The 140006-nt window shown below is 33.0% G+C and overlaps 15 protein-coding genes and 2 long non-coding RNA genes across 29 annotated transcripts; 10 read left to right on the top strand and 7 right to left on the bottom strand.

Moving 5' to 3' along the window:
- Positions 1-23399: 23399 nt before the first annotated feature.
- sbr (nuclear RNA export factor small bristles) lies at positions 23400-50126 on the top strand. Of its 2 annotated transcripts, XM_075298561.1 has the most exons (11): positions 23400-23638; positions 23727-23905; positions 23968-24078; positions 43855-44376; positions 44437-44546; positions 47014-47050; positions 47134-47363; positions 47539-47713; positions 47788-48069; positions 49298-49419; positions 49613-50126. In XM_075298561.1, the coding sequence occupies exons 1-11, from the start codon at positions 23545-23547 to the stop codon at positions 49710-49712; spliced, it is 1962 nt and encodes a 653-aa protein (XP_075154676.1). In that variant the 5' UTR covers positions 23400-23544; the 3' UTR covers positions 49713-50126. The 2 variants fall into 2 exon arrangements, with proteins under 2 accessions (XP_075154676.1, XP_075154677.1); XM_075298562.1 differs by lacking the exons at positions 23400-23638; positions 23727-23905; positions 23968-24078 and adding an exon at positions 43370-43402.
- On the top strand, positions 30009-33893 carry LOC142228200 (putative sodium-dependent multivitamin transporter). Of its 6 annotated transcripts, none has more exons than XM_075298558.1 (2): positions 30009-30075; positions 31723-33893. In XM_075298558.1, the coding sequence occupies exon 2, from the start codon at positions 31817-31819 to the stop codon at positions 33803-33805; it is 1989 nt and encodes a 662-aa protein (XP_075154673.1). In that variant the 5' UTR covers positions 30009-30075; positions 31723-31816; the 3' UTR covers positions 33806-33893. The 6 variants fall into 6 exon arrangements, with proteins under 6 accessions (XP_075154673.1, XP_075154671.1, XP_075154675.1 ...); XM_075298556.1 differs by having other exon boundaries at positions 30012-30127; XM_075298560.1 differs by having other exon boundaries at positions 30072-30090.
- LOC142228205 (uncharacterized) lies at positions 36210-42270 on the bottom strand. Of its 4 annotated transcripts, XR_012720096.1 has the most exons (4): positions 39821-41537; positions 39515-39654; positions 38782-39259; positions 36210-36909 (listed from the first exon to the last, which is right to left on the bottom strand). XR_012720096.1 is itself a non-coding variant. In XM_075298568.1 (3 exons), exons 1-2 carry the CDS (start codon positions 39911-39913, stop codon positions 39523-39525), a joined length of 225 nt encoding a protein of 74 aa, XP_075154683.1. In that variant the 5' UTR covers positions 39914-41537; the 3' UTR covers positions 37506-39259; positions 39515-39522. The 4 variants fall into 4 exon arrangements, 3 of the variants coding, with proteins under 3 accessions (XP_075154683.1, XP_075154684.1, XP_075154682.1); XM_075298568.1 differs by lacking the exon at positions 36210-36909 and having other exon boundaries at positions 37506-39259; XM_075298569.1 differs by lacking the exons at positions 36210-36909; positions 38782-39259; positions 39821-41537 and adding exons at positions 41804-42119; positions 42203-42270 and having other exon boundaries at positions 39262-39654.
- An 885-nt stretch (positions 50127-51011) lies between the features above and the next one.
- LOC142228199 (pre-rRNA 2'-O-ribose RNA methyltransferase FTSJ3) lies at positions 51012-53803 on the top strand. The gene is made up of 3 exons (XM_075298554.1): positions 51012-51189; positions 51259-52537; positions 52602-53803. The coding sequence occupies exons 1-3, from the start codon at positions 51123-51125 to the stop codon at positions 53701-53703; spliced, it is 2448 nt and encodes an 815-aa protein (XP_075154669.1). The 5' UTR covers positions 51012-51122; the 3' UTR covers positions 53704-53803.
- A 42-nt stretch (positions 53804-53845) lies between these two features.
- LOC142228202 (mitochondrial outer membrane protein SLC25A46-like) lies at positions 53846-56289 on the bottom strand. Its single transcript, XM_075298563.1, has 7 exons — positions 56007-56289; positions 55791-55945; positions 55401-55524; positions 55181-55339; positions 55063-55119; positions 54786-55001; positions 53846-54725 (listed from the first exon to the last, which is right to left on the bottom strand). Exons 1-7 carry the CDS (start codon positions 56180-56182, stop codon positions 54170-54172), a joined length of 1443 nt encoding a protein of 480 aa, XP_075154678.1. The 5' UTR covers positions 56183-56289; the 3' UTR covers positions 53846-54169.
- A 71-nt stretch (positions 56290-56360) lies between these two features.
- Positions 56361-58022, top strand: mRpL3 (mitochondrial ribosomal protein L3). Its single transcript, XM_075298564.1, has 4 exons — positions 56361-56681; positions 56740-56842; positions 56901-57451; positions 57513-58022. The coding sequence occupies exons 1-4, from the start codon at positions 56644-56646 to the stop codon at positions 57934-57936; spliced, it is 1116 nt and encodes a 371-aa protein (XP_075154679.1). The 5' UTR covers positions 56361-56643; the 3' UTR covers positions 57937-58022.
- Positions 57968-59450, bottom strand: LOC142228204 (beta-lactamase-like protein 2 homolog). 2 transcript variants are annotated; one of them, XM_075298565.1, is made up of 4 exons: positions 59251-59450; positions 59013-59179; positions 58476-58700; positions 57968-58423 (listed from the first exon to the last, which is right to left on the bottom strand). In XM_075298565.1, exons 1-4 carry the CDS (start codon positions 59367-59369, stop codon positions 58035-58037), a joined length of 900 nt encoding a protein of 299 aa, XP_075154680.1. In that variant the 5' UTR covers positions 59370-59450; the 3' UTR covers positions 57968-58034. The 2 variants fall into 2 exon arrangements, with proteins under 2 accessions (XP_075154680.1, XP_075154681.1); XM_075298566.1 differs by having other exon boundaries at positions 58476-58685.
- A 717-nt stretch (positions 59451-60167) lies between these two features.
- LOC142228198 (adenylate kinase 8) lies at positions 60168-61385 on the top strand. Its single transcript, XM_075298553.1, has 4 exons — positions 60168-60307; positions 60395-60635; positions 60697-61046; positions 61110-61385. Exons 1-4 carry the CDS (start codon positions 60224-60226, stop codon positions 61284-61286), a joined length of 852 nt encoding a protein of 283 aa, XP_075154668.1. The 5' UTR covers positions 60168-60223; the 3' UTR covers positions 61287-61385.
- Positions 61386-66268: 4883 nt separating this feature from the next.
- On the top strand, positions 66269-67903 carry PIP4K (phosphatidylinositol 5-phosphate 4-kinase). The gene has a single exon (XM_075298551.1). It carries the CDS (start codon positions 66552-66554, stop codon positions 67764-67766), a length of 1215 nt encoding a protein of 404 aa, XP_075154666.1. The 5' UTR covers positions 66269-66551; the 3' UTR covers positions 67767-67903.
- Positions 67896-69882, bottom strand: LOC142228194 (CXXC-type zinc finger protein 1-like). Its single transcript, XM_075298549.1, has 3 exons — positions 69742-69882; positions 69562-69683; positions 67896-69501 (listed from the first exon to the last, which is right to left on the bottom strand). The coding sequence occupies exons 1-3, from the start codon at positions 69769-69771 to the stop codon at positions 68085-68087; spliced, it is 1569 nt and encodes a 522-aa protein (XP_075154664.1). The 5' UTR covers positions 69772-69882; the 3' UTR covers positions 67896-68084.
- Positions 69883-70266: 384 nt separating this feature from the next.
- Polr3A (RNA polymerase III subunit A) lies at positions 70267-79831 on the top strand. Its single transcript, XM_075298548.1, has 10 exons — positions 70267-70427; positions 70491-71264; positions 71938-73022; positions 73090-73235; positions 76484-76901; positions 76958-77115; positions 77174-77451; positions 78063-78590; positions 78649-79156; positions 79220-79831. Exons 1-10 carry the CDS (start codon positions 70384-70386, stop codon positions 79412-79414), a joined length of 4134 nt encoding a protein of 1377 aa, XP_075154663.1. The 5' UTR covers positions 70267-70383; the 3' UTR covers positions 79415-79831.
- On the bottom strand, positions 74239-75332 carry LOC142228197 (brachyurin). Its single transcript, XM_075298552.1, has 2 exons — positions 75076-75332; positions 74239-75012 (listed from the first exon to the last, which is right to left on the bottom strand). The coding sequence occupies exons 1-2, from the start codon at positions 75151-75153 to the stop codon at positions 74293-74295; spliced, it is 798 nt and encodes a 265-aa protein (XP_075154667.1). The 5' UTR covers positions 75154-75332; the 3' UTR covers positions 74239-74292.
- On the bottom strand, positions 79636-81581 carry Sou (required for meiotic nuclear division 5 protein souji). Its single transcript, XM_075298550.1, has 3 exons — positions 81072-81581; positions 80227-81008; positions 79636-80095 (listed from the first exon to the last, which is right to left on the bottom strand). The coding sequence occupies exons 1-3, from the start codon at positions 81331-81333 to the stop codon at positions 79823-79825; spliced, it is 1317 nt and encodes a 438-aa protein (XP_075154665.1). The 5' UTR covers positions 81334-81581; the 3' UTR covers positions 79636-79822.
- A 1644-nt stretch (positions 81582-83225) lies between these two features.
- On the top strand, positions 83226-87996 carry LOC142228192 (pyruvate dehydrogenase E1 component subunit alpha, mitochondrial-like). The gene is made up of 5 exons (XM_075298547.1): positions 83226-83403; positions 83560-83628; positions 86440-86629; positions 86688-86890; positions 86950-87996. Exons 1-5 carry the CDS (start codon positions 83344-83346, stop codon positions 87625-87627), a joined length of 1200 nt encoding a protein of 399 aa, XP_075154662.1. The 5' UTR covers positions 83226-83343; the 3' UTR covers positions 87628-87996.
- Positions 87997-93463: 5467 nt separating this feature from the next.
- Positions 93464-134203, top strand: Proc-R (Proctolin receptor). Of its 3 annotated transcripts, none has more exons than XM_075300245.1 (8): positions 93464-93975; positions 122695-123376; positions 128584-128756; positions 129044-129160; positions 132617-132868; positions 132953-133089; positions 133154-133357; positions 133412-134203. In XM_075300245.1, the coding sequence occupies exons 2-8, from the start codon at positions 123255-123257 to the stop codon at positions 133787-133789; spliced, it is 1383 nt and encodes a 460-aa protein (XP_075156360.1). In that variant the 5' UTR covers positions 93464-93975; positions 122695-123254; the 3' UTR covers positions 133790-134203. The 3 variants fall into 3 exon arrangements, with proteins under 3 accessions (XP_075156360.1, XP_075156362.1, XP_075156361.1); XM_075300246.1 differs by lacking the exon at positions 93464-93975 and adding an exon at positions 99355-99476; XM_075300247.1 differs by lacking the exon at positions 122695-123376.
- LOC142228309 (uncharacterized) lies at positions 104709-105264 on the top strand. Its single transcript, XR_012720130.1, has 2 exons — positions 104709-104975; positions 105036-105264. It is a non-coding gene; the product is annotated as an uncharacterized LOC142228309 (long non-coding RNA).
- On the bottom strand, positions 115135-128949 carry LOC142229665 (uncharacterized). Its single transcript, XR_012720454.1, has 2 exons — positions 128700-128949; positions 115135-115274 (listed from the first exon to the last, which is right to left on the bottom strand). It is a non-coding gene; the product is annotated as an uncharacterized LOC142229665 (long non-coding RNA).
- Positions 134204-140006: the final 5803 nt, after the last annotated feature.

Here is a 140006-nt window from a genome sequence, read left to right as displayed (position 1 = left end):
ACAATCACAATTGTCACTGTGGACGTTGCACATTTTGGTCTATTAAGTAAGACTAATTCAATTTAGTCGATTTTATTACTCATTTAAGGGAATGACGTCAAGTGGGGCCCGACGGTTGTTTACCCATGTTTTCTGCTCGAAACATTCTCAATGATCTGTCACAGAAATTATTACGAATACAGTGCCTCATTGGCAAATACGAATTTCATTTTCATTGTGTAAATTTGTTGTGTAAAAAAATACAATACAAAACCGAAAATCACTAGATCAAGTTTTACACGATAATGAAAATATCTCATACACGATCACGTACATAGGCTTCGGATGTTATTACATGCGTCAGCATATCAAGGCGATTACAGCGACAACGATGTTGCCAGCGATGACGATGGCGTTTACCGAAAATAACACAATAAACCCGGAACGACCGGCGTCAGCTTCACTCAATGTCTATCAGCAGACGACGATTTCCACTTGACTGCAATGATCCGATGATGTCAATACAATTTGGATCACATGCATAATTCTTTTGTTGATTAATGGAGGCTAACTATGAAGCATGGCAGTGTTTTTATTTAATTTTAAATCTTGACCATTAGGCAAGGCAGGTTCGACTAAGAAGGCATCTATTTTAGGATTGACGTAAATATCCATATAATTTAGAATGAAGTATGCGTTGGACTTTGACACCTCTCAGTTTTAACATTCACAATTAGTTGTCCGAAATGCGTCAGAAATAACTGGAATTTCTCATCGTTCATCACTCATGCCAAGTTTTACGTCTGTATGTGCCAAAAAATGAAGAATTATCTGAAATGATAAGAAAAAAGTAATCAAAGATAATTGAATTATTATACGAAAGAAATAATGTGAAACACAAACACAAAATTTAATATAGCAACATATACGAAATACATTTTAATTACGATAACATATTGTTATTGTTTTACTGTTTTTAATCCTCTTACGTGGAAGAAGTTACCCACTCTTAGGATTGACGCCAATTAAAATGCAATAAAGTAAAACAAGACGTCCAAATCAAGATCAAGATTACAGATTTAAGATTATATGAAATTATTGGCAGTAGAACAAACATTTGACTTCCCAGAAAATGACGACAAAAAATGTAAATGTTAACCTACTCCACTTTGATGGGTACCCTATTGGTGGATTCTATTGATAAGGATTTAAATACGCAACTAGTGTAGAAATGCTAATGGAAACTTTTCCTCGCATTGTTTGACGTTCCATTGTAGAATGAGTTATAAAGATAACGAATATTCTAATTTCGATTAAAATTGTGAATGTCAGGCGCTAATTGTGTGATTTCTCATTAGATAGAAAAAATTAAGCGTGAGTAAATCTTCACACAGCGGATTCAACGTTAAAAAGTTGAAATGATAACGGAACCTACGGATCGTTGGTCTGGATAAAAATTGGTTTTTGAAATGTACAAAATTGCGTCAATCTCAAAAGGAACAACAAATGTTACCAACAGTTAAAAATTGATTGATTCAAATAACTATTTAATCAAAACATATTTAATCACTAATATTATTTCTATTTTTCATTGGATCAATTCTATTCCAACCGCCATAGCATGTGAAATAGTCTAACGAGGTCTGTCTATCTGTTATAACCACGCTATAATCTTCAATAACTAAGCTATCGACCTGATATTTGGCTTTTGTTTGTTTTCTATTAGGTTAAGTTAAAAAATGGTCTATATCGGTACAGGTTTTAATGTAGCCCCCACATAAACCGATCCCCAAATTTAACTTCCTGTATTTTATCTGATATGTCTGAAATTAGAAATATAGCGTTGTTTTGGGCCTACAAATCGGTGTACCAAAAATTGTTTGTATAGGTCTATATATTGCTTAACACAACATTTAGCCCTATTTCCCAATTTAACTTCTTGCGTACATTCAGGCCGAAATTTTTATCCAATTTGGCTAAAATTTAAATATGAATGGATTTTTAAATCCTTTCTTAACATTGTTTATATCGGTTCGTATTTTGATATTACCCCCATTTACACTGGTGTTCCAATTTGACGTCTAGAGGGCACAGAAAGGTATGTCCTCCAACTAAAATTTACCGATTTCGTAATTATAATAAAGATTTTAATAAAACAACAAAATGCAAATGTATGTTTTTTATCTAAACATTCCCTAAGCTATCATTCCCCCAAGAACCCGATATATGGTATCTGATAGACAATATCTTGTTTACACAACTGGACTGTGGAATAATCTACTTACACACTTAAGTAATATAAGTAATCACCAACAATTTAAGAACAGACTGAAAAAGCACTTTACTTTGATGCAATAAATGTTTTTATCTATATTTCAAAATTATTTAAATCTCAAATCTTGTATTCAATTCTATATCATATTCTTAATATTAAGTTTTTTGTGACATATTTTATGTAATAACATTATATACAGTACATAATATAAGGTCGAACTTGTTGTACGGATATGGAAAATAAAGAATCAATCAAACAACTTCCAAGGACTCAAAGTGGATCTCATCCGTTTGGTCGCATCCGAATAAATTAATGAAAAAAATATAATCGGAATATTAAAAAAAATTTATATATGTATTAAATAAACATTTTCATAAAATATATATCATCATAAACTTTCATACATTTCAGAAAACAATGATTAATTGTAAAGAAAATATGGACCATTATATATACATAAATGATTTATTTTCGAGAAGCTAATTCAAATAATTTACGCATATATATTTTTATTAACAATTCTATCGACAGGTATGGTCCGGTTTAATACTGGTTACTATCGGTTACATTTGAACTTTAGAGCACTGCCAAATAAGTGCAAAAACATTTATTGGGGTTTGTTTTCAAGAAAAAAGAAGATGGGTTTGATATTTTACGACACTAATAGAAGGGAAAGAAGGGTATTTAATATCAGTACCACTTATTATTCGCACCCATGGTTTATTGGCGTATGACGCAAATAGCTTGTGCATGGTATTTATGGTCTTGATAAATTCCGTTGCTCCCATTCATATCACATCCAATGTACACACTTATCTACAGGCTTATGTTTGTGTGAGGACATATCACACTTTATTTCATATATTAGGGTGGGACGATAAATAAAAAAAAGATGTGCAAAATATATAAATTTCATTCTCACACTTCAGTATGTTTCACTGAAAAGTTATTACTGCCATAAGTTTGGAATAGACATTCTTGTATTAAAACTATTTCAAATGCCAATATTTTGTTGGTTGTACTTTGTGTTGATGTCATTGTTTACGGAACACCCTAGTGTAATTTCAATTTTATACGGAAACGCACTTAGTATTGCATGCAATATTGAAATAATTTTTTAATATTGTAGCTGGTATTAATATAAAATACTAATATATACCTAAAAGATATTATTTGTATTACTTGGTGGTAAAACAAATAGAATGAAATGTGTCATTTTTGGTATGACTAATCAATGCATTGGATAAGGGATTTACGAAATAATATCATAAATTAAATTCCATTCAAGCCACAAGACCCAGTGGATATTACGGCCCATGGTTCGATTTTCCATTGGGCCACAGGTAAAATTTATAAAATTGAATATTTGATTGGATAAGGGATTTCCGAAATAATATCATAAATTAATGGCCCATAAATTAACATGGGCCGTAATATCCCAGTGGATATTACGGCCCATGGTTCGATTTGATTTTACAACATTTTAAGTTATTTTTTTTTCTTAAATGTTTTCATATCCTGTAAAAGACGCTACCGTTTATCACACAATTTCTATAGTTTTCTTCCAAAAAATGTTTACTTATATATTTTGATTTTATTCGATCCTGTTTTTGTATCAAATGGCAAATTATTAATTAAGCTTGATATCGTTTTCACGTGTATTAGATTTCTTTATTCTTCAATATTTCGCTATTGTGTTGAATTGCTTCATCAAGGGCAGATGTATAACTAACATTCAAGGGGAAACCAACAACAACACATAATACTTAAAACTAGAGTATGATCACTACATTTGTCTGCTACTGATATTGTCTGTTTACAACGAAAAGTAAATGTGTAAAAATTAGTTTAGGGAGAAAGAATTATGTTTTTGCATGGATTTGCATAATATTTTCCGAAATTACGTGACAGTAGATTGTATAGAACAATTTCCCTGGAACTGAATTGAAACAAAGACATTAAACGTATTTTGAGTTTTATTTGACTCCAATAAAATTATAAAAAATATAAATCTATATGACTACATTTTAAGTACACGTGCTCATAGTCTTCTTTTTATTCATCTTCGCAGTTACAAAACAAGGGCGAGTTTCCATTCTATGTACTCCCATTTATATGAAGCACCGTTAGAGCAAGGCTTCTATTCAATGGTTTAACCAACTTTTTAATCGTACAGCACATATATATGATCAAATCTATATACACACGTCAGATACGAATTTAGTTAATCAAATTTTTTCAGTTAAAATTAAACCCCCACGAAAACATATTCCATTTACTTTTTCGTTAACTTGCAGTTAAAGTCTAACGGAGCTATATCAAATCTTTAAAAGAACAATCAAATCTTTACTATTTCCAATAAATTGTGTTTGGATTCACCATATTACGTGTATATTTATATGCCGATCGAGCTTACCATCGGCTCAAGACCTGTAGCGAGTGAACAAAAAATCAGACTAAAGACGGTATAGCAGATATATCCGGTTCGGACATTTTAAGGAGCTTAAAGGCATCATATCGATACCAAAGGGTATAAAAAAATCTAGAAATTAAAATACAGATCTTTCCCGTTCCACCACCAATGCAATAATTTTTATCTAACACTGTGCACTTAGTTCATAAAAGCTAATGACAATATCACATCAACTGTCAATTTCAACACTAAACTTAAACAATATGTTGTCACGTTAAACTTTACAATCTCCTATAAAGATACGGATCTAAAACTTCAGCAGCAAAAAAAATCACTCAGCGCTCAAGTCTACAGAATTGGCAGACAGATAAATAAGCATACAAGATCGTCATAAAACCCTCTGGAATCCCTCAACTCTTAATGAAATAAAATTTTTATGGATGGTCCGTGGATAGATTGTTACAAAACTAGATATTTATTATTTTCGTTTACAACACTATCTAAAACGATTTAAATATTTTGCATTAGGTTTGTGTCCTAGTCATAAAACGATCGTGACATTGTATAAATCGTTTTTATGAATACCGTAACACAAACACTTGACGTCAGGAAATTTTTGCAATGCGAAAATGATTAGAATGTTTCAGCTCTTAATATTGAGAATCCAGAAGAAATAAATTAAATGCTGTTACTAGCAATACTTGTCGTCAGGAAGACTAGCCAAGTCTAAGGGGATTTAAAGTGTCAATCAATATTGGCGAAAGCCAAATATTGCATGAATTCATTTGCTCTGATGTTCAATTAAGAGAATTCATTCGAGAACATTTAATTCTGATCCATGTTGGAAGTAAAACTAAATTGGAATATGGGTAAAACGTGGGAAAAATCGAAAAAAATCTGATTACTAAAAATTCAGTCACAGTTCAAACATTAAAAGAATTTTTAAGAGAACAACTACACTGAAAGAAGAGTTCCTAATTAAGACTTTGCAGTTGGCCATGGATTAAATTGCTTGTGCGATGGATTAAATTGTAATTTAAACTGAAAATCTATAATACTGTCTGGATAGCTATACTTTTTTTCCTAAGTTTTGGATCACTGTGCCGTTCCGTTTTATTGCAATAAACGAAAAATGTGTACAAAGATCATTGGCAATTATTGTAAAATGCCATACACAGGGAGTATGTGTGCCAAGACATACTACACAAATGTCACCATCCATTGGTTCGCCCTTATGACAATTTTATGGGCCAACTTTTTAACGGTGCACAAGGTAAGTGGCTTTTAAAAACATAAAATAATAATATTTATTATACTCGTATGAGATCGTTGTTGTAGCTGCATTTTGGACTTTTTTTCTTATTGCCGCACACGTCTGCTTACATTTCAAACCCGTAAGAATTGAAAGCGAAATCTTAAATAATATTATTTTATTTTTGCAATCAAGGTGTAATAATCATCAGTTAAGCCAACATAAAAAATATTATATTATTTAAAGGTGTATAAAAACATTACGGTCTATGTATTTAAAAAACTCTTCACACAACTTGAAACCCTTTGTTAGCAAAACTAGTAACTTAACCAATAAAAGAAAAATTATATTTGTCAAATTAGACCTTTAAACTGAAATATAGTAGATTGACTTTCGTTTGGATTTTCCATATTCCGTATCAGCAACGTCAGTCAGTGATAGGTGAATCCACATCTCAGTTAATTCAGTGAAGAGTTTATAACAAGGATGTAGTATTCAAGTGAAAGTAGTAGCAAACACCGTTCATTTTTGTAGCTTTTGTTTCTAGAGTATTTAATTAATTGTTCACCATTAATTATTTGTTAAATTTAAAAGTGTTATGTTAACACCTCAAACAAATTGTGTCTGCGTTTCTTTATGTTCAAGTATTTGGCCACAACAATTTTTTCAATTTCTATTTTTTTTTCTTCAATTTCTAATTTGACACATAAATTATACCAAAGGCAAATGGTACAAAATATAATTAAGTTTACGATGATAGTGAATTATAAATAAATCTCGTGTTTGAATATTGTGAACATGCTATTCACAAATTATAATGCGATCAACAACAACAATCATGGGACTTTAGCAAATAAAATTCGTATAACCATATTGGTGACGTCAATGGAATAATTAATGTTGATATTGATAGAGAAGTGGAAAGAGAGGTCGACGAATCTCACTAAATGATAAACAAACACAATGCAGTAACCAAAAACAATAAAAGCTATAAATCTGTTGTGTTTTGTGTGTACTAGGGTTAAGTTTTGGTCGGACTTTTTCGAGTCCCTCAAATTTTTAGCAGGATTCCGCTAAAAGTCTATGTGATTTAGTTTCTATAACCTAACAATGTATTTTAATCGAATCTCGTACATCAGATTAAGTACCAAACACAAATAGTCTACATTTGAAAAAATGAATTCTACGCTCAAAAAAGTTTACTTGGATCCAAAGATTTGACCTTCGATTAAGGATTTTGGTATTTATTTCCGAGCCAACGATGCGGCTTCTGGCCTTAAAAAAAATTAAAATTATGATACAGATCTCATTTATCGATTTTTTTTATATTTTATTAAAGCTATCCACGTACAAACAAATTCCAGTTTAAAAATGCAAATTATAACGCATACTTCAAAGTAAAAACTTCTTGCTTAATTAAAAAAAACTATAAATCAAAGATGCTAAATCCTCAAAATAAGTCTTAGCCTATATTTGAAACGTTTTATCTTAAATATAAAGATTCTATATTTCGGTCAATTTAAGCACAATTTCTTTAAATCAAAATGATTTTTTTTTCACTTTAAGGAAATTTTGCCTTATTTCAAAAACATACGACTTTAACGAAGGGACGCAAATTTTCTAGATTTCTTCAAACTATTTTAAAGAAATTTGGTCTTATTATTGTGAAAATTGCGTAACTTAAAATTAAGGTTGCATAATCTTTAATATTACGTAAATATTTTTTTCAGTGCAACGAAGCCGACAATACACTGAAAAAAAGCATGCCCGGTTCCAAAGATTTTGTCTTTACATTAAAAAATTTGGTATTGATTCCGAGCCAAAGAAGCGGAGAATACAAGTAAGGATACTTTTAAGACACAATTCTCTTTTAAATTTGGGTTTTGTGTACTTGCTTCTAGGAAGCAAATTTTAATTTTTCGCTTTCTCAGCTTATTTTCTTCATATGCTATCAAAGTCCTTTAAAAACGAGTTAAAGAAAACATGTCCTAAATTTGAACGATTTTTTTCTTTACGCAAAAAGGCAACAAATTTAAAGACAAATTCATTAAATTTAAAGAATTTTTCTGAATTATTAAAGTCAAGTTGACCTTAGCCCTTACATTTTTTCTTTCATGTTATGATACCCATTTTTAAGTCAAATCACTTAATTATAAGGACTTTACGACTTCATTGAAAAGTTTATCGACTTTTGGACAAGAAAAAAACTTTATATTAGAGAAATTCGTCTTCTATGCTAAGCAAAATTTGCATTCGTATTTTAAAGACATGAAATGTTTGACCTCACGACAATATCTTTTTCAGTGTATGATACTCTAAACCAAACCTAGTTAGTGTGTCAGTAAATTTGGATAAAGATAGATAGATATACCATCCGGATGTATTAATCGATAGCCGTTTATAAGGTAGTCAGTCAGTAAAAAAGCCTATCAGTTCAAATTTAAATATAGCACCCATATGAATATTTGCAAAAAAATATGGGAGTTCTTCCTAAATCACTACTTTCAATTAACATCCAAAAATGCTCCCTAATTCTTTAAACGTGAAATCCGATCTGATGAACTAATGCAGCAATCAATGCTTTAAAACATTTCTTCTGCCTATGACAAGCCACTTTTTAGGGATCTTTATTTATTTTTATTTTATCGAACTTCCGTTCTCGCTTTACACTATATATCAACAAAAGTATTCATGTACAAAAAAATGTCAGTTTAAAAATCCAAATTATAAAAAATGTTTTCTTAATTTCAAAAAATTTTAATCAAAGTTTCACAATCCTCCAAATAAGTATTAGCCTATTTTTGAAGTTTGTTTAAGTTTATTTCAAAGAATAAATATCTCAGTTAATTTATAATATAATATAATTTATAAGAAATAATCTTTAAATCAAAAATGTTTTTCTTCAGTATAGAGGAAATTGCCTTTACTTCAAAGACTTTAACGGAGGGGCGAAATCTTCAAAGATTCGTGTCCTAAATTTAAAGAAAACAATTCTTAAAGCAAAGATTATGAACTTTCTTTTAATAAAAATGTCTTTACTTTAAACAAATTTGTCCTCAATATTGTGTAAATTGTGTATCTTAAAATTTAGGTTGCATAGCATTTTGATTTCATGTGCAAAAAAAGGAAGACTTTTTATTATACTAATTAGAGCTCTACAAATTTTACAGCTTCATATGGGTGCTATATCTAAATCTGAACAGATTTAGTGAAATTTATCAAGATTCATAAAATATTACCCTATGCAAGATTTAAAGAAGATTGGTAATGAATACACCAGATGAATGATAAATTTCAAGACGATCGTACTTAAATTACGAGATGTATTTTGAACACAAAAATACATGGACAGGCAGGCAGACGGACATCGCCATATCGACTCAAAATAGAATCCGAGACGATTGATATACAGTTTCAGGCCATTCTTCCTGGATGTTGGATACAAATGCTCAAACTTACAAAACTACACTCCAAAAAAAGTTTATTTGGGTCCAAAGATTTTCCTTTCCTTAAGGATTTAAAGAAAATTGGTTAATGAATACACCAGATGAATGACAAATTTCAAGACGATCGTACTTAAATTACGAGATGTATTTTGAACACAAAAATACATGGACAGGCAGGCAGACGGACATCGCCATATCGACTCAAAATAGAATCCGAGACGATTGGCATACAGTTTCAGGCCATTCTTCCTGGATGTTGGGTACAAATGCTCAAACTTACAAAACTACACTCCAAAAAAAGTTTATTTGGGTACAAAGATTTTCCTTCCCTTAAGGATTTAAAGAAGATTGGTTAATGAATACACCAGATGAATGACAAATTTCAAGACGATCGTACTTAAATTACGAGATGTATTTTGAACACAAAAATACATGGACAGGCAGGCAGACGGACATCGCCATATCGACTCAAAATATAATCCGAGACAATTGGTATACAGTTTCAGGCCATTCTTCCTGGATGTTGGGTACAAATGCTCAAACTTACAAAACTACACTCCAAAAAAAGTTTATTTGGGTCCAAAGATTTTCCTTCCCTTAAGGATTTTGGTATTGATTCGGAGCCAAAGATGCGGCTTCTTTAAAATAAACTTACAAAACTACACTCCAAAAAAAGTTTATTTGGATCCAAAGATTTTGACCTTCCCTTAAGGCTTTTGGTATTGATTCCGAGCCAAAGATGCGGCTTCTTTAAAATAAAGAAATTTTTTAGCGACCTATGTTGCTTTAAATCCAGAATCAATAAAATTAAGATAGAGATTCCATTTATCGAATTTTCATTCTCTTTTCGCCGTATATTCATAAAGCTATTCACGTACAAGCAAATGACACTTCAAAAATCCAAATTATAACGGTTACATCAACGTACAAAATGTTTTCTTAATTCCAAAAAAACTTGAAACCAAAGATGCCAAATCCTCAAAATAAGTCTTAGCCTATATTTGAAGCGCTTTTATCTTAAATTTAAAGATTCAATATTTCAGTTAATTTAAGGACGATTACTTTAAACAAAAAATTTGCTTCTTTACTTTAAGGAAAATTGGCCTTAGTTTAAAGATATACGACTTTAACCGAGGGACGCAAATTTCCAAAATTTGAGTCCTAAATTTAATACAAAAAATTTTGAAGTAAAGATTAGAAACTTTATCTTAATTAAAATTTCATTATTTTAAAGAAATTTGTCCTTAGTAATCTGTAAAGCGCACATCCTAAAATTTAGGTTGCATAATCTTTAATATTACGCAAATATTTTTTTCAGTGTAATGGTGAAGGATATGAAAATAACTATAAACCATTTAATGCGGGCATGAAGTGAAAATGTTATATATATATTAGACAGGTGGGATTCAGATATTTGGTGTAAGCTATAGTAAATTAATGAGTTTTCTATTCAAGACAACAGATGTTTGTAATGGAACAGAATTCCAACGTACATTTTAATTTTGTTGACAACGAAAACTACTTTGGAGTCAATCAAAAATTCAATTATGAAGTCGAAGTTTTCAGTGATCATAGACCTGAGTGATTTCATTATCTTTTAGCTATTTAACATGCGAGTATCTTAGCTAGATTTTTCTCGTAGGCGACATTGATCAGCATAAAGAGAAGAGGGTTATACAACAGCTTTAATGCAAAGTAAGGAGAAACAATAAAAATTTAGAAAATTTCTGTCAGAGTCTGGCCACTTTTCAGACAATAACTGAGAACAAGTGTACTGAGTTTGCGCACGCACCCAATTTTATTCTTATTACAATTGCTCACTTTTTGCTGTTGGGTGTTGTCGCCTGGCATTGGAGCTGTTGTTATTTGTTAACGACCCAGTGACACAATTTAACATGTGTTTTTATTTTTTTCTCCAATTCTACATCATTTGTTTGTAGCGTTTATTTTTTGCATGAATATAAAATGTGTGGCTTTTGTATTATGTGTGTAAAGAAAAACAAGTTTAAAATTTTACAATTCTTATTCTGGTTTCTCATCGATGTTGGCCGCTCGGCGCAGTGGAATTTTTATAGCAATTTTTTCTCTGCGGTGCAAGTATATGTCAGCAGTAATATATAAAATTTCGCTTTCAAATAATGCTAGCATTGGGAGAAAATTGCTAGCGTTTTATTTATAAAAAGGGGATTGTCAGCCAAAATTGAATAATAACAGTCCGTATTCTAAATCCCTCAAATATTCATATAACTGTGTGCTGTTAATATTACAAAAATCGAAATTTCTATTGGATCTTCATTATATTTGGTATAGAAAAGAGAAAACTTTTATTTTTCACAAATGTTGTTTGCCTTACTGAACCATCTTTGTCACGCTAAGAAGGAAAGTGAATCAATCAAGTTCCTCTTGAATGAGTGGTCTGTTTTAAGCGTAAGGATTAGGCGAACATTTGAACTAAGCCAAGTTGACTTTATTTTAATTCATGGAACTTTTAGTTTGAATATAAGAAAATTCCTTTCACACTAGAGAAAAAGTTGTACACAAATGAAGCATAATATTCAAATTGCTAAAAAAACAAATATTTTCAATTTATTTCCTTCAAAATACGAAAGTGACTAAAATAAATTATGTATATAAATATTCTTCAAAATATTTACTTATGGCGATTTCTTTTTGGAAAATTCTCTAGCGTAGACATAGCTAATAAATTTCCTTAAAGGCCGGTGCTAAGTTCTGGTGCTTTATATGTAATTTTGTGTGCAAAATACAGCTCGCCGTTAAAGTCCGATCGTCCTCAAATTTGGTACTGGGTCTTTTTTTCCGGTCAAAGACAATCGCTATTAATTTTGGACTTGATCATTATTTGATCATCTGAATGTTTTGTGAGTAACGTAACACTTACGCCCAGAGGCCAGAGTTTCATGTTATGTTGCTCCCAATTTTGTAAAAAAAAAAGTACAACTGATGGTGTCAAGTGTGTCAAGTATGATTGAAATCGTTTCAGATTTAGATATGTTATAGCTCCTAAGTATATTTTACTCCTGATTTAGGCTCATTCTAACATTCCAACTGTATGTGCCAAATCGATTCAGATTTAGATATAGTTCCCATATATATATACGTCTGATTTGGGTAAATATGGTAACATATTTCATATATTATATTCAATGAGACTTTACTCAATATTATTATACATTTTACACAGAGAATAGATTTAACATTCGGATTTAGGTAAAGCCTCCATACTTTGTTCTTCCGATTTAGGTAACTATGGCTAAAATACCCTTACATTTAAAAGAGAAATGCTACATAAATGCATCCTTGCTTTTTTGGCTCGGAATTAATAGCAAAACAATTAATTTAAAGACAAAGTCTTCGGAACAGAGCATAAACTTTTTCAATTCTGTTTATAATGGTCAGCATAATGTAGATATCTCCGACTTCGTCACTCTCATTCTCATACCTGTTTTAATTACAATATTTATAAGCTTCCTCTTATGAAATATCTATACACGCAAAAAATAATTCTTTCCTCCCAAACGAAATTTTAGGCAAACAAAGTTCGTTTCTCATTTGCTTTTCACTGTAAGGAAGTGTATTTGGAAGAAATGTATATACTTTTTGTGATAAACGTTTATTCTTTTCCAGGATATAAAAACCATTTCATAAAGACTAACTCAAAAAAAAACAATATTTTCTAGCTAATTGCATTTTCCCTCACATCTTTCTCACTTCCGCAAAGTTTTTTAGTTCTTAGCACCTTTTTCTGCAATACAAACAAAGTAGAAGAAATTATTCGATTTTATAATTTTTCGCCTGGACGGAGAATCGAACAGCGGACCATGCAATTAGTAAGGCAACACACTATCCACTGGGCTATGTAGCTGTTATTGTCATCAATAGACAATTATCGTTATAAGTTATATTTTTATAAAGCATAGTTTGCGGCGCCCACGAGCCGATTAAACAAATTTTATTTAACAGAAACATACATTTAGCTGTGCACCGTGGACCAGCGGTTGCTACGTCCGCCTTGGGTTCGATTCCTGCTTCGACCGAACACCAAAAAGTTTTTTTTTACATATATTCCAGATATGTTCGAAAGATTCCGAAAAGATGTTCAACATTACATGCTACAAAATAAATTTTTACTATGAAACTGTAAAATGTGTCTTATTAAAGACTTAAAGTAAGAAAAGAACCGTGCTTGATGTAAACGAAATGGACTGTGTTGTTGGTTCAAAAATATTTTTTTTATTGAAAAAATAAAAATTTTGTAACAAACGAATTTTTTGGTGATAAAAGTTTAAAATTTTAGAAGAAATTGAAAAAACTCTAACAAAAGATTTTTTCATTACGGTATATATATTGCATCCTAAACATTTAGTAAGCATTTTTTTCTGTGTATGAGAGGACAAAAACATTTGAACATAGTTTTGTTTGATATTTTATAAAACAAATTTCTTTCAAATAAAGAAATTTTAATTAAAAGAAGATTCATCAAATTAATTGAGTAATTGAGTCTTTGGCTTAAAAATAAAAAAGTTCCAAATATAGAATTAGGTTGATTTTGAAAATTTTACATCTTTGGTTTAAAGTTTCTTTTTTAATTAAGATTTTTTTAAGTATCTGTTTTAATTTCGATTTTTAAACTGTTTTTTATTTGCACGTGAATGGCTTTGTTAATATATCAATACCAACATACTCAAGCGAAGATCAAAATCTTTAGATCCCAGAAAACTTTTTTTTTTTGAGTGTACGTGTAACCACCATCATCCATTGGTTGGTACTCAAAACGTTTAAGACTTCCAATGCCTCTCGCAAAGTAGAAAATACTTCGTAATTAAATTGTGTATCCCATGCAAGGCTTCTTTCGCTTAACCGCATTAATTTGACCAGAAATACGATTAAGAAATTTTACGGGAATACATCACGCACAAGGTGTTTTTGTTGTTGACCTGATCACTCGTATATAACCGCTCGTATGAGATTCTGACTTAAAACCGAATATTTAGAATGCACATCATGGTGCCGAATGCGGTGTTTTAGGAGATTTCTGTTGGTTCTTTGTATTTGTCAACCAAAAACCAGTTTGTTTGAAACTCAAACATCTGAGATCTCTAGGCCAAGAATAAAATAGCACAACAACAACAAAAACTAGTTTCTACATTTACGTCTATAGCCAGTGTATGAGCGTGGTTGTTGACGCAAGCCATAAGCATTTAGAGTGGCTACGTTATTAATGTGTATTGTATTTTCGTAAAAAAAAACAATTTAACTTTACTGCAGAGATTTCAATTACGATTTGCTGTTTATGAATGACTTCGATGGTTTAGCAAAGGTGTCGATAATTAAAAAAAAATCTTAACACATCATCATTATCTGTTCAGTCGGATTTTTTACACATTCCACAATCATTGGTTTTGGTAGAAACCGCACATTCCACATTTAAATGCTTTCTTTGATTATTTTTTTCATTTATTACACTTGCACTTTATTTAACACAAACGTCGTCGGAACCATGGCCACCTCTGCTAACACCGTGAGTAGGGGAGGGGTTCGAAGCTCGTGCCACTTCTTGCTATTACCTTTTCTTGCAGGGCTTCTTTTTAGAAAATTATTTGATTGGTGTTCTGAATGAATCGTTTCGCAAGCACGCACCACATTAAAGTATAACCGTAACACAACGTCCGACCTACCGACCGACACCCGCGTTATAGCAGTTTGAGAATTGGATTGTTTTGTTTGGGTTTCGACAATTTCTGAGCTTTTTGTAAATAACAACACTTTTTCCATAATTTTTTCTGTGTGTTGGGTGTGTTAATGTTTCGCCGCTCAGCACACGATCACTACTACTGTTGCTGTTCGTTAAACAAAATATTTAAGAGTGTTTTAAGCTACACTAATCCGATCTCATTTATTACACGGCAAAAAAATTATGAGTTAATTTCGGGAGCATAGAAGAAATTGGAAGAGAGAGTATTAAGCCAAGTGGTTATGCATGCGTGAAAATTAGCACAATATTGGTATTCTTATGGTATACTAACACGCCAAACTATTTAATTGGTTAGATTCGTTCGTTCAAACAAAAGAATGTGCCAGAAAGCATTCGTGACTGGTATTAAAATCACAGTTGGGCTGATGATATCGCGATACACATGTTAAAATAAGAATAAAAGCTATGCTATAATTTGAAAAATTGTTTTCAATAAATAAATTTTAATAATAAGAGTCATGTATTTTATATGTGCTCAAAGTATAACAGGTTGGCTGATAAGTCCCCGGTCTAACAAAAAAAACACATTTTTTGTCAAAATTCGTTTTTATTATTAAACATAGTTCCCTTCAAGAGCGATACAACGATTATAACGACCTTCCAATTTTTTGATACCATTTTGGTAGTACTCCTTCGGTTTTGCCTCAAAATAGGCCTCAGTTTCGGCGATCACCTCTTCATTGCAGCCAAATTTTTTGCCTGCGGGCATCTTTTTGAGGTCTGAGAACAAGAAAAAGTCGCTGGGGGCACGAATCAGTTGAAGGTTGGTACTATATAAAAATAATACGCATTTAATACTAACGACGCCATATATGTGTCAGACCGGGGACTTATCAGCCAACCTGTTAATAACTAAGTAAAAGACCTAATCCTAACATTTAGGTTGCATAATCTAAATTTTAGGACACGCAATTTACACAATATTCAGTACAATTTTCTTAATAATAAAAACATATTAATTAACCCTAGGCGGTCATGATTTGTCAAAATCACGATGCGTAATATAAAATTTAATAGTAAAAACACGTTTTTGATTTAAAGAAATAACGCCTTAAGGTGAGGACTAAGTTCGAATTTGGCCGCTAAAGTAAAAACTAAATCAGCAAAAAAGGCATAAAATTATACATATTTCTTGCAAATTTTTTTATAACTTGATGGGGAATAGCCCAAAGCAAATGTTCACAAAGTTTTTATTCCTTAAAATGGATTATTAAAGAAAAGTAATCGTGAAAAAATTACGATTTTAGCGGCTAATCTCGAACTGAATACCCACCTTTATTCAGAAAAGAGTTAAAGTGCAGTTTAAATCACACTTTTGTTATTTTATATGCCTTATATACAAAGAGTTATTCATTAATCCTTAATAGCATTAATATAGTTACCATGGGTTATTCATATTAATAAAAAATAAAGTGCCAATATTTTAATGATTTTGCTGCGAAAAATAATGTTCCAGGTTAAGCTAATTTCTACACGCTCATAAAAAATCGCTTCTGTAACATATACTCCCAAACATATTTTGCTTCAAGCATATACATTTTTGGGTATTGCCCAAACATTTATATGTTTGATCTCTTCCAATATATAATATGTTTGAAAGCATATTAGTCTAAACAATATATGTTTGGGTAGTCTAAGTTCCAAACATTTTGTATTTTTGCATCCAAATTCAATAATGTTGTCTTCCAAAAAACAATATGTTATTATGTGAACATATAATATGTTTGGAAGCATTTTGCACCCAAAAATATTATATGCTTAAAAAAAATTCTCCCAAACAATGTTGTGCTCAAAATTTTATTTATTTATATATTTACAATCATAACGAATTATGAAAATAAACAGGTAATATAGGTGCTAACAACATAGGTTTTCGACCTGAATGCTCAAAATTTTGTTTCTGCCCAATTGTATATTCCCCAACATCTTTCTCACTTCCACGAGATTTTTTAGTTCTTAGCACCTTTTTCTGTAATACAAACATTTTAGAAGAAATTATTCAATTGTATGATTTTTTTATTTTAATTTTACCTTTTGCCGGACGGGGATTCGAACACCGGACCACACAGTTTGTAAGGATCAAAGAAGTAGCTGATCAATTACCCAAGGAAAAATAAAATGTTAATTTTGTAATAACAAGCACCAACCACCAACTTAATTCAATATCGCTCCCTGTTAAATAGCGCTCCAAGCTACTAAACACATATATGTTTATAGGCTATTTCTAAATTAATATATGTTTGCATCCAAACATTTTATATTTACAAACATTTTATGTCCCAAACATAATATGTTCTAACATATTAACATATATGTCCCAAACATGTTATGCTAGTTTATGAACATTATATGCTTGCACTCAAAAATATTGTGTTTAAAAATTTGTGTTCCAAACATATAATGTTTATAGCCAAACATATGAAAAACAGTCTTTTTCATCCGTGTATAGAAGGTATTACACACAATATACACTAATTTTATTATCAGTCAATATGTTAGTATCGATATTGGTTTTAATCGAACCGGATAGTATTCGAATCTCAAGTCTATTGTTATTGAATGGTCGTATTATTGGTAAAATCCACAAATTTTAAGAAATTCTGAACTATTTAGTGAGGGACACGAATTTAGTAAATCTTTATGCTTCATTTGTGTATAATTTGTCTCCTTTTTTTAGTTAATTTAACTAACGTACGCAAAAAATTATAAATAATTCTATGAACTAAAATATAATTAATTAGTGTCATATATGGTTCACTTTTTTGTGAGTGTATAAATGAATTCTACAAGTCTAATTCTGTAGACTTGTCGAAGAGTTAAAGAAGGGTACATTGTACAATATATGATGCGGTTGATAATATTTAAAATAACTGAGTGGATTAATGATAAAAAAGCTTCAAATATAGGCTAATACTTATTATGAGGATTTTGCATCTTTAGTTTAAAGTTATTTTGGAATTAGTAAAATAGCTTTTACTTTGAAGTATTTTTTATAATGTAGATTTTTAACTGACTTTAAATACACATGAATAGCTTTGTTAATATATAGCAAAATAGGAGTGGAAATTCGAAAAAATGAAATCAGTATCCAAATTATGATTTTATAGAGCTTAGATTCAAAGCCTCCTAAATAATGTCCTTATTTTAAAGAAGCTGCTTTGGCTCGGAATCAATACCAAATAATTTTTTTTGAGTTGGTTGCACAAGGCTACACTTGCGATGTTTCTAGAACTCTTTGTTTCATTTCATGGACATAAGAAAATATTTTTTACAAGCAAAGGCTTGTTCTTCCTCTTTTTCCTTAAAAAAAAAAAAAAAAAATATTAGTACCGTATAAGTTCCATGAGAAGCTGCAAAGTTCCTCTTTTCATTTTGGATTCGTAGCAATACTTAATTTACTAATTTTAGCAATTTTTTAACTTTAAAAAACAAGAACATTTCGGACAAAATTTAATTAATAATCGACACAGAAATTTGCGAGAACTTTTAAGGAGGTAGCATCAAACCAATAAGTTCGCTACGGCATTCCTACAAGTATGGTACTAATCTCTGGTTTCTGATACTAACACTAGCTCCCCTCAATTCATATATTTTCCATACGCTTTGGATACAAACTTTTTTCAGGATACTTCGCCCGAGTGCAAGGCCTCAGGCGAATGTAGCTTCAAATGTGGCAACAGTATGCCCAATAACCAATGAATCTGTTTAATTGTCACATTTATTCCAAACTTATAAATGTAGAGTGATATATAGTCGTATATATTTCTCTCAGTGTATTCTGACACCGTTTTTCGTAACATATATCGGGCATGTACTTCAACGTCCATTGACTTGCAAGTAATCATGTACTACTTGTGAATTGTGTACGTACAGTATCGGACAAAAATATGAAGTTCAAATCAACTATCTTGTCTATTCGTACACGATATGGTTGATGCTTTCACTTGGGAGAATATATTGAACCGAATTTGAAGACTGGTATGTTTTATTTTTTGTAGTTCATGAATATTATTATGTTTTAGTTAAAATTTGCCTAATATGTGAACGTTACATTTATTTTGATATTTTTTGTTTATCTTAGTTATTGAGAAATGAAGGATGAATATTTAATAAATTTTATTTTCCCATCTTGTCCATGTTGAACTTAGTATGGGGCTAACATAATTAGTTATATTCTTACGCGTACATACCATTAGTTAATCAAAACCCTCAGCAAAATGTAAACGAACAACAGAATTAACTTTATTTTTTTCATTACAATCTTTTGATTTTAGTTAAATTTTGCTAAATGTGAGAAAATTGTCCTTATTTTAAACTAAAAACTAGAAAAAAGTTTTACGCAAATGAAGTTCTGACTTGTTTGGATTTTGAACCTTCGGCTTATGTAAGCTTTTACGAAACAAAAAACTCTTGCACCATGCCAACCGTTGGTATGTGTTTTAATTTCTTTTTGACTTAGTCAAATACGTTTTGATTGGGAGTGTACGTGTCAGTGTACTTATAATTTAAGATGATGGGGCCCCACATTGCACAGTACTGCAGATGCAATATTGTGCTTCTCGTAGAATACTGCAAAAATGAGAATTGTTATAGCTGTATGGTGATAAGCATTATTGCAAGCAAATTATGTCTCTTCACATGGCTTTTTGTTCCCCATTCAACTACAGTTGCAATAAGGTTGTCTGGCTTTTTGTCAAGTTTTTTATTTCGGAATCTCACATTAGGCATTTCACATATCGAAATATGTAAACAAATTTGATCGCATTAATAAACGCAGCATTCATCGATCATTCCATCTTGGTAACCCGATATCCGGTGCGTTGTTTGGGTATTGAGGAAGAAGAAGATGAGGAGAAGAAAAACAAACAAGCATTCCAAAATTACTTCATTTTAGTTATTTTTTGTTTTGTAAATAATAAGAACAAAAATAAAGTGGAAAATTGGATTTACGTTATCAATTTCAATTAAGACAAAAGCAAGTGAATTTTCAATTGAAAGCGCCCCTCGACGCCGTTCGGACTCGGCTATAAAAAGGGGGCCGCTGTCATTAAGCTCAGCGTAAATCAACTTTTTACTTTAATAGTGTAACACTTAAAATAAAAAGTGAGAATATATATTCAAAAAAATTCCGATTATTAAATGATATATTATGATTATTTGTATTGTATAGAATTAGTTGATCGTTGTGGGAAGAAGAATAGAAGAAGAAGCAGAGTCTATTATAATACTTAATTTTATTGGAAACTACTTCTACACACACAAAAAAATTTTGATTTCAATCACGAAAATCGCGTATTCAATAATTTTTTCAATTGAAATGTCTTCAATCACAAAAATGATAGTATCAATCACCCATCTTGATTGAAAACTAACACAATTTTCAATAAAAAATGTAATTGACTTTTGTCACGGAATCAATTAATTGTGTGATTGAATCAATTAAAAACGTGATTGATTTTTAACATAAAATTCAATCACAGTTTTAATTGAATCAATTAGAATTTTAATTAATTTCGAGACAAAAATCAATCAACTATTTGATTGATTCAATTAAATAATTAATTGAAATTGGCTACAAATTTCAATCAAAAAATGTATATATTGCGCCCCCAAAATAGTATTTAGTTTTATTTGAAATAAAAGAAAATATGCGTTTCTTATAAAACTTATCCAATATTTTATTATTTTTTTAATTATGCAATAGACAAATAAATATGGTTCTTGTCATTTGTGTGTTTTGTTCTAACATAACTTACACATACAATTACTATGAATAACAACTAAAGGGTGAAAAAATAAACTATATAAATCATTACCTTCCTTATCATAATAACCATGTCAGTATGTTCATTCTAATATGTGGATGCGCCTAGATTTCCAATAAATCAGCAGCCTGTAAGCTAAATTAGTTTTTCTGAAAGTAAACAGAAGAACTCGAATTTAATTTTGTTCAATTAAAAGTTAATTTTGTTAAACAGTACCTGCATAGAATATCAAATTCAATTCTTAGTTCCAGGTTGCAGATTAAAATCGTCTTTTTGCAGTTGTAGTCTTTTAGCATAAAAAGGTGTATTAAGGAGCTCGGTAATTTAATTTAGTAACAAAAATAATGGAAAAACAATGTAATATTTGGTATTATATTGATGATACTTTGCAAATTCTAGAAATAAAAAAAATATATAAATGGAAAATACATATTTTTATTATTTTCGGTTCCCCCCATGTGTAATTGGAAACGGAAAATTTTTCAATCACATTTGTAATTGAAAATTATTTCCGAATTGATTAACAAATTGATTGAATCAATTAATTTTTTAATTGGAAACGTAACAAATATTAATCATTTTGTAATTGGTTTTTATTTGGATTTGATTAAATAATTAATTGAAAAATTGAGGTGATTTAGAAACTGCATACAGTTCTATATTTGTCATGGCCAGAGAATGAAGCCGACCCATTTTTGTCGGCAGCGGATGACACTAAATGTTTGCCTCCGGCGACTTAACGGCTAAGCCGATATAAAATTGTGTATTCGGCGGCGCACAATTATCAATTATAAAATCAATTTGAAGTTTTCCGAATTGTAATAAGATTAGTTGTACAACCAATCTTGAAATCAAATTTACATTTCATTCAAATTTTCGGAGATAAATTTTTGTAAAACTATTACTGCAACTTGATACTGAGGGTTTTTGGGTGAAAAGTTAAACATTTTGACAAAAAATACGACAATTATTAATAAATTTCTTTGTTTAATTTTTTGATTATTTGGCGGATAATTTTGAGTCGAGATGAGTCAACATATTCAGCGGCGGCTTGGACAGGCACAAACTGGTCGGCGGAGGCTAAAATCGGCGGCGCGACTCGGCGGCTTTATTCTCTGGTCATGTCATACTTTATATATTTATATATTTCAAAGTTCCATTTCATCCACGTCTTTCCCATATATTCTTCTACGTAAAAATTTCACTCTGAGTAAATAAAATATCGGTGAAGTATTTTGCCATCTCTAATAGTATTTAGCCATCGCTCTGAGATACGCCATGAAAACTTTGTCTGCCAGATGATTTTTTGAATTTGACGGCGCTTCTGAGAATCCCCACCGCGTCGAAAACAGTCGTATACGATATCCAAAACTCGTCGGAAAAGCGCCGTCACTATTGAGAAGTTGTACCACGCCAAGTTACTATAAAAAAAACATCGCATGAGTGTAATTATTGGGTGCCTTTTAAGATAAATGTAGAACGATGCCAATAAGATCCACTTCAAACTATTAGGAAAAGTGCATTTTAAGATAGTTGTAAAAGAATCATTGTGGTCAAGTAAAATACGATTGTTTAGATGTTTATTATTTTGAATAAAAATGTATAAATTATCCCAAATATAAAATTTATACGAATAAAAACACATTGAACATAATAGCTTAAAACGGAATTTTTTTGTTTTGTAAGTTGCAATTCTGCTATATTCGGCTGATTGCTCTTGGATCTTATAACAATAGTGATGGCATAATACTTTCATGTACATCTTGGATTTTTTGATACGCGTCCCTATCACAGTTGGCGATTGTTGTAGAGTCACTTACGAGTCAATTTTACTCTGGATAAATAAAATATCGATAAAGTATTTTGCCATCTCTAATAGTATTTATCTATCGCTCTGAGATACGCCATACCAACGTTGTCTGCCAGATGACATCGTGTAGTTTTCCATTAATATCAAGAGGATTCAGAATTTTTTAAAGTTTGCAGTTGCATTACTGATATAAATTGAGAGTTAATAAATGTTTATACTCTTGAAATAAGCGTATACGTATGGTATGCCACATAGTTTCTAAATAGTTTATTTGTGCCTGACCATTTTTCTGTGCGAAAAGTGCATCATTAAAAACTCAAAACAAAGATTTCTTCTTGACCTTAGTAGTAGACTCAAGGAATTATTCTACGTTCACACTATGTTCGACATCTCTCTTTCTCTTTGGAGAACGTAGGATTAGGATAGATTTTAATTTACCGATACGGTGCTAGCAGTCACGGTATTCCGTCGCGTATTTTGGGCTTCTCATAACAAATGCACGTAATCAAGTATTCGCTTTCGGCCAATCGCTATAGTTATGTTTACACACCATGATATTAATATATGCTTTTACTGAATAGGTACGGGAACAGACTTATTATGCACTTGGCAGTAGCAATTCATACTTCTCTTGGCGCCGTTAGTTTTCATCGGCTTTGGGATTTATATTGACAGCTTCTTTACATATACCAAAACAACAACAACACACACATTCACGCGCTTTAATATAACACTACGGACCAAATTTTTCATTTACCTATTGATTCAACGCGTGTACTTGGAAAAGAAGTATAAAACACCAGAACAATTTATTCAAAAATTTTAATAAGTATGCCTAAACCACGACCGCGTTCAAATTATAATAATAATGCAGCTAGTGGTGTCAGTGGCTCACGTTTTTCAGCCCTGAATGACTACCAAAATGGTGGGTTGACAATTTCTTTGTTGCGAAATTTAATGTTTTTTCGCTGCCTGTTTTTTTTTTTTATAATATTGACATATTTTTACAATAGAACATGACGATCGTAGCAATGAAGGTCGTAAAAAGGAACGCAATACCACGAGAAGAGTGAGTTTCAAGCCTTCAGCTTTGCAAAATAAAGGGGGTATAAAAAGTCGAGTCAGTGAACTAGCTCTACGTACCCGCTTGGAAGATGATGAAGATATGGATGGTTTGGTGACAACATTGAATGTAGGTACAATTCTTATATTGTTTTTAAATTGAAAAGAAAAACAAGATCATTCCTTTTGTAGTATGAGGAGCGTTCTCAAGGCTCACGACGCAAAGGTTCACCCATACCTAAAGGCAAATTTGGTAGGGGCCGTAAATTATCTCCTAGTCAATTTGGATGGTATCAAGTTACGGTAAGTGCAATGTTTATTTTCTTAAAGATTGTGTATATATGTATGTCAAAAGTTGCAAGCCGTTAGTAGCCTATATTTTAATTCAATTTAATGTTCAGAAAGCCGAATCTGCCGAATATTTTCTTTTATATCTATTGGTTAGCTTAATTCCATATATTCAATGTCACTTGGGACCACGATAATATTTTGTGGTGCAGCTCTACACCTTTTGGACTCAGCAACACAAGATTAAATACTATAGGCTATAAGAAAGATGACTCGTAGAGTAGAGGCATTTACTCCAGAGGTCAACTCTTTTTGGATGTGCGTTAATGGCAGTAAAAAATAAAATCACTTAGCGATTCTGCTTGAATAAAGTGTCATAAATTACACGCTCACGAAAATAGATATAATACATAAATAGATATAATACATCACAATAGGAGTCTTCCAAAAACGGCATCCAGATATTTCGAAAGTGTTCCTGAAAAAAGGTTGATGCTCATTTTGGTCAAATATTTGCCTAATGTGAACATGCCCTTACTCATTCATGGTTCGAAAATACTCAGGATTTACGCACGATAAAGGTAGGACTCCATTAAGAATGTTGGTTTGCAGTCACATTGATACCATTCGGTACTATATAAATTCAAACAATTACTGTCTATATAAGAAAATTCCAAAGAGCACGAAAATGCAGTTCTAATTTTTTTTTATTAAATTGTAGATTTTTCTGAAGATTTTCGTAGATTTCAATCATGTGGAATAAAATGCTTAATCCTGACTAACAAGTAGCTTTATATCCTTCTGAATGTGAGTGTGTTCCTATCACACATATATCATGCGTTAGTAAAAAATTTACCCTCTTGAATGTGCATTATAAAAATGTCACACTCTTCTAGCCCAAAAAACCCGATGCACCTCAGTTTTGAAACCCCCGAATTTAGATATTGGTAGGACTCTATTAATAATGATGGTTCCCAATCACATTGATACAATTCGGTACTATATCAATTCAAACAATTACTGTCTATATAAGAAAATTCCAAACAGCACGAAAATGCAGTTCTATTTTTTTTTTATAAAATTTGTAGATTTTTCTGAAGATCTTGTCGCAATATACAATATATATAAAAAAACCGACGGCGACGACAAAAAACACATTAACAAATTACCTTTTTTCATATAATTATGATAGATGACAACACTTTTTGCACAAAACAACAAATAACACGAACAAAGAAGAAGAAATAAAGCAAGAATGAGTAATAAATATGCGCAAAATTTCAATAAATTCGAATAACATGTGCCGATAATACTGTCTTTTTGCATGCATAATTGGCAACACAAAATGTCATCTGATTTTTTCCAAAATTTATTTATTTATTTATAGTTGATACTAAATTTATAGTAAATATAATTTTGTATAAATATATAAAAAGCATTGACAACTGAGGCCATCAGCTAATCATTTGTACATTATAGGCATATTTAAATAGGTGTATTGGATTTTGATATGAAGTTATAGGTGTATTGGATAGGTGTATTGGATTTTGATATGAAGTTATAGATTGCGTTAATGTTTTCAATTCTGGGGACTTTAAGCATCTCTATGACCTTATTTTTGAGGATAAAATTTCTTAGATTATTTAAGTGGGGACAGGTTCTCAGAATATGGTCCACGGACAACACGGCGCTGCATTTCTCACAAGTGTTGGAGTTATTATTCAATAGATGTTGGTGGGTTCCAATAGTATGTCCCATACGCAGCCGGGAGAATACACGAATCTTTTTTTATCAATGTTTGTTGGGTATAATGGTTGGGTGCAATCAGTGTTAATTTGGTTATAATGTTTATGTTTGTAGTTTTTATAGATATTGTGAATATGTTTTCGAAAAGAGGTTATAATATAATAATAGCTTTCATCAGGTCGGTTTTTTCCAATAAAGGATCTTTAAGAAGGGGCGCCGAGCAGGCATATTTAGCCGCAGAGTCAGCATATGTGTTACCACTAATACCAATATGACCTGGTATCCACACGAGTTTAATTTTCTTATTGTGTTTAGTTAACATATCCCTTATATTATTGACCGTGTACCAGCTGGTGTTGCATAAGTTACAAACAGCTTTTAGGACGGATAAACTGTCGGAGAATATTAAGGATTTGTTCCTGGATTTTACAGCTATATTTAATACCTGAATAATACCTGCTGCTTCGGCGCAAAAAATTGAAGCATAGTTTGAAATATTTTTTATCGATAGAATATCACCAGATTTGTTAACGACGGCATATGCAGTATTTAGGTCATCCTTAGGCATCGGTGTATAAATGGTCACAATTAGGAAATTGTTCAACAATTTCATTATAAAGCTGAATGTATGGCTGTGTTGGTGTGTTGTTTTTACAGCGAAAGGACAGAGATAAGTTGCAGCAGTCATCATTGAGCAACCAATTTGGAAATTTACACGTGTACTTTGGCAGCTTATCCTTGAAATCAATAGTATTATGGTGTAGGCACTGGTGGATAGTTGATGGTAACTTAGGAGATCTTTTAGCTTTTAGTACCATGGACACATCTTGATCAATCACTGAAGAGTTAAGAGATAACAACAATGCAAGTAGATAACAACGACATACGGACAGAGATATGACCACACGGACGGGCTGCCAGGGCTAGATCGACTCAACGGATGATTCTGAATCGATCATTCATATTAAACTTGAACTCGAGGACAACTAGTTTTGCTATTCACCATGTCGTACAAATCAATTTTATTATACCCTGAACACGTATGAATTTATTGCATTATTATCGACATGGACGATGTACGAACTCGCAATTTTTCTCACAAATGCCACTAAACCCCTCAAAACATGTAAAATGGGGTCAACAATCCCCCCGATCTTGTCGCAATATACAATTTATATATAAGAAAAATCCGACGGCGACCACAAAAAAACACCATTAAAAAATTAATTGATTATGATAGTGACCTGTGTCGTATGACATTAAAAAATTAATTGATTATGATAGTTGGCAACTCTTTTTGCATAAAACAACAAATAACACGAACAAAGAAGAATAAATAAAGCAAGAATATGGAAGTAAAGGGTGATTTGTTAAGAGCTTGATAACTTTTTAAAAAAAAAAACGCATAAAATTTGCAAAATCTCATCGGTTCTTTATTTGAAACGTTAGATTGGTCCATGACATTTACTTTTTGAAGATAATTTCATTTAAATGTTGACCGCGGCTGCGTCTTAGGTGGTCCATTCGGAAAGTCCAATTTTGGGCAACTTTTTCGAGCATTTCGGCCGGAATAGCCCGAATTTCTTCGGAAATGTTGTCTTCCAAAGCTGGAATAGTTGCTGGCTTATTTCTGTAGACTTTAGACTTGACGTAGCCCCACAAAAAATAGTCTAAAGGCGTCAAATCGCATGATCTTGGTGGCCAACTTACCGGTCCATTTCTTGAGATGAATTGTTCTCCGAAGTTTTCCCTCAAAATGGCCATAGAATCGCGAGCTGTGTGGCATGTAGCGCCATCTTGTTGAAACCACATGTCAACCAAGTTCAGTTCTTCCATTTTTGGCAACAAAAAGTTTGTTAGCATCGAACGATAGCGATCGCCATTCACCGTAACGTTGCGTCCAACAGCATCTTTGAAAAAATACGGTCCAATGATTCCACCAGCGTACAAACCACACCAAACAGTGCATTTTTCGGGATGCATGGGCAGTTCTTGAACGGCTTCTGGTTGCTCTTCACTCCAAATGCGGCAATTTTGCTTATTTACGTAGCCATTCAACCAGAAATGAGCCTCATCGCTGAACAAAATTTGTCGATAAAAAAGCGGATTTTCTGCCAACTTTTCTAGGGCCCATTCACTGAAAATTCGACGTTGTGGCTCGTTAGTAAGTCTATTCATGATGAAATGTCAAAGCATACTGAGCATCTTTCTCTTTGACACCATGTCTGAAATCCCACGGGATCTGTCAAATACTAATGCATGAAAATCCTAACCTCAAAAGAATCACCCTTTAATATACGATAAATTTCAATCAAATCGTTTAATAAATGTCGATAATAGTGCTGTATTCAAATTTGGCGACACAAAATGTCATCTGTTTTTGTTTTCCAAAATTTAATAGCGTTCATCTTTGTCGAAACAAACGAATACTGTAAGCTAAATTTCACGAAAATCGGATAAAAATTGCTACCTCTGTCGTATAAACAACAATGCAAATATATAACAACGATATACGAACAGAGATATGACCACACAGACGGACAGCCAGGACTAGATCGACTCAACGGATGATTCTGAATCGAATTCAAAACACGTCAAATCGCGTCAACGTTCCCCCCGATCTTGTCGCAATATACAACTTAAGCACAATTGAAGCAGCCCAAATATATCTCTTTGGAGAAATTTGCCTTCCTGAAAAGCCACAAATTAGAGACTACTAATATCCGTGATATACTTACACTCCTAAAATATTGTAACATTTTTCTTCTTATTTAGTTGAATTTAACTAATTCTATGAAGACAAAACCCTTTGTTGTTAGCGCCTAATTTTCTTTTGATTTGTATTTGCATTATTTATTATGATCGTAAATATTGCAAAAAAATAAATAATTATGTTCTTAAGTCACGAAGTTCCTCTTCATGGACCAGGCGCTAATCATCATTCGATTACAATTGCCGACAATCATGAAGATGTCGCAAAGAACACAGCCAGATAAATCTGATAATGAGCGTCCCATACCATTGTACACTCTAGAAGAAATGATTGGTGATTTTCTCAAAAACCTTGCTGTCATTGATAAGATTCTGTGGGCTTTATAATTATTATTGTCCTCACCTATCTAAACATATTTGTTAACGAATATCGAGTGAATATACGAGTATATAACAACTTAATAAAAACCTGACTAACTTTATAACCACATAATCTTTTCTATGTTAGTTTCGGAACAGACTATTTCGGTAATAATATAATTTACCTTTTATAAACCACAAGCAAATAATATCGCTACATTAAACAGATGCAAATATAATTAAAGTGCAATAATCTAAAATTGTACTCTATAGATAAGGTTGATATAAAAAGAAAAAGGGTATAAACAATAATTCAAAGAAAAATTAGTATGTACAAACGAAAGAAGGTGGGTATGTTGAGTATAATAAAAATTATATTTTGCAACATTGTCGGTTTATGATTATACAATGCGCCAAATGTGAAGCTGAACGCTTTTCACGTTAGAGTACAAATGATCGTAAATTCCTTTAAAAGATTATGATTTGTATCAATAAATTTTTCGTCTCAAAAGCCGATAATCGATTAATGCTCCTAACCACTTTTTCATTTCTTTAGAATGAAAATTTAAAATTCTCTGTATTCTATTGGAATTTTGTATGTCGTTTGCTCAATTACATTCTGCTCAATTAATTAATTTTCTTTGCAATTAATTTTTCTACGTATTTACATTATTTCCATGTTTATATTTGCTCAGCGTTGTCTATTAATCTTGCAGACTTAGCTTTCTCTTGATATTAGTACAATATGAGCTGCAAATTAAGACTATCATATCATTGGTAACAACTTACAAAGTTATTTGTGACATAGTAGCATATAAAAAAGTAAAGGTTTTGTATTGCTGAAGGCTTCTGTATCTTCAAATATGAGAAAAGTCGATACAACTGTTTTAGTGAACTAACATGAAGAACTCTATCATTGACGTAAAATAGAAAACCAGAAGAAATATTTAAAACCTAGGGCGCCTACAATTCGAATTTAATGTTATTTTCTATAATTTCAATAGGTGTTCATTATAAGAACATCCTATAGGTTACGCATCCACTAGAGTTTAATCATGCCATAAAATTGTTTATCTCAACGCCAGCACAATGTTAAGAAATGATAATTGTGCCATGGCGGAAGGTGTGGTGCATTTATCTGTTATACCTAGACTAAGCAACAACTCGATATTCATTTGGGCCAAAAATAAGAAGGTGCTAGTTTTAAAAGTGAATATTTGAATTAAATTTTGTAATGGTAGCATAGGTAAACTAAAAAACTAAAATAACGGTAGCTACTTGGAATTTTACAACAAATTTTATTTGTCCATAAAATGTTCGTTGAACTGATCGTGTATTTAACAATTGTATAACCAATAGATTAGGTACTTGATATTCTCCACTTTCAACTGGCCATTTATTCTAATGATATAAGTGTTTGAGTGTAGTGTTAAACTAATGACATTCTCTATCGGACCTTTTCATTCATTCATTTAATAAACGTTTAACTAACAAGGTGGAGACCTCTTGAGATTTTTGTGAATTGAAATTGAATTATTGATATATTCAAACAAGAAATTTATTTTCATATCGCTAAACATTGTATTGAGTGATCTGAAAATTAAATTCAATAATGAAACAGAACAATGAAATTACAAAATTTTAGGCGCGCGTTTTGCGTAACTGTACCTATGGAAACAACAGAATAAATTCTGGAGAAACGTTCAAAACAGAAAATACAAAAATATGAACTGTGCTATATAAACCAAATGAAAAACGGAGTTTATTTTAAAATCATATGGAAAAAGTACAAAAAATTATACTAAAAATGTCAAAGTTCTCTGACTTTTTCGAGATTTTCGATACAATGTAGACGCCGGTGTTAAGTGTTTAAAGAAATTGTGCCGTTCAAAATGAATAGTACAAACTTTAACTTTTCGTTCCAGACACTAGAATAGTCTTGTTAAAAATTGAATTATTTCATTTTTAATTGTGCAATACGAAATCAATTAGAAGAAACCCAAGAACAATATGTTCATCCGGCGTATTTCACGTTTATTCTTAACTAAAGCACAAAGGACACATTTTCCCACAAAATCGAAATAACTGCTGATTTTTTTGGTAAACTTTTTAATGAAACACAAGATTCTCGCACAAAATTACACACAAGGAAATTTGCATGAAAAACATTATTAATTTTTTCATTATATTGTCCCGTTTCAAACGAAATTAAATGGGTTCTTTTCAAATAAAAATGGAATTTTGTCACATTATATCAAGGTGTTTCATTTAACACCATCGCTTATTATAAATGCCATTGCTACACGAAGACTTCTTGTTCGAGTACCAAAACTGTTTTTCGAAGGCCTTTTTCGACAAATCAATGCCGGTTCTAATCTTATCACGAAATAATTGGGTACAACTTTCAAGTTCATAAACTTACAAGTGTACGCGAAAGACATTGCTCAACAAATTTCGGAAGAATGCAATCTACTTCAAATAAATGTTGATTTATACCACATGAATTTTTTCTGCACGAGTCGCGACATCTTTTCGGGATGTCGGATATCATATGGTTGATAAAGCTCTCATTTTATTTCAAATATAAAAATAAAAATGAATGAAAATATTCTCTCATATTGCATTGTAATGTTGACACTCCAATCAAATCGCACGTGCATTGATTGTCAAATGTCCAGCTGATGCATTACTTTGTGGTTCTGCTCTTAAATTGAATGTGGCGTATATTAAAGAAATCCAAAATAAACACTTTATCCTATCAGTCATATGTAACGAAACATTGTATGGGGAAAAGGGCTTTCGAAAAACACAACAAACTATTCTCCCTTATATTTATTGTAGCAATCATGTTTTAAACGCTGAAATTCCAACTATTAATTGAAAAACAAAAAATCGAGAAATCGTCCACGAGCCCGAGATACAACAACACTGCAAAATGGCACAATTGGGAGCATGGGACTATACTATCCTGGCCATAGTACTGGCCATATCTGCCGCCATTGGTGTTTACTATCGTCTAACGGGTGGTAAACAAAAGACGACACGAGAGTATCTTCTAGCTGACCGTTCAATGCCCATTCTTCCAGTCGCTTTCAGCTTAATGGCTAGCTTCATGTCCGCCATTACATTGTTAGGTGTATCAGCTGAAAACTATCAATATGGTACACAGTTTGTATTGATAAATATTTCATATGTTATAGCAACGCCAGCAGCTGCCTACTTGATATTGCCTGTTTTCTATCGTCTAAAAACAGCAAGTGTTTACGAGTATCTGCAGTTACGCTTTGGTTATGCCACCAGACTCTATGCATCGTTGGCCTTTTCTGCGCAAATGATTCTATATATGGGTATTGCTTTGTATGCCCCAGCATTGGCATTGGAAGCGGTCACTGGTTTAAACATAGTTTTTTCCATCATCATTGTTGGTGTGGTGTGCACATTCTATGCCACCTTGGGTGGCATGAAAGCTGTTTTGGTCACCGATATTTTCCAATCGTTATTGATGTTCGCCTCAGTATTTTCGATTATAATATGCGCTGGTATCAAAGCGGGTGGCTTGGGTCCTATATGGACAACCGCCCAAGAAGGAGGCCGTTTGGAATTTTTAAATTTCAGCGTAGATCCGACTACAAGACATACAGTGTTCACCCAAATTATTGGTGGTATGGCTACATATTTGGCCATTTATGGGGTCAATCAAACCCAAGTGCAGCGTTTACTATCAGTACGCAGTCTCAAGGATTCCGCAAACGCGCTTTGGTGGAGTTTGCCTATACTCATGCTACTCAGTTTCACGACATGTTTTTCCGGGCTGTGTATTTATTACTACTACAAGACGTGCGATCCACTATTAGAGGGTAGAATCACTTCCCGTGACCAACTAATGCCTTTGTTTGTGGTGGACACGATGGGTCATATTCCCGGCATATCAGGATTGTTTGTGTCCGGTATATTTTCTGCCAGTCTATCTACCATATCCTCAGCTATTTCTTCATTAGCAGCTGTAACTATGGAGGACTACATAAAACCCCTATTCGCTTACAATAAACGTATGGAACTTAGTGACGCCAAAACTACATTCTATTCTAAATTGCTGTCTGTAGTATTTGGGGTTGTATGCTTAGGATTGGCGTTCTTGGCTGGTTCAATGGGTGGACTTTTGCAAGCAGCTCTCTCGATTTTCGGCATTATTGGAGGTCCCTTATTGGGTCTGTTTACTCTAGGTATGTACATACAAATGGCAAATCAAAAAGGCGCCCTAACTGCCTTAACACTAAGTTTTGCCTTTTCGTTTTGGATTGGTTTTGGTAAACCTAAACCACCTATACCAAGTTTACCATTGGAAACAGATGGATGTCCTATATCCTTTACACTTACCAGTCATGTTAGCGATATATTTTCCTCCACAAGCAATGATATTAAAGACCTGCAGGAAGAGTCACATTTCTTCTACCTCTATCGTGTGTCGTACATGTGGTATGCTGTTTGTGGTTTTATCATAGCATTTTTGGGTGGTATTCTATTTTCCTGGATCTACGACAAATTAAAATGGGACACGAATGATAATATATATACCGATCATTCTAGAATTTTAATCAAACATGAACTCTTTGTGCCACCAATCGCCAAACGCATAAGGCAAAAACAAATGCCTTTGGTAGTAGTCACAGCAAGTTCCGAAATTGGTGGCAATTCTTCGCGGACTCCCAGTTTTGTAGAGGAGGAACCAAGTAGTAACTTAACGAAAACCTATACAAATTCGACCGAATTAAATGACGGTGAGACAACAGAGGAATCAAGTGGAGGGAGCAAAGAGGACATTTCAAAATCCACAAATTGCAAAGGTAGCATGGATGTTATACCCGAAGAACAAGACCAACACATAAATGGATCCATTCAAACAGTGCAAAATAATATAAAGTAATCCAACCTGTAAATAAATAAAACTGTATATAAAAGAATAGGAACAAATTTATTTTAAGAAATAAAATAAAAACGATTCATTTTTGTAATCATTGATTTTTGTTAAATGAGAACGAAATAAAAAGTAAATCTAATATAGATTACGCCTCTAAATACATGCATAGTAAAGATCCCTTTTCACTTCTGTTGTGCCTACAACACATTTCTTTGAGTGTATTGACAAATATGTATTCTAAGTATAAATTACTATGCTACATAAAGTATAAAGTTTATAACTATATACTACTGTCTCGAACCATTTTTCTAGGTTTGCTCATTGACGGATTTTTTTTTGTTATGTTTAAAAAGCTTAAATCCTTAATTGTTTACATTTATCAATTGGGAATACTTGTAGTCAGAGTATCAAAATTGAGCAACTAAATAAAATGAAACTGTTGTCATATAATGGTGCATCACTCTCAAAATGCCACAAATATATTATACAAAATACTATAACCTATCTGACAGATTAATTTATGCAAATCTGGTTAAGTGGTTAATGATAAAACAATCTGTGAAAAAAATCCACTGTCACAATCGTTGAGTTTCTTCCTTATAGTTCCTTATGGTGAGTATCGGTCAATGTTTTGGTATAGCCCCCCGATTATATTTCTAGGGCTTCTAGAATCGATAGTTTCTATCCAATTCGCCAAATCTAGAGGCATTTTAGCACCGGTTGATGTTTAGGTATAGCCCCAAATAGACCGATTTCCCGATTTTACTTCTTGGGCTTCTAGAATCCATATTTATTATCCAATTTGGTTGAAATTTGAAATCTAGAGGTTTTTTAGGACCATAAAGAGTTGTGCTAAAAATGGTGAGTATCGGTCCAGGTTTTGGTATATCCCTCATATAGACCGATCTCCCGATTTGGGGTCTTGGGCTTATAGAATCCGTAGTTTTTATCCAATTTGACTGAAATTGGAAATCTAGAGGTATTTTAGAACCATAAAGATATGTACCGAAAATGGTGAGTATCGGTCCATGTTTTGGTATAGCCCCCATATAGACCGATCTCCAGTTTTTACTTCTTGGGCGTCTAAAATCTGTAGTTTTTATCCAATTTGCCTGAAATTAGAAATCTAGAGGTATTTTAAAACCCTAAAGAGGTGTGTTGAAAATGATGAGTATCGGACCATGTTTTTATATAGCCCCCATATAGACTGGAAATCTAGAGGTATTTTAGGACCATAAAAAGGTGAGCTTCTAGAAACCGTAATTGTTGTCCACTTTGTCTGAAATCGAAAATCTGGAGATTTTTAGGAATACAAATAGGTGTGCAAGAAATGATTTTATTTTTTAGGCTTCTAGAATCCGTACTTTTTATCCAATTTGCCTGAAATGAGAAATCTACAGATAATTTAGGACCTTAAATATGAGAGCCGAAAATGGCGTGTATTGGTCCATGTTTTGGTTTATCTCTCAAATAGACCGATCTCCCGATTTTACTTCTTGGGCTTTTAGAAACCATAGTTTTTATCAAATTTGCATGAAATTTTAAATCTAGAAGTATTTTAGGAACATAAAGAGGTGTGCCGAAAATGGTGAATATCGGTCCATGTGCACTGATAATGAAAATTGCTTGAAACTGAATTATAGTTTCCAGATTTTACTTCTGGTAATCATTTAAATAATGGGGGTAAAAATCTACAGATGTTAGAGGCGTTATTTCATTTTCATTTCATTTTCTTGCACACTTGCACACGATGTTTATGATTCCTCTAAAACTTAAACAAATATGATTCTTATAAATCCAGAATCTGATCTAGTCTTCAAAATCTTTGAATTTATCTTTCGGAAGTGTACTGGTTGAACTGATCTGCTTGTCACCAAATCCCCCTGAAATTTTCACAGGAAACTATAACATTTGATTCATGGTGGTGGGTATTTAAGATTCGGCCCGGCCGAACTTACTGCTTTATATACTTGTTTTTTTTTCTCTCTTTTTGAGGTATCTTCACAATGAGCACACATTGTAGCTTTTACCCCTTACGAAAATGTTGCTAGCTACGGCAATGTTTAATTGACCAATAAAAATAAAAATTCAAAATAAAATTATTTTATATCAAAAATTGTGAAATTTTCAATTTGCTTTAAATTTATGACAGAAAAGTATCGAAATAAATTGTCCTCATAATTGATGGTAAGAATTACTTCAATTATTCTTGCGAACCGTAACACATTCCCTCATGTTTCGAAGCATACATCGGTACATTTCCAGATTTCGATTTTCCCAATTGTTGAACAAAATGTTTAATTCAATTTGACTGACAATCAAAGTTTCAATATGGCGACTGACATTTTTGTTTTTGTAATACTAAAACTACCTTACTAAATCTGCCTTGTCCAACAACAAAAAATATAAATTCTTATCAATTCAAAAGCTTTTTATGTTTTTTTTTTTTTTGACAAACAGATCGCAAATAAATGTCATTTAAAATACACTAAATATAATATAGCAATTATTCCTAATTATCCAAAGAGTTTGTGTTGGCTGTTCCCATTTTTATATTTGAACTTGAGCTTTCTGTTTGCATTTCATAGAAATGTTGTTCCTGAGCCAATTGCCATAGTGCCAAATGCTTTAGTAGCTCCGTGTAAGTCAGAGTCTCTTTGCTATTATCATCCCTCTGCTCTGCATTGCTTATTGCGATGTTGTTTAATTTGTCACGTCCCACAAAGTTTATTATTTCCTGTAAAGTGCTTGGTTCCCGTATCTCGGAAGGCTTAATAATTCTTGCAATATTTGTAGTTAGCGAGTCCTGCTCAATAGACCTTTCAGATTCAGTTACATCCTTATGACCCTCTTCACTTATGTGTGTATTCTGTATGACCGGATAACAATGCAAACGTACTATTAGTAGTCCACATATTATCAGCTTTAGTAAAATCATTTTCTTTTTTTGCTTTTCCTCTGGATCAAGTCAGTATCGCGTTCGTCAAATGTTTGATGCAAACTGAGAGCACTTGTGATCCGTTATTAGTCTCTTTGTTGAGGGAAAAGAAATTGGTTCGGCTTTCATATTAGATGTAGTCATAAATAATGGCACATGTTAAATTCCGATTCTGTAAATAAAGCATAGTTTGCAGCATCTTTCAGAGTCTGAGTATAAATTTATCAAAGTCACTCTAAAAACCACTAAACAAAAACTTGTCATTCGATAAATTACACTCAAAGAAATATTCTAAACAAGCAAAGAATCTATTGAAAAGGGGGAAGAAGTCAATGATTGCTAAAATAGAAAACATGAATTTTAATCAGATTTTTTTTTGTTTTTTCAAAAAAAAAAAAGCACACGAGAATGTTTGGACGGAAAAATATAAAAAACATATAAGGGTTGGTATAAGTCTTTTTCTAAATTTATTCTTGTCTTGTTGCACTTTTATTTTTCACAAATTAACTCATAATTGAATTTGTCTGCAGGATTTATAAATTAGAAAAGAATTGGTTGGCAAGAACATACGTTGATAATAACGGGAGAGCTACCTTGTAAGCTACAGTTGAAGCACCTACTTACTCTAGTGCAATTCAGCTACGCTAACCATTATTTACATAGTTTTGTTAGCGATGGAAACAAAAAACTTTTGAGTACATTGCTCTCTTTAAACGAACACATTCTTGCTCTATATATGTATAAAATCGTTGAATTCTGCACTGAAAATTTTATTTATTTATTTATTCATTTATTCATTAATTAGTAACACGTAAGCCTACAAGGCCAATAAATGTATTACATGGTGAACATAGCCCAAAATCTAACTTATATATAAGGATAAAAATATAAAACTAAATATTATATTATATTTTATAGTCTTTTGATTTTTCTTTAGTTGCCCATCATAATTACCTCGAACAGTAAGATACATATTATTAATAGTTCGTACAGATTAGCAACACATCTTTCTCCCTAAGTAGATGCCATCAACCTTGCAAAAAGTAACTATAAGCCTTTAAACGAAACGTGTTGTTGGTATGTGAAAATATCCTAAGATCCACAGGTAACTGATTCCATATACGAGCAACACGTACCAAAAATGACTTCTCGAACTTAGAGTTAAAAATTCTGGCTATTACTATCTGCGTATTACGACTAGACATCGAAAAATTAAACATTGTACGAAAAAGAATAGGAACTCCATTCTTAACTACTTTATGGTTAGGTTTATAAAAAAGAGTAACGAAGTTATCAAAAGAAGTGCCTAGGAAAATTTTGTGAAGTATAGAACTATAATTTTAGTGGTTCCAAATTTACAATTTTTTGTTGGGTTGTGATTGCAAAGTTTTCAAAGCCACAAATTTTTTCATTTAATTTTATGGTATTTTTTTCTTTCCCAATGAGTTTATGTTGAAATCCGATATAAAAATGACAAACACCATTTATTTTGTAATAGTTTTTAACACCGAGCCTTTTACAATTTACATTTATCAACTTATACGTACACAGAAAAAAATTTCCGTAGTTAAACTAACGCTAAATTCAACTTATTTTTATTGGAAAAAGTTTATTTGCTTGTAGTAAAATTGTATTATTTTTATCAAAATTTTCCACAGCTTAATGAAATCTTACTTTTTTTAAGTATGTCTCAAAAATTTTGTGAACTAAACGTGAGTATAAAGTTCAATGACCGTACACATAAGTTCAATATGAACTAAGGCAAAAGAAGATTTTCGTGCGATTCCCAAAAATAGTAAGAATGGTTAAAATGGTCATGATTTGGCGCCAATGATTTTCTTCTTTACTTTTAGTTAATTTCTTATTCTATGAGATGATGTAATTTCGTGAACTGCAGTTAAAAAGTACAACAGGGCATTAAGATTTCCTGGTTTTAACAACGCTTTGTGGAAATCTCAAAATGTGGAGTAAAATGTAGTTCAATTTTCGTGCGAGGTAGTTCATTCTTCCTATAAAACAGTTCACTTTTTTTCGGTGTACATACGGGATTGTTAATAATCATGATGCGGCGTTGTCACACATTTTTCTTCATTTACTTATAATTTTCTTTGAGTGTATCGTAATGTGACAGTAAATGTGAAATAGAAATAATCGGAAGTAATAGTCGCTTCGTAAACCGTATTCTATAAGTTTTGCTTTGCTATATTTGACAAATATAACTAATCCAAATTAAAACAAATATTACAAATAGTGATTCAATGTTTACTATGGTACAACACCTAAAATTGATAAGGAAACTAACAACCCTTAGTCATACACCCAATACAATTTGCTTTCTGTTTTTTAGATAAATGGTTGTTGATTTCCTCCCTATTAAATCCGGCAAAACTTTATCTCTTTAGTTCTATAAAATAAGGAAAGGCGTAGTAAAATATGTCCATATTTATTGAACGACATAAAAAGTTGATTTGAGATTTGATTTTATATGACTTTCTCGCTATTTTATAATAAAAAATGCACAATATTTGTATAATTTTCCGAAGACAATATACATTTTACATGCTGATATGGTATAATAGGATTTTATTAATTATCTTGATACACAACATTCTGATCATGATTTTCGCTGTCCTTCTTCTTGAGATTTGATTTAATATGACTTTCTCGCTATTTTATAATAAAAAAATGCACAATATTTGTATAATTTTCGGAAGACAATATACATTTTACATGTTGATATGGTATAATAGGATTTTATTTATTATCTTGATACACAACATTCTGATCATGATTCTCGCTGTCCTTCTTCCACAATAACCTCTGTTATAAACACGGGAGGATTTGTCGTAGATGGCGTAAGAGTTTTCGTAAATGTACCCGTATCAATAGGTTGAGCCACAATTGTCGATGTAGTACTCTGAAAAAATATGATAATGCAGTATATTAGAAGGCAATGTTATAGCTTTTTCTAAATTTCAATTTAGTTTCATTGCCTCACAACAATTCGATTAAAATTTAAAATGAATACTTATTACAGCAAGATAGCAAACATGTATGATAAAACAAAAACAAAAATTAAGTACCCAAATGATTAAATAATGCTTTTTTGAAGTTATCTGCGTTGTCGATGTGTTGAATAACGGGAGGAAGAGAGTTCCAAAAAGGAGTAGTGCCATTCAGAGAGCAATAGTTGCAACGATAAGTATGCAACGATAAGTATACTTGATCTTCCGAATTGTAATTTTATATGAAGGTAACCAGGAGATTTTGTTCATATTAGTTTATGCATTATGATGAGTGCTTTAGTATTCATATAATCACCAATATCAACTGCGTGCAAACTCTTGCGGAAGGGTGAACAACTTTAGAATCGTTTAAGACCGTAAATATATCTGATTATGGCTTTATATGCGGAGTCGATAGGATTTTTACTGTGAACTACAGTTTTAGCAAAAAGTTCACTGCCATACAACAACACTGAGATTAGGTACGACTTGGCCAATAGGATACAAATATTAAGGGGTGTAAGTTGCTGCGTTTGATATAAAGTTCGTACCATAACAAACCTTTTTCCTGTGGCAGCAATTATTTGATAGTTCCATGTGAAATGCTTATTGAAAATTATTCCCAAATTTTTTGTTTTGTGTGTCTGCTCGATTTTTTTGCTTCCAATTTTACAGGATACTCGAGAAAAAATATATAAATATATTTTACCAAGATCATAAATTAAATTAGTGACGCCATCAACTAGTTGAGATTTCTGACAACACAGGTAAATTTGGACCTCTTGGGCATGTATTGTTCAGTGAGCAAGAATGCTGAAAAAAGTTTTATTATGGTTTGATACGTTAAATTTTCAAACCTAAGATTTATACCCTTTTCCCTATCTCATACGACAGCTCTCTTTCGTATTTCAAAAATTCATGTTGTTTTTTTATTCCAAAAGGAAAGTAATTTCATATTATGCTGTCATTATGCAAGAAAAATGTAAAAACATTTTTAAAATTTGAATGAATTCTCATGGCAAGGATTTGAAAATAACAATTTTCGGGAATCAATGTAGTCTTTTACAAACGAAAGAAACTTTCAAACTCAATAATATTTTTGCCATTTAGCGCTTCCAGTAGAGTACAAAATCAGTTTTTGCTTAGAGATATTCGGTTGTGCAGATAGATAATTGATTTATGCCCTCTTCCCTATCTCATACGAAAGCTCTCTTTTCGTATTTCAAAAATTCATGTTGTTTTTTTTTTATTCCAAAAGGAAAGTAATTTCATATTATGCTGTCGTGGAGTTCTGACAAGACAAATGTAAAAACATTTTTAAAATTTGAATGAATTCTCATGGCAAGGATTTGAAAATAACAATTTTCGGGAATCAATGTAGTCTTTTACAAACGAAAGAAACTTTCAAACTCAATAATATTTTTGCCATTTAGCGCTTCCAACATAACAATGAAGATTCTGAATATGGTAAAATTTACGCTGATGAGTGGACCATGAGCAAAATTCGTCTGATATATAGTTAATAAGGAAATTCTTATGTATCGCTTCCTTTATATATCTAAATGTTTAAGTATTTAGTTTTAGCTTAACCCTTATATTGCGTTGGGTATTAGGTCGCATTTTTCATCACCGAATTTCTTACTTGTGGATTATAATTAAAAGTTCTTACAACTCAGCATGAATTCAGCATATGTTACCAATTAATGCACTGAGTGATAGAAATTGTTAGTTATATTCGAACAGTAAGATATGCGGTGTTGAAAAATACGATATGGGTCGTCAAATGACCCCAGCGTAGTATAAGAGTTAAGATGTGATATATATATATATATATATATATATATATATATATATATATATATATATATATATATATATATATATATATATATATATATATATATATATATATATATATATATATATATAAATACTATAAATACTAAAAAAAATAATTTAAAACTGTTGTAAACTCTCCAATTCCACTTCTTTAACACAAATCGCAGTTTCATATTGTTTGTACATTTTTGATCAAAAATGATTTGTTTATTGAGCACCTACATCGTTATTTGTTTCTGAAGGACTCCACGATTTCTTCTTATCCATATCCTTTGAACCACAACAACCCATTATTGGTACTTAATTACACTTCTCACTTTCAGTTTAATTTTATGAAAACTAGAATTATTTATACTGTGCTCTTTCCTTCCCTTGTTGCAAATCTTGCTGTTCACTTATCAAAGCACTTCAGGCACACTGAACACTCAGAATTTGTATTTTGGAGAAACCCCTCAAGTAAACTTCATTGTACTTTTTGAGACGGTGCCTTCGACTCGCGTCCATATGTATGCCAATAACAACAACAGCAATAGCTCACCTACAACAATAAATAAATTGGCAAAAATAATAATACTAGTAATAATGTGTGCGTTGTGAATGTATATTCCTACTATAACTCACAAATATTTTATCTGAATAACACCGCCATTACTTGCAAACACAAAAATGAGTAAGACATTTTGGAGCAAGTGGAATATGTATATATACATTTAATATAAGTCATTTTTTATTTTTATAATAAATATTGTTATCATTTAGCCTAGGCTACGTTCGTTTTTCATTAACGGTCTTTCAAAGTCGTATTTTCCCTTTCACCGTGCAAATCGTGTATCGTGTACTTGTCCCCAAAATGAATTGATAACACCAGGGGATGACTTATCCACAAGGCATGTAAAATGTTGTTGTTATTTATCATCCGAAATATTTATTAACAAATTATCTCTCAATTTGTCAGAGTCACTTTATGTATAAATTGAATCACAAACTCTAAGCAAATTTTTACGTGCTTCTCATTGGATTGTCTACTTATCCACATTCTTAGCTAGAACTAATTTATTACATATAACATAACCCTACGGGAAATATAGCCATTCCGCTACAGGACTAGCCACTTGCGCGAATGGGTCTGTCGCAGTTCTTGTCAAAGGTTGTGGAAGGTACCGGTCACTTTAACAAGCGTTTGTCATTGACGGGGTAAATTTACACTTTGGGATATGACTTCAACTCATTTTAAAATAATGCGAGATTTTAGTTAGTGCAAAGATTCCATCAAAATACGTTCACAAGGAATTAACACAAATTTCAAAATGAACAAAAAAATGTTGGGTATTTATTTTTTTTACCTTAGCAATCTTAATGTAAAGAAATTATAGTTTAAAGCATGAAATTGTTCTTATTTTTTGTATATCTATCAAAATATGGTGGGGACTCAATTATAAATTTTATTAGATACTTATAAAACTTTACTTGACAATAGCAAATAAGCACATTCACAAGTATTTTTTCAACAGTATTGGCAGTTTTATTCAAAAACAATAAACTTGAGGAAGATAGGAAATTGGCTACTGAGGAGATCAAACCATTTACCGTGTTAGTTTCATACTCGAACCAAACGCGTATACGACAAGTATTGTCATAGCATTAAAATGCAAATAAAAATAAATTAAGTGCACGAAATAAATTTCCTTAAACGGGAAAATATAGTTTTTTTGTTGTTGCCTAAAATTTAACATTATTTCATTAGGAAAATTAGGTTTTTCATTTAAAAAATAAAAACGAAAAACAAATAAAAGAATTACGAACATGTATGGAACTAACATGGTAAATGCAACATTTGGTATGACGCAAGCCAATTTCCTATCTTCCTCAAGTTTATTGTCTTTGGTTTTATTGACTGCACCCGTTACTCAAGCTTGGTACCAAATCTCTATCCTTTCGAGTTGCACAACAACAGCATTGGAAGTACATTCTAGCTTCGATAAGTTTTATGAGAGTAATATGGCCCTTTTTGTGTATTTACACCATTGTGATACCAAAGTGGTGAAAATTTCTTCGATTCCATGTTTAGCTTTATGACATGGGACCTCCCTTTAATAGCCGAGAAACTGAGATTGAACATATGGCATGTAATCCATTGTACCACGGTGGCTCCATGAAACGTGTGTTCTTTAATGGCTATTATTTAAACGTATAATATTAAATTCTTTTATTTTAACAAAATTTCATATATATAAGAAAAAAAGTAATACGGAGAGTGTTCCTTTTATTTGTAGATACAAGCTGGACAACGCTATTCCAAGGATGACCTTATACGAGCCTTACTCAACAGTATTTCTCCAGAAATTTTCATACCGCTCTACTGGCGAACTGAGAAGAACTGCGTGATTTTCTTTGTTGACGATTTTGCCATTGCCTTACGTCTCCTGCAACTTGAGCGTAGTGTGCAAATGTCCGATGGCTATCGCCTATTCATACGTGTTAGAGACAGCTGCCCCATTGTCTCAGTTGACGAAGAATTCAAAGAAAAAATGAAACTGGCCATGGCAAAGAGATACAATGCTCATACCAAGGCTTTGGATTTAACAAAATTTCATGCTGATCCCGATTTTCGTCAAACTTTTGTGGGTCTGTTTCGCACACCAGTCATGTCGGCTGCCTTGGACATTATTCAAAAGAATATACCCGATTTGGAGGCTTTGAATCTTAATGACAACAACTTAAATTCTATGGAAAGTTTTAAGAGCATTGAAACAAGGCTTCCACACTTGAAAATTTTATATTTGGGCGGAAATAATGTAAGTATTCTTGACACGTTTAGCTATTTAAAATGAAACTAAATTTCGGATTACGTGCAGATTCCCTCTTTGGCTCATTTATTGGTCTTGCGCAATGTGCCTATTATAGATTTAGTGTTGAAAAATAATCCATTGCGCCAACGCTACAAAGATCATGCACTCTATGTCAGGTATCAAAATCTAATATTTTTGTAAATGTTGTTTTAATGATTTCTTTTGTCTATGCTTATAATGAATGGTATTTTGATCTTTTGCCGGTTTATTGCGTTGTGAGTGAGTGTGTGGACATAACTGGGTCCCATACAATTCACCGGCGTGTTACGCTCTCATCAGTATACTTTGCGCAGTTAGGTGTGAAACGCCAAATTAACTGTCTGTATGGTTTGTTGAAGACCGCTATAATGAGAACGTATTAATACAAAACATGCTTACTTTTAAGATTATTTCCTACGAAATAAAAATATTTTTTCTTGTCATCTTATAGCAGGTAAAAAGCCTACACCCTATGTAAAGCGAGTTGAAGTTTCAGGACATAAATAAAGATGAAGATTCCGTTATAATTTGTTAATTATTTGTTCATATACACACATAGTCTGGTTAAATGAAATAGTTGACAAGATTCAATTGCGCTGAGTTCCAATGTTTCATAGTATATATCAACAGTAGGTTTGTTCGCCTACTTTCCCAGTAAAAACTAGCACAACAACCAATATGCAAATCATAATTGTATACGAACGACTTCAGTAATTATTTGTGACAGTTTTTATGTACGCGAACAGGCATAATATAATTTTTTTATAACACTTTTCACAGTGATCACTAACCTAGCAGTTCGGCAGTCGCATTTTCTATTTTTTCAAACTTTTTAATATTTAAAACGGATTAATTTGATATGGAAACCAACTTCAACTCTGCTCTTCCCCACTTCTTCTGTTACTACCATCGTATTTTAATTATTAATATAATTGTTTATATAAATTTTAGAGGTTACAGATACTCAGAACAAAATTAAAAATGGTTATCTGAATTAAAGACAAGAAATTGTGAACAATGTTTATAATTCGAAATTGTACACCAATATTTTGCGATTGAGCAATATCGGAATATCTTATAAAAACTACCAAAATGATTGTGAAATGTTTTCAATTGGAAGGTCGAATTATACAACATAATTTGAAAACAAATATACAACTGTTCTAATTATCGATTGTTTAGAAAGCATTTAAATGTTCGTAGTTCATTTTGAAGAGGGTTGAGAATATGATTGCCCTCAAAGGATGGTTTAAAGAGATTTTGGAGAGAAATGAAAGTAAAATTAAGGTAAAAAAAGAAAAATAAAAAAGAATAAGAAAAAAAAGAATAAGTTATGATAATAATCTGGAAAGGTTTTCCTTAAATTCTATATTACACTTAGTAATGCACTCCCATTTGTGATTCCTCTATGTATGCCATAAAATCACATTACAATATTTATTTTTATAAATATTTTGTAATTCATAAAATGTATAAGCAAACACAATTCTATTGATTTTGAAGCCACTTGAAGCATTCTTTGAATGTATACAAAAGGAATGTCCTTAACAAAGCATTTTGTGTGTTGGAAGATGTTAATAAAACCCTTGATATTTTGTTAGAGGGTGTAACAACACTGCACATTTGCCAGAATCGTAAAGAGACATTATTCCTTTTAATGAGTGGCTCAACAATACTATAATCACCCCAAAAAAAGTTAACAAAACTGATAAATATTCAATGATCTTTTATAAATAAAAATGGTGTTGTAATCCCTCAAATTTGCGGGTATTTATAAAATGAAAACACCACAAAAACATTGTTGTAATGGGGCAACAACTATATAAAATAAAAATAAATGATAAATCTAAAAATAATATAAAAAATAATACAACCCACCAGATCACATAAATGAATATTCAATACTAAAGAAATCACAAATATGGTTTGAGTTAAAGCAAAATAAATTTTAATTCAAAGCAAAAGGGAACCACAAAACTGTTTTATTATCATAAAAAATAAAGAAAATTCAAAAACTACAATCATAACTAAAATCTCTTTCTTCCATAATTGTTATATTGAAGCAATATACCGAAGGAGATTAGTACCGGTATAAGACCACATTTATTAGCTTTTTCAACAACTTTTCGAAAACTAAAAAAAAAACAACAACAATTCAAAATGTAAACACAAAATGTTGTATTCAGCTGGATATTTTAGTTGAGCTTGAAAATTATAACAGTTGCATATATGTCACCATAAAACAGCTTCCACAAAACAAAGAAATAATATGTTTTCGAATATTTTCTTAACGATATTTGAAAAATGTTCTTTTACCATTGAGAATAAAAAGTTGTAAATACATTTTTAATTTCGTCTGTATTCTGTACATTTTCCATTTTTAACAAGAGGTACATTTGACAATTTAGTCATAATATCTTGATCAACAAAACGTATTTAGCCACCAACATCTCTTTTTTATACTACAAATATAAGTATAAGTCAACTTTGAGACATAAGATATGCATATCGGTTTTCTCCAAATTGATTTCCACACTTTTTAATCTATATACATAACATTAACATCGCTCAACTTTTACGCATATTCATATCTTTAATTCGCAGTGAAGTACGACGTAAATTCCCAAAATTATTGAAATTGGTAAGTCGGTAACAAATATTGTTTTTTATCTTCAACCGGAAGTTTTTCATAAACTACAGATAGAATTTTTTTTTTGTATTTAGGATGGCGAAGATTTGGAACCTCAAATTCTTTTCGATGTAAACGATTCTTCAGCTATGCCTAAACCACAAGCGTCATTTTTATGTGATGCTTCAGGCGCGGATATTATTCGACAATTTTTGGAGCAATATTTCATGATATTTGATTCGGATAATCGCCAACCCCTTTTGGATGCTTATCATGAACAAGCAATGATGTCAATATCGGTGCCACCCGCTAGCCAGGCTGGAAGGTACATTTTAATTCATTCCTAGTATATATAAATTTTAATTTTAACAATTTTACGTTAGCTTTCTTGAATAGAAGCAAACATTGCATTACTATGTTCTGTTCATAAAACTAGACCTCATTAAAGACACTTAGTCAAAAATCTTCTTAATACTAGAGGGAATATTATTTTTCTTTAGGTTACATGCCTTTTGGAAATATAACCGTAACTTCCGTCGCCTTGTAAATAATGAGGATACATCCAGACTAAGACAATTGAAAGTTGGCCGTTTGCCCGTGGTCTCAACCTTGGCAGAGTGGCCAAAAACTCAGCATGATCCTCAATCTTTTACTGTGGATTTAACTCTGTTTACGGTAAGTAATAAAAGAACGCTTAAAAAAGTACTTAAACCAAATTACTGCTCGGTTTACGGTTTCTAATATTTCAGCCAAAGCTAATTTCTTTCACTGTTGCCGGACTCTTTAAAGAATTCGAATCGAACTCATCCACGAATGGAGAAGTTCGTTATTTCCAAAGACAATATGTTATTGTACCCGCAGGCGGTGGTTTTTGTATTCGCAATGAAATGATATTTGTTACAAGTGCTACTGGCTCACAAGCACGTACATTCCTAAAACCACCGTCTGTACAAGCAGCTGGTACTGCCGCCACTTTGCCATCAACAGCTGCTGGTAGTCTACAAAATCGTTTACAAATGCAACAACCATCGGTAAGTCCCATTTTATTTATTCATTTAACCAACCAACGCCTCAATGGACTATATGTTGATAGATTTAATACAATTCAAAGCCAATTGCTTAAAACTAACTCTTAACCTATCCTAGCGCACAATCTTTGAATAAAAAGTACATTTGAAATAATATTTGTAAAAAAACAGTAGGAAATAAATTGTCAGTATCGGAGCCCAACAAAGAATGTCAAATGTACGCTGAAGAAGTACTAGCTGAGAATTGTTTTAGATTGTGAGGCAGCAAATTCCATAACCTTGCCACACGCACTGAGAAAGAAAGTTCAAGCACTACATGGGAGAAATGCTCAATAAGAACATGATAGTTTCTGCTAGAGTTCAAGAACGTTGACACATACAAATCTCAAGATGCTGCGAAAGCAATAATTGAGTTTACGTAAATTAATATGGTTAATGCCCGTGTAAACTTCTAGACCATAAAGTAAGTTTGGCACAAGCAGTGCATGGGCCAGCCTAAATCTGACTGTTTCAGGCAAAATAACGTTGAGACTGTAAAGACGCCTCTAGAACATACATGAGCTGACTAGTAAAACTTAAATAAGAATCGATCTCATATCCCAAACAGGAGAAAAAAAAAACAAATCTGCAGATTGTTAATGGTACATTTACGAAAATTGGAAAACAATAGGTTTGTTTGTGTAATTTTCCAATAAAAGTTATTCAGTATAAACTTGCAAGACATTCTTACTGTCGGGTTTAACTCTCTTAGGTAAAATTAGCAAAAATGTACACATTCACGAAAATATCATTAATTGAGCGGTTTTAAACCAATTAAAACGAAACATTGATATTTTCTAATACACTTTTATGTGCAATATATGGCACATTGGATTTGATAATTGTGTGCTACCTCCTGCAAGTTTTTACAGGGAAAAATGTTCTTTTTGGTGTAAGCGATGGACTTCCGGTAGAAATTTGTGATAGTAATCAAAATGTATCGAATACGCAAACGGAGACAAAGTACCGCGAGAACCATAAAAATGTACACATAGTCAGTCTTATTAACATTTATAGCAATATTATTAACAACGCACCAGTCGCAAGTGCGACCAATGTCAGCATCAAGATCACTTATGCAACCAGTTGATTTACCCTGTATGAAAAACACTTGCAACATTAAACAATCCCAATTGTACCTTTAGCGCATTTTCCCCAATATAATTATGCTTATTCCAAAAATATTTTATAGACATCAGCTGCCGCATTGATGCCAACCGCTTCGATACCAACACAACCCGACGATGCAACGAAAATGCAAATGGTTCAGGCAATGACCGCTCAAAGCAACATGAATTTGGAATGGAGTAGAAAGTAAGTTTTTGAGCATTAGTCTTCTGTTGATCTATGTCGTAACGATCGATTTCGTTCAGTAGACATCCGAATATATAACCAATATTTAACTGTTCTAAGCCTTTTGATCGAACGATAATGTTAGTTTCGGCATAGATTCTACGGCTATTCCATTTGTCCATACATATTAATCAATGTAATCGATATATTTCAGATGTTTGGAAGAAACCAATTGGGACTATAATCATGCAGCTTTTGTTTTCGACAAATTACATAAGGAGGGAAAAATACCTCCGGAAGCCTTTATTAAATAATTATATAAATCCCAATAGTTTTACTAAGAAATTTCGTGTATGTTGATTTAAGTTCAATATGGGAAACTTCAATCCAGTTGTGATTTCGAACGAACAGGGATTTCGAACGAACTTATTTTGTTTTTATTGCGTTAAATCCCTCTTCGATTAAATGACAAATCTATAAAATATTTGAAAAGAGACGTTCTCCAAATCTCAAATAATCATTCATATATTTAGATGTAAGAGGAAATAAACACAAAATCGTTCAAACCGGATTCTATACTTTATACACACCGTCTGCAATGTTTAAGCATTCTGTATCTACTTTTCATTAGATTGTTGTAAATATTTCACTTCATTCGTTTCTTATCCCTTTGATTTATATTATTGCTAATTAGTATAAAAATAAATATAAACCTACTACCTAAAAAATCCAATGCTTTCCTTATAGGTCATTTAGGGAAATTTAATCAATTTATATGAACCCCAAATAACATTTAATATATATTTTTATACGTCCCTTTTTTGGATTTCGAGACAGAAATTTATAAATCATGCAAAAAAATATTAATCGTTTAGTTTAAAACCTATTTAAATTTTTTAAATATATTTTTATCTCTTCATGGCCTTGAATACGTTTACTTGTTAAAAATAAACGTATAATCGTTTTAATTTATTTTAGTAGCTTAGAAGGGTTAAACGAGTGTTTTGAACTTTATGGTGAGACCCAGTGTCCCAAAATCAAAAAATGTTGGCAGTCAAGAAGCAATTTACTATTGGTGTTTCGCAAAATATCAAAATGGTTCTAGTAACAATTGTGATGGCACTACGTTCGCACTAGACACAAAATCTTCGTAAACGAGGATTTTGGCCGAAATCTTCCTAGATCTCAGTAGATTTGCAATAGGCAAATATCAGCTGGCTCGAAGAGGATTTCAACAAAATCTCTTTCAAAATCCCCTATACGGCCTTGTACAACTGTGGTTTTAGTACTAAAAATGCCCTTTTTGCAACCCTGTCCCAAATTTCCTTGTAGATGAATGTGTGTGTGTGCGTGTACATACTCATATCTACGAAATCTCGTTATTTTGCCAGTCCGAACACTTGAAATTTGTAAAGAGAATAACGAGATTTCGTGTCTAGTGCGAACGTAGTATTACCTTAATGAAAGAACACATGCCAAATGCCTTCAGCATGTTTTTGTGCATTCATTTTTGTGTGTGAATGGGCCGTTGTTTTCTTGTTGTAGATGTGGCACTACTACAGTTTTTTAATGTGGCAACCTCTTATTTCCAAAATGACAGTTGACAGTATTGACAACAAAGATTTTTCTAAACACGTGCAATGCGTATTTACTACGGGCACAACATATTTTTTCATTCTTGGATTAAAACTTTTCTATATTCCTGAAATATTTAAGAAAGCACTATGGGTAAAAAAACAAAAGTTGGAAAAGCGCGTAAAGATAAGTTTTATCAGTTAGCCAAAGAAACAGGTAAAAACAACGATTGTATTGCGTATTTACTCTTTAATATACTTGATGATATCGTCGATTTCTTTTAAGGTTTTCGGTCGCGTGCCGCTTTCAAATTGATACAACTAAACCGAAAATTTGGCTTTCTTCAGCAATCGCAAGTATGTATAGACTTATGTGCTGCCCCCGGTGGCTGGATGCAGGTTGCAAAACAGAATATGCCTGTTTCGAGCATTGTAATTGGCGTCGATCTTTTTCCTATAAGAGCTATACCCGGATGCATAAGTTTAGTCGAAGATATTACCACAGACAAATGTCGTGCATCATTGACGAAAGAACTGCAAACTTGGAAAGCAGATGTAGTGCTACATGACGGTGCTCCCAATGTTGGTCGAAACTGGCTGCATGACGCTTACCAGCAAATATGTTTGACATTGATGTCATTAAAATTGGCCACCGAGTTTCTAAGGGGAGGTGGGTGGTTTGTAACTAAAGTCTTCAGATCGAAAGACTATAATGCACTGTTGTGGGTTTTGAAACAAATGTTTAAAAAGGTTCATGCAACAAAGCCCAGTGCTTCACGCAAAGAATCAGCAGAAATTTTTGTTGTTTGTCAGGGGTACTTAGCACCTGACCGCATTGATCCACGTCTTTTGGACCCAAAATATGTTTTTGAGGAACTTGATCTGGATGGAGTCAAAAAGGGAAGTCTTCTACATCCGGAGAAACAAAAACGTATTAAAGCTGAGGGATATACGGAGCAGGACATAGCACTCAGGAATGATTTGGCGGCGACAGAATTCATGAAAAGCGAAAATGGATTGGCTGCTTTGCAAGGGATTGGATCTATTACAATTGACGACGAAAGAATAACCCAACACCCAAAGACTACAACGGAAATTCTAGAGTGTTGTAAGGATATAAAAGTTCTCGGTCGCAAAGACATCAAAGGTTTATTGGCCTGGTGGAAGGCGATTAAAGAAGAATTGTTCAAAGAAGAGAATAAGGAAGCCGCCGTCATTGTGGACGAGGAAATCAATTCTACAAAACCATTAACACAAGAGGAAATTGAAGACATGGAAGACGAGGAGCTACAAAAACAAATACATGAATTGGCAGATGAAGAGGAAAAGGACCTAAAAAGAAAACGCAAAAAAACACTGAAAGCCAAAGCCAAACTACAAGAAAAAATGAATTTAAAAATGGTTATAAAAGGAGACGACGGACCAAAAGAGGAGGCTGATCAAGAAATGTTCGATCTAAAAGATGTGAAATCAAGGGAAGAGTTGGATGGAATGCTGGATGTAACGCCTGACTTCGATGTTGAAGGAGAGGTAGTAGATGTTCCAAAATTGCCCAAATATAAAAAGTATGTACAATTCTTGAATCATCTTGTAGTGTTAGTTGATAACCATTTTTCATCCTGCTAATAGATATGATAAAGACGATAAACGCTTGGATGATGATGCAAACTATGAAAACGAAGATGAGCCCGAGGTTTCTAGCGATGGTGAGAGCGAAAGCGATTTGGAACAGGAAGGACTAGGCCTGAGCGACGATGAAGACCTTGAAGAAGGCAGTAAAAAGAATAATAAAAACAAAAAGAAGAAAACCGAACATCCATTAATTAAATCAAGCGATTTTCGAGATAAAGATACTCGGAGACAACAAAGAGTTCAGCTGTGGTATGAAAAGGAAAATCTGCAGAATATCGACGACGATGATGATGAAGATTTTGATTTAGATCGTATGGCAAAGGAGTACAAGAGCAAAGGAGTTTCAGTTTTGGGCGAGTCCCAAGAGGTAGGAAATGCGAATATTCTACTGGGCAAAAAAGCAAAGAGGAGAGCTCGACATGCCGAAGCTAAAGGGGAATCATCTTCGGAATCTTCAAGTGATTCCGAAGAAGAAATCAGTGCAGATGATGAGAGAACAGCAGGTGATTTGTCCAAGCAACATAAGGCAAAGAAAATACGTCTAACTGAAGAAGAACTTGCATTGGGAGCGATGATGATTAAAGGAAAAAAGACCAGGCGTGACTTAATAGATGGTGCTTGGAATCGTTATGCGTTCAACGATGAAAATTTACCCTCTTGGTTTGTTCAAGACGAACAAATGCACATGCAGAAACCCACTCCGGTACCTAAGGAATTGACCGAAGAATATCAACGGAAAGTACAAGAACTCAATGTGCGTCCCATTAAGAAGGTAATGGAAGCCAAGGCCCGTAAACGTAGACGCGCTGTAAAACGTTTGGCCAAGGCAAAGAAACAAGCTGAAAAAATAATGGAGAGTGCCGATGCCACAAATCAAGAAAAAGCTAAACAGCTAAAGAAGATATACAAAAAGGCTCAAGAGAAAAAGAAGGAAGTTACTTATGTGGTGGCGAAGAAACATCAAACTGGTCGAAGGGCAAGACGTCCAGCTGGTGTCAAGGGTCGCTATAAAGTCGTAGATCCCCGTGAGAAGAAGGATAAACGAGCAGTAAAAGCCAAGGGCAAAAAAGAGAAACCTAAAGGCAAGGGCAGGAAGTAAAATATTAGTGTTAATTCATTTTTTGTTTCAATAGATTTAGAAAGAAGTGTAACTACAAAGGAATATGTAAAAATAAATTTGTATACATACTTAAGTCAAATACTTATGGAAGGATAGTGTCTTGGAATGAGTACAATGTCTGTTTAGTATAACTCATTTATTTTAGGGAATAAATATAATTTTTAGTGTAACAACTATTTGGCCAAATCATTAGCATTAAAAAATAATAATGGTTAATTTCGAAACAACGCGCGGATATAATGTGGTAACGGAAGTATCACAGTACAACTCAAGATGTATTCCCTAATAAAAGAACTTAAATACTCAACATGAAAACAATCCATCCCTTCACTTTTTAAGACTAGTTCTAAACATGCTCCCGCCATTGTCGGAGAGCTACAAAGTGCGATCAAATTATGCTAGCGTTACAAGTTTACAATCACGTCAAAATGAAGTGGCTCTTCGTCTAGTCCACAGATCGATTTCCCACACTATTCTCGTCCAATTCACTTCCTGAACTAAGACTACGAGATATTGTTGTAGAATTTGAATTAATTCCCCGATCCAAATTATAATATTGTACAACTTTTTGAGGAGGACGATTAGATATGACTTCTGTAATTTGATTGACAATCCATTTCGTTAATTTTACAACAGCGATGTGAGCAGCGAATTGTAAGATAATCGCCCCAAATCCTTTATAAAGGCCGGAGAATCCCTCTGTGCTCAAAGTTTGGCGATAACAATCCATTGCTCCTTGATAGTTCGTGAGAATGGGCACAACAGCATAACCATTGTCCAAATTATCAACAATGGTGCGAGTACCTTGCAATTGAATTCGATGTAATATAGTTTCCAAGGGAAAGAAGATGGCTTCAGTTGTCAACATGGATATAAGATTCGAATAAACTTCAACATTTTGTGTTTCTAGAGAGTCGTCCTTAAATTTCGCTCCTTTTCGCTCCTGGGCTTGTTGAATGCGTCTTCGCATAATACGTGAAGATATGCCTTTAATAACCAGACTGGATGTAAAAGACAACATATTACAAAAATACATGCTATCAAAATGAATTTAGTCTTACCCAAATAGATATTTTGTTATACCAACTCCAACAGTAGGGCCTATTAAACACCAAACTGGTAACATACGGCCTTTCTGAGGAGACTTCCAGTAAAGTAGACGCAGGCTTCCTTCGCGGAAAACATCGAAAAATCCAGATTTCTCACTAGCTATGTCACTTTGGACTGTTTCCACTAGAGAAGCGGCATAAAAAGGCATGACCACAGCAATACTTATGCTAATGAATGATCAATATTTTTATCGATGCTTTTGAACTTATTTTTAAAAAGAAAACAAACCATTTAAGAATAATATGCTGTCCAAAACGTTTCATTGTCGTACGGCTATCCACATCCCTATGTGTAAATAGGCACACTATATACAAATTGTGAAAAACTATCTTGTGTGTAGACTTACTTTGGCCACGATGTTATTTTAGAGAGAACATCATCAACAGCCATAGACATGCCACGTACCAGAAGGCAGCTTCCTAATCCTTTCCATAATGTCGTAACACCTTGTCGGCGGTGTAAATGTATTATAGAAGGTAGTAAAGCAAATGGGTGTAAATGGTATCTGTACAAAAAAAGGCAAAAATATATATACTTATCTGTAAATAATACCCCAAAATGTTTACCTATGTGATGCATTGTAAACTTGACATTGTCTCCGCAGTACTACAAATGGGTGGCTGAGTAAATTTTCTGTTACCAAACTGACCCATTGAACGCCAATTCCCAAATATTTACGAATTGAGATTTCTAATGTGTTAAAAGTAAACAAATTAGTAACTATATTTTCATTTGTATTGAACATATTGTATAACGATAACTCGTCTTAGCTTTTGGTAAGGAATTTTGTTTAAATGTACAAGAATTTACTTGGAAATAGTCATTACGATGCCTGTGTCGGTGAATTGTAAATTGGCCACTATACACTAAAACAGGACTTACAAATTTGCAATAAATGATATAAAGTGCACATAAATAATGACATATAAAATGTCCTAATGAATTATTATACTTACCATCTTCCTGGCTATCGTAGAAATTTTCCAGAGCCCTGTGCTTTTCGAGAGGTAAGGACAAATCCCTTTCTGAATTTATATTTTTCAAGCCCGATTCAGGACCAGAGTTTAAACTGGCCATATAAATTTGATATTGGTCATCAGTTATTGGAAATCTTTATAACGAAAATGACATGTGGAAATCATTTCACTTTATTGGCAGATAAAATTACTCACTGTGATTGTCTAGGCAAGGGCAAGTTCGTCATAGGTATTCCGGAGTCTCCGGCAACATATGAACTATAAAAGTTACGTGGACGTGGTTGTCTATGGTCTGCATCTTCCTCTTCATGTTCCAGCGGTTTCTGATTAGCTGCATACATTAGTGTTGAATAATTGTTCATTCCTGCCATCTCGTTAAGAATAGCGCAAAGGACAAAATTATTTGCACTACGAAATATATTTTCTAATTAGTTCAGAGAGAATGTTTTCACGAAGTGTTGCCGTATTCGTGAAATACTCATGTAAACAGACCGAAATAATACATGACATATGACAAAAGCATATGATTCGATTCTGTATAGGGAAATAATAAAGAGCAAGAAGCATAATTTCATTTTCGTAATACGACAATAAATACGTTTTTTATAATAAAGTTTTTGAAAAAAAACGCTCAGAAAAGATAATCCGCTAACATATAATATATCCAGAGTGTAAATGGTGTCATTTTATTTTACACTTGCTGGTCAATAAGAAGGTTTAGAGGCGTCTTAACGTTAATAGTATTTTCATATAAAAAAACTGCGAGCAAGAGGAAACACAATCAGTTCTATAGTTTCCATTAATATATTAGGATCATCTATAAAGGATCAAAATGCTTAAAACGTTGATTCTAGATTTAAGCAAATTGAGGTAGTATTATGTGGAACTACAAAAATAGTTATAACCTCAATTTTCTTCTCCGTTAAAGGCTGAACCCGGCGACTATTACACAAGTGCAAGTGCGGGAGAAAGGCCAACTTAGCAGACCACATTTAAGAAATCCCTCGTGGTTCCTTCGTAAAGAACGCAAGGTACTTTGACAAAGTTGTCAGAATTTATACGTTATTCACATATGTCTTTAACTTTTAGATGCGGGACAATTTAGTGACTTCAGAAAACAAATCGTTTGTTCAAGAAGTGGTGCATGACAAATATGGTCCACCCGCCATTGTTAAAGGGGTCTCGTCGTACGACCAATCTCGACGGGAGCTGTTGGTAAAAGTCAATGAGGTGGACACAGATCAAGTTTGGACACCATTGACTCGCAGGACTGGACTCATTGCCCGTAAAATTGGTCAATATCCATTGTGGTTAAAAAATGGAGAAAAGATCCGTACCACTTTACTACAAATTGCGGATAACCACGTAGTAAAGTATATACCACCAGAACAGTATACACCAACTCAAATGCCTACCGTTGCAAAATTGAATAAATACGGATGCTTGATGGTTGGTGCTGAAAGTTGCGACCCTTCTACATTGACCAAAGAATACTGTGGTCTCTTTAAAGATTCAGGCTTAATGCCTAAACGACACTTAGTTCGTTTTTTAGTTTCTCCTAGTGCTGCTATACCAGTGGGAACACCGCTTAATGTAGGGCATTTCAGAGTAGGCGATTATATCGATGTGAGGGGTAAAACGTGAGTATGGAACTGGTATGGCCCATTCATATTTGTAAATGTATTTGATTTATTTATTTAGAGTGGACCATGGTTTCCAGGGTGTTGTTAAGCGCCATGGTTTCAAAGGCATGCCAGCTTCTCATGGTGTTACAAAAACACATAGACGCCCGGGCAACATCGGTGGCGGTGGCGAAAAAGGACGGGTATGGCCTGGTACAAAAATGCCCGGTCACATGGGTAATAGATGGAGGATAGCAAAAGGATTGCGAATATGGCGAATTAATACCAAATACAATGTTATGTGGGTCAATGGCAGCTCTATTCCTGGTTCCACCAATGGCCTTGTCTACATATATGATACGATTTTGCCTTTAAGAAGACATACTACCGCACCCCCATTCCCTACTATGTTTGATCCATGTGCGGATGGGCCTGATGATATATGGTTTGATGCTGTTCACAATTTTAAGGACGAAACAATTACATTTCAACCCGAGGAATAACAGTTTACAATAAATGATATAAATCCGAGAGTTCGATAAGTTAAGAATTTATGTTACAAAAAATAAACGTTGCACTTATTTTACAATATTAGTATCAATTACAAATTGCTGGACTGTTGAGAAAACATATAAGAATGGTAATCACTATCCGAGCTATCAAATTTAAGTAATTTTCCCTCTTTGTGCAGTTTTGTTAAATGATGATTGACATTGTATGCCGCAGCTGGCCATAACTCTTGGGGCGTTTCCTTGTATACAATTTTAACTACATCCATGGCTTGCAGTTTTTCTTTGTTTCTCTCAGCAAAACATTTTAGAATTTGTTGTTCACGTTGGTTTCGGTGATTTATGTAGTACTGAACTTTTTCCGAAGGATTTTCGACGATATTACCATGTCCGGGATAAATAACACAAGGTTCAATGTTCAGAATTTTATTCAAACTTCTCATATAATCGTACAAATCTTCAAATACTGCGGTCCCTTCGCCTAAAAATGAAAATATTATGCTAATATGTAAAAATTATATTTTAGGACTCACCCAAAATGCAATCTCCGCTGAACAACACCCCCTCAGATGAAGTCAGTACAACGTGATCTGTTGTGTGACCAGGTGTATGATGAATTTTCAACGTTTCTCCTTCGACCTCGAAAACTTGTTGATCTTCCAACTTTGCAACTTTTATATCCTGTGGAATTTCCGGACATAAATCTTCAGCATCATTTCTGGGGAATTTGTATACCTGGCAATCTTTATTAAGGTTTACTTTTGAAATACAATGAAATACGATACAAAATGTCAATACCTATATAAATATACCCAGCCACTCAGCTAAGACCGGTACTCTATGTTCGGTTTTCGCTTTGAAATTTTTCCAGTTACTTTACCAAAAGCAGTTCGATTTGAAGCAGATAATTTATCTCAAGTTATACCTTCTTTTTCATTTAGGTTTTTTCGATATTTACCAGGAATATATGTTTTTATTTATAATTTAAAAATAAAGTGTTTTTAACTCGAAAACCGAACCTAGTACCGTCTCAAAAAATACAAGACTAATAAAATGCTTCAATAGTATACCTTTATTAGCACAAGTTCTTAGAACATCTTTAACGCCCCCAACGTGATCATGATGCCAGTGTGTCAATAATATGGTTCCAATATAAGCTTTTTCTTCTTTTAACACACCTCTCAAATTAGTTATATATTCAGGTACATCGGGATCACCCGTATCAATCAAAATTCGCCTAAAATAGAGCAAGAGCTCATAAATATTTGGACTTTGAACATTACCTTTAGTATATTTGATATAACTTACGATTTGCCTGTTCCCACCAGATATGTGTTTGTTCCCTGGAGTGTCATAGGGCCTGGGTTACAACCCAATATCCTTATTATCGAAGAAGACAAGCGAGTAACGGGAGGTATCAGAGCCATTTTTCTGTGTACAAGTCAGCCACCTCTTGTAGGGAATGCTATGAAGAATGTAGTTTATTTAATAAAATTCTTATCACAGCTGATTGTAGAACTTTAAAAGAAATGTCAAATTTTAAAAATGTAGTTGCCATTTTAATTTAGTAGCAACTACAGTTTGTTTGGCGCTACGACGAATTAGTTAATATTGATTTATGTATATTAGTTGTAGTAAGAAGAAACCAATTATTTTTTAATTTATCTGTGTCTTGTGTTGTACAAGTCGGACCGGCTTCCCCTAGATGGCATTAGGAAGATAGTATTTTGTACTAAAAACGCATTTCTGTTAATTTTGAGATTGGCGAAGAAAATATTGATGTCCCTCACCCATTTTCCGTCCATTATTTCCTAGTGCTAGAATGACAAATTCGGCTGTCGTTTTTCTAAGACAATTTCTTCGGGCAGTATCAATTATTTGCAGAAGCATCATACAATTAATTCACATACATATGATGACATGTCTACGCCCAAATGAATTGGTCGGTAGATACAGAAACAAAAATCTGCAAAAAAAATTAAAAGAGCATGAATATATTTGAAGTTCATTATATTTTTATCAAACCTTGCCAAAACATGAACGAAACCATTTAAAATTTATTCAGTGAACATAAGCTAGTTTTCGACGCGGAAATCGAATAGCACACGAATATTAGAGGATTTGAAAACCGTTAGCGTAACATTTTAATAATTAAAAATTTTACAAATATATAAAAGCATGCACCGTAGTAGTTTTGAAATATTTATTTCTCAGTGCGTATTAATGTCAAAAGTTTTACAATATCTCTAAATATACAATATATTTTTAAAACTTAAATTAAATGCATTGCAACACATTTTTGACCCAATACTGCGCAGAAATAATGATGTATTTCGAAAAACATAAGCTCATTGAAATTTTCACGGTAAACCTGATAATGTACTGCAATTTCTAATTGATAATTGTTGATTGCAATTCTATTTTGAATTGTTCAATATTTTTATCGTTAAAGCAAATTTTAGTGGAGTGCGCTTTAGAACGCCCATACGATATTAACCTATGGATAATCAAAAATATTAAACGCATTGCTGCAACTATTCATAGAAGCGGGTCAATGCAGGGAAAACGTTCATTGATTTCATCTCTGAAGTTGTCTTCCAATTTTTTATATCGAGTGGTGATCTATGGTAGGCGTGGCTCGGGCCGTAAGACACAAGCTCTTTATTTAGCAAAACGTTTCAATTTGGTATATCGTGAGTAATAAAATGGAATTGAGGTATATGTGTTTTCTTAATACTAGGAATCCAAATTTAGTTGATGCAGAGTTTTTAATCAACCAATATCTGAGCGGTGATGACGAAAACTCTCATGAACCATTGGCCAGAGAACTTCAACAATCATTTTATAACAACAACTGTCATTATAAAGGAATAGTTTTATCCAGCATTATAGCTAAACGCATATTAGAAAGAGACTGTCTAAGCCAAGGGTGGGTTTTGGTCAACTTCCCCAATACCCTTCATCATTTTAAAGAGATTTTGGAAGATTTTGATATTCCTCCTAACAAAGTAGTGTACCTTCGTTGTCCAGAAAATATATGTATGCAAAGATTAGTAAATATGCCAAACTCGGACGAATATTGTTTCAACTTTTATCAAAAAGAGGTTTGAACGCCATTTCATAGCTTTAAACTCCATTCTTCGTTATTATAGCTTTATATCTTACAGATGTACTTTTTCAATCGAAACAAAAGTGCTTTGGAAGCATATCTTAAAAAAAGATACGAAACTATTTATATAAATGGTTCAACCACTTCTCTACAAGTCAAAAATGAAATATTTTCAAAAATTGAGAAGTACCCTTATCCATTAGGAATTAAACATGACATAAGATACCCATTGTAATGCCCATGCTGTCCGTGACCGTGATTTTCAAATTGTGCGTACATATTACAGTAAAAAATTAAATAAATCTAACGGGAAATACCATCTCTCTTTATCAAATCACTAACTCTTGAATACATAGCAATACCAAACATCAATCTTAAATGAACTATGGGGGGTGATAATGACAAACCAACCAGCATTCAAATTTTCTACTTTTGTTCGTCCTGCCTTATCTAATCCTGTGTTATCTAATTGTTAGTACTGTATAAAGTATAAATAGCACGTTTTAGTGAGGCAGTGATTTCTACTGAAAGTACGTTATAATGGAGCATGGATACCTATCGACCCACTGGTGCTTTATAAAATTTTCTTATACGGGCCCTATACGTCCATGAAGCCGCAACCTTATTCATACATTTTCATTTTGATTGTATCCGTAGACAAAAATACACAGTGATTTGAAATCGTTCAAGGCAGATGAGGATGCAAATAGTTTTCGAACAGTTCTTTTAAAAAGTAATAACATTTTTCTTTATCTTCTTTCCTAGAAATATTACGAAATTCGGATATAACGAACTAAAAATGACAGTCACTGCAAGTACATTATAACCTTGTTCGACTGTATAGCAAATATGTACATACATCCAAAAATAGTCCTCTTGGATAGGTACGTTATCAGTGCTACACATTTGCTTGATATGATACACATCATATAAATAGAGTAAACACATAATTACTGAAAGTAAGATTATAAGAAAAAACTCCGTCTAAAACCAAACCCTCGTGGTGATTCACAATATTACCTTAATACCGTATGGAAGTCATTGATGTTTCACACTTGTATGACCACTTTATTTTTAAAAGATAACATGGAGTCATAAAATGTATTTATAAATAAACTCTCGTCTATAAAAACAGATTATCGTGACACTGTGCAATGTATGTCTTTAGCCGTCATTCATGTTTTACTCGTGTATAGCCTTGAACAGTGTTACCACCGGAAACATTTTTTTCCGGAAGCATCCAAAATATATCCAATACATTTTAAAGGGAATAACTCTAAGACTGATACTATGTTCGATTTCACGACTATAATCGTTTAATTTGTGCTGTTGTTTTTATAAAATAACTATTTTTATACCCTCCACCATATGATGAGGGTATATTAACTTTGTCATTCCATTTGTAACACATCGAAATATTGCTCTAAGACCCCATAAAGTATATATATATTCTGGGTCGTGGTGAAATTCTGAGTCGATCTGAGCATGTCCGTCCGTCCGTCTGTTGAAAACACGCTAATTTCCGAACGAAACAAGCTATCGACTTGAAACTTGGTACAAGTAGTTGTTATTGATGTAGGTCGGACGGTATTGCAAATGGGCCATATCGGTCCACTTTTACGTATAGCCCCCATATAAACGGACCCCCAAATTTGGCTTGCAGACCCTCTAAGAGAAGCAAATTTCATCCGATCCGGCTGGGATTTGGTACACGGTGTTAGTATATGGTCCTTAATAACCATGCAAAAATTGGTTTACATCGGTTCATAATTATATATAGCCCCCATATAAACCGATCCCCAGATTTGGCTTGCGGAGCCTCTAAGAAAAGAAAATTTCATTCGATCCGGCTGAAACTTGGTACATGGTGTTAGTAGATGGTCTCTAGCAACTATGCAAAAATTGGTCCACATCGGTCAATAATTATATATAGCACCCATATAAACCGATCCCCCGATTTGGCTTGCGGAGCCTCTAAGAGAAGCAAATTTTATCCGATCCGGCTGAAATTTGGTACATTGTGTTAGTATATGGTCTGTAATGACCATGCAAACATTGGTCCACATCGGTCCATAATTATATATAGCCCTCATATAAACCGGTCCCCAGATTTGGCTTGCGGAGCCTCTAAGAGATGAAAATTTCATCCGATTCGGTTTAAATTTGGTACGTGATTGTAGTATATGGTATCCAACAACCATGCAGGAATTGGTTTATATCAGTCCATAATTATATATAGCCCCCATATAAACCGATCCCCAGATTTGACCTCCGGTGCCTTTTGGAGAAGCAAAATTCATCCGATCTGGTTAAAATTTGGTACGTGGTGGTAGTATATGATATTTAACAACCATGCCAAAAGTGGTCCATATCAGTCCATAATCATATATAGCCCCCATATAAACCGACCCCGAGATTTGGTTTTGGAGCCTCTTGGAGAAGCAAATTTCATCCGAGTCAGTTGAAATTTGGTACATTGTGCTAGTATATGGCCGTGAACAACCATGCCTAACTAGGTTCATATCGGTCTATAGTTATATATAGCCCTCAGATAAATCGATCCCCAATCACACAAAAATTTGTGCATATCAAGTACATAATTGTATATAGCCCCCATATTTCAATTCTGGCTCCCTACGTACCGTGCAAAAGTCCATACCGATTCGTAATTATTTGTAGACTTACCTACACATACCTTTTTTGTCTAATATATACCACGTATGGACTAACTCACAATTTAGAAAACGATTTAAGATACCACAACCCAAGTAATTCGATTGTGGATGACAGTCTTTCGTAAAAGTTTCTACGCAATCCATGGTGGAGGGTACATAAGATTCGGCCTGGCCGAACTTACGGCCATATATACTTGTTTTACTTTATAAATAAACACATAATTTTACCTATTTGCCGATCTTTTCTCCAAAGTTGTTGATAATAGTTAAATCCTGGAACTTATAAACAACACGAAACGTTTCGTTCACCTAGAATGAACTATCGGACATAAAGCTAGTTTATTCGTAGTAGTTTTATCTGACAGGCTATGCCGCCTGTACCATCGACAACTTTAAATTAGGGGAGCTAAATTTTTTAAGAACACACAATGCTTGCTTTAAACACAATACAAACTAAGAACAAAATTGCCCTTTATACCTTCCACCATGGGATTTTTGCAGTTCATTTATTATTATATTTTTACTTTCATTTGTAACACATTGAAATATCGGTCTTGGAAGTCACAAAGTGTTGGTCGTGGTGAAATTCAATGTTGATTTAGCCGTCTGGTGTAACCAATTTCGGATTGAAATTTTTAAAAAAGTTACTACAATTTTATAACTTTAAGAACTAATTATAATTATCGGCTTGCCAGTCGACATGTAAATTAGTATTTTAAAGAACATAATTAGATGTTGCATTCCCAACACGAAGTAGATAAATATTTAGCCCAAAAAATTATAGAGTAGAACTGAAAGTAAGAACCAATTGGGCAAGGTCAAATGTACATACAATCTATTAGTTTCAAACGAAAGGAGTTATTACATTAAGATATAAGAACAATTTGACAACCAAGCCAAACGCCAATGTCATTACAAATATATTTCCTATAGGAAAATTTGGTTATGCATATTAACTACTCAGTTGTTCTTGTAATAGTTTGTTATGTACTTTCATCCATTCTATGTTATGCGCTTAGGTACTTCAGTTTTTCCACATCAAGAAAATCTGCGATAAGGGTTGTGTCCAGAATGATCTGGTGGTGTGTCGAGTAGCTCTGGCTGGGCAAGCGAAAAGGTGACGAGAGTCATGTGGCCCTTGGTTGCAGATGGGACATACGTCAGCTACGCTGCTATCAATCACTTACAGGTAGGAGTCGTGGCGCCTGTAATTGTCTGATCTTAGTTGGGCCAAAGGTCTCTTTCCTCCGGTGCTATGGGCGGTGGTCGAAAACTATACAGTGTTCTTTTTCAACGGTAGTGATGCAGTGCATTGTTACTTTTTGGTAATACGTAAAAAATAACAGGAATCTGAAGAAGAGAAAGAAGATATATCAGACTAGATATATCAGAACTACTAAAGTCCAATCGTTTATAAAATCTGCAACATTAATCCCGTTGTATATAATCGGATAATTAAATCATTCATCCAAAGAAAAATAAAAATAAAAACATTTTAATATTTCTAAACAATTAGGACATTAACAGCTAATGAAACCAAATACCTTTCGAAACTTACAAATATTGTTTTATAGTTTATTTTATATATTTGATTCTTATTTTAAGGATTAATATTTTTTTTTTAATTTTGAGTTTTAAATTATTTTATATTGCCAAAACGGTTTTCTATTATATATTTCCGCTGTCTACGGTAATTGGAGTTGAAGAAAATTCCAGAAGTTCGAGTTTTCTCATATAACATAACACGATCCACAGATTTGTCTGCGTCACATACTTAACCCTGCTGTTAGGTTAGAAAAAACTTACGAATCCCAGGTTAAGGGACCATTTGGCCCATACTATAATATTCATGCCAAATAATCATATAATAATCATAATATTCATATATGACAAATTCAAATATATGACAAAACGATCTAGATTACCTCAACAAGGATTCTCAGCCCAGTTATTGTCAAATATACGTACAACATGCACAGCTTCAGAGGCTTCCAAAAATGGTACTCGGAAGTGTAGAAATTGTGCTTGCTGCAAATCAAAGTGTGACGTAAAATGCTCCATTTGCAGCAAATTTATTTGCAAAACTAACCGAAAAACGTTGTGCATTACTTGTAATGAAAAATATGTACAAATAAAAAAATAAATTTAAAGTTTTTAAAAAATGTCAATAAAAACTTACTATGGACCAAATGGTCCACTAACCTTTTTTTCGTTATTTTGTGTTTTTCTCAGTATTGGAGAAAGTTAGATTTTTTTGTATATACTATTGTTGTATAAAATGAACCCATTAGCAGAAATTTGTTGTCAATATATACCACCGATTCCATGTTACAAAGGAAAAAAGAAAAAAATGGACCAAATGAGCCTAACCTAACAGCAGGGTTAATAAATCGACTCATTATTAATTAGCAAATTGCCTCTCTCCGATTGGTCTTTCAGTGCAAAATGTACCGCCGTTTGTTTATTATTACTTCGTGTGATGTTGTCGAGATTACCAGGAATTAAAATTTATCCTCGAGAAAGTTGGTATGATTCTGCAACTGGCAACACTGGTGTGGAAACAGCTGACTGTTGATGAAAAAAAACAAAAAGAATTTGTAAGCGCTAATAGATATACAGATATATGCGAGAAATAATGGATCATTTATAGAAAGAAAAAACACACCTTTTGTGGAAGTATCGTAAGCAAACATTGATTCCTGCATCATAAGTTATTAAGAGATAGGAATTTGTTGAAAATCTTTGGGCGACGGACTGGAGAAAAAAATCTGTGTGTGTGTCGTGTTTGCTGAAGAAAAATCTATACCTTGGGCGACGACGACAAAATGGATAAAAAAGGAGGTTCGTCTGAACCACGTATACTGAAAAAGAAGCATTTCCGTGTAAAGCACCAAAAAGTAAAGCTATTCCGCGCAAATGAGCCAATTTTAAGTGTTTTGATGTGGGGTGTGGATCACACGATCAATGAGCTGAGCCATGTGAATATCCCTGTGATGCTGCTACCGGACGACTTCCGTGCTTATTCTAAGATAAAAGTGGATAATCATTTGTTCAATAAGGAAAATATGCCCTCGCATTTTAAAGTTAAGGAGTATTGCCCATTAGTATTTCGTAATTTGCGAGAACGCTTCGGTGTTGACGACTTGGACTACCGTGAGTCACTGACTCGTAGTCAACCAGTAAGTATTGGATCCTCGGGTAAATCTGGGGCTCAGTTCTACGAGAGCTACAATAAATTCTTCATAATAAAGAGTTTGACTTCGGAGGAAATAGAGCGTATGCATGCATTTTTGAAACAATATCATCCATATATTGTGGAACGTCACGGCAACACTTTGTTGCCCCAATATTTAGGCATGTATCGCATCACCGTTGAAAGTGTAGAATATTACTTCGTGGTTATGCGAAATGTCTTCAGTTCCAATTTGACTATACATAAGAAATTTGACCTAAAAGGCAGTACTGTAGATCGCGAGGCTTCCGAGAAGGAATTAGAAAAGCAATTGCCCACATTTAAAGATAATGACTTCATCAAGCAAAAGGTACGTATTGAAATCGGAGAAGAGGCCAAGAAGAAAATAATGGATGTGCTCACCAACGATGTGGAGCTTCTAACAAAACTTCACATTATGGATTATTCATTGCTGGTGGGTCTACATGATTGTGTGCGTGCTGAAGAAGAGGAACTGCAAGGTGGGAATCCTCAAAGTGCAACCGGACGCAGTGAGAACAGCGAGAGTGAAGAGTGTGACAGCGGTGAGCGATGGACATACAACACGCCTCCAGACTCACCACGATGCGCCCAGTATAAAGAGGTTGTATACGAGGTGGATAAATATGCTATTCCCAGTATTGAAGAGAGACGTGAGATTTATTTCATTGCAATCATCGATGTATTAACTCAATATGGCGTGAAGAAGCAGGCTGCAAAGGCAGCAAAGACCGTAAAGTATGGCAGTAACGTCGATGGCATATCGACATGCGATCCCGAACAATATGCCAAAAGATTTCTGGAATTTATGGATAAAGCCATTGAATAAGCAAATATATAATTATTACTACTCTTATTTACTGTATTTATAACTTTAACGACACAACTCACAAAAATATTACAAAAATATGATGAGTAAAATAAACATATTTAATAATTAAATAATAATCCCTTAAAATATGGTAATCTTCATGCAGATTGTTATTCTTTATTTATTTTTTTTTATGTCAAGAGGATAAAAATAATACAACAATATTTCCTGTGGATCAACTAGGCACAACAGTGATGAGTAGTTGTAGCCCGGTAGGGGAAAGGAGAACTGTTCTAGGTCAGGAGTATTCCTTGTTCTGCCATAAGTTGATAAGCTCTACTGTTGCATTATATGAAATTCCTGCTTTTCGAGCAATTGTTTTTGTTGCTGGGCGGCTGCCAATTGTTGTTGTTGGCGACACAGTTCTTCCATCACTTCGTGGTTGTACGTGGAATGCAGCATAAGCCCCAGAACTCCTGCACGGGATGCCATTTGATGTCTTATTTGTCGTTCTTGCTCCAATAATTCATCCATCTTTAGCCACTGTCGCACTCTTTCTAAATCAATTTCTGCACGACGTATTTTCTCCCACACATAGTGCCTGTAACAGCTCTTCTTGGGAGCCCTGCAAAACTCTCCCGTTGGGGTGAACACATTTGAGACTAAAGGGCAGCCGCATACGTCAGTGTCGTTTACCTTGGGGTCCTTGCAGTGTTCAGGGCATAAGACCTTCAATCGTTTGCAATAAGTCTTACTGGCGGGGTTATAAAAGTCACAGAACATAGATTGACCCTCAATTCGAGTTTTAAATATGCTGCCAAATGAAGCTTGCGATTCGTATTTGTTGAAACATTTTTCCATGTGTTTTATTGCGGTACGGGAATGTATCTCGTGACCACACGTTATACAATACATTGATTGTTCGTCTTCTATATCGTTGTGTTCTTTCAAATTTGGGTCAAGAGTACTATGCTTTGCTCTTTCTACAATCATATCGAGCTCTTGGTGTCGTTTATCCAATTCAGCTAAAGCAAAGCGGACCAAACCTTGCTTAGATCTAATTTGGTCCAATTGTTTTTTATTCTCTTCTTCCGCTCGGCAACGAGTTAAATTCCATTCCTGCACTCGTTGAGGTAAAACTTGAAAAATTCGAGCAGTAGCTAAATTAAGTCCACATTCATCACTGCAATACTTTGATTGCGGACGGGCGTTGTGGCGACAGCCCGGTCCATAGCACTGCCTTACACCATCCAATTCCGGATTAATAAATATTTCCGGAGTCAATGACCGTTTACGTTTTCTTTGGCGATCTTTATTAGGTTTTTCCTTTTTTCTCTCCTTTGCAGATCTTGGTACATTTCCAGTCATTTCTGCCTGTAGCTGGACAAGACATACTCGTCTTTCACATCGTGGCTTGTGGCCAACACGAACGCGACAAGCCTCGCACAGATTGCAATTTGGGGTGCGACATCCTTCGCATGTACCACAACGGTTGACTTTCGGCGTCAGTTTTGGTCCGTCACCGGAAGCCGTGAGATCTTTTGATTTTTTACGTTTCTCCTGCTCCAACGGAATACCTGATGATCCCATTGGATTCGCTGTTTTCTCTACGGGAACGACTCGAAATACCGTTTGCAAAGTTGGATCCTCTTCTTTGCATCTTTGGCAATAGTAGTGTTTAATATGTTTCGCTTCCTTTTCGGTGATATTTATGCAATCGCCATGATACCACTCCTCACAACCATCACAGCAACTACCAAAGAGAGAATGATATGAAAATACCAAAAGAGGGATTTTCCTAAAACGTACTTACATCATAAATCTGGAGCAATCCGATGTTCTGCATATGCAGTACAAAAAACCATCTTGCTTCATTATCGTTGCAATCTTCGACTTTCGTTCCGGAAGGTCAAACTCCTTTGCTATTTCTTCTTTCTACAAGAAGATTAACTTTTTATACATTAATAGACAATATACGACGTTTTATACTTACGGATTTTTTATTTTTCTTTTTTTCACTCATTTTGAATTATTGTTATTAATAATATAAAAGTAAATAACCTGAAACAAAGTAAAATGTAAGAGGAGTAAGAAGTTGTGACAGACGAGGTAATAGCGTTGTCATATCAAGGCAGCGTTGCCAGAACCTTTCAAAAAATTGCAAGATGACACACGACAAGAACGAGTACAACAATTTTGGCTGTATAGGATATTTCATTCAAAAAGCAATGATTCTTTTACAACTATCTTAAAATTCACTTTTTCTAATAGTTTTAAGGGGCTCTTATTGGGGTCGATCTAAATTGATCTAATGCGATACTTTTTGTAGTAACTTGGAGTGGTACAACTTCTCAATAGTGACGGCAATTTTGAGACAAGTTTTTGGTATCATATACAACTGTTTGCGACGTGGTGGGGATTCTCCGAAGTGTCTTCAAAATCAATAAATGTTGGCAAGGACACTACCTACTTATTTTTACTTTATTAAGCATTTTACAGATAATAATTTCAGCTTGGCAACTCTAGTTCAAGAAAACGTAAACATTGCGCTCCATTTTTTTAGCACGCTTTTAAAAATTTAATTTTTGTTGTTCATGATTTTTCTGAAAACGGCGTTAAGTCTAACCGTCACAAAATGCCTAAGGAACAGTTTCGTGAAGCAGATCTAATCAAGAAGATGTATGTATTGTTACAAATATGAAATACCTATTCTAGAGAATGTCTACGCTTTCTTCCATACAGATCACATGTACAATTCAGTATAAGCAGTCCGGAAGAAATTCAACAGGAGTCTCAATTGCGCATTGTTTCGAAGAATTTGTATCAGGCTCAACGCCAACCTGTTCCATATGGTGTTTTAGATCGTCGTATGGGCGTAAGCAGTAAGGATTCGACGTGTGAGACTTGTGGCCAGGGTTTAAACGAATGTATTGGTCATTTCGGCTACTTAGATTTGGCCTTACCCGTCTTTCATATAGGCCATTTTCGTTCAACAATTAATATCTTACAAATGATTTGTAAATCGTGCTCACATGTCATGCTTAAAGACAACGACAAGAAAATGTATGAGAAGAAATTGCTAAATCCTAATTTCAGCTATCTAGCCAAAAAGGCTTTGCATGGGCAAATATTGACCAAAGCTAAGAAGTCTACAAAATGTCCGAATTGCGAAGCCGTGAATGGTGGCGTGAAGAAAGGTCCAGGATTATTGAAAATTTTACATGATCCATACAAAGGCAAGAAGCAGGAAGCTTTAATGTCCAAAGATTTAGATGATTTATTACAAGCAACAGAAAACAATAGAGAGCTAAATCAAATGTTGGGTAACTACAATCACTTGGAGGAGCTGAATCCCTTAACAGTCCTTGAACTATTCAAAAGTATACCAAAACCAGATATACCCTTGCTAGGTATGACTTGCGAAGGTGCGAATCCGGCTAATCTAATTGTGACAAGAGTATTTGTACCGCCAGTATGCATTAGGCCATCAGTGGTATCGGAAGTCAAGGCAGGAACGTAAGTTTTTTGGTAAATGTGTGCGCGTTATATGACAAATATGTCGTGCGGGAATCTGAGTGGACAATAAAATAACTGCGTACAAATTCGTGATCAGACACACACTCACGAAAAAAACACAATCCCGATCAAGATTATTTCCCATAAGCCATCCTCGTTTTATTTTGGATATAAATAACACTTAGTAGACTGGTAAAACATAGTGTATTTTTGCTATTTTGTTACTTAGCTTATTCGAAAATGTCTTGAGACTCTTGAATTCCGAGTCTGAGTCCTTAAAAGTTGATCGTGGGTGAGTACGGTTTTTATTTCGTTAGAGTCGTGGGTGTGCGTGAGTAAACATTTCGCCTTGTAAATGTGCATATATTCCCCACGTCGCTTTGATTCGTTGTTGATGTTGAAAAATTCATATATCGAGACAGGATATTTTTTGTGAAAAAGTTTTAAGAACATCTAAGACTCACTTATAAAGAGACAATTTATTAGTTCCCAAAAATACAACAATTTCAGAAAATAACAAAGGACAAAGATTAACCAAAACTCATAGCAAAATTATTAAATACATCGTCGTCGTCGTAGAAGTTACCAAATTTATAATTCTGTTTTAATTTTTTCGTCATCAAAGGTATTTATTTTTCTTCTAATGTCCTTTATTTTCCACACTTCCGTATAGAACTGAAGACGATTTGACTATGAAACAAAGTGAAATCTTACTTATTAACGATGTTATTCAGAAACACATGACCGGCGGTGGTAAAATAGAGCTTATTCAAGAGGATTGGGACTTCTTACAATTGCATGTGGCTTTATACTTCCATAGTGAAATATCCGGCATTCCATTAAACATGGCGCCGAAAAAGACAACTCGAGGACTTGTACAACGGCTTAAAGGAAAACAAGGTCGATTCCGCGGCAACCTTTCTGGTAAACGTGTCGATTTTTCAGGACGGACTGTTATCTCACCTGATCCAAACTTGATGATTCATCAAGTCGGTGTACCTGAAAGAGTTGCAAAAATATTAACATATCCAGAACGCGTTAACCCAGCCAACATTCAGAAAATGAAGGAATTGGTAAAGAATGGACCCAATATCCATCCTGGAGCGAATTATGTGCAGCAAAGAGGTTCAACTTTTAAAAAATACTTGGCTTATGGCAATCGTGATAAGGTAGCTCATGATTTGAAATGTGGCGATATTGTCGAACGTCATCTTTGTGACGGTGACATTGTTTTGTTCAATCGTCAACCATCGTTGCATAAAATGTCTATTATGTGCCATCAAGCCAAAGTGCAACCTCAAAGAACTTTCCGATTTAACGAATGTGCATGTACCCCATATAATGCTGATTTTGATGGCGACGAAATGAATTTACATTTACCACAAACCGAAGAAGCTAGAGCAGAGGCTTTGATACTAATGGGCAACAAATCGAATTTAGTAACACCGAAAAATGGTGAAATCCTAATTGCTGCAACCCAAGATTTTATCACAGGAGGCTATTTGTTGACGCAGAAAGATGAGTTTCTTACACGAGAACAGGCAATGCAATTGGCGGCCTGCTTTTTGGCAGGTCCCGATGCAAATATGCAAATAGATATGCCCCCTCCTGCCATCTTAAAGCCTCGTAAACTCTGGACAGGAAAACAAATATTTAGTTTATTGCTGAAACCAAATAAACTTTGCCCAGTCAAAGTTAACCTCATAACAAAAGGAAGAAATTATACCTGTAATTATGACTTATGTATTAAAGATTCGTGTAAGTCGATTGATTTAAATAATAATTTTGTAATATATTGTTTAGCTTTCATTCTTTCTTTTTAAAGGGGTAATCGTTCGTAACTCGGAATTAATTTGTGGTTCCATGGATAAAAGTACAATGGGTTCGGGAACCAAAAATTGTATTTTCTATGTTATTCTAAGAGATTTTGGAGAAAATTTTGCCACGAAATGTATGTGGCGTCTAGCAAGGGTAAGTTAACCACGAATACCTCTATGGATGAATATTAAAAGTAGTTAAATACTTATTGTAAGCTTTCAGTTTGCGTTTTGTCAACTCCCTGTCCCTCATTGTCAAGCAATTAAAAAAATGCCATCTGAACAAACAAGAATGTAGTTTTTGTTGTAATGACCATAATTTTCATTTAATGCCAACCTGACTAGGTTTTATAGTAGTGTATAAAATTCTACTTCTCATTTATTAATATGGATGTTTTCTTTACCATTTAGTGGTTCAGTTAAAAAATATTCACAAATGTATTTATTTATTTCAAAAATTCCGTTATAAAAAGCCTATAAAGCCAATTAAAGATTCGAAAGAATTCATTAGTGTAAAAAATATTTTTTGACTTTAGAATTTATGTCAAACAATGTTGTTTGTTCTGGCAATAATTAAGAAGAGTGACATACTCTCTAATTTGCTTCTTTATCATTGCTAAATGCGAACACGAAAAATATTAACAAAAGTGTCTTGTCAATTGCAAATTAAAATCTGATTGCTTGTTTTTTGTTAATACTATAACTCCTATTATCTTATCTAGGGATTTATTTTGTACTTTCGTTGAATGTACTTCAACTGAACACGTCAATCGCAACAATAGCAAAGCATGTCGATGCGTGACATATAATAATATTGAGAACAAGACAACAGCAAAATAGTAAACATCTCTATGCAAATTATGTTGTTTTATCTATCGTAAGGTCTTATAAAATATTTAGCCAAATTGTTCTGTAACCATTCCCTAAATTATGTTTTATATTCCAAAAATGTATATTGAATGTTTGTTAATGTTATAGTATGAAATAATTTATAATTTTGATACATTTTGTGTACGATTGCCGCTATATTGCTATAATGGTAGTTTTTTCATGTGTTATTATGATATGAAATTTCGGGAAAGTAATTTATAGTTTTGGTGCATTATACTTCCGATTACCGTTATAATATTGCCTGATGGGAAAAGATACCTTTAAAATTTTCAAATCAAATCATTTTGGAATATTCCATTACTTTATTAATTTTCCAGCGACTAAAGACCTGTCACATTTTGTATGTAAGGTAAATATGATGTCAATCTAGCAAACGCTGAGGGTAAACCTTCTGTACACTGATCCAAAGCGACAAAGGAATTTATGCCAATTTGTATCCAATTATGATCAGGATCTTTAGTTATCAAAGGTCCACCAGAATCACCATTGCAAATGGACATATTTGCAACACCATATCCCTTACCGCACATAGTAGAATCGATTACTAAGCCAGGTTCAAAAACGTCGCTGCACTCTTCGTTGGAAATAATTTGTACCTGAGCCCAAAGCAAGTCAGCGGAAGGATCCATGTATTCATCATTCATTATCCCAAAGCCAGCTATTGTAGCAACGGTCCCTGCAAACGTGTTCGAAGACATAGAGCTTGGTACTATAGTAATGGGCGCAATAGTATCACCAAATGTCAATGATTCTGGCAACTGGATCAAACAAACATCATTGTTATAATTCGAGTCGTTATAGCCCGGATGGATATAAATTTCTGTCGCTGTCATATTGAGAGCATTGTCATCGTATAGATCAATGGTGCCGAATCTAAGAAGCAGCGAGTCAAAGCCGTAACAACAATGGGCAGCTGTTAGAACCCAGTTATCTGAAATGATTGATCCACCGCATAGCAAGTCATCGAATTCGTCTTGTTTTATAATGACTTGCCAGGGAAATTGTCCCACATCAGCTTTATAACCGGAAACAATGCGACCCTATAAATAGAACTCAAATAAACCAGGGCTTTTTATTTACAATTTGTTTTATGTTACACATGCCTCTAACTGAACACTTTTCCCTAACAGCACTGCACTTGCAAATGACAGAATAAACAATTGAAAGTCTATGGTCTGCATAGTACGTTGGTGTGATTTTCAATAATAATTAAAATTACTGTACTCCGTTATACTATCGTTGTTACTGTGCAAAGCTGTGCCTACTAAAACTATATCAACTTTCTTTTAGACAATCGTATACCAATTGGCTAGAACGATCGGCGACTCACTTAAGTACTATCCGTCGATGTTGCTGTCGATTTCTTGTAACTGATATTGAAAAATTATGATAAGGGTATATTTTTGCTCAGAATCCAATAACGTAAGAGTTTCTTATTCAGCAAAATAATACACACATTCCTGATAAGCTATTTACTTGCTCTTAACCATAATTTGCCATAAAAATTGCCCTGCGAACTGATAAAACTTTGTGTGAGAAGAATTATATTCAGAAGAAAGTTTCTTTAATTGTAATTTGCAATTACGTACAATCGAGCTTTATGGTGGGAAACAAATGCGAGTTTAGAAGCTTTTTGGCAAATTAATGCAATAATTGAAAATGTTTTTTCTCAATGCGATAAACCAGTATTCTAGTAGTATTCGTTCGTTTTATTTTGAATGTGGTCATTATAACTATTTGTAATGTTTAAGCCAACTACTACCAAATTATTAATATCCATCGCTACATTGTCAATTTGATTGTCGGTCAATTTCGAACATAATTTAAAAAGGTGCAATTTTTAAACAAAGGGAAGCTGCAAATTTATTAATTTTTGCTCCAAAATGTGAGGAAATTAATGATTGAATTGCTCATAATTCATTTTTACCATCAATCATAAGTGCCGTTTTCTGTCATCATTTTAACCCATTAACGGCCAAAATCAAACTGCCGGACAAAAAATGATTCAACAGGTTTTTATTAACTTAGAAACGACTAAATAAAAATATTTAAATAAAAAAGGTCACTTTTTAGAAAAAAGGGAGTCCCCATGTATCCACATTGTGTGAATTTAGTATGAAATTCTCCAAACCTCTCCATTACCTGGTACTACAATTTTAAACTTTTTTTCTGCAATAAACCTAACAGTTTTATATGCACACAATCGAGATATTATCCTCATACACATTAGGCTCGAAATCTATTAAAAGTGGATTTAAAATCCCATTTTTTATAAGGCAAATGACAGTTGAATTCTAGTTAACGTGGATTGTATAAGTCAACAGGCCATTAACAATAAATTAATACTAAAGGACTTTGAGTATGGTTTTGCTTCACTGTGAAAACTTTTTTGTGTCTTTTATTATAGTCTTAGAAAGGGTTCACTAAATACAATATAAATTCCATCTGAAAAGCTTCTGTGTAATCTCAGGCATGATTGATTAAAAATTGTATTTATTTATTTGCTTTAAGATCGCTTCATATTTCATACAAAATCGTGGATTTTCCTTTGGAATAAGTGATGTTACGCCAAGTGCAAAACTCTTAGAAGAAAAGCAACGTCTCTTGGAAAAGGGCTATGCCAAGTGTGATGAGTACATATTAGAAATGAAAAAGGGCACATTACAATGCCAGCCTGGTTGTACACCAGAACAAACGCTTGAAGCCGTTATGTTAAGAGAATTGTCTGGAATACGAGAGCAAGCAGCAAAGGCCTGTTTTCGCGAACTTCATCCCACTAATAGCGCTTTAATAATGGCCCTCTCTGGATCGAAAGGCTCCAATATAAATATATCGCAAATGATTGCTTGTGTAGGCCAACAGGCCATTAACGGTAAAAGGGTACCAAATGGATTTGAAAATAGAGCTTTGCCTCACTTCGAAAAGTTTTGTATGTCTTGTAATTATAGTCTTAAAAATGTTCACTAACAACAATTTAAATTACAGCTGCAATTCCCGCCGCTAGAGGATTTGTGCAAAACAGTTTCTTTTCTGGTCTAACACCTACGGAATTCTTTTTCCACACAATGGCCGGCAGAGAAGGTTTGGTAGATACAGCTGTCAAAACAGCAGAAACTGGTTATCTTCAAAGACGTCTAGTTAAGGTAAAAATATAGAATAAATATAAATTCATTCATTACCGAATGCTACCCTCTTTTTAAGTGTTTGGAAGATTTGGTGGTCCATTATGACGGGTCCGTTCGCAATGCCATTGGCGAAATTGTCGAACTTATTTACGGCGGTGATGGCTTGGATCCTGTATTTATGGAAGTGAAAAATAAACCTGTTGATATGGTACGTCAACTGAATCACTTAAGGGCTTGTTTTCCTTATCGCGGAGAAGAGTCTTTGCCTGCTAAGAAAATAATGGATGCTACAAAAAATATACTCTCCGAAGATGAATTTACAATGAGCCGTAAAGATTTTCAAACTGAAGTAATGTGAGTACATATAATTTTCGGTACATTGGTTGCCTTGTTTCAAATTATTGCCTTGACTTGTTTCGACACACGGAAGTGTGAAATTGATTAAATATTCATTTAATCAATTAAGCCGTCTTAGGTCATACCTTGATATCATAAAATTAACTACAGAAAGACTACAGTTTTAACAAAATTGTAAAAAAAAATAGAAACTATTGTGAATACATAGCAATTTTCATAGGAATTTATTGGATAAGAAGATTAAGGGAATTATTAATTATTCCCGAACACAAACATACAAAACCGTATTTCATAATCTGGATAATCGAATTATGAATTAAGGTGAGTATTAAGTTCGAGTTTAGCCGCTAAAATTGCTAAAGTGAAAACTAAATCAGTAAGAAAAATGCATGAAATTATACATATTTGTTGCAAATTTTATTATAACTTGATGGGGAAAAGCCCAAAGCAAATTTTCACAAAGTTTGTATTCCTTAAAAGTAATCGTGAAAAAATGACGATTTTAGCGGCTATACTCGAACTTAATACCCACCTTTAGAGTTTAATCGTTTAGTAGATATGATTAGTACACACATTTTTACATGAGTATTCATCGTAATTCTTTCTAGATCATTTATAGAAAAAGTTTCTGAAAAAATATCAAAAGTGCAAGAAAAATATAAGAAGCATCCCCAACTCGGCAATGAGATAGAACGTTTAACTGAAGGACAAATACGAACATTTATGCGTTGGGTTAATGACAAATATAACAGAGCTGTAACTGAACCCGGAACTGCTGTTGGCGCCGTTGCAGCCCAAAGTATTGGAGAACCTGGAACCCAAATGACATTAAAGACTTTCCATTTTGCCGGTGTAGCCTCCATGAACATTACGCAAGGTGTGCCACGTATTGTGGAGATTATCAATGCGACCAAAACTATATCAACACCAGTTATAACAGCGGAAATTGTAAACAATACCAGCATGGAATATGCACGTAAAGTTAAATCCCGCATTGAAAAAACAACTCTTGGCGAGGTTTCGTCATACATTGAAGAGGTGTACAAGCAAGATGACTGTTATTTGGTAATACGTCTCGATTTGAATCGCATCAAAGTGTTGGGTTTAGAAATTAATGCAGAGACAATACGTTATTCGTACGTACTCCACTAGCAATGTATAGCAAATCAATTATAATATATTAATTTTATCTAGCATTTGTACTTCTAAGTTGCGCATCAAACCGGCCTTGGTGGATATTATGGGTTCCTCCATTATAATCGTACGTATTGATAGTTCAAAACATGGTGGAGCGTTGAATGCTGAACTGCAGCGCTTATCGTCGGCAATACAAAATGTCGTTGTAGCTGGTCTCCCACATATTTCTAGAGCCGTGATAGCAATCGATGATTCCCGTTTGCCTGCTACATACAAATTATGTATTGAAGGAGCAGGGCTAAGAGACGTCATGGCCACCTACGGTGTAGTGGGCACAAAAACAAAGAGCAATAATATATGGGAAGTTTACAATACCTTGGGTATTGAGGCAGCACGTACAACTATTATGACAGAAATTACAGATGTTATGGAGGGCCATGGCATGAGTGTGGATCATCGTCACATTATGTTATTAGCTAGTCAGATGACGTCACGTGGCGAAGTTCTGGGTATTACACGCCATGGTTTGGCTAAAATGAGAGAAAGTGTATTTAATTTGGCCTCTGTAAGTTACGCAACTCTTCAAATTTAGAATTTATTTGACCATAAACTTTTCTTATTAATTTAGTTTGAAAAAACATCAGATCACTTATTTGATGCCGCCTATTTCGGACAAACTGATGCCGTCGATGGTGTATCGGAACGTATAATATTGGGCATGCCAGCGTCCATTGGGACGGGGCTCTTCAAGTTGGTCCACAATCATCAGGATACTAGTTTACCAGATATACAAGTTCCAATATTTTCCTCTGTAGCAGCGTGATGTGCTACCCAAAAAAAGTATTGAGAATTTCTAGGCAATAAATGGATCTATGTATATTCACAATCATCAGGATACTAGTTTACCAGATATACAAGCTCCAATATTTTCCTCTGTAGCAGCGTGATGTGCTACCGAAAAAAGTATCGAGAATTTCTAGGCAATAAATGGATCTATGTATATTTGCTGACCATATTCCAAAACTAATCGTTTAAAAAACAGTCTTCTTTTCATCGAGGAAAAAAGCTAACATTTATTATTTTTTATACAGCAGTTGAAACGATACATAATCGATATCATTCAGCCGAACCCCGTCGTGCATAATTGACGGTAAATATACAATAATAGTAATAATATCTTATCCTATATTACGTTGGCGTTACATATGGGCGAATAAATATGTGAACATCTTTAAAAGTAGATCCTTACTGCCTCTTCAGCGTTTTGTTCTACGGGACAATATGGACATTTGAGTATGTGGCCGTTGCTTAGTTTATGTAGAGCATCATTAGAAATAACATGGCCACATGTTAATTTTTTCGGCGGATTTTCCTCAGTAGTTTGCTGTCTTAGAATAGGACAAGCGAATATAGAATGGTATCGATATTCAGGATCCAAGTCAATTTCAATAGGTAATTCGTCACGTCCACTCCATATGTTGAGGACTTGGCGGGATTGCATTACCTGCAAAAATATTAAACATATATAGATTTATAGAAATGTTTCGACTCCAAAAACTGCATGGATACATTGTTATCAAGCGATGCTAAAATAGATATATATGACTCTAGGTATTATTCCTTAAATGATCTCACCTGTTTTATATTGAGCAAAGCTGGTAAAGCTGTACAACCTGCATTGATTACTACCGATAGTGCGGAGTTCTTGCTGATACCCAATGTGTGACATGCATCTTTCAAGAATATGTATGACGCTTCAGTCCACATTTCTGGAGATATCAAATGCTTATATGGTGAATTTTCTATACCCGAAGGTAAATAGATGAAGCATCCCATTAGATTTGGTATTTCCTGCTCAAAGCGATCAATGAATTTGTGAAAATTATTCCGCGCGTATGCTATAGCTTCGCTCTGAGCAGAAATACCTTTTGATATGATTTGTAAAAATGCCAAACGATGTAGTTTAAATTCTAATGTAGAATTTTTGGCAATCAATTCATTTGAGTATCTCGACGTCCACTCTAGAGCCAAGCTTAAATCATGTTGTTGAATGGCTTTCCAAATACGAAAAATTTCGGCAAAACTACGCTCAGACTCGAAAACTTCCCTAGCCATTTCCTCTGGCATTTTTGATTCTTTGATTAACAATTGAGCCACATCGTCCATGCCTTGACGACAATAGTGTTTAGCCATGACTTTATTTAAGAGCATTATATTATCTTCGTCCTGAAGAGCATCAGTTCTTGTTGTGGCCGTGAAGTCCGAAATGAAATTTCGATCAATAACTTTGCCTACTTTGGAAACGGCTCCATGCAACTCACGATGTTCGCTAGACAGACGTTGTAATTTCTCGTTAGTTTTTTGTAAAGCTTCTGTTATTATGCATATTTGACTGTCCGTTAAACGTGGGGTAGAGGCTGCTTACATAGAATGACTATTAAAACAAAAAAGATGTGGCCTCAAAAAAAAAAAAAACTTACGTTCCATTTCTACCAACATTTCTGCCTCATCGTCCATGTGATCGTCGGCATCCACTTGGGTTCCAGTATTTATAGTTCCAGCCATTTCTTGTTCAGCTCTAGCCAAAACTTGTAAAAGTTCTTGCAACAACGAGGCAACATCGTTGATTTCCGCCGCAGCATTTTCACGTATTTCAGTAAATTTGTTGATTACTCGGTCAAGTTCTTTTTCGACAGCTGTAATGGATTCTATTTCAGCCGCAGATGCAGATATGGTACTCATGGTAATTAGATCGAAATTTCTCCTATATAAGAGTGAAACCAAATTTTTCTATATTCTGACTTATTTTTTTTTTTAATATTTTCAATTTAATTTCTTAGTTCTTGTTATACACTATTTGAAAATCGCAGACACAAATGATTTGACAATAATTGGAAATCGTTTTTTGTAGCGAAATATATTAACTCGAAATATCTTTAACAATGAAACAAACAGATTGTTTTTATGCACCAGGCAGAGAAAACAAGAATACGACAGCAAAACAAATTTGGAAACAAAAGATTCCGCAATGTGAAAAATATGGCAACATAGTTATTTCGTTCTGGCTAAAATATTAGCCGTGTTTTCGTTTATTCACCTAATACAAAATTTACGCTATAATGCGCTTTACAGACTATCAGTTATTCCAGACGACAGTGCTCGTGTCGAACATATCCCATATATTGTGCACAATATAAGTTAAGTCCGAAGGCATAATCGATACTGCTGCATGTTTATGGGATCGATAACACATTTACCGATTATTTAGTCATCGCCGACAAGTCATATCGATTCGACACACTGCAAGATTCCTTACAAACACCGACATTCCGTCCGGAATAACTGATAGTCTGTAAAGCGCATAAGCCGATATAAATTTGTCCATTCGGTGGCGTACAATTATCCACTATAAAATAAATTTGAAATTTTTTGAATGGTAATGAGATAGTTGTACAACCAATCATACAAGCAAATCGGAGAATGAAGATGCCGAGTCGCTTTGCTTATTTCATACAACGCCGACCATTTTTTGCCAGTCGACGCCGCTGCCGAATAGGTCGACTCATCTCGACTCAAATTCAGCCGCCAATTAATCAAAAATATCGAATTAATTTAGAAAAATTATTAATAATCGTCGTATTTTGAAACTTTGAACGCCCAAATTTTGAACCTTCCACCCACAATCAATCAATGTCAAGCTGCTATAATAGTTTTGCAAAACTGTAGCTCAGAAAAATTCAGCCGCAGCCGACAAAAATGGTTCGGCCCCTGCCAACATTTTTTGAATTTGTGGGGCGCTTCTGAGAATCCCCACTACGTCGAAAACAGTCGTATACGATATCCAAAACTGCTCGGAAAAGCGCCGTCACTATTGAGAAGTTGTACCACGCCAAGTTACTACAAAAAAGTATCGTGCAATAATTAGGTGCCCTTCTGGATACATTTAGAAGGACGCCAATAAGAGCCCCTTCAAACAATCAAAGAAATTGCATTTTAAGATAGTTGTAAAAGAATCATTGTGGTCATTAATAAAAGATAGATGTTGAGTTACAAGTTGCAAGTTACATGTCTGTGGTAGCGATGAGGATGAAATGGAACTTTGAAATGCCGGCGGGGACCAAGTACCAAATACTTGGTCCCTGGATCTTATAATTTGTATTATTTGGTATTGGTAATGTACCATACGGGGTTTGGTAATAATTTTTCTATGGGTACAAGCAAACGCAAGGCATATTAAAGAGGTAAAGTCATGCAATCAGGTGACTAATATCGACATTCATCTTGTCAAAGGCATTGTTTACGTTTAGTAGGTTTGTTTACATTCTTTGTGTACATAAATATTACAATACAACAACACTACACATACACAAAATGTCAACTTAAGTGACCTGCCATTTTAGTTTGACTTTCTAAATATCATGGGGTGTACACACGTTTGCTCGTGACTTTACCTTTAATTAATATGCCTTAAAACAAACGACATTTCCGCTAGAGGTGCTTACCGGGCTTTAGACGTTGCTCGCCGGTCGATTGCGATGTGTTAATTGACTACTCGTCCGATCATGGATGCCACGTAATACTATTGAATTTCCGAAAATATGGCTTCACTGGTTTATTTGTATTGCCACCTCTGTCAAACATTTGACAGACTGTGTTACGCGATTTGCAAATAAATTATTTTTGTATCGCGGTCCTTGGAAAACACTCATCAAAACGCCATATATTTTAAAATTAATCGAATACGGTGAAAAAATGTTGCGTCAACTAAATCGATCCAGTGAAATCCCAAAAGTAGTTAAACAATTGCAAAAAGTAGGTTGTCAGCCTATCGAAAAAATTTTCGTTAGAAAATTGCATGCGTGTGTCTGTCCTCCTTGGTCGGCAAAAGCACCGGGAATAGCCTTCTTGTGTACTAGTAAACAAATTAGAGGACGCTTTAATTCAAGCTCATTTTTCGGTTTATTCCAGAGTTCAGCCATAGTCGGAACACAAAAATCGAATAACTATGCGACCGAGGCGACTGTTCAAGTTCAGAGGGTAAGTAGGTGGAAGAAAATTTGGAGGGGTTACATAATATTGAGTTATAGTCTGCGTGATTTATTTATTCCATAAACGTGGATTTTTAAAATTGTATTTTTGAGTTGATATAATACTTTAAGCATTCAAAACTTAAGAAATATGTTACATATTCAGCAGACAAGATATGTGCCTATGGGTTACACATCAAGGTCATGTGGTAGTATAATGAGACCACACATCCCGACTCATGTCATGTGGTATTGTAGTGAAATCTCACATCCCGATTCTTTGTTATACAACTATTTCTGTTTTAGCTGGAAGCTGTAAATTTTGTCTCAAGCATAACATAAAGAAGCCGTATTTTCTAATTAGCCACTTTTTAGGCATCTTTAGGACAGTATGACGTCATTTTTTCATTTTATTTTGGGAACGGGGATGGTTTGCGAAATGTAGTTAATTTAAAACGACGTCATTCCTAAGGTGCAATTAGTATTAATTTATTTGCATTTAATTTGAATACTTATATTGGGATAGGTCATTGACACAATTTGTTATTACAGCGAGAACCAAGAGAGAATAGAGAAAATGCAAGAAATATAATGTTGTGTATTTCTATGACGATTGATTTATATGAAATCGAATGTTCAGGTTTGATTCAAAATTGGGTACAAAATAATTTGTGTAGTAAAAGTAAACAAAAAAAAAAACATGAGATGTACATATGCGTTTCTCACGAGAATGTTATTGGGAAGAAGTAAGAACTTGCTACGTTGAAGCCGAGGCGAAGTCAACATATGAACTTAAGGATTATAAAATCAGCTTCTCCAAGCTGCGAAAACATAAATAATGAAATTCCTTCATAACAAGGATATGATTGTACAGTTGTTCGCACGTTACAACCTCAATGCAATTACCCTGCCAACATTTTTTGAATTTGGGGGCGCTTCTGAGAATCCCCACTACGTCGAAAACAATCACATACGACATCAAAAACTCGTCGGAAAAGCGCCGTCACTATTGAGAAGTTATACCACTCCAAGTTACTACGAAAAATTTCTCATCAGTGCAATTATTAGGTGCCTATTTAGATCAATTTCGAAGGACGCCAATAAGAACCCCTGAAAACTATCAGAAAAAGTCCATTTTAAGGTAATTGTAGAGAATCATTGTGGTCAAGTAAACACGATTGTGTAGATGTTTATTGATTTGATTAAACATTTATAATTTCTTATAAATATAACATTTTTCGGTTTATCTCATCACATTTAACATAATTTTTTGCATTAATAAAATAATGATGTTGAGTTTTAAGTAGAAAGTTATATATTGCAGCGTCTATCAGCCAGTTTGTTTATTTTCGATGGAGACAGCGTGCCTGGAAAAATATTTGAAAAACGATCACTTTATTCTATTTGGAAAGTCGAAAATTGTTCACCATATACCTTTCACAATTTTAAGCGTAATATCTATGTTTTCAGAACTTTATTCTCGTTTTTATTTAAATAAAATATAACAAGCTGGTTGCGCTTGGCGTTTCACAAAAAATAAAATGGCTCTTCTAACAGTAGTGATGGCAAAATACTTTCATGTACATTTTGTACTTTTTGATATGCTTCCCCCATCACAGTTCGCGATGGTTGTGGTGGATGAAATGGAACTTTGAAATGCTGGCAGGGTAGGAGGGAGTAGAAGAGATGTCACCCGGCTTGGAGCGCGACAGGACCCAGTTTACGGTAACCACATGTTCGACATCGGGTATAATGGGTCAGTTCTAAAGTTAATTTAGAAGCTTGACCGGTATTCTCAAAAGCTTCAACATTAGCCTTTTCGACACGTTTTCGAGTATAGCCAACTTTATTGTTAATAATTTGGCTTCGTGATTCATTGCATTTCAATATGTCTTATAAGAAAAGTGTAATATTGGTTCAAAAAAATTCCAAATTTTTTTTTTTTTTTTTTTTTTGTATTGATTTAGAAAATGCGTATGGTGGGTGAAGTTTTTTTTCTTAAAATGATGCAAGATAATGCTTTTCATTAATAAAACATCATGGCGCTATGCCAAAAAATTGGTTATAGCCCTACTGGACATCTCTCAAATGTGGTACAAATTTAGGCGACCGTGGGTGTCAACCTTTCAGAGATATCACTGTATATACTTTACAGGAAACTACACAGGAAATTCTTTTAATTCAATATTTAATAATTGGCTTTTTTATAATTTTCATGGGTAATTTTATCTTTTTTTGTTTCAAATGTGTTAAAAACAGATTAAAATTAAATAATATGGTACAAATTATTAAAATTAAAATCTGATCTAGAAAAATGGCGAACTTTTGAAAATATGTGAGGAAAAACGCATTAGAAATCATAAAAATTTATAAAAAATGTTTATTTGACAAAATATTAAACAATGCACACAAATTCGAATAAAAATAAAAAATTTAAATTCATTTATATATTTACACTAAACTTCAGTTAAAAAATATTAAAACAAAACAAAAAAAAAAAAAAAAAACATAAAAAACAAAAAGAATTAGGGAACGTTTCTTTTTGTTTGTTTTGTATACAAAGTTCTGTGATATTAAATGTTGCCAATTTTCTGTACTCAAGCGAGTACAATGGCAGGAAATGGGCTAAGAAGTGATGCAAATTCAGTGCAATGGCTGTTGAAATTGTGGACATCCGTCCTATGATAAGCCCATCTTAAATTCATCATTGCGCCAATTTTGCACCACTTCCGGGTCCAGAAAGAACATTTTCACTACTTTCTTGGCGACGCTTTTTTTGTTGGGCGCCCTTTCTCTATTATTTATTTTCCTTTCTTTAAAGCCATACAAATTGCATCGTTTGGAGCAAGGGCCCGAAACTTCAGTAAAAATAACGAAAGATGAAGCACTTAAATACTACACGCAAATGCAGACCATTCGTCGCTTGGAAACATCTGCTGGCAATTTGTACAAAGAAAAAATCATTAGGGGTTTCTGTCATTTGTACTCTGGCCAAGAAGCTTGTGCAGTGGGTACGTTATTTTTTATTTTGTTGTAATGTAATTGATAGCCTGGATAATCTTGTTAAAGGTATGAGAGCTGCTATGCGTGATGTGGACAACATTATTTCTGCTTATCGTGTCCATGGCTGGACTTATTTGATGGGTGTATCTCCTTTGGGCGTATTGGCAGAATTGACTGGACGTCAAAGTGGATGTGCTAAAGGAAAAGGAGGTTCAATGCACATGTATTGTCCAAATTTCTATGGAGGTAATGGTATTGTAGGAGCACAGGTAAGGAAGTAATTCCTTTCTAAAGTAAATTATATCATTCATTAATTAATACTGTGCAGGTTCCTTTGGGAGCCGGTGTAGCTTTGGCTTGCAAATACAAGGGAAATGGCGGCATGTGTTTGGCTTTGTATGGTGATGGTGCCGCTAACCAGGGCCAAGTTTTTGAAGCCTACAATATGGCTTATTTGTGGAAGTTGCCCGTAATTTTCGTTTGTGAGAATAACAACTACGGTATGGGTACTAGTGCTGAACGCGCGTCATCCAACACTGACTATTATACTAGGGGCGATGCTTTACCGGGAATCTGGGTTGATGGAATGGATGTTTTGGCAGTTCGTAGTGCCACAGAATTCGCTATTGACTATGTAAACAAAAACGGTCCTTTAGTAATGGAAACTAACACTTATCGTTATTCCGGGCATTCCATGTCAGATCCTGGCACTAGCTATCGTACACGCGAAGAAATTCAAGAAGTGCGCCAAAAGCGTGATCCTATTACCTCATTCAAGGAGATGTGCATCGAACAAGGTCTAATAACCACCGACGAAGTTAAGGCCATAGACACCAAAGTACGCAAAGAAGTCGATGAAGCAACCGCCCAGGCCAAATCTGACGCTGAATTACCTCTATCTGGTCTCTGGACTGATGTGTATTCTCAGTGTTTGGAACCCAAAATTAGAAATTGTGTTGACTACAATCTGAAACATGTTCAGCAAAGCAAAGGCGTTAATCATTAATGTAATTTACACTACGCTACTTTTGCTGCCTTCGATGAAGGGGTTAAAAGCCACTTCAACGATTAACTCATTGTTCAAAAGATATTCAGTTTTGTTTGTTTTATTTTGCTTGTGAGTATGGCCCATTACCTAAGGCTAATGTATCGCAATAATTTTATTTTATTTATTAAAATAATCTATCTCAAAATGAAAACAAGTGTCATTTTTTTGAAATTGATTTTTTTTTCATTTATAAAAAATATTATTTGAATCACAATAATTTATTAAGACATGGTAATAAAACACATGTCTACTCTACAATAATATAATATCGAAAACTGTTATAATACTGATAGAAAATAAAACCATCGTAGAAAAATTAAATAAAAATGCGTTTTCATGTTTATAATACGTACGGAAAGGACGTGCAATATTAAATACCACCACCATGAATGGAATACTTACTGAAACACCGTCGTAGCGATTTACTTGAAAATGTGTAGAATTTAATATGGATTTAATGAACCAATCTGCTATTTTGGAAAAGTAGACATACTGCTGAAAAGTCAGTAGTTTCCTTTTGGATGAAAAATCTGTAATGAATTCAATTCAATTTTTATTAATCAATTAAGGCCCATTTTGGACTAAATATTGATAGAAATACAATTTATGCGACTTATATAGATATATAGATATCCTAAACTAAAATCAAAACGCACTTTCCCTAATAAAACCAATTATTAAAAATTTAGATATTTAAATGCAATAAAGTTAAAATTGTTAGCGACAACAGGAAGCCATAATGGTGGTTCGCATACTGGTTTCGTAGAAGCACCAAACAATTTTCCCCTCAGTATTGCTGGGTCATTTCCGAGTGTTTGAAAGATTATCTAAGATGTTTCATGGGAAACGATGTACAGAGATTCCTTATCATTGAGCTATAAATGGAATCGGCCAACACTCAGTGACAAGAGAGAAGTTCACCACTGTGGTTTCACAATGGACTGCTTTGAACTTGAAGTAGCGGGCTGCCACTATACATAACCTAACCTAAACCACCACTGTGGTTTCACAATGGACTGTATTGAACTTGAAATAGCGGGCTGCCATTATACCTAACCTAACCTAAACCAGAATGTTTCGGAAAGTTCACCTTTAACGTGAGTATTAAAAGCTGCTTTCCCTTTTTCAGCAAGCAAGATTTGCTGTTTTAGCAAACTTTTTTGCTGTTATGAATAACTATTTTTTTGGGAGTATAATTATTTTTTTTTTTTCATTTGTTAAAGTTTGGGAGTACAATTATTTTTATACGCGAACCGTTATTTGGCCATGTTTTATAAGCGATCCGTTTTTTTACTCGTTTTATAAGCGTACCGTTTTTTGGCTCGTTTTATAAGCGAACCGTTTTTTGGCCATGTTTTATAAGCTAATCGTTATTTTGGTTCGTTTTATATAAGCAGAAAATGTTCATATAAAGCACTTTTGAATGTAGTAAGCATGCCAATAAATTGAATGGTCGCAGGTAAAGAGTTTCACAGGCGAACGGCTTTGAAAAAGAAGTGCCATTCAAATATTAGGAACCGTAAATTCAGATACTAAGCCAACCGTTTTTTGGCCATGTTTTATAAGCGGATCGTTTTTGGCCATATTTTATAAGCGAACCGTTTTTGACCATGTATATAAACGAACCATTGTTTTGGCTCGTTTTTATGAGCAAACCGTATTTGTTGACCATGTTTTATAAGTGATCCGTTATTTTGGTTCACGGAAAAAAATTCACGAACATTTTTCCAATTAAAGTCTTAATTGAGTTTTAAAAAATATTCAGTTAAAAATTTAATTGAATCAACAAATTTTTGAATTGAAATAAAAATCAATCACACAAATTAATAGTATCAATTATTTTTTTAATTGACTGACAATTAATTTTTTAATTGATACTATCATTTCTGTGATTGAAGACATTTCAATTAAAAAATTACTTGGATCAATTAATTTAATTTTTTAATTGACTGACAATTAATTTTTTAATTGATACTATCATTTCTGTAATTGAAGACATTTCAATTAAAAAATTACTTGGATCAAATTTATTTTTTTAATTGACTGACAATTAATTTTTTAATTGATACTATCATTTCTGTGATTGAAGGCATTTCAATTAAAAAATTACTTGGATCAATTAATTTAATTTTTTAATTGACTGACAATTAATTTTTTAATTGATACTATCATTTCTGTAATTGAAGACATTTCAATTAAAAAATTACTTGGATCAATTAATTTAGTGACTGAATCAGAAAAAAATTTCTTTGTGTGTTCGCTTTATAAGCGAATCGTTTAAAAAATATTTTTTTATTTTATTTATTCATTCACATACTACAAGATATACAAAGATCTTTTAAATTACAGTATGTGATTAACGTTGGTAAGATAGTAAATGTAATCTGCGATTTAATTTATAAATTATAATTAGCGTCGAGAATTTAAGGGGATCCAAATCGAGTTTGTTCAATTTTTAATGCGAGAAATCGACTGATTTTTTAGCTGTCATACGTTTCACGTGTTATTTTCTTCGTGAATATTGTTTGAGCTTTCTTACTCAAAGAGGAAGGAAAATTGCTTTTCAATTGAAAAAATAAAACAAAATATTTTTTTTTCTTTTTATTTTCTTTATTGTGCAAATTACAAAACATTAATACATTTCGTCTCTGCGCCATTAGGCATTTTAGAGACTGATCAGAAAGTATATATTTACAATTTAATAAAGATATACATATTATTAATTAAATTCCATTTTATGTAATTACAATAATTAATAATATTTTACAAACTCCACATACATTAAACCAGAAGCTCTTCAATTCGTTCTAATAAATATTTCTTCAAAGTAATTTTAAACAAAGATAAATGTTCAATTTCTTTAATATACGAGGGCAGCAAATTATATTGCTGCGTACCTACATGATCAATACGTTGTTTTGTGGTTTCAGATTGACAATAAGCTATTTTTAAATTATTTCTATTACGGGTATTCACCGATAGCTGATTTCTCACAAAGTGTATGGTGTGATGTCCGATATTATGTAAGCTTTTATAAATATAGACCATTGAATGAAATTTATGACTCCCATAAATAGGTAAAATTGTGGGAAAAAATTCCTGATATAAGTCCAAAGTGGAATGAGTAATTCGCAAATTTGCCACGATTTTCAGAGCTTTATTCTGAAGGCGTTGAAGAGATTTCAATCCAGCAGTTTTTTTACTACCATAAATTATAGGCAAGTAACTATAATGACTTTGAATCAAGGCCTGAAAAATTAAGAGTTTAGTTTTCATATCGAACCTGTGTTGAAACTTGTACAGTAATCCAAGTGCTGGTGATATTTTAGATTTGAGGTAATGTATATGACTATCCCACGAAAGGTTCCCTTGTAAATGTAAACCTAAATATAAAGGGTGATTCTTTTGAGGTTAGGATTTTCATGCATTAGTATTTGACAGATCACGTGGGATTTCAGACATGATGTCAAAGAGAAAGATGCTCAGTATGCTTTGACATTTCATCATGAATAGACTTACGATCTGCCACAACGTCGAATTTTCAGTGAATGGGCCCTAGAAAAGTTGGCAGAAAATCCGCTTTTTTATCGACAAATTTTGTTCAGCGATGAGGCTCATTTCTGGTTGAATGGCTACGTAAATAAGCAAAATTGCCGCATTTGGAGTGAAGAGCAACCAGAAGCCGTTCAAGAACTGCCCATGCATCCCGAAAAATGCACTGTTTGGTGTGGTTTGTACGCTGGTGGAATCATTGGACCGTATTTTTTCAAAGATGCTGTTGGACGCAACGTTACGGTGAATGGCGATCGCTATCGTTCGATGCTAACAAACTTTTTGTTGCCAAAAATGGAAGAACTGAACTTGGTTGACATGTGGTTTCAACAAGATGGCGCTACATGCCACACAGCTCGCGATTCTATGGCCATTTTGAGGGAAAACTTCGGAGAACAATTCATCTCAAGAAATGGACCGGTAAGTTGGCCACCAAGATCATGCGATTTGACGCCTTTAGACTATTTTTTGTGGGGCTACGTCAAGTCTAAAGTCTACAGAAATAAGCCAGCAACTATTCCAGCTTTGGAAGACAACATTTCCGAAGAAATTCGGGCTATTCCGGCCGAAATGCTCGAAAAAGTTGCCCAAAATTGGACTTTCCGAATGGACCACCTAAGACGCAGCCGCGGTCAACATTTAAATGAAATTATCTTCAAAAAGTAAATGTCATGGACCAATCTAACGTTTCAAATAAAGAACTTATGAGATTTTGCAAATTTTATGCGTTTTTTTTTTAAAAAAGTTATCAAGCTCTTAACAAATCACCCTTTATATGCAACATTGTGCCCAATGCATAACAACTAATAAGGGAAAATCTCAAAACATCAATTCAACATGTTTTTCTACAGAAAAGTAGCAATGAAGAAAGGAAGATTTTCAATCGTTAACCTGAACATAGATGTAACTTCAATAATTTTAACGGTTGTTACCTCTCTGCATTGGTCGTGCTGAAACCCATTCATTGTTTTCTACGTGATTGTTGTATGAGCTTTTTTACTCAACGAGAAAAATCTCAGAATGATCAACGAAGAGGTATTTATGATAATTTCCGCTAAAAGAAACAATAACATAATTGGCGCGCTTTTTGCTGTCACAAACTGATACCTCATTGTGCTTTTCAGAGTATATGTGTAACCCGATGGATGGATAAATAAAATAAATTCTAGCTACGCTCAGTGTACGATAAACGGCGAAAGGAAACGAGTGAAAATTCAAAATAAGCAAGTTGGCCCGCCGGTGGAAAAATATCTCGAAAATTAAGACAAATCTTGCTACATTTTTTAAACAGTTTACATATGTTATATATAATTACGTTTGAAAAAGCACTTAACTCATTCAATAACCTGCTGAAAATAAGAATTGTCATTTAAATACAAAAGGAAAAACAATAGTGTCGAAATGCTAGTTTTTAAGTTTTTTTTTTCATAAAAAATTAAGTGAAATTTTCTTGGTATTGAAAAACGAATGTAACGTAAAGTTTATGTCAGAAAGAATTTAAATGAATGTATTTTATATGTACTATATATATGTGTATTTCAATAATCATACGTTCTATACAAAACCAAAAAGAAATGTGTTCCCAGTGATTGTGTCTGATTTTTTTTGTTTTTCAAAAAATGTTATGCAAAATAAATTTTTGCAGTCTATCAGATTTATAGAATTTCTCCACGAAACAGTTCAGGCTGATATAAAAAACAAGGAAGTCGGCCCGCCCGACTTCCTATTAACCCACATTGGTTAATAGATAAGAGTATTATGGCCGAATTTGAGGAAATCGCACAACATATATATTTGGGATCTACTTCTAAATCTGAATTGATTTCGATGATATTTTCAAAGTTTTATTGGTTTTACAAAATATTACTTTGCGCTAAATTTGAGTAAGATTGGTTAATAAATGAGGATGTTATGGTCCCAGAAAAGTAAAAATGAACAATGAAAAAAGAAAGATTTTCAATCGTAGACCTGAATAATTTTTACGGTTGTTACCTTTCTGATTATCTGCATTGGTCGTGCTGAAACCCATTTATTGTTTTCTACGTGATTGTTGTATGAGCTTTTTTACTCAAAGAGAAAAATCTCAGAATGATCAACGAAGAGATATTTATGATAATTTCCGCTAAAAGAAACAATAACATAGTTGGCGCGCTTTTTGCTGTCACAAGCAGATACCTCATTGTGCTTTTCAGAGTATATGTGTAACCCGATGGATGGATAAATAAAATAAATTCTAGCCACGCTCAGTGTACGATAAACGGCGAAAGGAAACGAGTGAAAATATAAAATAAGCAAGTTGGTCCGTCGGTGGAAAAATATCTCGAAAATTAAGACAAATCTTGCTAAAATTTTTAAAGAGTTCACATATATTATATATAATTACGTTTGAAAAAGCACTTAATTCATTCAATAACACGCTGAAAATAAGAATTGCCATTTTAATACAAAAAGGGAAAAATAGTGTCGAAATGTTAGTTTTTTTCATAAAAAGTGAAGTGAAATTTTCTTGCTATTGAAAAAAAGAATATAAAGTAAAGTTTATGTCAGAAAAAATTTAAATGAATGTATTTTATATGTACTATATATATATGTATTTAAATAATCATACGTGCTATATAAAACCAAAAAGAGTGTGGTCCTAGTGATTGTGTTTGATTTTTTGGTTTTTCAAAAAGTGTTATGCAAAATAAATTTGTGCAGTTTATCAGATTTATAGAATTTCTCCACGAAACTGTTCTGTCTGATATAAAACAAGTGAGTAAAGTAGGAAGTCGGTCGGGCCGACTATATTATACCTTAAACGACATTCGTTAATAAATAAGACTATCATGGCCAAATTTGAGAAAATCGCGCTACATATATATTTGGAATATATGTCTAAATCTGAATACATTTCGATGATATTTTCAAAGTTTTATTGGTTTTACAAAATATTACTTTGTGCTAAATTTGAGTAAGATCGGTTAATAAATGCACTGAAAAAAGTGAACCCACCCGGAAGAAAACTTTTGATTAACTTTAAAAATTTTTGAAAAAATCTTAACTAAACAGTATTACAAGCGCTGGCAGCACGCCGATGTCACAAAAATAAGTAAATATTTTTGGACAAATTCAAGAAAATTTATTAGACATAAATAATTTTTTCACTTGTTAAAGAAATTTTGTAGTTTGAAGGAAAAATTGGAGTTGAAAATTGCAAGAATGTCTTTAGTGACATACGAACTTCAGGATGGACGCTTTTGCAGTAAAATTTACAAATTTAAACAAATAATGAACTATTTTGTGAAAAATACGAATTTAGTAAATCTTTATGCTTAATTTGTGTATAATTTTTTCCGTTTCTTAGTTCATTTATTTGTTTTTAAGGTTTCCCAAGTAAAGGGAATTTTTAATTGTAATTGATAAAAGAAAATATTTCTTCTATGTCACATAAAATAAATAGAAATACATACAATATTGTATTTATTTATATTTAAATGCTCATACATACTATATGATGCTAAAATGAAGATAATTTTGTTTGCGTGAGTGTTTCTAGTGATTGTGTATGATTTTTTTTTTTTTTTCAAAAAAAAAGTGCCATCGCAAAAAAGAATCCGTGCAGTCTGAAATATATATTGAATTTCTCCATAACCTGTTGACGCTGACATAATAAATTAGTAAATATGTGGTATTCTTGTCTCCAAGTTATGTTAGGTTTGGCAAAAAATATTGATTTTTATTCTCATTTTGCACATTTAGTTTTGCTTTCCACTTGTGAAACATGAACTTAGTACCAGCCTTTACACGTGTTTAATAATTTATTACAAATTAAAAATCATATCATCTTTACAAAAATATTTTTTTATTTATTGCTTTGAATCATACCCTTTACAGAAAATATGCAAGTGTAAGTAGCAAAATGTTTATAATAATGTCCCTGAAAAAATAAGAGAAAATAAAAATAGCATCATTCCATCTATTTGTCCACCTCTGGTACACGTATTATTTGATGCGCCAACAGTTTTCTCATTGCTTTACACAGGGTTGAATTGAATAACGACGTTTTAATCATAATATTGTGCTTATTTGAGACACAGTATCAACTAAATATAAGTGTTCGCGTATGCTACTTATTGGATCACATGTGTCTTAAATATTATCCAAGTATCTGAGCTGGCATTTATTAAACGATATTAAGGGAATTCAAGATTCAAAACGTAGACATTCAAGCAGACGATTAGAATAGAGCGGTAATATGTTTATGTTTATTTGAATTATTCCCTCAGATAGGTTTGGAACTTTTCTTAAAGTGAAGTATGGCATTTAATAAAGTGGTTTGTTCGCTAAAAACAAAGTGACCCCTTCTTTAAGTTAAAAATAACTAATTTAGAAGAAAGTTGAACTTCGTATAACGCATTTGCATCACTTCTTAAGGTGTGATCCGAATTCAGTGTTTTGCACGTGAACTAAGAAATTTGTACCATTTTATTAATTCTTACTCTGAGGCAAAATAAGTTAAAATTACCAATTAAAAATATGAAAAAACGACTTATAAAAAATTGAATTACAAGACAATATGTAACGGAATCAATGCGTTGAAACTTTTCTATTCCAGTTTTGAGAATTTTGTCCTTATTTTAGAACTTCAACCCCTATACATATAAGATCATAAAAACAATTTTTTGGCTTTACTAATTCAATACGTTTGGTTTATTGTAATATATAGTCTGTTGATCACAATGGACTGAATAGTCTAAGTAAGCCTAGTCTGTCAAAAATGCTCCTATAATTATCCACTACTTTGGTTGCTTGTATACATAGATGAAACTTCAAAGGAAGCCTCTTAAAATTGCGCTTCATTTATACACCCTCAAAAAAAAATCGCTTCTCTAACATATGTTCCAAACATATTTTGCAGGAAGCACATATATTATTGGATACCGCCGAAACATTAATATGTTTGTTTTATGTGAACATATTATATGTTTGGAAGCATTTTGAGTCCAAGAATAGTATATGCTTGGAAGAATTCCCCAAAGAAGATTATGTTCATTCTCTCACATAATTTTCACTTCCACGAAATTTTTGAGTTCTTCGCATCTTTTTCTGTAATACAAATATGCTATTTTTTTTTCAAACGTCTATTCTCTTGGTTCCGAATATCTATTCTCTTTATTCCGAATACTCATTCTACTATTCAAATTAAATAATATTTAGACATAAGCATACCAAATTTTTGGCCTTATTATAAAACAGTTTTCCGAAACAACATACATTCACAGAAATTGCTCTCATTTCATTCTCTCGCTGTGTTATGTTGATATTTTTTATTCAACCCTCCCGGTTTCCATATCTATTTTTTTCTCTATACTAACTCTCTCTCTCTGTCGCTCTCTGAATAAAGTATCACAACATATATATGTTTACTCGAAATTTGTAAATTTATATATGTTTACATTCACACATATTATTTTTATGAAACATTCATGCCCCAAACATAATATATTCTAATATATTAACATATGTGTCCCAAACATTTTGTGTTAGTTTAGGAACATTACATGTTTGCACTTAAATATATTGTGTTTAAAAATTGTGCCCGAAACACATTTTATTTATATCGGAACATATGAAAAACATATTTTTCTAACAGTGTATAATATGAATAACAAAATTGTCTCAGACGAATTTTGTTGTATATCTCTCATAAAAATATGTATTTCCAGTATTTATGCTTTATGCTAGAACCTAATTGCGTGAACGTTTACAAATGCCTCACAACGACTCATAACAAATAAATATTTGCCAAGTTAATCACATTACTCTTGCATTTTTTTTATCGGTAGGCGGCATTTATATGTAACTTCGATGCGATATATGATTTGTTTTCTTTTCAAATTTTCATTTGGTAGGGCTATAATAACTTTAATTTCTGTAAAATCCGTCTACTAGAAATAGCAATGTTAGACCCCATATTATGTTCTGACTGACTCAGAATCACACACGTCAATTGGTTGTTTTCAAGAGAAAGGCCGAAGTTCTCTTGCGATCTTCACGAAATTTGGTACAGAGGAATTTCCTGAAACAAAGGCGACATCTATTGAATTTGAAAAATCGCATCAATATCAGGCATATTTTAAGATATAGCTCTTCTATCATATTCCCGTCATTTGTAATATCTCCCATTTAATTTATTATTTTAAATAAATACTTTGTTGCCACTTCTTGCATAAGTTACACTGTAAAAAGCATACCCGGTTCCAAAGATTTTGTCTTTACTTTAACAATTTTCGTATTGATTCCGAGCCAAAGAGAATACAAGTAAGGATAATTTTAAGAAACAATTCTTTTTTAAATTTGGGTTTTGTGTTCTTGCTTCTAGGATTTTGTGTTCTTGCTTCTAGGAAGCAAATTTTAATTTTTCGTTTTTTCAGCTTTTTTCTTCATAGTTTACAAAGTCCTGTAAAAACGAGTTAACGACGACATTATATTCCAAATTCAGACTCGACTTTCAGCAGAAATTATGCTATGTTTCAAGTAAAGAACGTCTTTAAAATAAAGTGTTGAAAAACATATCCTATTTTTGAACGATTTTTTGCTTTATAGTCAAGATGCAAAAAGACAACAAATTTAAAAACAATTTCATTATATTTAAAGTATTTTTATGAAGTTTTAAAGTCAAGTTGACCTTACCCCAAAAAAATTTTCTTTCATGTTATGATGCCCATTTTTAAGTCAAATCACTTAATTATAAGGACAATACGACTTCATTGAAAAGTTTATCGACTTTTGGACAAAAAAAAAAAACTTTATATTAGAGAAATGCGTCTTTTATGTTAAGCAAAATTTGCATTCGTATTTTAAGGACATGAAATCTTTGGCCTCACGACAATATTTTTTTCAGTGTAGTTTTAAAAAATGTCCACGCAGTTCTTGATTATACTTGAAATTCTGGAATTTTTGAAAAGCCATGGAAGGACGTTTGTGCACAAGCAAATGTATGTCTATGCATATTTTAAGAAATCTTTATACAGAATATAACCCTGGCTATGCTATAAAAGATAAAAAAAGATTCGGTGTGCTTATGAATTCCGGTTTATTCACATACATCGAATACATTATTGTTTTAATTTGAAAGGTTTAACTCAATTTAAATGGTTTGCAGCTTCACCTGTATACTCGTATATGGCAAAGTTTATTTATTATATATTATACTATTTTTTGTAGTTTACTATTGTAATAAAATTCCAATGTGCATATGAGTAATATTATTGTAAGGCCCCAATATTATTTGTACTCATCCTCTCTAAAGTTGTCTTGCTCTTACAACTAATCAGTTTTTCAGAATTAGATATATGTATCTCCCATTGAAACCATGCACGCAGAAAAAAGTGAACCCGCCATGAAAGAAAATTTAGGTTTGTCTGAAATTGGAAATTTAGAGGTATTTTGAAAATCCAGAGGTATTTTAGGACCATATAGAGGTGTGTCGAAAATGGTCCGTATCGGTCCATGTTTTGGTATAGTCGCCATATAGACCGATCTCCCGATTTTTATTCTTGGGCTTCTATAAACTGTATTTATTACCCGATTTGCTTGAAATTGAAAATCTAGAGGTATTTTAAGATCACAAATAGGTGTGTCGCAAATGGTGCCTATTGGTCCATATTTTGGTGTAGCCCCCATATAGACCGATCTCCCGGCTTTATTTCTTGGGCTTCTAGAATCCGTAGAAAACAGTATTAGTAAAATTCCATGCCTTATTCTAGTTAATGAACTATTCCTAACTGCTTTCAGTTTAAGATTTTTTTTTTTACTGAAATAAGTAAATTTTATTATTTCACACAAACATTTAACTTAATGGAAATAAAATGGCTAAACTAAGTTGATGAACATTTTTTCCTTTAGTTTAGAAGGCACTTTTTTCTGGGTGTAGAACACACACGATCATTTTCTTCTGTTGAACCAACTTGATTTTGCAAAAACATTAACATATTGCTAAAGTTAGTTGTCCCCATGGGAACAACAGTTTAGAACGCGTTTCAGCACATTTGGACCCCTTGAAAATTATCGCCGTTATTTGCCATGAACTTATGCTATAAGTATATAAGGCTACGCAATCGAACAAGCTAAACTATAGTCGAACACGTTTATAAATTACTCCCGTTATAACGAAATGTCGGTTAAAGGAATCGTTTTCAAGTTTTTCCAATGACAAAGTTTATAAAGGACACGGTTATAACGGTTAGGATATGATACTCAGCAGAAACTGGGTAAGTAGTTGAGGTGGAAAACTGCTTACCAGGAGTATTTGTGCCATACTCCAACAATATCGTATTCTTCAGAATAATGACGTGGCATAACACGAAAATATCGATTTTCATGAGTACTACCTCGTTGCAAATACATTTGTTGTTTATTTCTTCAAACTACATAATTAAGTCACTGAAGTCAACATCAATAACAAATCAACTCTGCCCATACTTGAAAGTGGATACCACAAAGGCTAAACAAAATTAATTTGAAAACACCCTCAAAATGTTTAAATAATGCACTTGTTTTATTTGTTGTTTTTATGGAAAACAATTGAAATGTTGTGTCCGAAATATGTGCTCTTCAAATTCGTCCATTTGTAAAAATAGTACATTGGAGCAAAGAAAATCATTTTGTTTCAAATTTAGACTTGTTTTGCCTTTAAACAACAATTTTGCTTTATTTCTCGTCGCATCCGAATGGTTATGAGAAAAAAGACAAGAGCGAGTATTTAAAATTCTTAATGAGCTTTGGTAAACTGGTCGCGTCATACTACAGTATTTCACGATAGAAGAGAATTCGAAATTTTTTGACACATTTAACATATTAGAAGAGCGAGGGAGAAAATGTAAAGACATGTTAATTTATTTACTTGTGTTTGTTTTATTATTGTTTTGTATTTTCAATTTTGTTAATTCATTCAGTTTTGGATACTGTTTTCCTTGTCTTAGTTTGTGTTTTTTTATATATTGCAATATTTCGTTTCGGAAAGGGCATTGAGAGGGGTGCAACTTTACATGTGTGTGGATTTTATGTTGGCGTATAAATTTACCCAGGAAAAACTCCTATTACCAGGTATAAGTACAAGTATGCCTGCGCCAAATAGGTAGCAACTTCTTCGTACATATATCAGCAGTAAGACTTTTACATGGGCATGACATTGGAGGAAAGTGCTTCGGTGCAAGCATACCAGCAGTCGAAAAATAAGTGCTTCGTCGCAAGCATACCAGCTCTCCAAAAATAATAGCTTTTATTGATTTTGGTATTGATTCCTAGCCAAAGATAAATGTATTTTTACCGATCTATCTGGTCTTAAAGCTAGGACCACTAAAATTAAGATTAGGATACATATCTCATTTATGGAATTTTCATTTTCCTTTCACGGTATATTAATAAAGCTATTTGGGTATCCTTTGGGATAAAATTTGTTTCCTATAATTCAATAAATATTTTGGATATCCAACCAGGTTTTTCCAATCCGTTTTCTGCCTTCCATTTAGACCATCGATGAAGGCTTAACACTGAGTTTTCTGAAAGCGTATTCTGCGAGTGATAAATGTTTACATACAAAGAAACAAACGTTTGAATGCGGGTATCGCAAACGATGTTCTTTTCTTCCAGGTTTAAATTTCTTCCAATAGTTTTATCACATTTTTCACCAAAAAATATTTTTGGTACAAACAATCACTTCATGTTTTATTTAAGACATGGCTCCATTTCTTAAATAATACACATTTTGTGATTTCGTGGTAAAAATTTAATATAGTACTTTACAATGCCGAACATCCATTTACATTTTATTTATTGAATAACACGCGCACAACAGGAATACAAAAGTCTTATAAGTTAGTACGAAACGGAATATCCTATAATTTTTAAAATATTATAACTAATATAAACATATAAATCTTGTGATAGTTTTTGGAATATATTCAAAATTACATTATTTTCGTTTCTAAAAGTTCTACATGCATCAGGTTCTGATAAGAACCATGTTTGTTTTAGTTCTTTGAGAATTCTAAATTTTCGTCTAAGCGTGCTAGAAAATCTACTCAAATAACTCCTTTCATAGTATGTGAAACCTAAATTCTGGATAAATTTAAAATCTGATGTCTAAGAGTTAAAATCGAGAGGTTGGTCTACTAGGGGACTATACCAAAACATGTATCCGTATCCGTTATACGCACAATATTCGGACCGTATTCTAGGAGCCACCGTGGTGCAATGGTTAGCATGCCCGTCCTGCATACACAAAGTCGTGCGTTCGATTCCTGCTTCGACCGAACACCAAAAAGTTTTTCAGCGGTGGATTATCCCACCTCAGAAATGCTGGTGACATTTCTGAGGGTTTCAAAAAAACTTCTCTAAGTGGTTTCACTGCAATGTGGAACGCCGTTCGGACTCGGCTATAAAAAGGAGGTCCCTTGTCATTGAGCTTAACATGGAATCGGGCAGCACTCAGTGATAAGAGAGAAGTTCACCAATGTGGTATCACAATGGACTGAATAGTCTAAGTGAGCCTGATACATCGGGCTGCCACCTAACCTAACCTAACCTACCGTTGGGAGATCGGTCCATCAGTCGGGCTGACGAACATCATTAGATCATCTTCGGAAATCAATATTTCAGAATGGCGAACCATTTTGTAGCAGCAAATTCGAAATTTTCCCAAGTTCAATCATTGATTTTATGCGTGAGATCGCAGTCATTGGCCCCATTGTGCATAGGCAGCAATTCATTCAATACCATATCCAACTTATACATATTGTGTTAATTGGTTTAACAAAAAGAATTGGACTCTTTTATTTTATTTACTATACAAAATAAATTCAAATAACAAACGGAATAGTAATAAAGAGTGAATGCTTGTTTGGCGTTTAGTTGGTACGTGTGCCATTCTAAATTGTTATAAACAAATTTTTGTACATAGTTTGTACGATGTTTAACAAGATATGAATGAGTATAGCAAGTGGGTGGTCGTTCGGTCGGTTGTTTTTCCGGAAGGTAGTGTAAGTAATACGCTTTTCTCCCGGGGTTTTAATTTAATAAAATGTTAATAACAATTTGCTCGGTATGTCTCGACAAAAACACAACAAAAATAATAAAAATAACAATAATAATAGATTATTATTAGATTACGAAATAACATAAACAGATATTAATCAATTTTTCTGGTTTAGCGCCGTTGAATAAAAGTAGTATTTGATTGTGAATTTCATTTGATGTGAAGCTTAGGACCATTTTTAATCTGTAATAGAGCGTATTTTATTCCATGAGATGATTTAATCGGTAATGCCACACGGACGTAAAATAGTGATGTTGCCTTCATTTCAGAGTACGCTAAGTCGACTTAGCATGTTTTGATAGAGTTCGCTGTTTTTTATTCGGATTGATGTGAGTTGCGTCCTGTCAAAAGTTCGAATTGATTGGACATTTCTATCAAAAGTTATGGTTAATATTGTACTTAGCCTGTGACTAAAGTTTTAAAAAATGACCAATCCAAAAAGGGCAAAAAGCTTTGTTCGGTATAAAGTGGTCTAAGTAATTTTTAGCCATGTTCTATTATCACTATTTTGAGTTCAAAAAACAAAACTTTGAACTTGTTTCCTGCAAAATTCACTTTTTAGACTTAGCGTACTTTGGAATGTAGACATCGATATGTTTCGGTATAAAAATTATATATTTGGAACTCAAATTTTAAGCACATTATTTTAAGTGCAAGCATATAATGTTCATAAACTAGCATAACATGTGTGCCATTTTGTAGATCTATACTTAGATACCATCTCAAATTCTTCAAATTTTTTGATTGCTATATATATATAATGGTTTATGTTCCCATATAACTATATTTAAATAAAAAATAGGGAAATATTTAAATCTAAAGCCATTATTAGGCAACTCCGCAAAAGTTCATTTATGATTTATCGTCGATAGATATGTATTAGTTATTGAAAAATTAGATTCATTTTTACAAGTTTTCGAGTTAGAAGATGTATTTTGGTCATTTTTACCTAAATTGGAATATTATATATATGGCGGCTTCGTCCAAATCTGAGCCGATTTTGACAAAGTTGAGCCGATTTTGACAAAGTTCTGTGAAAAATTTAACCTAACCTAAATCGGAGTGAAATTTTCAAATTTTGTGCAAAATTTCATGTACAGCAGAGTAAAACTCTGGGTAATGTAAGTGCGAAAGATATTTATGAGAGCTATATCTAGGTTAGGTGGCAGCCCGATGTATCAGGCTCACTTAGACTATTCAGTCCATTGTGATAACACATTGGTGAACTTCTCTCTTATCACTGAGTGCTGCCCGATTCCATGTTAAGCTCAATGACAAGAAACCTCCTTTTTATAGCCGAGTCCGAACGGCGTTCCACGTTGCAGTGAAACCACTTAGAGAAGCTTGGAAACCCTCAGAAATGTCACCAGCATTACTGAGAGCTATATCTAAATCTGAACCGACTTCAACCAAATTCGGCATGTATAGTGAGAATGTTTCTTCTACTCCTTGTACAAATTTGTGAAAAAAGTGAACTCATCACGAAGGAAATTGTGGAAAATTTTAACTAAACTATATTACAAATCCCGCTGTCACGCCGATATGATAAAATAAATAAATATTTTCCGACAAATTAAAGAGATTTTATTAAACATAATTATTAAAAAAAAAATTAACGAAATTTTGGTAGTTTGAAGGAAAACGTCTGGAGTTCGCAATAGCAAAAAATGCAGAATTTCAAGACGGACGCTTTTGTCGTAAAATTTATAAATTTTAAGAAATTCGGAACTATTTTGTGGGAAATACGAATTTAGTAAATCGATATGCTTCATTTGTGTATAATTTTCCACCCTTTTTTAGTTAATTTTGATAACGTACATCAAAATTAAAGTCAAGGAAACTTTTCATCTTGGAGAAATTTTTACAAAAACATACTTGCCATGACTTAAAATTGAGTAAAATTGGTTTAGTGCCCTGGAGGGTTAATTTTTTGAGTGTTGTATTATTTATTTATTTATAATACAACCAAAATAAATTATGAATGTAGATAATGACAGAAAGTAGGGTACACCAAGAAAAAAGTGCCTTCGGAACTAAAGGAAAAAATGTTCATCAATTTAGTTTAGCCAATTTATTTCCATTAAGTTAAATTTTTGTTTAAAATAATAAAATTTACTTGCTTCAGTAAAAAAATCCTAAACTTAAAGCAGTTAGGAATAGTTCATTAACTAGAATAAGGCATGGAATTTTTCTAATACTGTTTTCTTCGCTGGGTATAAGAATTTACTACTGAACAAGAAAATTTTATTCACTGATAACAAAGCATTCGTAAAAATATATGAACTAAATATGAACATACATACGAATAACACTTGGCATAGACAAATATTTTAGTTCATTCGTACTAAGAAGTATTCAATCCTTTTAAAACTTAAGGAGACACACTTGTTAGAATATAGGAAATTTTCCTATATTTCTTTTATCTACCTGCAATCGATAACTGTCATAGATGTAATCGGTATGTTTGCGCGTGGGTTGGTTTTTTAGTTGGAATCGCGTTGTTATGGTATACGGAGGGATTGTTAAAAAATAATATAGTAAAATAAATAAAATATATAAAATATTTGTTATTTTAAATTAGTGAGAAAAAACTATGTTCGTGATGGTGCATAAAGAAAGAAAACAGAATAAAAACCCCTTCATTCGTCTTCATTTTGGAATCTTCAATTAACAGGTAACATTCAGTGACGCTAACCTTTTGTGAAAAAATTGGTTTATGATTTTTGATTTGTAGGTATTGAAATTGTAACAGGAAAAGTGAAATGTACAAGAAGAAGGAAAAATGCGGTTTACAGTTGATAACATTACATGGAAATTGGAAATAGTGAAATAATAAACTAATATTTCAAGGCCAGTCGATGCTGTTGATTTCAAATAAGTATATTTAATATATTAATAAAACGTGTATTTTATAGAAGAAAAAAATTGATTATATAAATAAATAAAATTGTATTTAAAACCGATGGTAAGCAGTTCTAAGTTTGAAGTAAAAAGGTTTACCACAAATATGTAAGATTTGTCCCAATGAATGAAAAAATTTCAATAACATCATTCCATATATGAATTCAATTCAGTTAATTTTTTTCATTCTGTAGTATAGTGGTACATAAATATAGGAAAATGTTAACTAATATATGGAATGCATTCTACCTAATTTAAACGAAATTCACATCGTTCAAAAAAATAAAAATGTCTTTGGCGCTATACGAAGTTCAACTTTCTTCACAATTAGTTCATTTTAACTTAAAGAAGGGGTCACTTTTTTCTGGGTGTACTCTCTACAAAGGTTTTTGACCCATTTGAGTGTTGTAGTTTTTCCTAAAGAAGGGTATTAATTTCGAGTTTAGCAGCTAAAATAAAAAACGAATACACTGAAAAACAGTGAACCCACTAAGAAAGGAAATTTTAGAAAAACTAGATTAATTTTAGAAAATTTTAACTAAACTGTATTAGAAACACAGATGCCACGCCGATTCCACCAAAATAAATAAAATTGTATTTAAAACCGATGGTAAGCAGTTCTAAGTTTGAAGTAAAAAGGTTTACCACAAATATGTAAGATTTGTCCCAATGAATGAAAAAATTTCAATAAAATCATTCCATATATGAATTCAATTCAGTTAATTTTTTTCATTCTGTAGTATAGTGGTACATAAATATAGGAAAATGTTAACTAATATATGGAATGCATTCTACCTAATTTAAACGAAATTCACATCGTTCAAAAAAATAAAAATGTCTTTGGCGCTATACGAAGTTCAACTTTCTTCACAATTAGTTCATTTTAACTTAAAGAAGGGGTCACTTTTTTCTGGGTGTACTCTCTACAAAGGTTTTTGACCCATTTGAGTGTTGTAGTTTTTCCTAAAGAAGGGTATTAATTTCGAGTTTAGCAGCTAAAATAAAAAACGAATACACTGAAAAACAGTGAACCCACTAAGAAAGGAAATTTTAGAAAAACTAGATTAATTTTAGAAAATTTTAACTAAACTGTATTAGAAACACAGATGCCACGCCGATTCCACCAAAATAAGTAAATAATTTTTGACAAGTTCAAGAAAATTTATTAGATAAAATTATTATACATATTCACTTATTAAAGAAAATTTCGTAGTTTGAAGGAAAAAAATTGGAGTTCAAAATTGCAAAAAGTTCTTTAGTGCCATACGAAGTTCAAGATGGGTGCATTATTGGTAAAATTTACAAATTTTAAGAAATTCTGAACTACTATGTGGGAGACACGAATTTAGTTAATCTTTATGCTTCATTTATGTATAATGTTTCCTCTGTTTCAGTTAATTTAACTAACGTACGCAAAAAATTGTTAAAGTTATGGAAACTGTCCTAAAACGTAATAATTCCATTTACTAAAATAAAATTAAGTCTTCTTTAGTGAAATATAGGGTTCTCTTTTTTTTGAGTATTAGTAAAAACAAAATAAATTATATATATTTGACACATTTTATTATAACTTGAAAGAGAAATTATGCCAGGTATCAATTCAAAAATGTGTTTTCTTGAAATATTAATATTTCTATGAATTATTAAGGAAATGTAACCATAAACAAATTACTACTTTCGCTCGATAAAGCTAACTTAATACCGGCATTAAGTCTAAAACGTGCAATACAGTATCAATTCTGCAGTTTTTAATATTTTTAACAACATTTTCATTACTTTTGGTCTATAGGTTGCTATTATCATCTGATTTTTCTAAATATATAATATTTCTTTTTAATACTGATAGATACAGGTTTAGATAGTGTATTTCAGTCTGTTTTTGTACACAGAAAAAAATATCACCAGAATATTTCCAATTAAAAAGTTAATTGAAGTTGAATGTTTTTTCAATTAATAAATTAATTGATACAATTAACTTTTTAATCAAGATAGAAACATTAGGTTAATTAAGTCAATGATTGAAAATTTTTAAATTTTTAATTAAAAAATTAATTGATAGAATTAACTTTTTAATCAAATTCAGAAGACTAAGTCAGTTAAAAAAAGTGATGAACATTTCTTAATCAAAATAAAAACTCTAAGCCAATTCAGAAAGTAGTTGAAAATAGTTACCTTTTTAAATAAAAAATTAATTGGGGTTTGCATTCAAAATCAATTAAATTTTTAATTGAATCAATTAAAAAATTAATTGAAAATTGCTAATGACATCAATTAATTTTTTAATCAAGGATTTTTTCTATGCCCAATTAAAACTGTGATTGATACTATCATTTTCGTGATTGAAGACATTTCAATTAAAAAATTAATTGGATCAATTAATTTCGTGATTGAATCAGCAAATTATTTTTTTGTGTGTATGGTTCAAATGAAGACACCATATCAATTTTACCTCCCAGCAAAAAAAATTGGAAGTTCTTCCAAAGGCACAACTTTAAAAGCACTTCCAGAAGATGCACTCCCAATGATCTTTATTTTAACTACCCATGAAGTTCTTTTAATTCAACTTTTTATAACATGGTTTTTTCATACTTATAATGGATAATTTTAACTTTTTTGGTTTCAAATAGGTTAAGAACAGAGTAAGAATTAATAAAATGGTACAAATCATTAAAATTTTGTCGACAAAAATGATAAATCTAATCTGAAAAAATTGTGAATTTTTGAAAATATTTGAGGTCAAACGTTACCGACAAGCGTTAGAATCCATTAAAAATTATAAAACATTATAAAAATTATTTATTTGACAAAATATCACAGAATTTTTTATTTTACATCCAAAACATTGAATTCAGATCGCACCTAAAGAAGTGATGCAAATTCAGTGCAACGGCTGTTGAAATAGAGGACTTCCGTCCTATGACAAGCCCATGTTAAATTCATCGCTTCTGCGTCAATTTTGCACCACTTCCGGATCCAAAAAGAACATTTTCATTACTTTTTTGGCGACGCTTTTTTTGCTGGGCTATCATAGATTTTAAACTTTTTCTTCTATTCTATAAAAATTTAAGATTTTGTACGGTATAAATAATATAAATAAAGGGTTTCGCATATATAAGGTATGGCGACTAAAAACATTTTTACTGCTAAATATTCTGAGCTTAGACCAGGACCTCAATGATTTTAACTTAAAGAAGGGGTCACTTTTTCTGGTTGATTTTGCTCTTGAAACATATTTGCACCCAGAGAAGGAATATGATTACCTCAAACATGTTTCAAGAGCAAACGGTTATTTTGGGCGGGGAAAATGTAACATGCTTGTCGAAACCATGTTATTTTCCCGGAAATAATGTATCTGACTTCGGCAACCATGTATATGTTTGGAGAGAAAGCAACTCTTGGCGACAAAATGTTCCATCCAAAAATACCATTTTGCTCCTGAAACATATTTGGGGTGATCATATTCCATCCCTGCGTGTGAGGCGATCATATTTCTTCTCTGTGCATATAGTCATCAACATGCAAATGCCTCTATTGCAATCAGCGCACAAGCAACGCTGATTGTAGTGCAGACACAACACATGAACAGGAATATCAATCAAAGAAAACAGAAAATGTAGTGCTCCCTTTCTTACAAACGATGTACCAAATGCAACTTTTGAGTAGAAGAAAAACAGAAATAATACGTGATGTCGAAAGTATGTTCGGCATTGCAGGTACATGAAACTTTGTGTGTATAGTCGGTAGCACCCATCTTTAGAATGTGTTCACCACTTTTGTTAAAAATGTTTCTTATTTTTGGCAAGGTGTGTTAAGGAAGGTACTTTCAGTATTACAAAAACAACAATGCCAGCCGCCATACTGTCACTTTGAATTTCTTTCAAATTGAAACATTGTTCAATAAGTAGGAAATTTAAAGCAGAGAAAATCTGGAAATGTATCCATGTATTCTTCGAAATATAAGGAAATGTGTTATGGTTCACAAGAAGAATTCAAGTAATTCTAACTATCAATTATGAGGACCATTTATTTAGATACTTTTCTGTCATCATTTTAAAGCATTTGAATATTTTAAAAATTTTGTATAAAACAATTTTATTTTGAATTTTTATTTTTATTTGTCCCAATTGTCATTGTTAAGATATCTCAAAAAGAGGAACAATTTATTCGTCTGGTTGGGAAGAATACAGAATATTTAATTCAAGGATAATAACCATAGTTTGATGAAATACTGAATGGTATTTGGTAGGGAGAGATGACAAGTACCCCTTTAGCTACACCTATGTCATTAATAAAATATAAGCACATACTGCTCAAATGAAAAAATGTAATCGCCAGATAACATGAAAATACCTTACTAAATATACCTTGGTCTTGGGGTAAAATTATTGTATTCCCATTATATGCCTGCCTGTAGACTTTCCTTACCACTTTTTTAAAATATTTTTCTTATTGAGTTTTCCTTGTTCCTTAATTTAATTGTTTTAGCATTATATTAAACACATATCTAGAAGACAAACCCTTACCCTTTGAATTGTGTACATAGTTAGCGCTGTTTGTTTATGTGCTAGCAATCAAAACATCTGCGTGTATATATAATTGGTTGTCTCTAGCCTTTTTCATGTTGTTTTCGTTCATGTCATTTTTGGTGACAAAATAGATTTATTTTTATATTTGTTGTTCTTGGCCGGTGTTTTGGTGTTGCTCATCATCTCTTTCTTTCGCCCAACTGTGTGAACATACATCTTCAATTTGATCTCTTTATTGTGAATTTCTAGTGGAAATGATTGTTTTATAGGGTCATGGAATTGTTGTTGTATTTTATAGATTCAAGGTCAATGTCACCGCAATGTGTTTCGTTACTTTGAGATACCGTGAATAGTAACATAGCTTTAAATTTTTTATAGCAATAATTTTTCCTAAGGTATGCAAGCGATTTTTATACCCCATGACGTTTGCAATATATCAACATATATATTTCCGACTATATAAATTTATATTCTTGATCGGGGATAAATTCTGAGACCATGTGGTTGTGATGGTGGCCGAAATCCGGGACACATCGCAAAATGTGTCGGGATAACAGTCACTGTATTAATATTTAGTAATAACCTATTCTTATTTTATGAGATCGAAAGGTTTTTTATTCCTTTCCTTAGTATATAAATTATGCAAAATACTAAAAACTCTTTCGTAATAAGCATTACTTTTAAATGCAAATGATACCAATTTGTATAAATGTGGAATATTTTCCCTATCACATTTTTTCGAAAAAAGTTGCCCATATTTGATCACTTGGTATTTCTTTTGGTAAATTTTCTTAAACGCTACGTCAGACACATTAGTCGCAATAAGGTCCATCATTTTCTACAGACTGGGGAATTCCTAAATATATAGGAGCTTCTAAAACTTTCTCTCAAGATGGCAGTGGAGATTTTATATCAAACGCATTTTTGCAAATTATGTTGTTTTTTGAAAGTCGAAATCCTAAGGTCATATTTAGACCTTGAATTTTTAATATGCCCTCTCTGAAAAAAAGCATGCCCGGCTCCAAAAGATTTTGTCTTTACACTAATGATTTAGGTATTGATTTCGAGCCAAAGAAGCGGAGAAATGAAGTAAGGATACTTTAAGGACACAAGTCTCTTTCATATTTGAGTTATACGTACTTGATTCTAGGAAATAAATTTTAATTTTTTCGTCTCTTTTGTACATTCTCGTCTTTCAAATAAAGTGTCGAAATCCATCAACTATATTTGAACACGTTTTTGCTTTGTAGTCAAGACGCAAAAGTGAATAAATATAAAGACGTTTTCATTAATTTTGAGGAATTTTTCAGAATTATTAAAGCCAAGTTGAACTTGGTCAAACAAAATTTTCTTTCTCGCGGGGACACCCAGTTTTAAGTCGAATCACTTGACTATAAGTACAAAGCGATTTCGAATTTTGGACAAGGAAAAAAACTTATATAAGAGAAATGAGTCTTATGTAGTAAGCGTTGGTATTTTACACTGAAAAAAATATGCCCTCTCTGAAAAAAAGCATGCCCGGCTCCAAAAGATTTTGTCTTTACACTAATGATTTAGGTATTGATTTCGAGCCAAAGAAGCGGAGAAATGAAGTAAGGATACTTTAAGGACACAAGTCTCTTTCATATTTGAGTTATACGTACTTGATTCTAGGAAATAAATTTTAATTTTTTCGTCTCTTTTGTACATTCTCGTCTTTCAAATAAAGTGTCGAAATCCATCAACTATATTTGAACACGTTTTTGCTTTGTAGTCAAGACGCAAAAGTGAATAAATATAAAGACTTTTTCATTAATTTTGAGGAATTTTTCAGAATTATTAAAGCCAAGTTGAACTTGGTCAAACAAAATTTTCTTTCTCGCGGGGACACCCAGTTTTAAGTCGAATCACTTGACTATAAGGACAAAGCGATTTCGAATTTTGGACAAGGAAAAAAACTTATATAAGAGAAATGAGTCTTATGTAGTAAGCGTTGGTATTTTACACTGAAAAAAATATTGTCGTGAGGTCAAAGATTTCATGTCTTTAAAATACGAATGCAAATTTTGCTTAGTACGGAAGGCGCAATTCTCTACTATACAGTTTTTTTCCTTGTCCAAAAGTCGATAAACTTTTCAATGAAGTCGTTTATCCTTATAATTAAGTGATTTCACTTAAAAATGGGTATCATAACATGAAAGAAAAAAATTTTGGGTTAAGGCCAACTTGACTTTAATAACTCAGAAAAATTCTTTACATCTAATGGAATTGTCTTTAAATTTGTTGCCTTTTTGCATCTTGACTACAAAGCAAAAAATCGTTCAAATATAGGACATATTTTCCAACACTTCATTTTAAAGACGTTTATTACTTGAAACATATCATAATTTCTACTGGAAGTCAAGTCTTAATTTGGAAAATAAAGTTGTCGTTAACTCGTTTTTAAAGGACTTTGATAGCATATGAAGAAAAAAAGCTGAAAAAGCGAAAAATTAAAAATTGCTTCCTAGAAGCAAGTACACAAAACCCAAATTTAAAAGAGAATTGTATCTTAAAAGTATCCTTACTTGTATTCTCCGCTTCTTCTCGGAATCAATACCAAAATTTTTAAAGTAAAGACAAAATCTTTGGAACCGGGCATGCTTTTTTTTCAGTGTATGTACTTGAAATCGTTGTCCTCACGACAAGACCCCAAATCGGGAGGTCGGTTTATATGTGGACTATATCAAGATCTGGACCGATATAGCCCATCTTCGAACTTAACCTGCCTACAACGAAAAATGGAATCTGTGTCATAACATTTTAGGTGACCATGCTTTTTAACTGGGAGAAAAACATTTTTGACGAATATGATAATATTTTAGATCATGCATCCAAAAAACTGAGCCCATGATGAAAAAATGTAGGTTTATTTTAGAAAATTTTAACTAAAATAGTTTTCTAATAACAACATTTTACAAACAAGTTAATTTGATTTAAAAATTGTTAAAATATCTTTAGCGTTGTACGAAGTTTGAGACATAAAATTTTAGTAAAATTTACTCATTTATTAGACCTATGAACTCAATATAAGAAAAGTTCTCCCATTTTAGGAAAATATGAACTATTTTATTTTTTAGTAAAATTGTGCCCCTTTTTTGAGTGTGACCATTTTTTTAATTGAATCAAAATTGTTTTTATCAATATCATAACATAATATTGAAGCTGGGCATAAAAGTAATAATCGGCCGAAGGCGATTATTTTCCGATTTTTGGCCGAAGGCCGATTCTTCGTTCGAGCTGTATATCATTTCAGATGATGACAATTCTACTTTTTTAACTATGTTCACTAGCCAACATGGTTGCAGGTGAAAATGTTACATGATCGCCACAAAAGTAGCTCCTATCATATTATTTTGCTCTTCAATCATGATTATCCTCTGTGTGTGTATTCAGTTGAATGAGATAACAGGTGAGAAGACGACTGTCCTGGTGTCAGAAATTATAGCTTCAGGTATTTCTCATATCGCGTTTATTGCTTTTAGCAGCAAATGGCAGTAAGCCATTTAAGGCGCTGAGTTTATGTGCGTGTGAATATGTTGGGAGTGAAAAATGCAATCATCACTACTCACAATACATACACATATACTACGTGTCAGTTTGAGTGCTCTGCAGTCTTTTTGAGCTTTGTTATCAATAACGGCCGGCACTAAGTTCGTGTTCCACAGGTATACAATTTTCCCGTTTACTTCACAATGCTATCTTAAAGGAGGAAAATTATTGTATAGATACTTGGGATTATTCCCAGATGGTCCGGCTTAAACAACATTTATGACGTATTTCACGTGGAAAACATAAAAAACAGAAATAAGTAATTGTTATTGTGTTATGATTTACATATAATTTTCAATTTTAGTTCATTCATTCATTTATTTAAATGAAATTTAACTGAAATGAACTTTTTCCATTCATTTGGACAAATCTTACATATTTGTGGTAAACCTTTTACTTCAAACTTAGAACTGCTTACCTTCGTTTTTAAATACAGTTTTATTTATTTATATAGGCATTTTTTCTTCAATAAAAGACATTTTTTATTAATATATTAAATACATTTATTAAGAATTAACAGCATCGACTGGCCTTGAAATATTAGTTTATTATTCCACTATTTCCAATTTCCATGTAAAGTTACCAACGGTAAAACGTAATGCTTTTCTTCTTCTTGTTCCTTTCACTTTTAATAAGATGCTGCGTAACGATTTTGCCCTCCTTTTACAATTTCAATACCTACAAATATAAAAAATCATAAACCAATTTTTTCACAAAAGGTTAGCGTCACTGTATGAATGTTACCTGATAATTGAAGATTCCAAAATGAAGACGAATGAAGGGGTCGTTATTCTGTTCCTGTTTTCTCTCTTTATACACCATCACGAACATTTATAGACTTATTGTTTGTTATTTATGTTCAATAATTTTGAAAAAAAAAACGAAAAATTTTCTCACTAATTTAAAATAATAAATATTTTATTTGTTATTTATTATATTATTTTACTATATTATTTTTTAACAATCTCTCCGTATACCATAACAACGCGATTCAAACTAAAAAAACCCACGCGCAAACATAACGATTACGTCGATGAGATGTATCAATTACAGGTAGATAAAAGAAATATAGGACAATTTCCTATATTTTAGCAAGTGTGTTTCCTTAAGTTTTGAAAGGATTGAATACTTCTTAATACGACTGAACTAAAATATTTTTCTATGCCAAGTGTTATTCGTATGTATGATAAGCTTTACATAATAAAGGAATTCAGTGTTATCGTTTTATAAGAAATTTTACTAAATTTGAGGAAATTTGGCTTTAGTTCGGTTTTTGTTTATTTTTACGAATGTTTTGTTATCAGTGAATAAAATGTTATTGTTAGTAGTAAATTCTTATACCCAGCGAAGAAAACAGTATTAGTAAAATTCCATGCCTTATTCTAGTTAATGAACTATTCCTAACTGCTATCAGTTTAGGAGTTTTTTACTGAAACAAGTAAATTTTATTATTTCACACAAAAACTTAACTTAATGGATATAAAATGGATAAACTAAATTTATAAACATTTTTTCCTTTAGTTTCGAAGGCACTTTTTTCTGGGTGCAACTAAGAAAATGATAAAAAGATTAAAAGAAAATGGTCACGATCTAAAATGTTATGATATTAGCCAAAAATGTTTTTCTCCCAGTTAAAAGAACATGATCACCACCTAAAGTGTTATAATCTTTATAAAAAAAAATGGTCACGATCTAAAATGTTATGATATTAGCCAAAAATGTTTTTCTCCCAGTTAAAAGAACATGATCACCACCTAAAGTGTTATAATCTTTATAAAAAAAACCTTTTTCGTTGGCGAAAAAGGACGCCATTTGAGAAAAGAAAACACAAAAGGATGAATTCCTTGTTTATTTGTATTTATAATGTCGTGCAAGCAAACATCACCTATTTTTATGCACTATATTTTGGTTCAATTTCAACAATAAGAATCATTCCATATTTACGTCGTGCTCTCGTCAAATGTAGACATCATGAACTGCAAATAAAAATAAATTATATATTATAGAAATATATTATACGTAACTGATAAAAAACTTGCATCCTTCAAAATAAAAATGTACATGGATTTTACAACCCTGTAATGGTACTGGACACATCTATTCGTAACTGATAAAAAACTTTTATCCTTCAAAAACGTAAAAAAAATGGTTGGTCAAGAAAAACAGGTACATGATTTTCCCGGCCATGTAATGGTTTCAAATACTATAATTTAAATAATAGGACAGGTTTGGGGCATTTGAGAATCATTTAAATGCTTATTGCCAGCACAATTTTTCTCGTCTAGAAACTACTTTCGCAATGATAAAATACATGGTTTTCGCGACAATTACATTCTCTAGATAAGCATTATATATGGATGCGGTAAACATGTCCAAACATGTTTTTTCTGTGCATGCATAAACATCAGCTTCATGTAAATTGAGATTTCCAAATATGTTTGACTTTTTCAAAGCAATTATTATGAAACTATATCCTAAATTCCGAATAACGTTGTCAATAGGAATGAACGTAAAGATTCATTATCAAATGTGCTTAATATATTCGACTTTTTGATATATTTTGGACCACAATCATCTGGAGCTATTTTGAAAACATAAAGATATACAAACTCATTTTTCTGGATGGGGATAGCTACGTCAATTGTTACGCTGGTTATACTTCTCAAAGCCGTTTCACTGTAATGTGAAACGCTCTTCGGACTCGTCCATAACAAAGAGGTCGAGCTAAACATCGGGCAAAACTCCATGATAAGAGAGACATTTATAACCTGTGGTACCACAATGGACTGAATATTCTAAGTGAGCCCAAATAGTGCCTCTACACCTAACCTAACCTTTACAGATAACACAATCCAACTGTCAGGAGGCTAAAGGGAAACGCAAGCCAAACATTTCACTAGCAACTGGTGGCAATGGTAGAGAAAAGCATGTCGCAAAAACAACTTTAATAAACACAGAAAAGGTTGGCCATTACATGGCTGTATGCACACAAGTCCGTCCACATACAACCATATATTGAATAACAATTAAACATAACTCCTGCCGGCAAATATATACGTAGGACGTAGATTGAACCCTTTATTTTGTTCCTTATTTACAGTGTCTGGTTTTATTTTTATTGATCTGTTTCTGTGTGCTTCCTGCTGCTTTATCTGTCTTTTCAGCATTTACAGTTTGGTCTTTGGTATCGAACAGACATCAGCCGGCGTACATACGTATCTGGTGTTCGTTTGCGGGTTCAAGTGGTTTATCCAATGTGATGACATTTGGATTTATTTTTCATTGAATACGTTACGTCGAATTGAATTTCTATAGCCTTCACCCATGTAAAAGTGCCCAAAAAGGATATTAATTTCGTTTTAATTAATTCGTGATTATAAGTAGCGGGAAAGTCGAAAGTGATATACATGTGTCATTTGTATGCAGTTTAATGATGGCTATTTTAGTGGTTATAAAGTTGAATTCATAAATAATGTCATCCAAAAATGTCTATATTATGATAAAAGACTGATTAAATAGTGCACGAAAGTTCAACGATTTTGTAATTATTTAAGTTGGAAAGTACGATAAATGAATATAATATTTGTAGTTCTTGTCATGAATTTTGTAATACCTTTCACCAATTTACCAATTGATTTTGATTGAAATCATAATATATGACATAAATAGTGCACGAAAGTTTAACGATTTTGTAATTGTTTAAGTTGGAATCATAGTATATTCCTAAAATATTTAACGACTTTAAGCTAGAATCAGAAATATAATTGTAGCTGGAGGTTTCTTTAGAGGTATTAATAGTTTTGGTGGTAACTCAGGCATTTCATAAAGTTTAATGACCTCCGAGCAAACAAGAAATATATGGGTCAACGTTCATCATAGCTCTGAGATAAATGTCATGTATGCTTTGCACTCTTGAATCCTTTCGAGCGTCGGGCTCGATCTTTTTTTATAATTCCTTTTTTGGTCCTCAGTTGATTTTTTTACAAAGCAACCTACGGTTTCAACTGAAACCTCAATTTTTTGTCATGAATTCACTAATATTTTATCTATTGAGGCACACATCTGGTGCCATTTGTATTCTATGAAAAATATTTTACTAGTTTTAATGTAATGAGCACGAAACATTTTATGATAAATTTCGAATTCGAAAATGGCTGTACTGCCATTGCTGTTACCGCTTTCATTAGCTATTGATTTTCGACATGAAACCCATTTGAAGCGAAAAATGTTTTTAACTTTCCTGTTTATTTTCTGCCAAGTCTTTTTTCTCATCTGTTCCTCGAACTTGCCACTTTTTCATATTTAGCTTGTTTAAAATTTTTTAAACAAACTCTAAATTCGAATCCACGCATACGAAGGACTTAATCCATACTTCATAGCGTCAGCCGTTGCTTTACTATTATTGTATAAACAGGGCTGTAACAGTAACAATTTATTTTAATTTTGTATTATCAATATGTTGGGTACAAAACACCATATAGAAAAATTGAAAAACATAAACTTGAAATCTGACATTTTTCCGCTAAAATCGCGATTTCGGCCGTAGTGTATTGGTTAAGTATTAGCGCGTACCTTTTGATTTTACACAACCGTGACCACTGTGCGAAACCCTTTCCGGTACTATCCGAAGCACTCCGTTTTCGGATCCGTTGCAGTGCTTTATGCCTTGAATAAGTATATACAGCAGTAAGTTCGGTCGGACCGAATCTTAAATACCCAACACATGAATCAAAATATTGTCGTGAGGTCAAAGATTTCATGTCTTTAAAATACGAATACAAATTTTGCTTAGCATAGAAGACGCATTTCTCTAAAATAAAGTTATTTTCCTTGTCCAAAAGTCGATAAACTTTTCAATGAAGTCGCATTGTCCTTATAATTAAGTGATTTGACTTAAACATGGGTATCTTAACATGAAAGAAAAAATTTATGGGCTAAGGTAAACTTGACTTTAATAATTCAGAAAAATTTTTTAAATTTAATGAAATTGTCTTTAAATTTGTTGTCTTTTTGCATCTTGACTACGAAGCAAAAAATCGTTCAAATATAGGACAATTTTTGTTTGAGTTTTTGACGAATCATAAACATCTCGTGTATGTGTGCAAGAAAATGATGAAATATCGCCTCGATTTGAAATCTAAAAACTGTAGATTTTTACCCCCATTATTCAAACGATTACGAGAAGCAGAGATGGTCAGAGAATGAAGCTGGCCCATTTTTGTCGGTGGCGGTTGACACTACATTTTTGCCTCAAACGGCAGCGGCTTACGGCTTCAATCACGAAATTAATTGATCGAAAAAATTTTTTAATTGCAGTATCTTTAATCATATTTTCACTACTCAATAGTGGCAATTTTTCAAGGATATGGGCTAAATCACGCCATGATAGTGCGTAATCTGTGGGGTTTGTGACAATATTTGACCACATCGAGTGACATTTACACAAGTAGGAGCCTTATCTAAGTCTTATCCGATTCTAAATCTTTATGAATGAATTTTGACACAGCTAAGTAGAATGATAAATTTTCTATGTGTGAAATAAAATCAATCTAAGTAAAATCCCGTTCAAAATGGGTGTAAAATATGGAAATTTCTACCATATTTCCCCAAATCAAGCGTACATATATATGAGAGCTATATAAAACTACTAACCAACTTGAACTAAATTTGGCACACATTGCTAAAATGTTAATTCTACTCTCAGTGCATAATTTTAAGTAAATCGAAATGAAACTTAGGCGTCCGGTGGTCCTATGAATCTAAATCGGCCGAAAGATATATATGGGAGCTATATTAATCTGAACCGATGTCTACCAAGTTTGGCATACTTGACAATACCATAAAATGTACTCTTTGTGCAAAGTTTTAAGAAATAAAGGCAAAAGTTGGCCTGGCGAAAGGTATATATGGAAGCTACATGTAAATCTGAACTGATTTCAACAAAATTTTGCATGCATAGCTATGATGTTAATTCTAGTCCCTCATGTTAATCGGAGTAAAACTTTGGCCTCTGTGATCATATCAGAGTAAATTGGGCGAAAGATATATATGGGAGCTATATCTAAATCTGAACCGATTTCAACTAAAGTTGTCACAATTAATGGCACTACCAATAGTACTCTCTGTGCAAAATTTAAAGCAAATCGGGGAAAAACTCTGGCTTCTGGGACCATATAAGTGTATATCGGGCGAAAGATATAAATGGGAGCTATATCTAAATCTGAACCGATTTGAATGACATTTAGCAAGTTTTCCGAGACTCACCAAATATTCGGATTTGAAGACGATCGGTTGATAAACACGCCAACTATGACCAGATCGGTGATAACTATATAAGGCACCGTTTTTTCCAAATTCAATAGCGATTGTTTTTGAGCCAAAATAGGACCCTATACCAAATTTGAGGACAATCGGGTCTAAACTGCGAGCTGTAATTTTCACACAAAAATACATGAACAGACAGACGGACATCGCTAAATCGTCTTAGAATTGAACCCTCTAATGCCCAAGCGGGCTTCATTTAATAAGGAAGCTTTTAGTAAAACACACCGTAAGATAACAAAAATGGGCAAAATAAAACAAAACTTATTTGAAACTATTCAAGAGGCTTAGTTCTTGCTTAGTTCTCTTGCTTTTGTGTCGTTAACATTGAACATTTAATCAGATGGCAAAAAAAATGGGCCATTAGAGGTTAATTCTAAAACGATCGGTACACTAAACGATGGGTCTCAGACAGTTCCTTCTTGGCGTTACATACACAAACTTATTATACTCTGTACCACAGCAGTTGTGATGGGTATAAAAATTTACCCCAGCGGAGATTTTAACATGTGCCATTTGACTTTTTTACTTCTATGGAAGTTTTTAGAGAAGGTTTTACAAATTACATGAAATTTTGTGGAATTTAAATAGAAAAACTATACGCTGAAAACAACAAAATAAAAATAATGTGCGACAATTTGATAAACATTTGTTGCACAGTGTGACTTGAAGCTTCGTTCTTTTAATTCATAATAATAGAGAACATCTCGAGAAGTAGTTAAAATGTTATGTCTTTGTGTCATATTACGTTTGTATCATTAATGTTTAAATATATGTTTTTATGGAAAAGAACGTCTCAGTTTACTATGGAAAAGAAACGTCTCAGTTTAATAGAGAACATCTCGAGAAGTAGTTAAAATGTTATGCCTTTGTGTCATATTACGTTCGTATCATAAATGTTTAAATATACGTTTTTATGGAAAAGAACGTCTCAATTTACTAAGACGTTTTATTCCGGTGCCAACATAGCCAGGTTGAATCAACACCCTCAAAAAATCGCCTCTCCAACATATACTCCCAACATATTCTGCTTCTAGCATATCTATTTTCAGAATTTGGTCAAACAAAAAAATGTTTTCGCTTTGCAAACATGTTATGTTTCACCCTAAGCATATCTTTGTTTAAGGTTCCAAATTGTTAATTCCAGTTTCTTAACATTTGTTTGCTTTCTTAACATATTCCGGTGCCAACATAGCCAGGTTGAATCAACACCCTCAAAAAATCGCCTCTACAGCATATACTCCCAAACATATTCTGCTTCTAGCATATCTATTTTCAGAATTTGTTCAAACAAAAAAATGTTTGCGCTTTGCAAGAATGTTATGTTTCACCCTAAGCATATCTTTGTTTAAGGCTCCAAATAGTTAATTCCAGTTTTTTAACATTTGTTTGCTTGCAAAAAAATATTAAATATAATTGTGTTAGAATAGAAATAAGCTTGTATGTTTGTAATTTATTAAAAAAAAAAATGTAAGTCGATAAGCAATCAGCAGCAACCTACACTTTTGTTGTAATTAAATTTACATATCTATATTTGTATTTTGTTCTCTCTGACGTTTCTAAACATATATATGTTTTAAAAAAATTTCCAAACTTTATATGTTTGAATCCAGAGATATTATATTTAAGAAAATGTAAGGTCCCAAACATAATATGTTGTAACATATATGTCCAAAACATGTTCTACTAGTTTATGAACATTATATGCTTGCACTTAATAATAATGTGCTGAAAATTTGCGTTCTAAACATATAATTTTTACACCGAAACATATGAAAAACAGTTTTTTTTCGTCAGTGTATGTTCGAATGGCAAAATGAGTGTGTGTGTGTCACTGTATATGTTAATATTAGAACATATTATGTTTGCGACATCTCATTTTCTTAAATATAATGTGTCTGAATGCAAACACATATTAATTTCGAAATTTCATTGAAAGAAAGAAAGAAATCAACATAACCCAGTGAGAGAATCAAATGAGAGCAAATGGTGCTCTACTTGAGAGACATATTTTGTTGTTGATAAATGCTTGCATTAACGAGGCTCCCCAAAAAAATTTGAAATATGTAAGTCTAAACATTATGGAATTTACAGATTTAGTTGTGTATTCTTCTTGTGGCATCAATACAAATTGATCAAGCTTAATAAGAGAGCGGAGTGAATTAAAAATTTATTAAAAGATTCATTTAAAAAATAATGAAAGGAATTAACTATTTGGGCCTAACAAATATATGATTAGGGTAAACATAATATGTTTGCACAGTATACTTTTCTTAATAATTCATTTTGAAGTAAATAAACTTTAATTGTTGCTTTGCATTATTCCTCATCGAGTTGTAATAAAATTTGCAGCAAGAAAGATATAATATTATTCTGTTTTTGCAGATTTATTTTTGATTTTAGCGGCTAAACTCCAACTCAATATTCACCATTAAGCTAAAATTCGCTCTACCGTTTGCCCACAGAAGTAATGCTCCTCTCTATTAAGTCTACATAAACCCAATGGTATTAAAAAACAAGTCTGGTAGTGTTGATAGTAAGATCAAATAGTATATTATACAAAGTGGCGTATTTTTTTCTATATAGGTGTTTTAACATTTATGATATATAAAAATAATTATTTCCCTTTGAAATTTTCCTATAGTATGGTATTCTCCATGAAGAATTAAATCGACAAAGTCTATTGCTCTCTGGCAATTTTGATTTCCCATTCGGAAAGCAACATCCTTTGCTGTACAGCAAAGGTAATAAACATTGACACAAAGAAAACTCATTGAGTCCAAAGCTTAAATAAAAATATTATTGTTTTTTTTGTTTACAATTCGGAAAAGTAAATAATAATATGATTTGTTTACTGGACTACCTATAAACATAATACAGGACATTTGGAATTCAACTAAGACAATAAACTAAAACGGGCCATAAAACTTGCAGCTTTTCTTATGAAAAAAATCAATAACCTTTTATGGGGCTATATTTTTAAGCATATAAACATTAGCTGCGATAAGAAACAATAAACGGCAGCGATTAATTTTTAATGATGTTTTAACCTATTTCTCCTTTTATTTTTTGCAGCTCATTAAGAAGACATATAATGAAAAATCAAATATATTAGAGCTGAACTGGGCATACTTGGAATAAGATCCAAAGCACTCAAATAATTTCAATGTTAAGATTTTATATGTATACCAACTGCTAAAAAAGAAAAATCGACAAATAACTACCATATGCAATTGCAATTGGTATCCGAAAGCAAATATTCAAATTACCGGACAGCTAAATTTAAAACAAACATCAAACAGATGTAACTGAAAGACGCTTTTAATGTGTTCAGAATAATATTCAAAGACCATTTTTATGGTCGCGGATTGAGAAGCCTGAACAACAAAATATTAATGGCAAGTTAAATTAAAATTAATACCCATTGTATATGGAGCATTATTATATTGTCAAACGGAAGTATACTCTAAAAAAGAAGACAATTGCTACAAAAGCATCATTAATGTTATTCGATAACTCTGTTTTTCCTCTGCCAAGGAAGAGCTTCAATCCTTAAGGAATTTCCAACAACTAACTGTAGAACAATAAACCTAATTAATTATCGTAAGAGGGCCAAGAACATTTTCACAGTCATCATGGTTCACATAACTGTTAAGACTGTAGAGGAAGTGCGGCACGTGGTGCAACGGATATTGGTGCCATGTATTTTTGTTATTGGTGTTTTGGGAAACTCTGTAAGCGTTTATGTTTTGACAAGGTAAGTTTTTTCCATACTTAGGCTATGGCCACACTACGCAAATATTTGACCAAAATGTGTATCAAACATTTTTCCAGAAACATTTTCCATATATCTGGATACGGTTTTTGGAAAATAACCCTGCCATGATGTTATATATCAATATGAGCTCAAAATGATTCCAGGTTTGGCTGTGGCGACGGATTCTTTTTCGATTTCTGTCAAAATGTTGCCCAGTGTGACCATAGCATTAAGCTTTAACATCTAGGTGGGGGCAATAGTTATCTAAGGAATATGTGTAGAGTTTGCAATATTAAACCCAGTACAAAGTTCGCTTTTCGCGGTTACTTAATTAAAACCGTTCAGATTTCGGCAAGACATTGAAGTAATATGATAGTACCCACCTTTAGCTAAATGTTTTTTCCGAAGATCTTAGTTTTAGAATTTTATGGTCAAGAACATGCATAGATATTTATTTCGGTATTTATTTTCAGCTCGGTCTAAGCTTTAGAACCTTACTAGGATTTCTTACGTTTAAGGAATTTATTCGAGTAGTACACACAGTATCAAAATCATATTCGAAGTGCATAATATCGTGATTGGAGCTGGTTTGTGGAGACCATGTACCATAACATTTTCATTGCAACCATTTAATATATTTTTCTATTAAAAGAAGATGGTCGTAATATAGAATTCTTTATTATTTTTTGTCGGTGAAAAAGGACGCCATTTATTTGTGTTTATAATTCTGTAGAAGCTAACAGCAAGCATTTTTATACACTCTATTTCGGCTGACTTTCAACAAATTTACGCCGTGTTCTCATTAACTATACAAACGCCCACATAAATGTAATTGCAAATAAAAACCAATGGGAAAGTTTATAAGCGAGTAATACGGTCGTAAGTTCGGCCAGGCCAAATCTTATGTATCCTCCACCATGGGTTGCGTAGAAACTTCTACTAAAGGCTGAAGTCCACAATTTCTTGGGCTATGGTAACACTTGCCGATGGCAAGGTATCATAAAACTTCTTAACATCGTCTTCTAAATTGTAATTTAGTCCATAGGGGTGTATGTTGGACAAAAAAGGCACATTAAATACCTATATAATTCAATTCGTGACCGGTATATGTAGGGGAGTCTATAAATAATTATATCCGATCATAAGCGTAAGAAGGCCTCTGGGGAGGGGGCTTAGACCCCCATAAAAATGTTAGCCCCCCCAGGATTTGAAAACCTATTTACGTTTTCTATTGCTTTTATATAATATTAAACAAGTAAATACAACCGCACAAAGTTCCGCTGAAGACTTTCATGACAGCAGTTGCCGATGTCAATATATTGATTTAGTTTGATATAAGTGAATTATTAAGTTCCTAAATTTATGTTTAGTTTAATAACTAAAGCACCTTTATTATTTTGTTTAGTCATAGTTTTAGTCGATTTAATTAAAAAAGTAGTAATTGATATTAAAACTATTCATTCATAAATGAATATCTTAATAACGCTGCAAAAAACGAATCGCTAAAAAGTAATGGAACTGTTCTTTTTGTGTTCGGAAGTGGTGCAAAATTGGCGCAGAAGCGATGAATTTAAGATGGACATCTCATAGATCGGATGCCTAACATTTCAACAACCGTTGCACTGAATTTGCATCACTTCTTAAGGTGTGATCCGAATTCAGTGTGAATTAAAATTTGCGATATTTTCCCAAATAAATAATGGGAAATGGGAACGTTTGACCTAAAATTCGCATTTTTTCTAGAATGGAATTAGCATTTTGTCGACATAATTTAAATAATTTGTATCGTTTTATTAATTCTTACTTTTTTATCCTAAATACAAAAACAAAAAATACCCATTAAAAATATAAACAAAAACGTGTTATAAAAATTGAATTAAAACACAACCTGTGTAGTTAAAATAATTAACTTCTTTGTGAGGACATTTTTGGAAGTTGCGCCTTTATAACAACTCCCAATTTTTTGCCTTATTATTTATTTTTATAAAACAAAACATTAATTGAATCTATAACGTCAGGGGCTATAGCCCCTCCTAGGAAAATTGTGTAGTTACGCTAATGAATCCGATATGAAATTTTGCGCGATAATTAGAGAGCCAGAAGAGAAATGTGGGGTTCGGTTTATCTGGGGGCTATATATAACTAAAGACCAATATGGACAAATTTTGGTATGGTTGTTATCGGCCATAAACAAATACAGCGTACCAAATTTCAAACTATTCGGATGAAATTTGCTCCTTTAAGAGGCTGCGGAGATCAAATCTGGGGATCGGTTTATATGGGGGCTATATATAACTATGGACCAATATAGACTAATTTTTGCATGGTTGTTAGTGGACATGTACTAACACAACATACAAAATTTCAACTGAATCGGATGAAATTTGCTTCTCTAAGAGGCTCCACAAGCCTAATCTGGGGGTCGGCTTATATGGGGCTATACGTAAAAGTGGTCAGATATGGCCCATTTGCAATACCATCCGCCCTACATCAATAACAACTACTTGTACCAAGTTTCAAGCCGATAGATTGTTTCATTCGGAAGTTAGCGTGATTTCAACAGACGAGCGGACGTACGTAGCTAGTTGTGGATGTTTGTGCCTACCTTGAGGAGTAAGTTGGTTTTTAACAAGATGACAAACCCAAGCATACTTACAAAATAGCAAGGAAATGGTTGTCGGAGAAAAGTTTTCAAATGTTCGAATTGCCACCACACACCAAAGAGCACCAAAAGTAGCGAAGTCAGACATTCCAAAAGATATAATAAAACAAGTAAGTAAAGTCTAAAGTCGTGCGGAGCCGACTATATTATACCCTTCACCACTATGTACACAAACATTTGTGTTACCAACTCAACTACTTCGAATTTGCTGGGAGGTATATAAAGATTAGCATTTCCAGATACAAATACTTTTAATGGAAACAATATTTTGTGCTTCTACAAAAACTCTAGAATTAAAATTTAAATCGGCTAACGCCCTGGTATGAAACACAATATTAGTAAAAAAAAAACGGGAAATATGAAGCGAGAGAAATTTTAATGCAATTGTACAAAAGAGATTTATGATTTTTCAGGCGATACATATGTATTCGAGATATAGGACAATTAGAGTAATATTTACAATTTTTGCTACTCAGCAGTGGCGATTTTACAAGGATATTGGTTAGATCTCACCAAGGTATGTGGTCAACTGTGGGTTGTGATATATTATTTGGTCTAGTTGGGCGACTTGGAGCCTTATTTAAAACTCATCCGTTCTGTGGAAATTTGACATTGCAGTGTGTAGGATATGGCTAAGATATGGGGAAATCAAATTTTGGCCATATTTGTATTCCCTTTGGAAACTATCCAGTCAATTGGAGGAAAATCACATTGAAAATGGGTCTAATGTATGAAACAGTCTACCATATTTCCCCAACTCTGGTGTACGTATATATGGGAGCTATATACAATCTGAACCAATTTTGACTAAATTTGACATGCATAGTTAGAATATTAATTCTGTTATCTATGCGAAATTTCACGTAAATGGGAGTATAACTTTGGCCCCCTGGTCATATGAGTGTAAATCGGACGGGAGATATATATGGGAGTCATATCTAAATCTGAACCGATTTCAACCAAATTTGCCACAATTACCTATGCTAATAAACGTAATCCTTGTGCGAAATTTGAAGCAAATCACGACAAACCCCTGGATTTCGAGGCCATATAAGTTAAAATCGGACGAAATATATATATAGGAGCTATATCTAAATCTGAATCGATTTTGACCATATTTGGCACATACAATAGTATCGTTAAAAGTACCGCTTGTGCAAAATTTGAAGTAAGTCAGGGCAAAACTCTGGCTTTTGAGACCATACAAGTCCAAATCGGGCGAAAGATATATATGTGAGCTATATCTAAATCTGAACCGATGTTAACAAAATTTGACACACTTAACGATACTATTAAACGTACCCCTTGTGCAAAATTTGAAGCAAATCACGGCAAAACTCTGGCTTTTGTGGCCATATAAGTTCAAATCGGACGAAAGATATATATGGAAGCTATATCTAAATTTGAACCGATTTCAATCAAATTTACCAAGCATTGGTAGAATGTCAATTCTACCCTCTGTGCAAAATTTCACGAAGATAGGTAGTAAACTTTGGCCTCTGTGGTCATATGAGTCTAAATCGGACGAAAGATATATATGGGAGCTATATCTAAATCTGAACCGATTTGGCTGATATTTAGCAAGATTTTCGAGATTCATAAAATATTTGGATGTACGGTATTTCAAGAAAATCGGTTGATAAACACGCTAACTATGACCACATCGGGGATAAATATATATGGCAGCTATATCGAAATCTGAACCGATTTTTTCCAAAACCAATAGCGATTGTCTCTGTCCCATGAAACGGCCCTATGCCAAATTTGAGGACGATCGGACTTAAATCGCGATGGACTTTGTGCACAAAATTACATATACAGACAGACGGACGGACAGACAGGCAGACAGACAGACGGACATCGCTAAATCGACTCAGAATTTAATTCTAAGCCGATCGGTATACTAAAAGATGGGTCTAGACCACTATTTCTTGGCGTTACATACAAATGCACAAACTTATTATACCCTGTACCACAGTAGTGGTGAAGGGTATAAAAACTTAGAAGAAAGTATAGAGACGAGCTAAAACCGTAACTAGAAACCAAAAGATATAATAAAAAACTAAAGAGAGTATCAAACGAGCTAATGCCGTAATTAGAAACAAAGAACTATGGGCTAAATACTAAAACATTTGATTTTAATGTAATGTAGGTGCAAAACTGGATTCAGGCTTACTTGTATTTTCTTAAAATAATATTTTGTAAGTATAATTTATCTGAATGCACACTTTTATTTGTCAGGAAATTTATTTGTCAGGACTCAATTTCAATATTTTTTATCTTCAATCTCGAAATTAATTGATCCAATCCATTTTTAATTAAAATGTCTTCAATCACCGAAATGATAGTATCAATTACCAAAGTCAATCAAAAATTTAATTGGTACAACAAATTTTTGTGATTGATTTTTGTTTCAATTAAAAATTTGTTAAATAAATTATATTTTTAATTGAATATTTTTTAAAACTCAATTAGAATTTTAATTTGAAGAATTTTCGTGATAATTTTTCTGTGTACTCTTATTTGTTTCAATGTTTTATTTTAGAAAACGCATGAGATGTACCACAAATATTTATTTAACTGCTTTGGCAATAACGGATATCTTCTTCTTGACCATGGGCTTATTGCTATCCTTTCAACATTATCAGTATATGCACCTACATGTAAAGATCTATTGGGAGCTCTTTGGAACATTTATGTGGATGTGTGATGCCTGCGGTGAGTTGTCAATTAAACAGTTTTAGAAAATATATTGAAGTTATATGTTGGCCTTTCAATAGGGATTATTAATTTTTTTTACTAATTTTTTCAACTGTTTCTTCTGGAACTTTGTATTGGATATTGCACAATCCTATTGCTGTCGATGTTGGTCGATTGATGACATTTGTTTCAATAATGCTACAATTGTGTACTGCCCTATTTGATAAATGCTGGATGATGCGTGGAACACATGATGCATATCACTGGTATTGCCAAATGATGTCAACTTGATTGTTTATTTATAGCCTATATATCAATTTACATAGCAGTGTGCTTTACTATCGAACGATTTATTGCGATACGATATCCTTTGAAGCGTCAAACTTTCTGTACTGAATCGTTGGCAAAGAAAGTTATTGCTGGTAAGAATATGAACACAAAAAAAAAAGACGGAAAGGGGGTCAGATATTTGTTGAACAAATGGCAAGTAAATCAGGGTTAGAACAATCTTTAATGTACAAGTGTAAAATAGTTTATAATTAAACATAGCATCATATTTATAATTCCATTGCAATATATGTAGTGTAAAGACAATATCTATGAATTTGATAGAATTTGAATCCAGATGGCCAATATATATGAATCCGGAATTCTATATTTTAGTCCCATACGACTAGAAGACCGTAATTTTTATTATTTTTATAGAAAAGGGTATATACTCTTTTTCATAAATACATATAAGATACAATGACGACGATATAGTCGCCATATATAACGCTTTCGGTTAATCTTCATGATTGTGCCGAAGATCAATCGAAAATAGGTAAATATTTTGATAAATTAGGGCTCTACAGAATTTAATAACTATATACTTGGTTACGATATACCGATCTCCCAATTTATATTCTAAGCCACTTGAAAGGGGCTTAAATGAACCATCGGAGTGGCTTCTGGTCTATTAGACAGTCTGTGCGTTGCGAAATAAGGAAATATAATTTTTTAGCCTTTGTTGCTTCATATGTGATTTATCTGTCCATACCATCACTTGAAGTAGAAAGTTACTTCAGATAGCCGTTTGTAGGCTCGTATTCTAGGCTTGAAAGACACCTTCGTTTTGGGACATTTTTCTTTAGTGAACGCGGTCTGAAATTCATTACAATTATGTAAAGGCAACAATTCATATGCTCTTTCAAGTGAAACTATTTTATTTTTATGCACGATTAATAATCTTTTTATTTTTAGCGTTCTGAGGTGAATTATCCCCTCCTAGTAATGAAATATATGACACATCGGAGATATACAGATGTTGCAGGTTTTTACTGAACATTTTATTCAATAAAATATTCCAAGAGGCAGCAGAACGGAGCTAGTACAATTAGCAGCTGTTTTTACTCATAAACAGATCATATGTGCGATATATTGGACAATATCGAAAATAAAAAAGGCTAAAAGTCGCTAAAAGCGTTATGCAAAAAAGCTTAAAGCTAAATGAGTTTTTCCCGCTAAACGACTTCGAAAAATGCCCTATCTAACGACAAAAGAGCAACGTATTGATTTGGTAAATTTTCGTCTTTTGAAATTAATTTGTCCAAAAAGTTACCGTAAAAACTAGCGAAAGCCGAACATGGTACATATCTTTAGATGTTTTTGCAGCATTTTTTTAATTTCGTTATTAGTAATATTATCTGCAAAGACCTGCATTAAAAATATTATCCCTATAGAAGCCTGCATTCCATTCCAATAGAGGCAACGGCTGATTAAATGGACACTCCCATAATAAACACAAGAATATGTGATATGCCCACAACTCATCACAATGAACCGTGAATGATTGAGAATACATTGGAAAATACATTCATTCAGTTGCATTGCAATATTCCCACTCATTTTTAACCATGTAAATATCGTAGACGACAGAATTTATATTTATTAAATGTTTTTGGATATTGATTTTGAAGTCCTCCACTCAATATGGGATGTAAATTTTGGATACTCGTGATCACAGGACCAAATGCATTTACCTTCAGAAAAATGTCAACGAAAATGTCTATAGAAGATTCGACTTTCTTTAAGTTCATGCAAACTAATTTGATAATTTTGCCAAATGTGGAAAAGTTTTGTATATTTCATTACTTTATGCTTACTTAAATGTCATGAACAAACAAGTGTATACAGCTTCAAGTCCGGCCTTATCTTAAATACCCCCACCATAAATCAAATATAATAGTTTCCTCTGAAAGCCCCTCACCTTAGCAGATCGGTCATTGTGGAGGCTTTACCAAGAAATGGTCCGATAAAAACCAAATTAGACACAGTTTTTTGTGGACCTAAATATCTTTAGATTTCTAATTTCAACCAAATCGCATAAAAATTGCGGTTTCTAGAAACCCAAGAAGTCAAACCAGGAGATCAATCTATTTGGATGATAAACAAAAACATGAACCGATATGCATCACATTCGGCACACATATGTGTGACCTTGAAATAACTCTAGATTTCGAACTTCAGGAAAGTCATATAAAAATTGCGAATGTCCTGATTTGACTTCTTAAAAGTATAGAAGCCATAATTGTTAATAGATTCGCCTAAAGATTGAAATACAGCAGCCTCAAATAGAAGTACCCAATGTGGAATGTATCGGTCCCTATTCTGGTATAGCTCCCATATAACCCAATTTCAGGAATTGATTTGTTGAGTACATAAAAGCTGTAATTTTTGTCAGGAAAATCATATAAAAACTGCGAATGTCCTGATTTGACTTCTTAAAAATATAGAAGCCATAATTCTTAATAGATTCGCCTAAAGTTTGAAATACAGCAGCCACAAATAGAATTATCGGTCCCTATTCTGGTATAGCTGCCATATAACCCGATCTTACGAATTGACTTGTTGAGTACATAAAAGCTGTCATTTTTGTCCGATATGCCTACAATTTTAAATTTTATAGTATTTTTTAATCAATGACGTTTGCTAAATATGTTCTATATTGGTGCATATTTTGAAATGGCTGCCATTTTACGATTTTACTTTGAGTATTGCGTTACAAATCTACACAATTTAGATCTGATCTAAAAGGCGTTATATCATTCGATTTTCTTAACGCCTAGACAAGATATTTAAGATTTCTCAAGAAATCCAACAAAAATGGTTCTCATATTTAGATCCACAAACTGAGGCAGTTGGTTTCATTACTTGAGAAATCTTAAATATCTAGACAAGATATTTAAGATTTCTCAAGAAATCCAACAAAAATGGTTCTCATATTTAGATCCAGAAACTGAGGCAGTTGGTTTCATTACACCAACCTGGCATTCTATAATTTATCCATGGTGATGAATATTTCAGATTCGGTCGTACCGAACTTACGGCCGTACATACTGTTGTATCTGCAAGTTGTCTATAAAGAAAACTAAAACAATTTTTTTTATAAGGTTGTCCCAATAATTGTTTTTTGTTTATTCGAGATTCCCAATTTTTTAAAAATCGGTTTTCGGTTTTTTATTTTGCCGAAAAATGTCTGTGCCAGTTGGTAAAAATGTGTTCTAATGAGTCAGTTGCTTGTTCAATACGTTCCTACATAGGTTCGACAATCGGAGGAAGCATATGACAAAGTAGATCGACATTTTATGGGAATTGTTTTGTGAATTAAAAAGCCGGTTAAAGCGATTAATCAAAATGACTATTTTCTCAGCATCCCGTTTTGGCTTTTGTAACTGCATTCGGTTAACCAATGTTTGCTTGGTCACCCTACTTTTTATCCATTACATTCTTACATGTATGTTATTGTACTCACAAAACTCTTCTAATGTTCTAAGTGATTTCACATATCCTTTCAACATATGTTATTGATTCGTTTACTTTTCAATGACCATTTTAAGGAGTGGCGGTATTTTGCATGTTATCCACATTGAGTACATTCTTCGAACATAAGGCTACTATGGAATATCGTTTGTTAAATGATGAAGGAAGACCATGTCAGTGGATTTTGTCGGATGAGAGGACAACCTATATAGAAAATACGTATGGGTCATTTAATCCTATGGAAGGAAGTGGTAGTGATTTCCCTACCACATTTGAAGAAGATAGTTTGCAACGTTTAAAGCAAGGTTTCCAAGAGAACCAAATAGAAGGTGAGTCAAAAAAAAAAAAAAATAAAAATAAATAAATAAAATATTACAATTGACATTTATTCTTCTTTTGTATAATTTTGTTAGACTTTACATCTATATTGAACATTCCGCCATCACAAGCATCTTTATCTGCTCCCCCACTACAAAATGATGTATCTAATCGAAATGAATTGGTCACAATGGGCTTAACAAACTCTGATGTGAATGAGACTTGTAAAAATGTGAGTGGAAACAATGGTGGGGATCACCAAATATTGAGTTTGGCTAAAGTCTTCAATGTTTTAGGTCACATACTATAGCCATGGTGCTGGAGTGTTGGGTGAAAATGATGTCTATGACAGTATATGGTCCTACGTATCGTTGATTGTGTACGTTATTGTACCTCTGGGTGTGTTAGCCACATTCAATTGTTTTCTAGTCGTAATGGTCAGGAAATCCAACACATTGCGAGGCAAAATGACCAATGCCAGCAGTATGAGACGACCTAAGGTATGCCAGAAATGTTAAACTTTTTCGCTTTTAAATTAATTATATTCTATAAAGGACAAACCCTTCACGCCTTCGGTGTCGCAGGAAAACCGAGTTACCATCACCCTTATTGCTGTAGTTGTATGCTTCATTCTATTCCAATTACCATGGGCTGCTTATTTGATTGTAAAAATACAAAACCCAGAATTAGACGTAAATCTCCAAATTGTTTTGGGTAATGTCTTCAATTTTTTGGCTGCCCTTAATGCTGCTGCGAATTTCTTCCTCTATTGTGTGCTCTCCGATAAATATCGTAAAACAGTGCGAGAGCTTATCACCGGTCGAAGTAGTCGCCATGAGCGTGGCACTCTGACGACAACTAGTCTAATGTTCAATAACACCAGCCGATGCAGCTATAGACCCGCTCCCACAATAGGATCAGGCATTAAGTGAGGTGAAGGATCCGAAGTATTCTGCTTAGTTGTAGAAACTATTGCTAATGTATACCATAGGTTCCTTAAGTTAAAAAAGTTTTAATTTATTTATCAACCAAAAAAGTTTTATTATTTTTGGTACGAATATTTAATTTGTTTCTTAATTTAGTAGTGTTTTGTGCCATTTTCCTTTGTATGGTAAAAATGGCAAGATTTCGTGAGAATGTTTTTTATTTGATTTTTGTTACTCTTGTATGCTAGAAATAATAGATAAGTAATTTTTCTTTGTAATATTCATTGGCAATATAGATGTAAGTGTTAAAGTATACAACAAGATATATGTACCATGTAAAATGAACAAAAAATTTAAATAGAATCTGTAAATAAATGTTCCCATGTGTAAACACACTTTTTACTAGATCAGGATATAAAAGCTTTTATTGATGATGAAAAATAATTGAATTCTCAATGTAAAAATCATAGTTAAATATAATGGAATGAAGACAAAACATGTACTCTCCATCATTAAGCGTTATACATACATATTAAACTATCAAAATTTCTTTGTTTTTAGTTTCCCTATTCTATAAAATCTCTAAGGGAGTTTACGTTTCGCAAAAAAATATGTTGCCTTGGTGTTGCACTACTTTTTCCCTCAATGTATTTTCACCCAAATGTTAGCGTCATTCCAAAGTTATTGTTAATTTGTAATATTGTGAGGAATAAAGGACCCAAAAGCTATGAGAGTATCCCTCATATTTGGCAATCAATTTCGAGAATGTTGAACGTTTTTTCCCAATCGATATCGCCATAAAACTTACGTAATAAGTAACATTATACTATTGGTCGTAATATTTTTATTACGGTGTATTTTTAACCATTTCTTCTATAACGCGTAGGAGATTCAGGTAAGAAAAGAAAACAAGGATCCACCCAAAAACGCACCTTCTAGATTCGAAATTAAGACGTCCCATTGTTAAATTTTTGCAAAAAACATAAATTGGGGGCCATATCTCGCAAACTATAAAAGATATTCGCACACACACCCAAACGTTTTGGAGAGTTTTACAAAAAAGGAAAAACAAAACAAGAGGAAACAGCTCAGCTTTCAGACAAAGAAAAAATTATGTTGATATATTTATCCGTTTTGCATTTGCAGAATTATTTCCAAAAAGCGATTTGAAGCAACTGTGCGAGGGGGGTTGAACATGTGTATGTTGGCACCATAACAGACCGTTTTACCCCACAAGCGCCATTGAACACGAAGCGTCGAAAAGTCAATTCGAACGTTTGTGATATGAACGTAGCATGACACCAAGGCCTAATATTGTAACTACTTTTCGAGATGTTCTATATTAGTATGGATGGAATACTAAAGAACACAGGTACAATTCTCACCAGTTACAATTTTTGTTTATCAAATATTTTTTCAAAAGATTGTTTTTTATTTTGTACATCGTTTTTATTGTTATATTCGGCATATATTTTCTTAGAAAGGTATTAGTCAATTTAAACCTAATAAAATATAAAAATGGTAGTAATTTGCGAAACCATCCCAAACGAACATCCATGGCAGTGTAAAAGTCTTTAGTTGATTTTCTACTCTTTCTTGCGATATTTAATTGGCAAATAGCGTATTTTTCAAGACTGGTATAAATAGCTTCATCGGAAATGGAAAACTTGATGGAGGATTCCGAGATGCTCTTTAAAAGAAATGTTTGTGGAACAACTTCCAATTCTTTTTGCTGGGTAATTAAAAAAACTAAATTCATAAAAAAGTTAAGTTTGAAAATGTAAAACGAATACTCAAGATTCGAACTCTCGTCCCCAGCCTTCAGCGACCGATGATCAAAACACTAGCCTACCACATCGCTGCGCTAAGTTATGTTAAAGTTGTCTATATTAAGCAAAGCTGCCTTCACAATGCTTTGAACCACTGGCCAATTGCACAACTCTGTGAAGCCATGTTAAAGTTGTCTATATTAGGCAAAGCTTCTTTCACAACGCTCTAAAAAGAGCTTTCACATTTATTTTGAAAAGCCTAAAAGTATGTAGACAGTACTAAAAGATAGAAAATCACTTGAATTAAAAGCAGGTGCAGAAAAATAATTTAACCACGGGTTGATTTCAAGTCTTTCCTAAATGTGTTTGTGATCATTGGTTAAGGATAAAAAGCGCCACTTGTTGATGTTACTTTCGACGACAATAATTCTCGCATGTTTTTTTCTTAAAAGTTTTGTATATATACGATTTGAAAACGTTGCAATGTACACCCATTGGTAATAGTGTTCTGTTGAAGTGCTATTCCAACGGGAGTAGTGCATAGAGTTTGACTCGCTTGCAGTCTGCCATTCTGTCGATTGGTGACTGTGGTGATGCGGTAAATTCTATGAAGGGCTAATCTGGTTTAGGAATAAGCGAGTTCTGTTGAAATTGCTGTTCAAAGTGGTTAGAGTTTAGTAGTTAGGCTTTAGGGTGGGAAATAGCAAATTCTGTTGAAATTGCTGTCCCAAAGTGGGTGATAGTGTAGTGTTTGAGGCATATTAGGCACAGTTCTGTTGAAGTTGTGCTTGGTTGGTCGAAGCGAAAGGCGTCGCTTAGGGGTAAATTAGGATTCCAAGAAAAATAGGCAACAGACCAGAAATGTAGGCAAAATAGTAGCAAACAACAGGAAAGTAGCAAGGCAAGAGCAAAAAATGTTAGAAAGGGCAAATATAGAAGAGTAGGAGGGAGAGGTGTGTAGGAGTAGGAGAGGAGTAAGTAGAGAGAGATAGGTTGGAGCTGGGGCCGGGGACCCCTGACAAAGAAAAGGAGGTAAAACAGAAGCATTTTGCAGTGACGGGCCGTCCGGCCCGTCACTGCAAAATGCTTCTGTTTTACCTCCTTTTCTTTGCCTTTTTACACAGCTAAATACCTACGACGACTTGAACACATTCCACTATTTTTGCAACTGAAAACAATAAAAGGTCTATGACAATTTTGGCAATTTTCATTCCCATTTTGCTAAAAGCTGCAGCGTGTGAACACTATCTAAACAATCGCCGTCGGGTTTTTTCTTATATATATTGTATATTGCGACAAGATCGGGGGGAATGTTGACCCGATTTGACGTGTTTTGAGGGTTTTAGCGGCATTTGTGAGAAAAAATTTCGAGTTTGTACATCGTCAATGCCGATAATAATGTAATAAATTCATACGTGTTCAGAGTATAATAAAATTGATTTGTGTGAGATGGTGAATAGCACAACTAGTTGTCCTCGAGTCCAAGTTTAATATATGGATCGATTCAGAATCATCCGTTGAGTCGATCTAGCCCTGGCTGTCCGTCCGTCTGATCATATCTCTGTCCGTATGTCGTTGTTATCTATTTGCATTTTTGTTCATACGACAGAGGTCGCAATTTTTATCCGATTTTCATGAAATTTGGCTTAGAGTAGTCTTTGTTGGACAAAGATGAACGCTATTAGATTTTGGAAAAAATCAGATGACATTTTGTGTCGCCAAATTTGCATGCAAAAAAGACACTATTATCGGCATATAGTAATCGATTTTATTGGAATTTGCCGCATATTTATTACACATTCTTGCTTTATTTCTTCTTCTTTGTTCGTGTTATTTGTTGTTTTATTGAAAAAGTGTTGCCATCAATCATAATTATATGAAAAAAAATGTAATTTTTTACAGGTGTTTTTTTGTGATCGCCGTCGGGTTTTTTCTTATATATATTGTATATTGCGACAAGATCGGGGGGAATGTTGACCCGATTTGACGTGTTTTGAGGGTTTTAGCGGCATTTGTGAGAAAAAATTTCGAGTTTGTACATCGTCAATGCCGATAATAATGTAATAAATTCATACGTGTTCAGAGTATAATAAAATTGATTTGTGTGAGATGGTGAATAGCACAACTAGTTGTCCTCGAGTCCAAGTTTAATATATGGATCGATTCAGAATCATCCGTTGAGTCGATCTAGCCCTGGCTGTCCGTCCGTCTGATCATATCTCTGTCCGTATGTCGTTGTTATCTATTTGCATTTTTGTTCATACGACAGAGGTCGCAATTTTTATCCGATTTTCATGAAATTTGGCTTAGAGTAGTCTTTGTTGGACAAAGATGAACGCTATTAGATTTTGGAAAAAATCAGATGACATTTTGTGTCGCCAAATTTGCATGCAAAAAAGACACTATTATCGGCATATAGTAATCGATTTTATTGGAATTTGCCGCATATTTATTACACATTCTTGCTTTATTTCTTCTTCTTTGTTCGTGTTATTTGTTGTTTTATTGAAAAAGTGTTGCCATCAATCATAATTATATGAAAAAAAATGTAATTTTTTACAGGTGTTTTTTTGTGATCGCCGTCGGGTTTTTTCTTATATATATTGTATATTGCGACAAGATCGGGGGGAATGTTGACCCGATTTGACGTGTTTTGAGGGTTTTAGCGGCATTTGTGAGAAAAAATTTCGAGTTTGTACATCGTCAATGCCGATAATAATGTAATAAATTCATACGTGTTCAGAGTATAATAAAATTGATTTGTGTGAGATGGTGAATAGCACAACTAGTTGTCCTCGAGTCCAAGTTTAATATATGGATCGATTCAGAATCATCCGTTGAGTCGATCTAGCCCTGGCTGTCCGTCCGTCTGATCATATCTCTGTCCGTATGTCGTTGTTATCTATTTGCATTTTTGTTCATACGACAGAGGTCGCAATTTTTATCCGATTTTCATGAAATTTGGCTTAGAGTAGTCTTTGTTGGACAAAGATGAACGCTATTAGATTTTGGAAAAAATCAGATGACATTTTGTGTCGCCAAATTTGCATGCAAAAAAGACACTATTATCGGCATATAGTAATCGATTTTATTGGAATTTGCCGCATATTTATTACACATTCTTGCTTTATTTCTTCTTCTTTGTTCGTGTTATTTGTTGTTTTATTGAAAAAGTGTTGCCATCAATCATAATTATATGAAAAAAAATGTAATTTTTTACAGGTGTTTTTTTGTGATCGCCGTCGGGTTTTTTCTTATATATATTGTATATTGCGACAAGATCGGGGGGAATGTTGACCCGATTTGACGTGTTTTGAGGGTTTTAGCGGCATTTGTGAGAAAAAATTTCGAGTTTGTACATCGTCAATGCCGATAATAATGTAATAAATTCATACGTGTTCAGAGTATAATAAAATTGATTTGTGTGAGATGGTGAATAGCACAACTAGTTGTCCTCGAGTCCAAGTTTAATATATGGATCGATTCAGAATCATCCGTTGAGTCGATCTAGCCCTGGCTGTCCGTCCGTCTGATCATATCTCTGTCCGTATGTCGTTGTTATCTATTTGCATTTTTGTTCATACGACAGAGGTCGCAATTTTTATCCGATTTTCATGAAATTTGGCTTAGAGTAGTCTTTGTTGGACAAAGATGAACGCTATTAGATTTTGGAAAAAATCAGATGACATTTTGTGTCGCCAAATTTGCATGCAAAAAAGACACTATTATCGGCATATAGTAATCGATTTTATTGGAATTTGCCGCATATTTATTACACATTCTTGCTTTATTTCTTCTTCTTTGTTCGTGTTATTTGTTGTTTTATTGAAAAAGTGTTGCCATCAATCATAATTATATGAAAAAAAATGTAATTTTTTACAGGTGTTTTTTTGTGATCGCCGTCGGGTTTTTTCTTATATATATTGTATATTGCGACAAGATCGGGGGGAATGTTGACCCGATTTGACGTGTTTTGAGGGTTTTAGCGGCATTTGTGAGAAAAAATTTCGAGTTTGTACATCGTCAATGCCGATAATAATGTAATAAATTCATACGTGTTCAGAGTATAATAAAATTGATTTGTGTGAGATGGTGAATAGCACAACTAGTTGTCCTCGAGTCCAAGTTTAATATATGGATCGATTCAGAATCATCCGTTGAGTCGATCTAGCCCTGGCTGTCCGTCCGTCTGATCATATCTCTGTCCGTATGTCGTTGTTATCTATTTGCATTTTTGTTCATACGACAGAGGTCGCAATTTTTATCCGATTTTCATGAAATTTGGCTTAGAGTAGTCTTTGTTGGACAAAGATGAACGCTATTAGATTTTGGAAAAAATCAGATGACATTTTGTGTCGCCAAATTTGCATGCAAAAAAGACACTATTATCGGCATATAGTAATCGATTTTATTGGAATTTGCCGCATATTTATTACACATTCTTGCTTTATTTC

This window comes from Haematobia irritans, chromosome 3 (assembly GCF_050003625.1).
Source record: "Haematobia irritans isolate KBUSLIRL chromosome 3, ASM5000362v1, whole genome shotgun sequence".
Taxonomy (NCBI): Eukaryota; Metazoa; Arthropoda; class Insecta; order Diptera; family Muscidae; genus Haematobia; species Haematobia irritans.
The sequence above is the reverse complement of the archived record's forward strand: the minus strand, read 5'-3'. Positions and strand labels throughout refer to the sequence as shown.

Bases quoted from the DNA above. Each gene is read 5' to 3' on its own strand.
- LOC142228198 (XM_075298553.1), top strand. From the start codon at position 60,224: ATGCATTGCAACACATTTTTGACCCAATACTGCGCAGAAATAATGATG. The intron at 60,636-60,696 runs GTGAGTAATAAA...ATCCAAATTTAG, and splicing joins ACGTTTCAATTTGGTATATC to TTGATGCAGAGTTTTTAATC. The intron at 61,047-61,109 runs GTTTGAACGCCA...TATATCTTACAG, and splicing joins TCAACTTTTATCAAAAAGAG to ATGTACTTTTTCAATCGAAA.
- LOC142228204 (XM_075298565.1), bottom strand. From the start codon at position 59,369: ATGGCTCTGATACCTCCCGTTACTCGCTTGTCTTCTTCGATAATAAGG. The intron at 59,180-59,250 runs GTAAGTTATATC...GCTCTATTTTAG, and splicing joins CTGGTGGGAACAGGCAAATC to GCGAATTTTGATTGATACGG. The intron at 58,424-58,475 runs GTGAGTCCTAAA...TTTCATTTTTAG, and splicing joins CAGCGGAGATTGCATTTTGG to GCGAAGGGACCGCAGTATTT.
- LOC142228202 (XM_075298563.1), bottom strand. From the start codon at position 56,182: ATGGCAGGAATGAACAATTATTCAACACTAATGTATGCAGCTAATCAG. The intron at 55,946-56,006 runs GTGAGTAATTTT...TTCGTTATAAAG, and splicing joins CCCTTGCCTAGACAATCACA to ATTTCCAATAACTGATGACC. The intron at 55,525-55,790 runs GTAAGTATAATA...TTAACACATTAG, and splicing joins CTACGATAGCCAGGAAGATG to AAATCTCAATTCGTAAATAT.
- LOC142228197 (XM_075298552.1), bottom strand. From the start codon at position 75,153: ATGCAGACCATAGACTTTCAATTGTTTATTCTGTCATTTGCAAGTGCA. The intron at 75,013-75,075 runs GCATGTGTAACA...TTCTATTTATAG, and splicing joins GGAAAAGTGTTCAGTTAGAG to GGTCGCATTGTTTCCGGTTA.
- LOC142228192 (XM_075298547.1), top strand. From the start codon at position 83,344: ATGTTGCGTCAACTAAATCGATCCAGTGAAATCCCAAAAGTAGTTAAA. The intron at 83,629-86,439 runs GTAAGTAGGTGG...CTTTCTTTAAAG, and splicing joins CGACTGTTCAAGTTCAGAGG to CCATACAAATTGCATCGTTT. The intron at 86,630-86,687 runs GTACGTTATTTT...ATCTTGTTAAAG, and splicing joins CCAAGAAGCTTGTGCAGTGG to GTATGAGAGCTGCTATGCGT.
- sbr (XM_075298561.1), top strand. From the start codon at position 23,545: ATGCCTAAACCACGACCGCGTTCAAATTATAATAATAATGCAGCTAGT. The intron at 23,906-23,967 runs GTAGGTACAATT...TTCCTTTTGTAG, and splicing joins GTTTGGTGACAACATTGAAT to TATGAGGAGCGTTCTCAAGG. The intron at 47,364-47,538 runs GTACATTTTAAT...ATTTTTCTTTAG, and splicing joins CCCGCTAGCCAGGCTGGAAG to GTTACATGCCTTTTGGAAAT.
- Sou (XM_075298550.1), bottom strand. From the start codon at position 81,333: ATGAGTACCATATCTGCATCTGCGGCTGAAATAGAATCCATTACAGCT. The intron at 81,009-81,071 runs GTAAGTTTTTTT...CTATGTAAGCAG, and splicing joins AATGTTGGTAGAAATGGAAC to CCTCTACCCCACGTTTAACG. The intron at 80,096-80,226 runs GTGAGATCATTT...ATATTTTTGCAG, and splicing joins CTTTGCTCAATATAAAACAG to GTAATGCAATCCCGCCAAGT.
- LOC142228199 (XM_075298554.1), top strand. From the start codon at position 51,123: ATGGGTAAAAAAACAAAAGTTGGAAAAGCGCGTAAAGATAAGTTTTAT. The intron at 51,190-51,258 runs GTAAAAACAACG...ATTTCTTTTAAG, and splicing joins TCAGTTAGCCAAAGAAACAG to GTTTTCGGTCGCGTGCCGCT. The intron at 52,538-52,601 runs GTATGTACAATT...TCCTGCTAATAG, and splicing joins AAATTGCCCAAATATAAAAA to ATATGATAAAGACGATAAAC.
- LOC142228194 (XM_075298549.1), bottom strand. From the start codon at position 69,771: ATGAGTGAAAAAAAGAAAAATAAAAAATCC. The intron at 69,684-69,741 runs GTAAGTATAAAA...ATCTTCTTGTAG, and splicing joins AAAAGAAAAATAAAAAATCC to AAAGAAGAAATAGCAAAGGA. The intron at 69,502-69,561 runs GTAAGTACGTTT...TCTCTTTGGTAG, and splicing joins GATTGCTCCAGATTTATGAT to TTGCTGTGATGGTTGTGAGG.
- LOC142228205 (XM_075298568.1), bottom strand. From the start codon at position 39,913: ATGGCACTACTCCTTTTTGGAACTCTCTTCCTCCCGTTATTCAACACA. The intron at 39,655-39,820 runs GTACTTAATTTT...ATATTTTTTCAG, and splicing joins AGCATTATTTAATCATTTGG to AGTACTACATCGACAATTGT.
- PIP4K (XM_075298551.1), top strand. From the start codon at position 66,552: ATGGATAAAAAAGGAGGTTCGTCTGAACCACGTATACTGAAAAAGAAG.
- LOC142228200 (XM_075298558.1), top strand. From the start codon at position 31,817: ATGGCACAATTGGGAGCATGGGACTATACTATCCTGGCCATAGTACTG.
- Polr3A (XM_075298548.1), top strand. From the start codon at position 70,384: ATGCCTAAGGAACAGTTTCGTGAAGCAGATCTAATCAAGAAGAT. The intron at 73,236-76,483 runs GTAAGTTAACCA...ATTTGCTTTAAG, and splicing joins GTATGTGGCGTCTAGCAAGG to ATCGCTTCATATTTCATACA. The intron at 78,591-78,648 runs GTACGTACTCCA...AATTTTATCTAG, and splicing joins GCAGAGACAATACGTTATTC to CATTTGTACTTCTAAGTTGC.
- Proc-R (XM_075300245.1), top strand. From the start codon at position 123,255: ATGGTTCACATAACTGTTAAGACTGTAGAGGAAGTGCGGCACGTGGTG. The intron at 132,869-132,952 runs GTGAGTCAAAAA...TAATTTTGTTAG, and splicing joins CCAAGAGAACCAAATAGAAG to ACTTTACATCTATATTGAAC. The intron at 133,090-133,153 runs GTGAGTGGAAAC...TCAATGTTTTAG, and splicing joins TGAATGAGACTTGTAAAAAT to GTCACATACTATAGCCATGG.
- mRpL3 (XM_075298564.1), top strand. From the start codon at position 56,644: ATGCTTAAAACGTTGATTCTAGATTTAAGCAAATTGAG. The intron at 56,682-56,739 runs GTAGTATTATGT...TCTCCGTTAAAG, and splicing joins CTAGATTTAAGCAAATTGAG to GCTGAACCCGGCGACTATTA. The intron at 57,452-57,512 runs GTGAGTATGGAA...TTATTTATTTAG, and splicing joins ATCGATGTGAGGGGTAAAAC to AGTGGACCATGGTTTCCAGG.